The sequence below is a fragment of the Ptychodera flava genome, chromosome 13 (genome assembly GCF_041260155.1).
Source record: "Ptychodera flava strain L36383 chromosome 13, AS_Pfla_20210202, whole genome shotgun sequence".
In the NCBI taxonomy this organism is placed as follows: Eukaryota; Metazoa; Hemichordata; class Enteropneusta; family Ptychoderidae; genus Ptychodera; species Ptychodera flava.
Genome location: NC_091940.1, coordinates 24,225,455 through 24,352,992, shown reverse-complemented (window position 1 = coordinate 24,352,992; position 127,538 = coordinate 24,225,455). Strand labels below are relative to the sequence as shown.

The following is a 127,538-nucleotide window of genomic DNA, read 5'->3' as shown; positions in this document are numbered from 1 at the left end:
ACTCTCCTGTAACAAATCTCTCTCGTAAGGAGTCTTTCGTTTCAAAGTAAATATTGATAGATGAACGCAAATATTGATGAGATTTGTGGGGCGTCCGTCGGATGTCCACCGTCCCGGTACTGCGCCGGGATATAGGGACTGAGGTTTGCTGGTAACTCACCTTCAGAACGTGACATCGCCACGCCCGAAACGCAGACCGTATGCGGGTTGTCTGTGATGATTTTGTACTCCGGACCGTCGGGTCAAGGACTTCGATCAATTCAAAGTAAATCAGATAAAAAAAGGAATGGTGATTCTCTTCTGCATAGATCTAGAATGACAAATGGCCAAATTTGACACACCAATGTGTCCTCGAAATTATAAAAACTCTTGCCCTCTGTGTGTGTTGTACTTTTCAAATGGGGAAAATAAGACTTCACATGTCCGGTTTTGCCCAGGAAGGTCCACCCATCAACTTCAAGTCAAGTCAAAGTAACGCAAAGCTGTTGGAACGAATTTCCAAGTTTTATCAGTGCCAATAATTGTAAATATATCTTCAAATATAGATGCGTTGATATACTGGGTGGAGATTTGTCGTCAGTGGCTGCAGCAAACGCACGACACTCACACACGCATTGTCACGCGAGACCGATCTGAATTATCACATTAAACCGGCAAACTGCGCACACGTTGCATCAATTCGTTCGAAGAATAAGGAGAGGCGCGAAATCTGTCAAAAATCAACAGGGCGAAGTTTTTCTGTATGACCATATAGGAAAACGGCGATTTTTACACGCTGTACAAGATAAACTGGACAGTTTTGTCGCCTTGTAAGTACAAGTAATAGCTCCACAAACAAGCGACCCGGCAATTTGTAAACTCCGCTTAGGGCAAATAATCTGTCGTGACATATAATATTTTCCCGCTCTCCGGTTGTTTGATGATTTCATTGTTCAATATAAAATGAGTTTGCTTCTCTCACACCTCTCCTTCTCTTAATGTACACGGCGGCGAGCGGCGCACAGGCGATATACTTGCGTGGGACCAGTCTCGGTCTTTACGGTAATTGCAGGTAGGTTATCCAATATTGTGTTGAGATTGTAACTGATATACGTGTCAATAGTCGAACCGAAAGCATTTCCCACACCACGACTCTAAATGTGTAGTATTTAGTCAAACGACAGAGTTTGTCGCCCGGCCCTCTCTTTTCCCATTGTCTTCGTCGTAGGGTTCGTGAAGAAGAAATGAGCAAACCGTTTGTTTGATATTGCGAGGGAATTGAACGCGCCCGCAGTAGCCCCAGTCGGGGACAGACAGACTAATTGTCTGAAGATTGTGTGAATACACGACGAACGAAATTGACCCCGAATGTTACCGGCTTACACATTTGTTTGAATTAAATGATAGCCTATCGGTAACCTATTGTGTCTGTATTGTGTATTAAAATACCTGTCAACTGCTTCAATGTTGTGTGTAATGTGAGTGTAATTAGTTTTTCGTCTCAACACCAATCTTATGTCAATATCATTCTCCATCTTTTTTTTGAAATTGTTGAGCGCGTTCATAATTATGGGTCTCTAACGTCAGGAAAAAAAGATCGGTGATTAACGACAAACGTGCAAGGTTTAAGGCTGAGTAGTTCCTCTCAGGAAGCGAGTCTCCTGTCAAGCTAGATGGACAATTGTCACGAGATTTAAACTGCTATTTGAAGAATTCTCATCAAAAGATAGGATTGCCACCTGTTCATCTTGTTTAATTTTCCGCTCTCGACGATCATGCTTTTAGTTTGGGACCGCAGCAAATCATGTGCGACAGAATCACTATATTTTTTGGGGGTAGTTTTGTTTGTTGTGAATCGTGAGGGTTTGAATATTTTCCAAACAAAGAGATAGAAAAGGAGTGTCGTCACGGTAAATAGAGGCACCGGGCGTGAAATTTACCTCCATGTGTTAATCGCCTGTCGCTTCTCAGATTTGTCTATTCCGGCCCACGCGTGCAATCGCTCAGGTGAATCTGTGTACTTCTGAGAGCTCGTGTCGCGTTTATCTCCGGGAAGTTTTTGAACTTTGACTTTACGTCTGAAATTTATGCATAAACTCAATTTTGTCTCTCTCTTTCTCTTTTTCTTTTCTTATCGCTCCGTGAATGATAATTTTATTTCATCGTAGCCTAGATTCCTATTCGTCCGCGTGCCTCCGTACCTCCGGGAGTGGGTTGGAGGTACGGAGGCAAGCGGACGAATAGGATTCTAGGCTAATTTCATCGTGGAGCTTAGTCGACGCAATTACTGGGAATGTAATTCGCAGTCTGCATATTCAGTTTGTGTTTTTCTGAACGTCTATTGCGATATCGTTTGATTCGCGCCACCGTGGTCGCGGAGGATAAATATAAAGGCCAAATTTTGACACCAGACAAGTGCCTTCGACCAGCGTTTGCTTGCGGTATCTTGAAACCACACATAGCCACTGTCCATTGCTGTCTGCATGGGTCCACTTTCTCACACCTGTGCATTGTGAGAACCTACGCCGCATGACTCAGCCGACACAAAAGGTATTAAAAAGCTAGTTAAGTCCTCAAACACAAGTCGGACATCCCCAGGAAGCTCTCAATACAAACCAAACGTCCTCAACGGCCCTTTTAAAGTGTTTCTCTTTCGGCCGCCCCTGCCACCGAACGCATCATCCGTGTTATTTCAGTAAGCAAATTGAAATTGTCGCGAAATATGTCATACAAAGTGTCAATGTTTGTCCACGGAATGGGCCTTAAATGAACAATGGCAAATAAAACAATTGCCACAATCGAGCAAACAGAATCGCTATAGGTGTTCTCCGGCAAACTTGTTAAATTGGAACAGCAGAATAATAGAGCGGGTTATATCCACATCATTTTCAGCCATTCACGTTAAGTGTGTGCACACAAAACAGGTGAGCTTTGTGCAGCAGTGACCTGAAGAAGGACGTCGGTAAGAGACAACGAGAGAGAGAGAGAGAGAGAGAGAGAGAGAGAGAGAGAGAGAGAGAGAGAGAGAGAGAGAGAGAGAGAGAGAGAGAGAGAGAGAGAGAGAGAGAGAGACAGAGAGACAGAGAGACAGACAGAGACAGACAGACAGACAGACAGAGAGACAGAGACAGACAGACAGACAGACAGACAGAGAAAGGGAGAAATAGAGAAGAGACAGACAGACAAACCGACAGAGGGGAGGGGGAGTCTAGTTTTATCATATTTTTAAGTGCAAGCAATGGAACACAGTAATTCTTCTCTTGGTCCGTAGACCGAGCATCGCTGAGCACTATCTATCTCAGACACACGCTTAGTTCACACATATAATGAAACCACAGAACAAGTCGTAAGACAGAAACCGTTCTTATAAACCAACGTAAACATTCCTGCATTTCCTACATCCGTGATCGCTTCAAAGAGTTCTAGCTACACGACGCTGGCGACCGGGCAAATTTCATTTCGGATAAACAGTGTTATAGGTTATCTCAATATAGTCTCCATTCTTTCTGCATTTATCGATGCGTTACATGGTGGCTTCGTGCATTACCGTGCAACCGTGCGAGAAGCGTTGTCACCCCTCCCCCTCCCCTCCCGCCCGCGGAATATCCTCCTTGGGCCGCTATCTGCATCTGTCTCCGGGTTCAAAGGTCATTGAAATTTTCCAAGACCACACATGAACTTTTCCTCAGCAAGAATGTAGACTCATCTATAACCGACACGTCTTGGATATCTAAACACATCGTTTTTCATGTCGAGACACTCGGTTAAAAACCCCGATTTAGACATCATAACACGCTCTACTTTTGAGCCCTTAGAATCCCTAAAACCAACAATCCCTTGTTCATTTCACCTTCTGTTTCCCACTCTTGCGGTGGCTGTACACAAACGTAGGCACTGCCATTGTCGAAAAACCTAATTTCCTTCGCCTTTCTTCCCAAAATTCTCATTCGGCAATTAAACCCTCCTCCTTCGACTGTGGGCAGCGCGTTGAATGGTGACTGACCGCCTTTATTAAGTGCAGAAGATGTTCGCTAATTAGATGGCGGAGAATTTGGTTGACGGACGAGTAAGGGCGTGAACCGCAAGGCGCCACCTGGTATCACTCGTCAATGCAGGTAGTGAGATTTCGATAATCTAATGGAATGTTTTCTTTTCTTTAACTCAAAGGATGGACAGTTTGAAAGATCACGTCATCCTTTCCTATAAAATCTCTCTCTCTCTCTCTCTCTCTCTCTCTCTCTCTCTCTCTCTCTCTCTCTCTCTCTCTCTCTCTCTCTCTCTCTCTCTCTCTCTCTGATACATGAAGAATTGTCTACACGTAAGCCAACATTCAATGAACATAGTTACTCTATTTTTGCCCGATTTCTCGGCTTATTTCTCGTCAGACATCTAATACCAGCTTCAAATATTACGAAAAATACACGGCCCGTGTCAATGAGCAAGTTCCAACCGGATCTAAAGAGGAAGAGGGTGAGGGGGAGGGGGGCTTTCTAGTTCTCGTTTTTTTTGTCCTTTGTTCTGACTGGGTAACTGTAAAGTTTGAGTCAAATATGGTTGCATAGCTCCGCTCTGTTCATGATGAACGCGGTCACGCATCATGGCGCCCGTGGAAAAGATAATCTTCAATCTTTTCATTACCGACAGTGTGAAAAAGATAATATTGTATATTTCATTACCGAGAGTTTTTGCCTTATTTTAATTAGTCATAAATTATTTAGAAAGAACAGGCAGCCACTCGACGACTGTTTATCGAAGGATCCTCAAAGACCATCACAGTACCCCAAATGCCCGCATCGTTGTCATTATGTGAACGTCTTGACTTTCATCAAGTTAATTTTCAATGCGGAACACAGTCCTTTTTTTCTGTCTGCCGTATACGATTAACACTAAAAAAGATTAGCATATTTGTTCTCGCTTCTTGGATGGTTAGTCGGACGTCACCCTTGGTTGTCAAAATACCAAAGACCGGCGGGCCATTATCTATGAAGTTTCCAGGCCCTATTATTATGATTAATTGCCATGACTGTAGCATATGCTCAACAGTTAGGTATCTCGGGAAATTTATTAGGAAGTAAAACGCTAGAACGGTGAACAGAAAATTAATAGGAAACAAGCACGAATGTTTTATGGTGAGTATTTGCCTGTCTTTCTGATAACACATCGACTTTTATTTCTGATGACGTTCAAGACTTGGCATGCAATAATTAAGCGAGATCGTGTCTGTGCATCATCTTCCGTTAAAGAACAATTAGTTGAATGCAATACCACAAGTTTCCAGTTGGCTGATTTTTGTCATCAATCACGTGAATAGCCGGATTTGGTAAAATCGTTTTTACACGACTCTCTTCCTCCCTGCCTTCTCTTGAATGCAGTCTTAATATCATTGAAATAGAGTAGCTCGTCTTACCGCCGTTTTTTTTGTTGTTAATTGTGTCATATTTGGTGACATATCTATTTATCTAATATATATATATATATATATATATATATATATATATATATTCACTAACAATATGTGTGCAAATTCTGAGAGAGAGAGAGAGAGAGAGAGAGAGAGAGAGAGAGAGAGAGAGAGAGAGAGAGAGAAATTACAATAGGAATAATTACATTATAGCTTTAACAGTACCAGTGAGTTTTCTGACGTCATCACCCAGATTATTACTAATAATGTATCTGGATTATCCAGCATTGTATTCCAGATGTTTTCTTTCAATAATATACCCCCTCCCGGCTCATTATTGACTCAAGCAAACTTTGCACAACATAATGTACTCGGCGTTGCCCTCTACATTATGTCGTGTAAAATATACTTTCGTTAATAATGGGCCGGGAGGGGTATATATAGCATAAATGAAAAGTACAAAGTCTTAATGCAAGGTTAATGAAACTTAATTAACGGCTTATTAATATAAAAAAAAAAATATATATATATATATATACATATACATATATACATATATACATATACATATATACAAATATATATATATATATATATATATATATATATATATATATATATATATATATATATATATATATATTAAATGCGTAGTTTAAAGTAGTACATAGTAACAAGTGGATGACGCAGGACCATCACGTGAGAAACGCGTTTGATTTGACAGTTTCCCTCATTTTCGCGTCACTCAGTGAACGAAACTTTCTCCTAATCGACACCTCGTATCAGCAGGGGCTGAGAAAATTCCCAGAAAAAGAAGGAAAAAATGATGTACCACCACTTCCCGATTCGGCAATCGTCTGTACCCACGCTTTTAAATAAGCCTTTTGTTTCAAACCAAGTCTGACCAGTGTGTTACCGTCACGGAAAATGACCGCGAACATTGTGTCGATACAGCCATGGGTGGCAGTGTCCGATTCCCAGCGGGACATGGGTGAGTTGAACTCGGCAAACACCGCTCACAACTGATGTTACCGCGTTGTAAAGGATTGCCAGGAAAATCTCAAGATTGCTTCGTTTCAACCCATCGTATCTTTAGATAAAACAAACGATCTGCTACATCCCTCAATGAAAATAAGTCTTCACCTTATCGATTGCCTGGACGATACGTCATGTATCTCTCCGTCAACTATTTTCTATGCATTGGTAACAAATATCGAGTGCATACACACGGTGTTTACACAGAATATGAGACATGGTATCAGGAAAGCCATAGAAAGGGTATTGCTTTTAGCAAAGTAATTTTTGAAGAGATTCCCACGGAATTCAAAAGGCATAAAAAGACATGAAATGAGAGTACAAGACAGCACCATAAACGATCTCCGTAGGAGTGATGACGGTGTATTGATAGAGCTCATCGAACTAAGGAAAGTCCCTTTTCAAGGTGTCATACACGTCTAACATCTGCCGATCAAGTCCGCAAGATATTTTCGATTTCAAAGTCGTCTACATGGCCAGACACCTACGCGATCGTCCGAGCGTCGGACAGTGGCAAAATGCTCAATATATCATTGGCTGTGTTTGCCTTCCTCCAATGTGTTTTTTTTTTGGTGATCATTACAATATGCTGAGATTCGTCTTACTGGGGAACAAATTAAAATTTTGAACCACTTTTGCAATAATTAATCATTTTATTTTTTTCTCAAAATTTTCTTTCTATTTATTAGCTCACCAGAACGCCGAGGCCCCATAGTCCGAGATCTCTCCGCTATTAGTGAATATTACTAGGACATGTATGGCAATTTTGAGAGTGGCATGATGCGCCAAGCGCTTTGATAATAATGGTAACCTCATGTATAATTAATGAACACGATTGGAACTAATTTAGGCGAATGGGATCTTTTAATCGTTCAAATTCATCAAAACTGTTTGTTGCCCTTTGGCTGACGTTGCAATATTACAAATTACCCATAAACACAAGTGAATTGCAAACAAAGTAGCTGAGCTTAAATTTGTTGATTAAATCAACATTTACTACGATATTCCATTCTCCCAAATTAATTCCACTCGTGTTTATCTGAGTCTAGAGGGTTGAGTTTTAATCGGCCACGGCGCGTTAGATGTCACATGTTAATATCCATCTATATCATGAACTTTGTGATCACCTGGGGTGATGTGACCAGAAAACTGCAATGCCGGCATCTTTATTGTCGCCTCAATTGTGCAAGCACCCGCTCTCATGGCAAGTGTTTGTAATGCTCGCTTCGTCTCAGTGCTCCGACACTTTACGTCAACTGGATGTGACTTCAACTTCAGCTGGTTTTTCTTAATAGCTGCAAATTAGAAAAAAAAGCGTGTCTACCCGTGCACGCCTAATTAAATCGCAGGTTGGACTGAAATCACCCATTATTGAATTTATTCAGACCGTGGCGTTGCGGTTCGCCTGCCGTCTGTAGACTCACTTGGTGTCGCCATAGCGGTCTCGCCTGCTTGCAACAATCTTCGCCGACAAGGGATGGAAAACCACGGGAAAAATAAAAGAGTGAACGACATTTGCAGTTCCCTTTAACGGCCATCGGCGCTTTTCTCTTGGAAGAATTAAAGGAACATTAGCTGTAACTTTTAACTAATTTTTCACTACTCTGTTTCAATGTATCAACTACAGAATTTTACTATAATCCGATCATCATGACCAATGCCCGGTGTCTTGCTTGCCAACACAGCCTGTATATGTGAAATGACCATTGTTATTGTTGATAAATGTATTCTAGTCCGGACCTGAATACAAAAGTTAAACAATAACAATGCAGATTATACTCATACAGAGTATATTTATGAGCTAAATATTAGGAATTTCTCCATGGTTCAGGGATTCAAACCAGAAACTGCAGATGATACACAGAACAAAGAAAATTTTAAAAATTACCAAAGTTACAGTTAATGGATCTTTAAAGATGTAAAACGATATCAAGTAAAAGTCCCGTATGAGCACTTCACATTTCCTCTATACGTTATGATAATCCATGTATCAATTTTTTTGTGTACTTATTGTACACTTTTGCTTGTGTTTCGTTTTAAACTCAGTATCATTCTGAGCTGTTCAACCATATTGGCTACCTGACGCTTTTATGTAGTGATCTTGATTCCTGTGAATGGTACGGTTTACTTTGTAAATATCGGCTGAATACCGGTAGAATTCAATCCATAGGAAACTGATCCAAACCACGAATATTTCAAATGAATTTTTCATTTCCACCAAGCAACACAATTTCGAAAACAGTAATTCATTGCAAGGCGCTAGACTGACGAATGCTAGACCATTGCTAAGCTGCGGTGCAATTCAATATTAGCTTCAGTGGGTACGTTGTCTTTCATCATTGATCAAGGGCACCCTTAGACAAGTTCTGTTTCGATCATGAAGAGGGTCCGGCCAAATGGAGCCCACTGCGCAAACTCCATCTAATTCTCTTAAGAGCGAGCATGTTCTTGAAAGACACCGTCTGGTATCCTTCTCGCTAACTCGCCTGGTTCGTTTATTCGTGGTATATTGCACCTTGGCGGTTTGTGTTTATATATAGGCTAGTATCTGAACCCAAACTTTGTCATGTTATGGTTAATTTTACAATATTTATATCGAGAGCCATCGGTCGGCACATGTATCAAATGGAGATTGCGTTATATCAAGACAAAGAAATAATGAAATGATAACAAAGAAAACCTAATCTGCCGAGATTTTTCTATGTATAATAAGGCAACATCATAACTACTCTCTCTCTCTCTCTCTCTCTCTCTCTCTCTCTCTCTCTCTCTCTCTCTCTCTCTCTCCATATAATAGTAGTAGACTTTATTTAAAGAGGGTAGTCAGAGTTACAACTGAATTGTAATGTCAATCACAGCCCTTTAAGAGCTCATAAAAGTACATGCGAATAAATAGCACATACCGCAAGTGTACGTATATGTGTATGTGCGAATGTATTATTTTGAACGAATATATATATACATAAACAAATAAAGGTCGAAAGAATATTATATTACTTGTTATGAAACTAAAATGACAATGGTGGTGCCTTCTTTGCTTTTGCGTTTTTTCTCTTGTCCATTTTTGTGGCATAACACTAATACTACAACCATCAAATTGATGATCATAAACATTGGTGATAACATTGAATGTTATCATCAGTGTTTATGCTGCTTTCAAATTAGAATTGTTCCTTCATTACCCCACTTGCAATAAGTACATGCCTACTTAATGTGGAAGTGGGTGTGCGTGAGATGCGATAGAAACAAGAAATGTGGAAAATAGATATACAGAGAAGTGCTTGTAGCACACCAGTCGCTCACTGGTTTACCGTCACATCATATTACACGCAAATTCATATTTTTCGGCGCGGTACTTCTCGCGACGTTTGGTGCGGACACGCACGATCACTAACCCTCGAATAGTTTTTTATATGTCAGCAGTGCGCTTAAAAGAGGGTCTCCGTGTTCATTTCATTAATCAAGGCTTTCTAGGAAAAGATCATCTGAAACTAATGAAATGGAATCCATCTGATTAATTTAATACAGTTTTTGATCACGGGCGAAATGCGGACTTTCATTGACGCTTTCACAGGCAAACCCTATTAGACAATACATTTTCATCGAAACCGCCCAACCAATGAGAAATGAAGAGAAAACAGGAAGGTCACGCCTTTCAGCTTTAAGGTAGTATGCGCCTCAAAAGTGAAAGACTTAAACTTTTGCTCAGACTTTCCGCAAGGAATATTTCAACCATTCACTTTCAAATAAAGAATAAAAATCGGGGGGGGGGGGGGAGGGCAGAGGTCATCGTGCAAATTTTTGTACTAGAGAAACAAATTACCCAAGATTTACCAATGTTTGAAATTCAAAATGGCCGCGATCCCTGTGTTAACTCTGGTGAAAACTATTTTTTGTTATTTTCAAAAAACTAAGTCGGTGAAAGTTTTTCTGACTCAAAGGGTTTCAAAATGAGCCCCCGCAAGTGGTAGATCACAAAAGAATGGGGATAGTTTGAGAGTCCAAATATCTGTCCCCGAGGCGCATTCTACGCCTTAATCGTTTAAGAAATGAAAACGAAAGGGTCATTGAAAAACTTGGGACTGGTCGTGAACCAGCAGCCGCCAGAAGACAGGGTCGCAATTTTCGCTCGTTAAAGGGACATAAGCTGTAACTTGTGGCAAGTTTTTCAGTATTCTGCTTCTGTATATCAACTACAGTGTCTGACTCCAATCCGTTTGTCATGCTGAAATTTCGAGTATTCTTTTTGTCAACACAGCTTGTATGTGTGTAGTGATCATTTTTTATTATTTACAAATGAATTCTAGTCCGGACTTGAATACAATGTTCAACAATGACAATGGAGATTATACTCATATAGGTTGTGTTTATATGCTAAATACTTGGCATTAAATTGCAGTTTAGGCATTGAATGCAGAAAGTGTAGGGAAACCACAAAAGTTCTGAAAAAATAACCAAAAGATACAGCTTATGGAGCTTTAAGTTGAGTGTTTTCATTTTTGTCGTCATCAAGGAAGATTGGTTTTTTATTTAGTCACCTGGAAAGATTACGAAGAAAAAATACTTTAAAGTCTGCAGAAAATCGTACACTTGAAGGAAGCCGTGGCATAATATGTGGCGGACACTGATGAAATAATTTTGCAAAGTACACTGCAGTTTACCAATACCACACGGTAAACGTCGACAAATGTGTACAACAGAGAAAGTTATCTGACACTAGACTACTGGACATATCATATCGTGCATCGGTATTCATTTATTTCGTGTTTGATATAAGACTTCAGAATTTATTGACTCTTTCCCTGTTGTTGGACAACAATCTTTCAAGAAAGAGCGATTCTGTCCTGCAAAATCGCCTTTCGCAATCAAATCTGTGAGGCGAGATGCCTCAGTTAGACATGTTTTTGAAAACCTTAGAATAAAAAATATTGCTCCGCAAACATGTGTCTCTCTCTCAAATTGTCAATACTTTAATTAAGTTGACGTCTTCGACTGTTGCATTACTCACTGCCATAATGTTACAGGAGGGTGACTTCTTTGGTTTAGAACTAGAGCGAAGTACCTCTTTACTCCTCGAAGTCATCTTTAAGCCGTTTTTCCCGATAGCTAACGGAGAACTACTTTCTCGGCGTCATTTCAATAACCTCTGAACTCCCGACGATAACAGTAATCAAAGAGGAGTAACTGTAAAACAAAAGACAAAATTGCTACCTCGCCGCAAGAAAGACGTTCTCGCAAACAGTTCGCGCTAAATTAAGAGGAAGACCTTCGCAAAATCTCTGATATGGGACTGAGGGAAACGTCCGGTCTACAGCTGTACCTAAGTCCGCATGTCCCTGTAAAACGGAAAGTCAGACTTCGATATGCGACTACTATTATTGAAGACATATTCCGTACGTGCCAAGAATTCCCTCGACTACCAGGCACATTTACGTAAGGTGATAGTGATGGGGTGAATGATTGGTAAGCATTGATACGTCCAGAGAATTGCGGAGACTACTGTGAATGTACGGAGCCGAGCAACCCCTTCCGTAACCTGTCCAGCCTGTCTAACGAATGTTGATAGGTGGGTCAAAGTTCAAATATATTAAGTGGTACGATTTCCCAGAAGCGATTGTCCATGGTGATCATGGACGATCGTATCAGATATGCTCTTTTCCGAAACAAAGAGGGCTGTCCGTGGCCGATCATAATACATTTTTATATTTCGAAATGCAAATCTTAATGGAAGATCAGATTTGTGTGCATACTGGATGTTCCAGCACTGAGATCGAATCATGAATGATCAGCTAGGGTTAATTCAAATGGAATTGTATGTCCCGTTGTCTGTATTGCCTCATGTCGCCGCGGTTGACACTGTATCTGGAAATGAAAGGAGGGCTAAATATATATGTGGAACAGAGAGCCCTTATGTCTGCTGTCCTTCGGTTCACGCCGGCAATTATCCTTTGCTCGTAATTTTGGTCCACGGAAAGGTTGATGGTACAGCGAAGTGATATCAGCGGCAATCTGGGCAATGGGGCAAACCATAAACCACGGGACCGCCCGGTAGAATATGTACCCGTATCGACTATTTAAATGTTGTTTTCCGGCCTACCAGCCTCACTTGACAGCGTATTCGCTGATCTCTGTCATTATACGTTGGCAAATGCAGATATTGTAGGACACTCGAGGTTACTCAGTTTGGTGTTGGCTGGTTGCTTGGGTCTCCGCGGCACAGGGGCGATGCTTTGCTACGTCCACGTTCATCTCATTCAGCGGACGATCAACACTTACCTCTTCCGCAATAAGTATGTATAGGAGAACACTGTTCTTCAGTAGAATATAGAAAGACAATTAGAAAGATAGACAAATACGTAAACTCTATTTAAAGACAGATGAACAGTCAAATGGATGGATGGGTGGGTGGATTGGGAGAGAGGAGAGGAGGAGGAGGGCAGGAGGTTGGTCTGAAGAGGAAGAGGGCTATAGCACCAATTTTCAAGAATATACAAGAGAAGACGCCAGGAGGAAAATTCCCACACTTGATGTTTTAGTGAATTGGAAATAAATTAAGATCACCAAATCCGCCCGTCTACCTGTACTGTTCGCGTTCGCACCCAACTATTTTCCCTAACCCCCATTTTGCCTGTCTTTCTATATATACAAATAAAGTTTGCAAAAAAGAAGAAAGTTTAAAGGCGAGTGTATGGCTTCTCTGACGTTAATGAATGCCTATTGTTAAATAAAAAACAGCAAATTCTACATTCCAGCAGAATTTTTTTTGCTATAAAACTGATACAAGTGACTTGTATCTCACTTTTGTCCTTCATATTTCTCTACGTTATTTACATGTCATCGAACGCTCTCAGAGTTGAACCTGACGATATAAGTACAAGTCAAGTTAAACTTACGGTTACTATAATAAAAAATCAATAAAAAGTTTACACACATAAAAATTCCTCCCTTTCTGTCCGTGTCTCCTGTCTCAGTCTTTGTCTGTCTGTCTCACTCCCACTCTCTCTGCTCTCTCTCCCTCTCACTCTCTGTCTCCCTCCCTCCCCCCTCTCTCTCTCACTCTCTCTCTCTCTCTCTCTCTCTCTCTCTCTCTCTCTCTCTCTCTCTCTCTCTCTCTCTCTCTCTCTCTCTCTCTCTCTCTCTCTCTCTCTCTCTCTCTGTAGTTCGAAGATCAAAAAAGCGGCCGACTGTTTGATGTCAGTGTTTCCCCTAGGGAAGGAACTGCACCCATTCATTCATTTTTGGGAATGGGCTTCTTTTCCCAGGTCCGGGGTGTCACGACAAGCTATACATTACAATGCCTATATCATTATCAATTGCCCGAATACAATTGCGATTATTTGGCTTTTGTTCCAGAAAGCAATCACTGTAATTGGCTAATTAGTGAATTGTTTCGCTAGCAGGAAATCGTAAATTAAACCGAACGCGAATGTCCCTTGACTCACACAGGACCATGGGCATAAGCGACTGTCCTTTGCCTCTACCCATCTGTTGATCGATCCATCTCTCCTTCGCTGTCCCTTTACGGGGATCCACTCTCAATTATGGCCATTTGGACATATTTGTATGATTTTCATATAAATATGTATACTTCAAAGGAGTAATACGATATGTATGTATGTATGTATGTATGTATGTATGTATGTATGTATGTATGTATGTATGTATGTATGTATGTATGTATGTATGTATGTATGTTTCTGACTTCGTCCCGTGACTTGTGTCTCATTTTCGTCTTCGCTATTTAACGTTGTTAATTTCATGTCAGAGAAAATCCCTGGGAAGTGAACCTGAACCTGAATATATATATATATATATATATATATATATATATATATATATATATATATATATATATATATATATATATATATCATATTATTAAATCCACCGTTAGCTAATACGACAATGAGAAAGCTTTTACTTATATTAGAAACAATCTATCATCGTTAAGGTCGGATCATGTTTCGAAAGTTCAATTAAAGGGTTAATTAATTGTCGCTTTCCCCTTGTTATCTCGACTACTCGCAGAGGAGGTCAAAGACAGTGAATAAAACAAGATGCTAGTTTTCACAGCTTGGCCATGTTGGTATGTTCATTTCTCGAGCACAAGGTGTTGAAAGTACTTTGAGGTGCACGCCATTGTTAAGTAGGGATATTAATTACAATTATCGTATTCGTCGTTCCATCTTGTTCATTTCGATGACACTTTTATGTTATTTATTGTCACGGGTCCCCATTGGAGCGCCATTTCAATAATCTGTATGCTGTAAATCAATAAAAAGAAATTGACTCGCAATCCCAATTATGTGTGTCACATATTTACGGGCTCGTTACGTCTGTTTCATTTTTTCTCTCACTCTCGCCGACGTTTGTCATGTCCCTTTCTTTCCAGCATGCGTTCAAATAACCAAGGGGCATCTTGATCGGGTAACATGTCGGAATCGATTTCCCGGTGCCGTCGTCTTTGTAGCCAGCGAAACGCGCCTTTGTCGCGCGCTTCAATTGTCCATACTTTTCTTTCTTTCTGTCGTTTTTTTTTGTCCCATCATTTTTTCGCTCATCATAATTGAAAATAGGAAAGCATTGAAATGAATTCGGCTAAATGGAATGGCGAGGTATTCCAGCAGGATTGAAATCGACGCCCTTGACAAAGAGACACTCAATTAATGCCCTACACTTTTCCAGCAATTCAAGTCCCCGAGGTTCTGTTTATTTTGTGTAACATTTGACTCGCCAAGTCATTTTCAGGCGGGCAAATCATTCGAGGAAATTTTATTAAAGATTGATTATCCATTTAGTGTCTTCTCAATTGGCTCGACTGCTTTCTAAATTCTTGCCAGAAGCTTGTCTATTTCGCCTGGCTCTTTTTACAACGGATTACGTGAAGGCGCTCTGTGGTTTTCCCGCCACTCTTACTAGAGGACGCGTGAAACTAACAGTTGAATCGCGCGCGCCTATTTACGTGATTATCTGGTCCCCTCGGACGGGAAGTCAATTCTCTCTCTCTCTTCCCTCCTTTTCGGTCCCCTGTTCCGTTTCTTTTTGTGTTTGCTGCGAATAATCTTGTTTTTACGTGAGTTCTAAAAGACGTTCTTTCCGTGTAATGGAATATAGAAACAACGGACAATTCGTTGTATAGTGTGCAGACTCCTACACCCGGGCACCGCTCAGTGCTGGAGCCGGTTTCGGCTGCGAGCTTTCAGGCGCTCGATGATAAATTTTGTCAGTCCTCGTATAACACACTTTGAACCCCCCCCCCCTCTACTTCTAAACGACTAAGAATATTAGCGGTTTAAGTTTTAATGACTTCGTCGTAAAAGTGAATCTTATCGCGATATTTTATTTCTCAAAACCGAGATTTCGACATTCGAATCCCAGGGTCACTCGCAAATTATCAAACGTCGCACCGCAATATACATGTACTTCGTTGCTTGCTTAAAACGCCGACGCCGCCTAGATATACGAAATTCAACCAATATTAACTAATTAGTAATAACTAATTAGTAATTAATTAATTAGTAATAACTGTGGCAAAGAGAACTAAAAGTTCCTCTCTAAACGATTCCAGGGCGGAAAATACAGTAACAATCAATCTGTAGTGTCCGGGTCTGTCACAGTACTTGACTGGCATGTGTAAGAACACTCTCAGCGCCACGAGGTGGCTCCCCTGGCGAACCCGGTCAACGTATAAGTGGATAACGCTAATTGAATGGTTGGTAACATGTCGATTAAGACGTATTGGTATCATTTCCATAATGGTCATCGATGTCTCGCGGGTTGAAGGTCATATATATGTTCATCGGTAGTCGCAGAAATAAAGCCATATTTACTTATTAACTGTATTCAATTTATTAATTCAATTTAGCGTAGAAGCTGCAAACAAAGAATTGCAAATCTGCATTACTAAATGTATGCATGTATCTCTATCCCTCCTTCTCTCCTCCTTCTCTCTCTCTCTCTCCTCTCTCTCTCTCTCTCTCTCTCTCTCTCTCTCTCTCTCTCTCTTCTCTCTCTCTCTCTCTCTCTCTATATATATATATATAAAGAGATGTTTGTGTATGTATGTAAATGTGTTAGTATCTAAGCATCTGAAATCGTACATAGATACATAGATACATACATACATAGATACATACATACATACATACATACATACATACATACATACATACATACATACATACATACATACATACATACATACATACATACATACATACATACATACATACATACATACATACATACATACATACATACGTTGTGCTTCTGTTCAAGTAAACATGGAAAATATTAAATTTCGGTCATGCGGCGGATTTATTACATTAAATCATTCGTTTATAGGAAAAGTAGTTTTTGTATGTCGAGTTCCTCCATGATCTCCCCACGGTGCCATGTACTGGTGTAGGATAGCCATGCATTTACTGTCAGCCGTGCAGTCGAATTCAATTTCGCATTCTGGCAAAACGTTGAGTTCATCTCATCAAATGTGAATCGATATAAGGGTTTGTTTTAAACTGTTTCTATTAAAGTTTATTAAAAATTTGGGACTCAATTGTTTAGACTTGTCGATATTGAAGTCATTGATGACATTTGTTTCAGAAGTATGAGGCTTTTGAATGTTTAGTAATTTGTTTTCAATTAATGGGTAATGAATTTCTAGGCAGGAAAACAAAATGTCATCGTTGACAAAAGCAAGTCGGCGAAAGGTTAGTTTTTGTGTCATCTTGTTTTAATTAGCGCTATTTTTTTTCTAAATTCTGCTCCGCCCTGTGATTTTAATCAAAAGGGGGAAATATACCTTTCTGTGGTACCTTACAATGACGATGTATCTTTTCTGTTGCCGTTTCACTGACAGAAATTTTGATGATTGTTAATCTACCAGTCATTTAAACAGACGGCCATTTGCATTTGCTATTTGCTGTACTTGTATTGCCCCGTTTCGCGTCACCGTTTACACGAAGTGCGCTATATAATCGCCTTCAGCGGATAATTGCAAGCAACTAATTATTCAATGAAAGCCCCGGTAGTTGTAACTTTGCGTGTTGATATGTTTGTAAAATCCCCTGTCCCCAACTTGTGAACACAGCTTCTGACGACTACAATTTATTTATTTGTCAATACTCAGATTTGCATATTTTACACGATGCAGTTATGTTTGCATGGCTAATACTTAACATACAGTTTTGAGAGGGGCTCTTTTGTGAGGAGGAGAGGGTTAAAGAAAAGTAATCGTCTTCTCGCAAAAAAGATTGATATCATCATGCTTTTGAACATTACTTTCGGGTCACATCACAAGCAACTGGTACGTAATTTGCCGCTCACGTGAAATATAGGGTAGGCACCACAGCTTGGATGCCCACTCACTCTTGTTGTTGCGTTTAGCTCATTGTATATCAGCGGGTGATAGATCATAGAGGACGGCCCTCAAAGACAACGAGGATGAGACAACTTGTTTTCTCAGTGTTTTTTTAATTGTCTTTCATTAGGGGGTGTGTTCCGCGGTTGCCCTCTGACATGCTGCGACCGCTTTTCATTCAGCATTTGTTATCGTGGTTTGTTTTTCTTTCGTTCGTTTTGTTTTGTTTACAAATAGCAGCGGAATATCGCTGTCTCATAACCGTCGTACTATTTCTAGTCGTAGTATTTGTACTGTGTTGTAAACTGGAATCGAAGGGAATCAATTTTCGCCAAGTCATAAATTTCACTGTCATCGCGTGCCTCCCCTCTCCCCCCTCACTACCTGTAAATTGTAACAACCAAAATGCATCTGTTAAGACTAGTACAATGCCTGATTAATCTTCAATCCAACAAGTGACGCCAAAAGTAAATATTCACCTTCTATATTTCCTTGTTTCTCTAACGACATCTGCCTCGCAAACAAAAACAAATGCAGCAAGAAAATCAGCGTATCCGTGTTAAGATCAGCAACCCTAGAGCAGAAAAAAAGATGTTTCGGTATTAATTTAATTTTCTTTTAATAACAGAATGCATGTCGGTAGCGCTGTTCGGAAGCAGGACGCATTGGATGAAAATGCGTTCACAAAGCCGCACCAGCCACGTCGGGATGAAGTGACGCTCAAGAGAGCCCCGTGAATTATCCTTGCGATAGACGAGTCTACCTGAATTGATCAGGAATTGGTCTGAAACGTACTGGCACATCTGCCCCTCTATCTCTCCTGCATTCCACTTCAATTGATGTGCAAACACAAAACAAGCGCAAATAGCTAGTATGATCATGCCCGACTTTTCAAATGTATCTATTCTCTACCTGTATTATTCCGACCTCTTCCATTGTTTGCTCTGCCGGCCTATTCCTGAGATTTCCCGGGGCTGTTTTCATCTCCTATTTCTAATCGTACCATTCCATTTACTCTTTTAACATTTATTTATAAAAAGCGCGGTTGAAAAAAGAAGATGGTACGAACTGGCCTCGCGCGCACTGCTTCATCGGTCATTGGACCGTGACGATTGAGACGCTCACGGCATCCCACGTTTACCCTTTTGCACAGTCCAATTCGAAACGGCGAGCTATCACGCAGGTCTAGTTTGTAGGATCGACCGAAATACATGATAATTAAGACAGAGAAATGTACACCGAAATGTACACAGTAAATCCGAACACATTCCCTCCGATACGGTGGCTGGGAGACTGTGATTCGAACGGACGCGATGTTCATCTCTCTCTCTCTCTCTCTCTCTCTCTCTCTCTCTCTCTCTCTCTCTCTCTCTCTCTCTCTCTCTCTCTCTCTCTCTCTCTCTCTCTCTCTCTCTCTCTCTCTCTCTCTCTGATGGACATCCATCACCACGACAAATGTCACAAAGTTCGAGCCAGAGATGTGGACATCAATATTAAAATGTTCCGTGGATTGCATGTCAAAATCGTTGATGTGAAACCATTGCAAACAATGTGATTTACACGCATTTTAATGAAAAAGTAGCGCCAACTATTAAAACTTCCCAACTGTGATTCAATCATTTGCTTCAAAGTTCTTTTTTGTTTTTTGTTGGGGGGGGGGGTTGTTTTTTCTTATTCGTTGAGATAATCTGAGTTTTCCGAACGGGAGCTCAAAATGATTTTGGGCTGTTGAATTTTATCCCGGCATATTCGCGCCGGATCCAAACGTTGAGACTGTCTCTTTATTGTAAATTATGGTTTACTTGTTCCCCCCTGTGCCGGCGGCGAATTAGGCCATTATCACTATTATCTAACGATGAATATTTGAAAACATGGCCTGCACACGCCCTTACATTTAAAGAGACAGAAGCTGGTGTTTGACACGCGATATTATCATCGCTATTTTTGTATTCCGTGTATCGACCATCGGTTCCAACGTTGCTCCCAGCACCAAGTGGTGACGCCCCTACGTTCAGCCTGCCATTACAAATCAGTGCACAGATAAGGCACATTGTTATCGGGTCACAGGTGAATTTATGTCTGAAGAGAGATCATTCATTCTGTGATACAAACCTTGTACAACTTGGCAAATGTTCAGGAAGCCATTATGCCTTTACTTGTAGTGGTACAGCGGAAGCTCCAAATACCATACCAATGAAATATCGCAAATACAAAAAGCCGTTACCTTGCCTCGAAAGTCGCTATTATTTGATTAAATATAAACGATGACAGGAAAAGGAAAGAATGTAAGCCGCTGATTAAAGCTAGACGAACTCCAGCCGCAATCTGACAGAATCTGCGTGATTTACTTATTGTGTTATCGAGGAAGTCAATTGAACACGAGGAAACGCTTTTCAGCTGTACTCGACCGCACGAGTACTATAACGAAAGTGATTTGACCGGGTGTTTGGTCGGCTACGCTTGCGCGAAAGGCCGCGAGCTTGTTTTGCGAGCCAGCGTTACGCGTCCACACATCGGAGGCAAGTGTCTGCAACAGGACGTGGCGTAAACACCACTTGGAAGAACACGAAACGTAACCCGAAACTCTCTCCAATCGAACACACACTTCAGCAGAAATTCGCCAGGAATATTTACCGAGATCTTTGGAATGGTTTAATAACTTTGCAAAACACGGTGCCGGGCCAGACGTAATGGATACGTGCGTATGTATTCAACCCTTAAGAAACTTTTTAATTCTTTCGTTGACAGCTAGTCGTGTCGTCAGCTCTAAGGATTTTCCCACACTAGCCAGATGGCCCTGTCGACAACGTGCCGGCAAGATCATGCAGAGTAAATCTATTGGTTGAAAAGGGACATTGCACGCAACAAAAATACTCATTTCCAACTGTATGCCTGTGTTCTGGTTTCTCAGGGAATTCGATTTGAAAATGCTGTGCACTACGGAAAATTTCACAAGTTGGAGCGCCTAACTTGAAATGACTGCATATGATAAGTTATCAGGGATAGATAGCAGGGCTTTGCAAGACATTTTGCCACATCTGGCCGTTAATGGCGTCTCTAAAAGCTTTGAACTGTTTTACATACCAGGCGCACGATATTTGCCGTAGGCACGGACACTCAACGCGCTCCGGCAGACTTTTTACGGTTAGACCAGACTTCGAAGTTTTGGTAGGTGTAAATGTCAAGGCTTAAGGGAAGTAAACTGCTGCCAGAGGGGGAGGAGGTGTTGAAGAATCGATGGGGAATGATGCACCCGTGCAGCGAACAAGGAATATTGGAGAGGGAGAGAGGCAAAGGGTAGGGGGATGGAGGCGAACGTTCCAATGATTCGGAGCATTCTTTGGTACGAGTGGTTGGAAATTATAGCCAGTCGGCTAAACAATTTTGAAAAGGTATGCGAAGTATTGTTATCGAAACCGCGTGGATACTGGGAGACAGAAGCCGAGTGAATAGTTTCTGTAAAGTGTGGTAGTTGAAAAGACGCAGGGCTGTTTCACTGGTATGTCTCTGATGCGTGTCAACTGTCAATAATGTGCTCTTGTTTTTGGGAGGGCGATATTTTAGAGCCGGCGATAGTTCGAAAGTCATTGGCCATGATTCATTTAGGCCAAGGAGCGGCTCAGGCTAGCCTAGAATTCTATTCGTCCGCTTGCCTCCGTACCTCCGGGTAGGAGGTACGGAGGCAAGCGGACGAATAGAATTCTAGGCTAGCTCAGGCCGTCCAGTTTCGAAGTCTCTGCCCCTCTGCCACATCTTCGATGCCCGGTGAAAGCTGAAGAGTTATTCAAAACACAAATTCAAAATGTAGCAAGCAACATGAAGCAATCAGACTGAACTTAAACTTGTGAAACGAACTGCAAGAGAACGTGGAGACTGATTGTATTGGTTGATTTAAGATGAACAGGATGGCGGAGAAAGTAAACACGTACTCATCTAGAATTCAAGCATATCAAATTGCGGTAACTTTCTCCCTGTATTTACAGATGAAATCGAAAATGATGTATGTATGTATGTATGTATGTATGTATGTATGTATGTATGTATGTATGTATGTATGTATGTATGTATGTATGTATGTATGTATGTATGTATGTAAGTATGTATGTATGTATGTATGTATGTATGTATGTATGTATGTATGTATGTATGTATGTGTGTGTGTGTGTATGTATGTATGTATGTATGTTATGTCAATTCGTAGGTTGTCTGACTGTGATTGAGAGAAACCTGATGGCAGTTATGCACCTCTCTACGTTCTTCCGCCCCTCCCCTCCTTCCCTCCCCTCTCTCTCTCTCTCTCTCCTCTCTCTCTCTCTCTCTCTCTCCTCTCTCTCTCTCTCTCTCTCTCTCTCTCTCTCTCTCTCTCTCTCTCTCTCTCTCTCTCTCTCTCATGCAAGACAATTGAACTACAGGACGCCATAACAACCTATCACTATTCGAAGTGTCGTCAAGTACGATGAAGAAGTACTGAGACATGCCCTTATTCGATCGCGCGTGTAAGTAGACAACCATTGACTAAGTTATCGTGTCTAGTGTCAGGAAATTCTCCCCGTTGTGGCCCAATTAAAAAGAGAGAATAAGAAACACACTTGTTTGAACACAAAACAACATCGACACACCTATCCATGTTCAATGATGCGGTATGTCGTGAGTGGGAAGAATTCCTCACACGTCTTCAGATCTGCGCAGTCAATCTCAGCGACTCACAAAACGCATCGGCTTCGCTCGGCACACTGCCGTCAGATTTGAGGAGCCGCCATGCCCGCCGTTACATGCGACCGACCGGAGGTCGAGCGCCCCCATATTTCCGATCGATTTCGGAGATTCGCTGTGTGTACCTTGGCCTCGTTCTGGGATTCTTGTTTTAAGACCACTGAAGGTCAGTGTAGATTGCCGTCAATCTTCTTCTCAAACTTGCAAGGTTTTGACAAAATCAAAGTACCAGCCAATCACATCCCTCGATACATGATACGCGCCATTTTCACACAATACTTCTGTTTACCAAAATGGGTGGTCAGTTTCTCTTCAGAAAAATTCAAAATAAACACGGGTGAAAGCGGCTTGGGTGGGCTGTTTTAATTGGTGTTTCGATTTTATAAACAAACTTTTGCCGATGGCGGATGGCGATTGGAGGAGACGCGCTGGACACGTGTAGATGTGTCGTAATGGGTCTTTGTCAAACTTGTGGGTGGGCAATGTCACAAAGGACTATTTGCTCAATGTTGCATTTACACACTCATGCGATAGCCAACCTAACCCCAAATACAACAACATTCAACAACTCTAAAACAAAGTGGCGTACAACTCTCCAAGAATAACAGAGACTGGTCATTTCCCCCAAGAGCCAGTGCGACGGTAGGGAGTCTGTCCTATCGCTTGGTCATTGATTCTGAGGACCCATACGTGACAGGTGCGCCTTCTGAACCATCCAGATTTTTCAACTTTTGCTTTCACCTTGAATCCGAAAAACCTGTGATTTGACAACCCAAGGGCTATGACTTCTCTGAGCAATCTCTACGCCAGCAGTTTCGCCCCTCACCCAACGCAGGGCCATCTCAGCTATCTCACCCACCACCACGGATGTTTCTTCACCCACACCGCCCGGGACGACTCGTACAACCCGCTGACTTTGAACGTCTTGGAGAGGCGGGAACAGCCCCAGAAGCCGCCGTACTCGTACATCGCGCTCATAGCCATGGCCATCCGCAGTGCCCCTGAGCAGAAGATCACCTTGAACGGCATCTACCAATTCATCATGGAGAGATTCCCCTATTACCATGACAACAAGCAGGGCTGGCAGAACTCGATCCGCCACAACCTGAGTTTGAACGACTGCTTCGTGAAGATGCCCGGGAGAAAGGTAAACCAGGGAAAGGCAATTACTGGACTTTGGCGGCCGACTCGGAAGAAATGTTCGAAAACGGCAACTTCCGTCGTCGGAAGCGTCGACCGAAGAGCCAGATCAAAACGGGCGATGTCTCCGAGAAAAGACGGACCAAGGACTCTTGCGACGATGCCAAACTTGAACAGGTGAGAAGCGACGAAAACTCGGCGAGCGGCGTTAGTGACGAAACTGCCAAAGATGCACCCGTCAGCGATTGTAGCCGGTCCAACCACGACCAAGATTTTAGAGATATTGACGAACATTTTCTCCGCAGTGACGGGGAGGAATTGTCGTCACCGGAAAGCCGAAATCAGGACTCTAAGAAAGACACCATTGAGCAGAGCAACAGTGACTGTTCGCTGTCAGACTATGACGACTTTTCAGAAAGCGAGGAACTCGGAAAGTTCACAGTTCAGCAGAGGTTTATTTTGTGTGAGAGAGAAAAGATTGACTGTGAAGGAATCCAGGCTAAATTTGCGTCTTCTCTATCTCCGATTGAACGGACAGACAATTCAAATATGACGCGACAGGAAAACTGTGTAAGAAGCAACGCGTTCAGCATAGAGAATATCATTAAACCCGACAAGAAAGGCAGAAGAACGCCCGGCACGATCGACAAAATTCGCCCTCTGAGCAACATTTCGCCGTCGTCACGCGCCCCAAGTGCTCCCCTGAAATCAGACGACGAGAGTGACTTACACGACGGCAGGCGCGGACCGTTGTACGCGCAGAACAACTGCGAAAAACTCATGAAACTGGCCAGCCTGGTGGACAGAATCAATCCGGTGCATCGGGACAGCCTGAGGAATCCGGTCTTGGACGTGGAGTCGTATCTCCCGCACGAGCTGAGACAGGGCTACGGCGCCGCACAGTACTCGGCCCAGGCCCCGTTTCACCCGTTGCCGGTGCAGGTCTCTCCGTCATCCCCGTACCCGAGCGGTGCCGTCAGCGCCAGCTCGTACCACCAACTCCTGCCGCTGAGGTACTCACCCTACCACCCGTCATTCCCTTACTATCTGTCGCACTACCAGTCGCCCGTAAACGGCACCGGTCCGCTACCGGCGTCGCACACCGTGGCGTTTCCGTACGGGATAAAACCGTGGACAATGACTGACAGGCCGGGGAGAGAAGGTCGCTTGGCATGTTTACTGTAGATCACCATTAAAACTCTTTTATTGTGTTTATAAATTGATAAGTTGACAATTTAGAAAGATCTTGGCGTTTCTAAATATCGAACTGTAAAGTGTGCCGAACGAGGACCAGCCCTCCTGTAAAAATACTCATATAATTAATTTTCTGACAAGTTCAATGTCTCTTTTCAATTTTTGTATTTGAATGACTGTGTAGGAACGTGATTAATATTTATATTTCTGTAATATTAGTAGAGAGTTGCGAATGTTTTTACAACATTTGAATTTTGAATAACTAGTATGTCAACACGTGCTCTTCTTTTATTTGAGAAAATCTAAACTCAACTTTTGAAATGTAATTAAACTATTAACAGATTTAAAGTGTGTTAAAGTAGAGTTTCTATAAGAAAGGAAACGTGTAGTGGGCTGTTTCGCGGAAACGAAATCGTCAAAACAAAGTGTCGATTCCCCATGATAGATTGGCTAACGGGTCCAGTGTGCGTAATGTTTAATTGCAGTTAACTATTTTTGCACCACAATCAAACAAATTCGTGGTCCCGCTCACATAGCACTCTGAGAAGCCACAACCGTGGCAGGCAGGCGGGCGGGAAGGTCGGTGGAACTTGTCTCGTATTTATGAGCTGCTATTTTTAAAACAAGGAGTCTTCTTTTTGTGTGTTAATATAACAGTTTTCGATCATGTGTTGCTTTTTTAATTTAAATCGTGGACATTGATTGATACAAGGTCGGGAAGCAGTGCTTGTCTTCACTTGTATAAAATTGTATCTTGATAACCGCCAACGTTTTGAAAACGGAGCGGGATAATATCTCCGTCGAGCGATGTGTCTCACACGTCGGTTAGCCTCGGCTGTCATTCCGTTCTTGGTTCGTTTACACGGGTGACATTTGTGTATTTTGACTGTTTGAAAATCACCCATAGAATGACGAACGTCTCGGAACGTGTGTGGGCATTTACTTAAAACAACGGACGAGATCCCGAGATTCATTATTTAGTTTGCGGAATGAGGTACATCCGAACGGGACACTGTGCATGTATATTTTCAAAACAACCAGATAGATGTGTGTAAAGTTACCCACGGACTGATTTATGTCTGTTTTGAAACATACATAGGAAGCACACACACCGTGACCTTTTAGGCACTCTGGAAGGAATGAATTAAAGATTGACAAACAAGAATTTATAAATCTCCAGTCTGAACGTGTATTCATTTCTCTTTAATCTCGACGATATCAGTAGCAGATATTTTTTCTGTTTGAGAAGTTACACCAGCGGAGATGCACTTTTATCAGGCATTTCATGCGACGATATCCATGCGAAATGAGTTCAGTGCATTGGAAAAGAAATAAAGTGCTAAGAGGACAAACTTTTAGATCGTTCCTTTCTTTCATCCAGGCCCAAAGTCTTAATATTTTCCACTGGCCAATAAAAGCTGCACTAGATATCTGACATTCACTCGGTAGTATTTCAGGAGCCCACAGTTTCATGAAAGACGCTGGCAGACTTTTAACTCGGGAAGCAATATCAATTTACAACACACCCTGTTTTTCTTTCCCATGCAATAGAACCCGGCTTGTTTAATTTCCAACGATTGCGAGATATTTTGACTCCGTAAATGAGGAGAAATTGCTTCATTGTGCTCCCGTGGAGAAACCGTCCCAAGCGATAAACGATCGGAAGAAAATGAAACGAGTTGGCTGTTTGCTTTTTCTTCATTATTCGTTCCTATTTTTTTATAAATAGGCGGTTTTTTAATGAAATGTTGGAGTCAATAATATTGTTTCCATAGCCAACGTTTGGGGGAAACCGGAAAATACAAATAAACAGTTCAGGATAATCAATAATGTGTTTAGGGCGTTCATTACAGCAGAGGTTATTGGTTGCTTCAACAAACTGCTCGCCAATTGTTCGGGCCATTGTTAGGCGCGGGCTTTTAGTAGGCTGCGTGTTAAGGGGTTATTTAAACAACACCGTCGGTATTGAATGCTGGTCGCAGTTGACGGGCGTTAGGAAAAACATTATTAGGCAGGGGCCTTTGTTGGGACAAATTCCTGCTTTGAGAATGGGACTCGGAGCTGGAGGGGAAAATCTTCCGAGCGAGTGCCCACCTACAACACGGGCTATTCATCTGGAGTGGCCAGGTAAAAATAAAAAGAGACGACGCAGGTAAAGTTTGTTTGACCAAAGGGCCCACGTTTACATAAGTTGTAACATCTCAAGTTTTTTTTCAAAGGTTTGGCGGGTTGTTCCTTAAAAGAACTGTATGAATCGTGTGAAAACCTGTTGCAACAACAATACTCACGGTTGAATGCTTCCAACGTTTTTAAGTGTTTGTGGAGAGTAACTAAAAGCTCTGCCCATGGGAAACGCCACCAAGCGGAGAGGGGGTACAGGGAGGGGGTGTCCGTGAGGACAAATATCCGTGGGAACAGGTACCTGCGGTCTTGGCCCAACAGGAAATAGGCAATATCAGGTGTGCGACTGTACGGTAGTCTGAATGTAATATAGCGGGTCGTTTTAACTGGCTCCTGTTATGTTTCATAGCATTCGTCAATCACGTGTCAATTGATTCTAATCTTTTGGTCAACAACACCGCGACAAATATAAACAAACATAATTAACACGCCGTTACAATAATAGGAGCCCAGACATTGCACACAACTGTCAAATACCTGGTCGCTGGGCGTTTATGAACTACCTACAAAGTCCCGGTTCAAACAGTTTATTAAACCCTCAATCGGTGGGGCTTTTTAAGTATATATTTTGTAACGATTATAACGTCGTTATCAGCGTTTTCAATCTACCGAAAACGAATCGCACGCTCGGTGCTCACATGCAGTACGCCTGAAAATAGTTGTCATACTTCGGAGCCAATGTTTTCCTTGGTTTACACGGACTTTTTTGTCCGCTACAAAAACGTCTCGAGTGGTTGTCAAGTTTACATAAGTTTGAAAGTAATTCGACTGGAGACCATTCCCATCGGGTGAAAAGAACGAGCAATGGAAGTAAGCTTGGCGTGGGCTGCTCTTTATCAGGGAGACCCATGGTGAACAATTGGGAATAGTCCACGACGGTAGATGGGAATTTGCCAAAACGGTTCAGAGAGAGAGAGAGAGAGAGAGAGAGAGAGAGAGAGAGAGAGAGAGAGAGAGAGAGAGAGAGAGAGAGAGAGAGAGAGAGAGAGAGATTTTCTGTCGCGTTTTAGAGTTATGAGGTGTCATTCCACCACGGTGATGCTTCCGGCGTACAAGGCGTTGTCAGTGGATACCACGATGTTGTGAAAGAAATATATGGCCCGATGTCAAGGTGCTCTTGACCCGGTAGTAAGTTTCGTGTCGTGTGAAAGTTTAATGACTTGACTCAGTCACCCTCAATCCCAAAATATGTACATTTCTAAACATATAGCTTGATCTCAAACAAACACAGGGCACATAAATTTTGACAGTTTGGGTAAATTCGGTGACTTTCGGAGATGTCGTATTTACACGCATTCAAATTGTCTGGGGTGGCCGTATACATTTCAAAAAACTTTTACAACTTTGTAAATTTGCCCCTCCACCCCTCTACCATTCACAAGTTTTTATTTGTCATGGTAAAATTGACAACTAGAAAATTGCAGGATTTCGCCGACAACGACCGCGCCTGTTTCATATCAAGAACGACTGCAGGCGTCCCAGCGTCAGAGAACGTAGGTAAGAACGCTTTCGGTCGGCTAGGTTTAATTTAACACTGCTCTTTCAGGGTCTAAAGACAAAAAAGAGCTAATAGGATTCGAGTTTAGATGTTCAAATTCAATTATTGTTCCGAACAATGTTCTCTTGTGGAAACGATTCTCCCACTACGTCGATCTCTCATGTGCGCAAGCGCACAATGGCTGGCTACCTGAATGCACTTTTCAGCGCGACACGATTGGACCGGAAAACCCGATTCCATCCATTGGATAAATTTATTGGCCCAGCAAATTGTTTCCTTTTGGAACCTCTTACCCTATTAATTGTCAAAGAACCGAAATGTAAGGCCAGGAAACAATGGTAACAATAACCTTTCACGAAAAAAATCGGCATTGTAACGAGTTGGCCGTTGTTTTGACACGAGCCACCGTTTCCAGCGAAAGTAAACAAGACTGGGCGAGAACACACACGAATGTTGACAAGCTCGCAACATTTTCAGAAATCTTTGGCTTATCATTCCAGTGTAGATCATGTAGTGTTTTGACACAATTTTTGTGGAGCAAAACCGATCGTGTCGACCAAATGTCATAAAAGCGATATCACGTGTATCTCCTTTATCATTGTCATTCTTATTGATCAATCTGGGAAAAGAGTTTAGACTCCGTGATTTAGCGAGATCCCTCGAAAACAAATTTATGAGCTCCCCGGTGTCACTCATGTGTTGTTAACTAAAAGATGAACATTAACATGGAGACAAAGGTAACTCGTAGAATAGTACACACACCTCTCTCTCTCTCTCTCTCTCTCACACACACACACACACACACACACACACACATTCATAGCTGCATGTTGTCTACACTAGTCTGCTCCTTGACCTGTTTTACCTTTCGGTGATGACGTGTGGCGGCATTTTCGTGGCAAAACTTCCATCGACCTTTTAAAGCGTTCTTCATTCCATACTCTGAACGTGTTTGATGTTTATCTGTGCTCTGTTACTTGTTGGATCTTTATTTCACTTCGTTGAAATATTCAAACAACTGTCACCGACTGCCGAGGTAGAAATAAATCCTTCATGACGTCACACGAAGATCTGACATTTTCTGTTTACTTGGAATGGTAACAGTTGATTTCTTGAAGGTTTCACAGTGTCATTGTCATGGTACACGGCTCTTGTTCATGCAGTTTCAGATTCACCGAACACCATAAATGTTTTATTGTTATTTTACAAACTAGTTCCCCTTTATTGTCAACATCGAGAAATTTTCAAACATAATCGAGTGGAGCAGTTCAGTGGAATTGAAGGGATAGGTTCGTAATCAAGAAACGAGATACAGACATGACACGTTAAAATCACAAATTGATGACCATCCCCATCCTGTCTTAGGACAGCAAATTTGGATCTTCGCAAATACCTTGTTGTTCTTTTTTTATTTTAAATGCTGCAAATGACCCGTCCAATTATAGAACATGTACTACACAATTAATTCTATGTTGCCACGAGCTCAATCGACAAAATACGGCACCGAACGTTGCTTTAGTTAACTGGTTCATTCCTAAGCATAAGAAGAATATCAGGAAATCACAATTATTGGGCAATCAGCTGTTATCCATATACTGTGGTTCATGGAAGAAAATGCACATAATGCAAAGGCACAGAGTAAAATATCAAAAACACAGTTGAAACTAGAATCTAGAAAATAATTTAGATCAGGGAACCCCTTATGTAAAATATGCATATACATACATATATAGCTTTATAAATACATGGAAGCATAGATACAGATATATATGTCGATAGATAGATAGATAGATAGATAGATAGATAGATAGATAGATAGATAGATAGATAGATAGATAGATAGATAGATAGGTAGATAGATAGATAGACAGATGCATAGATAGACAGATACATAGATTGATACATACATAGATAGATACATAGATACATAGATTACATAGATACATAGATACATTGATACATACATAGATACATAGATAGATACATAGATAGATAGATAGATAGATAGATAGATACATACATACATACATACATACATACATACATACATACATACATACATACATACATACATACATACATACATACATACATACATACATACATACATACATTCAGTTTAAGCAGACTTTGCTGTGGAACTATGAAATGTCTCAGCGGAGTGCATTGGGCAAAGTTTATTTAACGGAGTGTTTTTACGAATGGGTTTACAACTTCTCATTTGTATATAAACCGAGTGGTAGTGTTTGGAAAACAGGCCGCGTGTGACCGTGCGACCAATGGCGTTATCACACTAGCCCTGTAAAATTCAATGACCCTAAATTGTAGCCTTTTCACAAGCAATTGCCGGCTATTGAATGTCCGTTTTCCAGTTACACAGCAAACACCAAGTACGCCTGCAAAAATATAATTCGACTGTTGTTGGGCCGCCATGCGTAGTGCGACCGTTTCCGCTTGGCTTTCTCTGCAAGAACCTAATGCGCTTGGCCTCAGCCGACGGTTTTGATTAGAAGGAAACAGAAGTTCTACCATGCTTCGATGGCAGAGAAGAACGGCAGGCATTTTACGCGAAGAGAGCAGTGCAGGTAACCCGAACCATCTGTAGCCACGGCCGGCGACAGGAAACGCTTCTTAAGAACGGCGCTGGATGAAAGATTGGCCTGTAAGGTGAGAAGAAAACGAAAACCCGATAACGATCGATCGAGCTGGACTTATGAACTCCTTTTATCCCGTCCCAGTAGACTGAACACTAACTTTTAAAGACTTTTTATTCCAAAGCCGATTTGATAACTTGTGTGTCATATAGTTCGAAAATAAATTTTGCTTTGCACCGAGAACGACTTTGTACTCGTCTTGAGTCACTTGTACCAAGACAAACAAAAGTGCACGATAAAAAAAGAAAACCTTTCTCACACTATCGTCGTAGTGCACAAATTGACTCAGCTGTTTTCGTGGCTGGGCTGTGGTCTGTCTCTACCGACACACTCCTAATAGCCGCCAACTTCCCAGCACCTCCTCAGCTTACACGGCAGTTAATTGCTTGTTTTAAGGGATAACTAAATTAAAGTGAAATGGATAAATATCACAGTGCACAGTGGTTCGATGGCGTGCAATATTACAGTGAAATTGACACAGATTAAATTTTGACGAGGCAGCCGGGATAGGAAGCCCGTCTCAATTGACGGTTTTCAAGCAAGCGTTTACCCAAGAAGTGGGCTGTTTGTTTTACTATGATTTGTGCGAACGTGTTGTTTGCCCTGGTAAACCAATTATTTCTTTCTACAAAGATTGGGTTACGTTTCATGAAAGCCCGCTGCTCAACCCACCCTCGGCTGTCACCGAATCGCCATTAGAAAACAAAAGAACATCGCCTCTCCAGGCGCTCGAGCATTTGTGCTGAATGCTGCTTTTTTCCACTGAGGCAACGCGTTGAGGGCCGTAATTGAAGGACTAACATTTGGCAATAGCTTTCGAAACTATTTGCTCTGACTTTAATATTCTTGTCGAAAGTTATAAAACTGGCGTTTTGCGTTTTATAGTCTCCCATACTCAAGGCAGTTCGTTGTACGGGCCGTTTCGTCCAGTGAACTGTTGATCTTATCAATCATCGGTAGCACACGTAAAACCATTCGAAATATCACATTCGGAGAGTTTGGAGTAATCTCGTAGAAATCAAAGCGGCCAAAAAGTCTCTGATTCCACAAACTAATTGTCAACACAGCCGTTAATGGATCTCACACTAGCCTTGGAAGTGTTTGTGTTTTATGTTGGAGTGCTTCTTTGTTGTAACTCGTGAGAGCTTTCATTCAAACAACCAAAACTTCCCACAACTTGGCATTGATTCGCCCGTCCGTGAAGTTGACGGGCGTGGATCAGCCGTCAAGCCGGTACCATTCCGGCGACTTTCAAGGGAATTGGGGAGGGGGAGGGGATGAAGGAAGCTAAAATGTAGTCGTGAATGCCTTCTTCCACTTCAAATCCCCCCCCTCCTCCCCGGATTTCGTCAGGGTGGCAGTAGCTGCTTACTTTGCACGTAAAATTGTTTGTGTAGACGGAACGGGATGCGGGTAAAATGAATACAGGCAGAACGGAGGTAGAATTTTTGACGAACATGGCGACTGAGAAGGAGACAGAGAGGAGGGGGGGGGGTTGGGGCATCAAGTTGGACGTGACTGACTTTTTCGTTGATGATACATCATTGGTACTGAGATATTTACAGAATATGATAACGTTAAGGAGAATGCTCCCCGGGACTATCAAATTTATTTAATACATTTTATTGGCCTGCAGCATGTGTGTGGACTCACCCTTAAGCCTGTGGAGCGAACGAAATTTTCACAGTCTTGATTTTTGTAAAAATTGAAATTATGAATGTCGCCAACAGAGTTATCAGTACGTGCCAGGAGGTGTAGCGGCCATTTTTATTTCTAATGTTTGCAAATTTTAGTTTTTTTCTCTACCCCCTGTGATTCATGAATTTTATTCGAAGTAATGAAAGACAATGGACAAAAGTGTAAATTAATATTTCATAGAGGCGCGTGTAACGTAGGTTTCGATTTTTTCACGTCTGTTTTCAAATGTTTCAAACCGTTTCTTCCACAAACGGACACCGGCACCTCTGTCCTGTCGCTGAGAAACCAACTGCCATTCATACTTATCTCCGTGCTTCGGTACGCCGGGGTAAATCAGCTTCTTTTGTGGCTGGCTATAATCTGATTAGAAAAAAAAAGTTTATAGTAACATCCAAATTTGTTGCGAAAGCCAAATAAACAGTAAACGAAGGCTTGGTACACAAAGCGTTTGGAGTGTTTACTTTCAATTGAATGGCTGCCCCGACGAACTCCAAGCACCCAATACACTCGGTGCTGTTCTCACGAATATTAAGCGGTATTTTTTTCCGTTCATGCATTGCTGCCTGGCTTTTTTGGCGCTTTTTTTGCCATGCTAAATATTGCGCTATTAGGTTTCCGCATACTTGACAATTGAAAGGGAAAGAACGCTCCTCGTTGCCCGCATACTCACGTTCTGCTCATCCGTGAAGGAAGGTTTTTGCAACAGTTTTGGTCCCGGCAACCGATCGACATTGAGCGCCCTCCTGTATTTATTATTTCATACCACTTCAGTTGTTATTACTTTCCCTCTGTTTGTCTAAATAGGAGATACCTTTTAATGGCCGTGACGGATCTCACGTCATCACGAGAAGCATCAAGATGTGTTTACTTTTTTTTTCTTCTCGGGCTTCGCTTGGGTAGAGCAAAATCCCCGTGTGCGGTCCAGGATAGACTGACTTCTGACAAAAAACTCATGTACGGTATTTTTCAATTATCTTTTTTTCCTCCACAAATTATTCAGGAAGATTGATGAAGAGGCGACGAGCTGACAGATAGAGTAAGTCGCATCTCTCATGCAGCCTTGATGCTGGTACCGCGTCTCACGCTGACCAGACGGAACACCACGCTTTCCCATCACAGCGTGACGTAAAACATCTTGAAGTTCTAACTGTTACATCGCGCGACGGCACGTACAGCTTCTCAAACAAAAAATCGTCATGGAAATTAATACCATAAAAAGAATTATCGACTCCATTAGCTGAAATGGTGCAGTGCGTCTTCCGGTATATTTGTTTCGTTTTAGTAAAATATGCAGGTTCTTGTTTTGATACTCCCAAAATCATGTTCATATTGTCGACATACCCTTTGTATATGTAATGTCTAAAATTTTGGTCCGTATCAGAATTCATTTGTCAACAATAACATAGTAACGATGTATTACATCGGCAACTCTACATTTTGTATTTAAACATGCGCCATAGGGTTAGGAATAAAATTAGATGTCTACTTGTTTCGTGCAAAAATCCTGAGAATACCTTATCTAAAGGCTCGGCTATTGTCCCGTTCAAATTTAATATTAAATTGTTAGGTTTGAAATCAAAATCCAAATGATAGACCATTCTAAGAGGGTAGGGTGGAGGTGGGGGGGGGACTCTTGAGGAAGTGCATCGGCGCGGTCACGGCAGTGTGATTGGTGTTTTTCGCTTTTCCCCGTTCAGCATATTCCACACTCAAAACGGGCATAAAAATGGGACCCGTAGTACCGTTACATTGCAGTGACATGGCGAAAAAAAAACGACAACAAATCCACTTTAGAGCGAAATAAGGCTGTTCTCCTCGAAATAACAAGCAAACAATGAGGGGCACAAAGCGACAAGTCAGACAGACCGCTGGAACGTCACAATATGTGGATTGTCACGGCCGTCGCGTTAAAAGATAGGTGAGATGTAATATGTCTTTTCTAATTACAATTTATCACAGACAAGTAGTTCTTTTTAGTCGAGTGAGAACATAGAACAAGGCACACAATATTGATGACGTCAATCCGCTTACAAAAGCGTCCAACAATAATATCGTGCATTTACGCTCGCTTTACACACCGATACATCAACCCCTATTAACCATTAGCTCGCTAAAACGTATACAATTAAAAACACTTTTGCCCATTTCCTAAAAGAATTTGCAAAAAAACCCTACCATACGTTCTTTTAGAAATTAGTGCATTTGCTAGCCGTCTGACACATTTTAGACTTTCGACATTTAAAGAAATCAAATGGAAAATTCAATACGGTGGCGTCTTTCTCGCTACAAAAAAGTCAGAGCAAATCGAGAGAGGTCTTATCTCTTGATCTTATCCTATATTATCTTTTGCTTTCGGTAATGGTACCTTGCGGGCATCGACGATTGGCGCATTTTCCGTCCTCCAAAACTCGATCCAGAACACATGCTTCACTAGCCTACAGTTATTTGCAGTAGACTAAAGATAGCACTTATCGCGGCTATAAGATGACAGGAGGGGCCTCGAACCCTACCACAGAGCCGGAGCGGGCTGTCAGACAGCCGGGGAACCGCCGGGGGCGTCTGGGGTTAGAGGTCGTGTCAAAGGTCGGCTCGAAATGGCTCCCTTGTTGTGGTACAAGGGCGGGGGGAAAGCGACTCTTCGGTCCCCAGGTATGCAATAAACAAACATTGACGATTACGCTGGGATAATTGGCAGCTGTCACTGGATGTAATTCCCGTGCATTCTTTTGATGTAATTAAGGTATAATTCAGTCCAAAGAGCATAATTACTGCCCATTCCCCCTGGACCTTTTAACCGATCTAGCTCATTTTTTTTGGCTCTGTTCAAGATTCTGAGTAATGGAATGCCACAATTGGCCTGCCATTGACCACTTCTGCGCGCCCAATTCTTGTGCGGACATTCTTTACGGACTAATGTGTACACACCTAGCGCATTTGCGACCGCCACAAATAGTTTATATTTTCCAGCTTGCTAACTTTGTAGGATTCTTCAAATTTTTGGTGTTTTTTTCCTCAAGATTCCGTTTTAGGCGGAGACAATGTTTGAAGGAGCATAATGCAGGACTGTTTTTTTAAAGTTCTGAGAAATGTCACATCTGGATGAAGATATAGTGTAGCAAAGTTAGAAAACCCACAGTCGAAAAAAAAAATCGCCGAATGTCCTCTTTGTTAAGGTCTTTGAAAGGCATGATCAACTCTGCAAGTGAGTGAAGTAAATTATTCACAAAAGGGTAATTTCGCCTGAATGTCGTTTTTTATCATCACCAATCAAACTTCAAACCGACAGTAATTGAGACTGACAGATTCTCAAGGAACCGCAGACACTCGGCGTTTCGTCAACTTCTTGTTAATTTTATTTGTGGATTTCGTTACAAGAACAACCTTCAGCTGTTTACCGAGATTCTAAGTAACAAGACGGAACAACATTCGGTATTTTTCTTGTGTGTCTGGGCTCCGCTCGTCCGGCTGTCTCGCCTTGTGGAAAGAAAGAAGGTCGGTGCTGTGACGACAGCGATGAACGATAAGCCGGACGGCAAGTTGCATTTCCTTCGACGTCCACAGGGGTATATCCAAACCATAGGAAACCACGTGACATGATGGCGCATGTTCTAATAATGACTGTACATACAATTCCCGACAACGCAGACGACCAAATATTGATTGCAGTGTTTATCTATTCAGAAAAAAAGATAATTGCTTATCTAAACATTCGTACATCTGTTGTTTGATTGCCTTTGAAAAAAGCTGTTAAAAATTGAAACATTTGTTTTCTGACATGAGTTGCTCGTTAACTTAATGACTTTCCGAGCACTGGTCATAGTTAAGTGTCAGGTTTATTAAATCTTCACTATATTTTTATCCCTTTATTTTGCGTTTATGCAAATGACGTTCAATTTGGGTATGGATATTTTTGATTTTGCTCGCCATGACTTCGGACATTCTTGCCAGAGTGTCTCTCTCTCTCTCTCTCTCTCTCTCTCTCTCTCTCTCTCTCTCTCTCTCTCTCTCTCTCTCTCTCTCTCTCTCTCTCTCTCTCTCTCTCTCTCTCATTAATGTATTCACTTGGGGATACCGAAGGAGTCTGTTCAGTCTTCTCGGAATGATTTGAAAGTGAGGCTTACCACCTGTGAGACATCTCACTCTACAGGGCCAACCATATAACATTCAGGGGGTTGTACGTTTGGTAGATGCAATGAAAGAGATTCCCCCCAAATCGCAACTGTCCCGGCCCCCATCCTGAAGTCCGACATAAGAGTTCGATCACTTTGTGTTAAAACCAAGGAGAATCAAATTCAAGTTTCTCCGGTAAAAGGCGTTTGGGTCCCCCACTGTTCGACATGCTCGGGGCAACATGATCGCGCCATTAAAAACGGCCATGCTGGCCGGTTGTTGTGAGTATTAATTGCAAAGCTGGCGTGAGATGCCATGCATGGTGTCCCCGGACGTGTATGCCAATCCCCTTGCCACCACAGAGCCGGGCATCGTTTTGATAAGAATCACACATGCCTTTCACACACTGATCGGTCACGGCATTGGCGGGGAATATAGGATATCGCATTGTTTACACCAGCAACTGCTAGATGCTACCGGGGCCAGTGACTTTGCGCTGAAGTCTTGGAGGAAACTGATCACACAGTGGCCAGCAGGCGGACAGAGAGACAACAACTGATATACACTTCTGTACATTTTGACGATGTCAACATTCATTGAGTACATGCTGGCGAAGCAGACATAAAGATAGCTAGACAAGTGGATATTCTATCAGAGGCAAACACAGTTAAGCCTACTTGTTGATATATATATATATATATATATATATATATATATATATATATATATATATATATATATATATATATATATATAAACGTGTTTTTTGTAATATGACAGGTTCCCAAGTGTTGTGTAGGGTGGAAATTTAAAGACGAAACCAATGAGAAAAATCACACAACTACATCTGAGTGTCTCTACACTGCACATTAGTGTAGAGACACTCAGATGTGTAGTTGTGTGATTTTTCTCATTAGTTTCGATATATATATATATATATATATATATATATATATATATATATATACATATATATACATATACATACACACACACACACACACACACACACACACATATATATATATATATATATATATATATATATATATATATATATATATATTTGAATTCAAATGTCCTGTGCAATATTACATACATCATTGTATGTATGTATGTATGTATGTATGTATGTATGTATGTATGTATGTATGTATGTATGTATGTATGTATGTATGAATGTATGTATGAATGTATGTATGTATGTATGTATGTATGAATGTATGTATGTATGTTTATGTATCTACGTATGAATGTTTTCTATGTCTGAAAAAGAAGGTTATTAAAACAAAAGTACAATTATCATCAAAAGTTAGATGAAAGGATTGACACTGAGAAACTCTCTATAGATCGCTGCATTGTGTAAGAGTTCGTTTAAACCCTTGCTCTGTACCAAAGCACATGTTATGACTTTCAAGGAAAGTGAATACGAGACGTTTAGCTCTATACATTACCTTCTTTCATGAAATAAAGGCCCCTTGGATTGACCAAGTGGTGGTGGAAAAGGTCACTCTGACATGGGCGTGACGTTTAAGATATCTTCCTAAACAAAACTTTAATTCCGTGGGAAGTTTTTCTATCGTGTCACCTATTGCACCGTAGCTTACCATTAAAACATTTATAAATTGTCCTTTAAGGGCGCAGGCGTTCACAGGAGTCCCCATAGTCTACTTGCATATATGATATAAAACGAGTTAATTTTGAGTCTGTAAACCGAGAGAGTGGAAAAAGGCTGTTTAGTGATTAAAATATATGTTGTACAAGTTTATTGTTAATAGTTCTAAACAGTCTGCAATTATGGTTAAAAAAGGCGAAATTGTTTTTTTATTATATAGTCTCCACTATTTCTAATCATCTACTTTGTTGACGACAATAGAACGGGTTATCAATTGTGGAAACTGTTGCCAGCGGACACCAGGGACGCTCAGCTGTCCATCCTTCGACCGCGCGTCACAGTGTAGGACTATCTACAATCGAGCGTGGATTACTAGCGGTCCCTCTGGAGCGTTCTCTGGGGCGGCAATGGGTCCTCCAACATGCCAAACTGTGAAAATTACACAAATAGTTATGAAAGAAACTTCACGCAACGGATCATAAAATATTGATTGTCTGCGGTCGGCAAAAGGGAACGAAAACCCACAAAACGAAGGCCTACAGCGGAAACATAAAAGACTGACTCCGATCCGGGAGGATGGACCGTGCAGTCACAGCATTTCACACATAGCAAGGGGTAGCTCTAATAGCCAGCTATACAACCTGACCCTGCTACGACCCTTTTGCATCGCTGGGCCGTGTTTCCCATTAAAAAACCGCCGCTGAATGACGTTGCAGATATTTCGGCCACCCATCTAGCTGTTGGCGGTCTGCAGAGTGTATAGCGGGGACAAGCATACAGAATGCCGTTTTCAGCTTCTGTTTGGCGGGGATCTGAAAACTGCATGCAATGAGATTTATGACTGATCGCCCGGCGGGGTGATGTATATCGCCCAAGTAATAAGCTCTTGTGTCAGAAAGATAGCACTGGATGTCACGTCACTGCCGGACACGTGATTGACGGCGGGTGAGTGATGTCGGTCGGTGTCACTTCGTGTCCGTGACTCTGTTGAGCTGAATTTCACACCACATCGGGCAACATCATCCCGTTACCATGGGAAACAGCATCCGCGACCCCTTCCCGTAGTACAGGCAGATCGTCCACCCCCGGGAAAACTATTGCATCCAATACATGGGATTTCGTGTTGCGCCCGTGTTTATTGACTTTATCAGTATCAGAAATAAACCACACACCAAAGCATCTCTCGCCATCAGCAATTTTCACGGTTGCCCCATCACTTATCAGCCGATTATTCTTGTTATATTTACTTCAACATTACGCATCGGGTAACATGTACGCGCCGTGTTTTATTAAAGTCAACTGTACACTCTCTCCGATTTTCGACGACACCGTTGATCATTTTGCACGTAATCGGCTTCTACAGTTGTCAATATCCAAAACGCATCTCTTTTATTCTAACGTTGAAGCATATTTTTAGTGTGCCAGTTGAGTCGACGTAAAAAAAATATTCAGTAAACAATATTCCCATACGAAGTGAGAACTAACTCAAATATTACACCTTTTTCTCTGTTTCATGAAATTAGGAAATCCACGCAAAATCCGGACTCAGGAGAATAATCGCATAATAGCGGTGGTGAGTCCATGCGCTTTGCTATTTTTAATACTCTCTGCAATGCACTTTCGCTCCGCGACACTCTACAAGGGTGCAGTGGTTGTGGTTTTTCTGTTTCAGACGTTGATTTTTCCACGAGTGGCGAAAGCTAATCAATTTCATATCACTTGATCAATAGCCCGCCCACACACGCCCCGAGCCTCTTCACACCAAACCGTTTATCTCTGGCGGTTATCAATGAACGACCCATCCATCTGTGTCACGCGCCAATTAATTGCTTTGCGACCATTCGTAGATCGACGCGTGACATGGCGCGAACACAGACACGGTGCATCAGTTTCCCTATTGAAATTGGGGTCAGGCTGTAACGTTTCGACAAGTTTCTCCGCGGGGGTGCAGTGGGAAAACCGCGCAGACTTAATACCAGCTACAATATTTGTAAGTTTGGAAGAGGTTACGTGTACTTCTATACATTTGTCAAGCACTGTCAGAAATCAACATGCATAACATATAATTGAAACTTTTAACCGAGTGGGCAGAGTCACGTGGTATTTGGATTGAAAATAGGACATGTCTGTCACCATTTGTATTTTTAAAATGTATTGTTTTTTATGAATTTTCTTAATAAATGAATAAATATGCGACATCAATGTAGTTAATTAATTGATATTGCAGTAGGAATGTCTCGTTGGCGAAAGACAGTTTTGTACGAGAGTCGTACGTTTGATTCAGGAGGTCGGGAGACTTCCTTACCCAGGGCCAGCTAACAAAGCTGTTCGTTGGCGATTTCTTTCCGGGCGGGACAATATTTATGCGTATCAGTGGGCGGATGGGCAGCATTTCCTCATTGACAGACGTGGAAATTTCATTCTATTACTCAGTAAAGCAACTTGGATAAAACCCGAAGGGCCAACAGGGAGTATAGTTGCTTGTTTTTAGGAGTTTGCCGATGGGCTAGGGAAAAGCAAAGAGACGGCAGAGGCGAGTTTGTTGTTGACATGGTGGGGAAGCCGGGAGATGGCGGAAATTAAAATGTACCGGGAGGGCAGTTACGAACGACTGTTGGATTCTCATCAAAATGTTAATAATATTATGCATAATTCGTCAGAATAGCATATTCGCATATAAAAAGTGCCTATGGTTACAATGTCTAAAATTGCCCTGGTTGGCTGTCCCTGCTTACCCCAACCACGGTCCCCCCACCACGACTGTGCCCCACCTAACTCCATCCCGTCCCTCCAGCCGGCAGGATTTAACTTATTACCTGCCGCTTAAGGAAAATCGGCGTGACAGGCGATATTTTAGTGAAATTGACCAGCATGAATAACAATTTTCAAATAACTTTATTAATATCAGCCTAGCTCGCGAAATGGAGGGGCGAGAGGACAAGGCAGAGTCAGAAAGATGTAAGTGATGCATCCGTAAAATGTAGCGTTTGGTTGATGAAACGTCGCCGAGATGGCGCAGGATCTATACAGTGGAAACATAGCTGAGATTTTGAAATCCACTTCAGTATGTCAACAGTTAGACTTCGACCCCAATCGACTCGCGTTCGACATCTTGTTAATCTCCTGGGCGATGTTTTTGAGCGTTTTCTTATGATTTGTTGAATATTTTGATTATCCCGAGATATGACGGGAAGTGGCCGTTTACAGAAACACCGCGAAGAGGTCGACCCGGTGGCGTAAACAATCAGGGTATATTTTGAACTGCGGGCCGTGCCTCTCAAATGAGGGAATTCTGGGTCTGTTGCGGGACAGCTGAGAGCCGTCACCAAGCGCGTTGCTGTCGCCGCGTTGCTAGGATACAAGGCGCACCAATGGGGTGACATGCTTCTCGAACTCGGTACTGGATGGGGAGCTCCTACGAGGCGCACTGCTGTGAGCAGTACAGCGCGAGTCTCTCGACAAATTTGAACAAGCAATAGAGCAAAGAGTTATCTTTAGGCACGGTGATGAGAAGAAACACGTCGGTTACTCTCAAACAAGTAGGACTATGAGTTCCCATACCCATCAATTGCATACAAAATAGCAAAGCCATTTCAGCGCGGATTTTTCCACAGTATCATTTTCTACGGCTTTCGGAAATGAGACCGTTTAAGGCAGAATGTGTCTCCGGGACAGATATTCGGACTCTCAAACTTTTACAAGAATTCTTTCCTGATCTACCACTCGTGGGGGCTTATTTTAAAGCTCTTGGTGTGAGACAAATTTTCAGTCTTAGATTTTCGAAAATTGTATTTTTCATCATAGAGTTAACACAGGGAAAGCGGCCATTTTGAATTTCAAATATCGGTAAATTTTGGGCAATTTGTTTCTCTAGTACCAAAATTTGCACGGTACCCCAGATCTTCATTCTTGATTTTGGAAGAGTATAGTTGAAAGATTCCTTGAGGAAAGTTTGAGCAAAAGTTTAGTCTTTCATTTTCGAGCCACGTACTACTTTAATAGAATACTAAACTCTGGGCTCGTTTTCTCCAGCAGTAGTCTTCCCAGCGTTGACATTTTGTGTCAAGTTGACGAACAACTTTACACATCACCAGTGTCTGTTTCCCCCCTATTTTGACTACTTTAGCCATTCGCCATCTGATGCAACAGCTGTAACCATGGTGACGAGACGACACTACAGGCGACTTTGAAATATTACACGGAGACCTTGCCTATTGAAGCACGCAGACTTGTTCCTTCCTTGTAAACGTGTAATGGAACATACAGATCTTTATTAACCTTTGACCCCTAAACCGTTCCCATGCGCTGTTCGCTTGGGGTTCCACTTCCCCTGGGCAATAAACCTTATCTGGTGTACTCTGCAAATGTCAAAGGGTTGATGTGGCTCACACCAACCATTAAAATTACCACACACATCCAGACACAACAATAAAACAGACGAGTTGCATGTCCCCCATTATCAAGATTTTTTTATTGCCATTTTGGTCCATTGCATCACACTTGTTGCTTTAGTTCCTAGGCAACCACAAATGAATTCTGAATACACAAAAAAACACGAACTTTCTCCCCTTTCCAAAATAAACACCTCACCCCCTTAAAAAAACCCACACATGCGAGAGAAAAGTTTTACAAAAGTTATCAATTTCAACCATTCAACTATTTCACACTACTGTGCTCATCATCATAGCGGCAGAAACCGACGTGACTATGGTTCAAACGAGCACCGAACAACTTAACAACATCAGTAATAAATACAACCACTAGAAATAAATATAAAGGTAAGGCATGTCAATAAAAGATAAGATACCCTGCAAGAAATCAGAGCAAAAACTATGTATCTAAGTTTACATAGAACAAAAGAATGAGGAGTTAAATGAAATGATCGAAAAAAGGCGACACAACTTTCTTTTATTGAGATGGAAGACAATTACACTTTCCTCACTGTACTCAGTATTGTTTATTCCTTTGTCTGTGGCAATCTTTTGTCTTTTAATATTGTGTTCCCAAGACAGTATTGAAGTGACAAAGCATTAATACGTAGTTATGCTAGACTTGGCAGTATGTTTGAAATGAATTTTTTGTTGTTATTTATCTTTAACATGATTTAAACTAATTTGGGATAATTGGATGGTGAAGTAATGTCCATTTAATCTGCAAATGTAAGCTCACCTGCTTTTCTTTTTGAGTTATACATTTATTTTTATGAGTAATTTGTAATATTGCAGCATTCAGCTATGGAGCACCTAACATTTTTGAGAAATTTGAAAAATATGAAGATCCAATTATCCTGAATTATTTCCAAATGTGTTCTCTGTAACACCATGTTAGTGATGTCATTCTGCTTCATGTGACCCTTGAAAATCTTTGAGTACCTATCCATGGATAGATGTTTTCTACATAAAAGTGATGATTTCAATACATGTTTTTTTATTTCTTTGCACGGAACATTGGAACCTCTCCAGTGTTTTTGGTATGTCCAAAGTGTCTCATAACAGAGTTTTTTTGTTGTTGTTATACCAAAATAGGTTCTAGACAAATGACATTGGCACACAATCATTTCTTGCAAAGTGTTGGTTTAACCCTTTGAGTGCTGTAATTTTTCCCACCAAAATTCCAGTGCAATATTTTACCAATTATTATGAATTTTCTGTAAATGTTTTGATAATTTTGGACCAAATGGACATTGTGTTTTGTTGGCTACGGTATTTTATCAAAATTTTGGCAAAAATCTGAAAAAAATCAACTGCAGTATATTTTACAAAGGTGACAAAAATTGACTTTGGCGCTCAAAGGGTTAAAAAAAGTATGTGGTATGTCACTATTGCTTCTAGCTCCATTAAGCTGAGACAGGTATTTTTCACTTTTTTTTTTCGTCCGTTTTCTATGTAAAATACACTCTCTTGTTGTGCTCCCAAAATCATGAATATCTGTCGTTCATTTGTCTCTACAAGGCGTCAACACAGCCTACGTGTGTTTAGTGTCCCATATCATTGTTGACACCTGAATTTTAGACCAGGCTGGAGTTTATCTGTCAAATGTAAACCCTGTGTATTGTAGACAATTCATTCAGTTGGCTAGGCCAACACTTTGATTTCCAACACACCTTTAGAAAGAACAGAAACTGCGACTTTGTCTCCGTAGAACAAAATTGATGAAAAATGAATCCGAGGTTGCAGCTATTGTCCCCCTAACATACACACAACTACTGCTACAAATCTGATAATTATAGAATTTCCGTTTCATGTCAGATAGATATTCTGACAATTTAGTCCTCTAGTATTGTACATCATACCTGAGTGTGTATCCCTCTTGAATTAAAATAGCACAATCTTCTATATTTTCATTATTTGGAGCAAGCTGACATCACAGACTTAAACTGACATCAGTTGGCAACCAGACAATGTCACAAGTTGGAGGGGGGGGGAGGGGAGAACAGGTTTTAGCATGCCCAGACACTGCCATTCACGTCAGGATTGGAATGTTTAACCCTTTTACTTCAGTGTATTGGTCCGGTCCTATTGTATGCAGTGATGATGTTGGACCTCTGCACTGAGAAAAGGTGGTGAGAGGGGTTCATCACATCCACTTTGGGGGGGGGGAGGGGGAATTCGTAAGAAATACTGGATTAATGTATAGACAGGAAGGCCACCCATCGATTGAATTCACATCCCCCATAAGTAAAATGTGACATTCCCATTGTTACCAACTGTCTGATGACTCAAATCGCCAGAAATGAGGGTAGAGAAACAGAAAGGATAAGATCAGTCAAAAAATGTGCTCCTGTACGCTATAAACTCAGCACTGTATCTGTCTGTGTACGTATTTTACGTCTATATTTCTCTTCCGCTATCAAGAAAACCCAGCTCTCTGGCATGTCAGAGGCAGGCAGTCTGAATAAATAAACACGGCAGATTGAACATTGGTGTCAGCGTGTTTTGCTCCGCTGATCTACCACCACAAGGTCTGTGTTGAAATTCTAAACATTGTTATTTTCAACAAAAACATAGCATCTCACCAATGTTGCCATACGATGACAAGAACGAATGATCTTAGAGCACCATTTACACTTATGACTGAGGGGGAGGGAAGATAAGTGACAATGAGAGAGACTGAGAGAGACTTCAATCCGCCCTCTTTTGTCTTCTTTTCAATCACACTCACTTCCCCCCCTCTCAATCTCGAGATACTAAATTATTCCCTCTAGAAAAGATTGAAAGATAACACTATAAACTAAAATATATGACATACACACTGTGCAGATCCCTCTTCTATCAACCACAATAAAGTATACAATGCATGATTTGGGGCACATGAATATTCCACATTGATAAAGAATCATTAGCATAAAATTTCAATACCAGAACAATGCTCATTAATATAATTTGCATAAATTAATACTAGTCTGCCCAGTATCTTGCACTGATTGCAATAAAGTTCCATTAACCCTGAATGGGCAATTCAAGAATTCCAATCTGAGTAATTAATACACAAACAGACAAACGCTAAACATTTGAAATTTGAAACTGCCTGTAGCTTTCTTGCTGTGTGATCCGAATATCTTGTGTAACACTTACAATTATTTTTATCCAAAAGCACACGTAAAATCTTTGTAAGCATTTATTTCAGGTGGTTTTCTTTAATGACTGGTTACCTATTTTGACTTTAAGTAGCTTATTTTATCATATTTTGCAGAAATCTCCTTTTTCCCAAAGTGCTGTCTGTTATGGCAGTACAGCCCAATCCATGTTGATTGGTGATAAATGTTGATATGTTTCGACTTTCAACTTAGTTACTAAAATGCCTTTTTTATAGCCTGAAATGACTTGGAAGTGACACAATCATCTATCAGCTTTAACCCTTTCACCACCATGGTTTGTCCCAAATCCATTGTTTTCTATGGTAAAGTTGGACCTGTATACAGGGAACTGGGGGTGAAAGGGTTAAGGAAGTCACTGAGACCACAAATAATTGCAAGAATTACCGTAACACTAGTTCTGGGCCTGGGGTTTGGAGTGTACATGGACCACAAACGTCTTCAACAATGGCACCCAAAGTGTTATTCATTACATTCTGGCCCTCATAAATACACACCTACATCTTGTTGGTGGAGATATATGAAAATTATCCGACTACTAAGTTATCCTTCACCACTCAGCCCTATCAGCCGTGTAATTCTCTCAAAATGTAATGCTCAAAACCCACACAATTCAGATTCTGAAAACGCTGAATTTTGCCTCAACTACACTTTGTTTCCACATTTTGATGTGACATGATTTTCTGCCTCTACATACAACTTTGCTTTTGAACATTTCTCAATCAGTATTTTGTCCTCTACAATTCTTATAGGAAGATTTGACGTCTACATGTATCTGAAAATTCACAAATTTTGATCATTTACAATGAAAAGACATGGTTTTGTTTGCATCTTCATTGATTTCTATTGCACAGTGGTAGGTAATGTATTCGAAAATGAAACAGTTTTTCATTAAAAAAATTGCAAAACTACATGTCGCATAACTTCTTTAATGAGCACAAACAGAACTCTTTAGAAAATTACAGATCCGTTGTGCAAGTTCTTTCATCAAGCTTTTGAACTCTGACCCCAAGCTGAACTATGACATCATGCATATGTGTCCTCTGAACAGGTTTCAGAGGGTAAAATCCCACTATTAAACCTTTGAACCCTGAACATTCCCTAACCCCATGACCTATGACATCATGCTGGGATTTACTCCTGCACAGGGTTCAGAGGGTAAAAATCCCATCATTATTAAACCTTTGAACTCTGAGCATCTCCTTACCCTGTGACCTATGACATCATGCTGGGATTTGCTCCTGAACAGGGTTCAGAGGGTAAAATCCCATCATTATTAAACCTTTGAACTCTGAGCATCCCCTAACCCTGTGACCTATGACATCATGCTGGGATTTACCTTGGAACTGGGTTCAGAAGGTAAAATCCAACCATTAAACCTTTGAACCCTTAGAACCATACAATGCCCACCTGGGTTCAAAAGGTTAAATCATGTTGGAATAACTTAATAGAAAAGTTAAGAAGGTGAAAGAAAGAAATAACTTAGAACATACATACAACTTTGACTCTGGAAACAAAAACGCCTCATAAAAAATCTTTAAGTCTTTGGCTCAATAACAAATTAATCCTTTAAAAGTTGGATCTATAGATGTGTAGTACCAATGTTTGGTAGGAAACCTATGAAGGCATGGCAGGGGAAGAAATGTGTGTTTTCCGGCGGCAAAGGACGGAAGAAGAGAGGCACCCTGAATTATGCTTTTGGGTTTTCATTCATCAAATCAATATCGGATTGGACCATCTCTTTGACTAAACCCTGTAGAGAGGGAGAAAAAAAAAGTGTGAACAACAGGTTAGTTTGTTTGCTTGACATATTTCCTGCAGAAATATCTATTAATATTTGAATGACTGAGCAAAACAATGTTAGACGAGGGATTTGTGTGTGAAACATTATTGGACAAATGTGAAAAATAAAGATAAATTGCAAGATCCTTAGTATAAATAAATGTATTTTAGTCTGTGTTTTTGTTATATTCATGTTACTATTTTTGAACGAAGTTTAATGGACACTGAATTTAATTAATAACTTCATTCCAAGTTGGAGATATCCAATGATGCAGTGAAAATGATGGAGTGGTGAAAAACTGCCTTTTAGGATTGATCAGACGTTGAAGAAATGTCTTTTTAAGTTTCCAAGCGTTAGAGTTAACTCATGAAATTCAAAAAGTTAATAGACCTACTAAAGGTGAGGAATGTACATAAATTCATGAAAACAGCTATGTCATAGCCTTATTTCTGCAATAATGAATGAATTATGAAAGTAAGCTTTCTTGAACAGCACTATGATTTCTGGTACAATGGCCGTCTGTGGATATTTCAACTACAATAAGATTTAACCCTTTGAGCGCCAAAGTCAATTTTTGTCACCTTTACAAAATATACCCCAGTTGAATTTTTTTCAGATTTTTGCCAGTTTTGACAAAACATCTGTAGCCATTGAAATGTGATATCTATTTGCTCCAAAATTCTCAAAAAAATAAAGAAAAATTCATAAAAATTGGTAAAATGTTGCTTCAAAATTTTGGTGGGAAAAATTACAGCACTCAGAGGGTTAAAGCCCTGGACAGCTAAGTGGTGATGAGGCTTGGTTGATGCAAGTGGGCATATTTTCCAAAGTAAAACAAATTTGAGTGGGTAGTGATATATTGGAATAGCTGATTATGTCAAATTACTTGTATATTTTAAAAAGCAATCAGCCAAAAACAGATGCTGGGAACATGGATTTAACAATCTGACAAACAAATACATATTATACACAATTGGAGTGCATATTACATACTATTGAACTAAATTTTATGCAAAATTCCATAGGAAATACAAATTTTAAGACTATAATTCAGAACATTTTACATACAAATTAGATTTATTTTACATACAATTTAAGTACATTTTGCATTCAATTTAGGAACATTTTACATACATATTAGTTCAAAACTGTTGTATAAAGTGTAGCAAGGTCAATTCATTAATTTACAAAATTCTAAATAGCATGAACCAGGCATAAACAACATTCAGCTATCTCAAGTCAGTGGTGCAAAACAATACCTTGAAATCTGTCTTCAGTTGCCATCCAAGCTGCTTCTGTGCTTTGCTGCTGTCTCCCAGAAGAAAATCCTGCGTACAAAGACAAAAGATGACACAAAAGATTACATGATTAGCTTTGAATGAAACACAGAAAACTTTCACTGGTGTTACTGGTATATAATGTAAGTAATAGATCTTGTTAAAACACTCAGACCATCTCATTGAAATGTGGTATTACCTATATTGATTGAGGTTTTCTTGTCTGTATGCCTGTCTGTATGTGTGGATTACTTATTAAGTAATTTTATCATCATCCTTTGGACAGTGGAGTCCATGATGATTATGCTTTTTTTTTGCTTAAGTTTGAATAAACTGAAATATGTGTATGTCACTGGTAGAGAGGGGATTGAATGTGTGTGTGTGTGTGTGTGCTCATCTGTCATCCTCAAATACATTTGGTCGTTTTATATTCCTATTTATTAAAGTTTGCATTTCTAGGGGAGGAATTCGATAAATCAACAGACATGCAATGATTTCAAACAGGGGCAAAGAATGCCAGAGTTGCGAGGGGAAACAAACCAAGCTGCATTCTTCTCTCCGCTACCTTACATAACTGCGAAATTGAAAGCAAAAACAGGGAAAGAAAGGAAGGAGAAATGACTCACACACACACTTCACGTCAGCATTGTAGCTACTTGGTAGCGTTGGATGTTTGCATGTCTACTATAAACAGCGGTGGGCAAACATTTCCACCAATATAAACACACAGACAAGTGCTCCCGTTCCAATGTAGAATACTTGACCATTGTCAACCTGAGCCTACCGGTATTTCCGAGTGTCTGTGATACTATGTATATTTTGAACGGGGGAAAAATACCACAGAAACAAACACCGAAAATACAACCTGTTTTGTCCCTTTTCCTGCACAAAAGATTCGAGGGTCATTTCCATCCCCCCTTGTTTTAGTCAACTGTTTGCAGACGAAGGGATACTATTTAAACAGTAACGCCCTCTCAGGGTGTTGACTGTCTGGAGTGGCGTTTAATGGCCAGATAAAAGATGCGAATTCTTCTTCTATTTTTCCCTTCTGTTTTCTTATTTTTTTGGGAACATTCCAGTATGACTAAAGAAGATTCTTTGGGCTGTCTGCTTTATGTACATGACGGCCTACTTGAGGGACCGAGATGTGTCTACTCTGTCTATTTGTAGTAAACTCGACAGACAGTTTCTTTTGAATTCATATTTTCACAACATCAGACCAGTTTTAACAACAGACAGACAGTTACTTAAGCTAACATCCCAAAAATATCTTTCCTCTGGCAATTTGCTATTAGCAAAAAACTTTACTTAAAAGAAGAAAAGGGCTATGGCATTGATAATTTACATCTAAAATGAAACGCTGGGGGACTTTTTTTTTCTATTTTTGAAAACAATCAGACAAACAGAGAGATATACAAAAAAAGAAATGGTTGATAGCTTTTTTTAGTGAAGAGGCAAGGTTCAAGTGACAGTTTGGCATCCAACACTTGAGATTCCTCTGCTTATTTTGACATGTGAAAAAATGGCTGTATTATGTCACGACTACCACGGTTGAATGTGTTGATGGAAGTAAAGTCACGTCAGCAGAAACAAAGGTGTTTCCAATTTCATTTTAATTTAGAGTGCATACTTTGTGAGGGAAGATCCCGAGGTCGTACTCTTGTAAAAAATTTTTATTATCCTTCGACAATTTAACAATTGAGAGTAATGTTAGAATTGTTAGAACATTTGAATCCTCAGCTGATGATCTTGCTTTTCTCTCACAGGAAAGAGAGGGTGTGAAACTAACAGGAAAGACAGAGTGTCAAAACCATAGGTGAGATAAAACCATGGAGATGAGACACTGTTTGTACACAGCACACACAACCCCACAATGGTACCGGAACATACCAAGTTTTTCCGATGCCATGAAACACGGAATGCAAATATTCCGGCAGCTCAGCTGTGCTATCAGACAACAAAAACAAAGCCGGTGAAATAGTTCACATTTCGGAATGTGGCGATATTCCGGGAGTTCTCACACCTCCACACAGGATTGGCCGTTGCCAGGGGCATCAATGCCCACAATGGAAATAGCCCTCGCCTCCACAAGTCTAAAACTGGCAAAGAACATACAGATGCTAAACACGATACAACATAACTATCATAGTGAGAAAAATTGTTACTAGCATATTTTTCAGCACTTTCTGCGTCAACATTTTCCGTCTAAATATTTTGGCCGGAGAATTGTTCACATTCTCCAAAGCTGGAAGCCGCTTCTGTGTTTATGTAAGTTCCAAAATAGACTCTGCTCTTGCCAACAATGGGCGGAAACGTTTCCAACCCTTTCATGGCTGAGCATGAAAACCTGCCAATGCCAAGAACTTTCCGAAAAATATTACACACTTTGGAGACAAAGCCTCTCTGGGCATGTTTTTAGTCCGCTTCTGTACCATTTGAAAGTTCCATTGTTTTGTTGTGTACCTTGAAACATGCTGTAAATGTGGTTGAACGATCAAACCTTCAACACTGCTGACAGATACGACAGATAAAAGCAAGCAGCACCATAATTTGTGATGCCTGTATCAAATTTATGCTGGGGAGAAGAGGTTGACATACCTATCCAAAGTCTGAAAACTTCATCAGCTAAGCTGCAAAGGCAAACTGCAAACCACAGTTATTTGGTATACAGTTTATCATAATGCTCATCTCTACGGCAGAATGGGCCTCGAGGACAGATACTCAGACTCTCACACTTTTACAATTTTCTTTTGACCTACCCACTTGTGTGGCAGCTCATTTATGGAGAAAATAAAGTTTCCAACGGCTTAGTTTTGTGAAAATTGGGGTACTTCCATTTTCCCAGATAGAGACAACGCAGGGATGGCACTCATTTTGAATTTCAAATATTGGTAAATATTGAGTATTTCTCTAGTACCAAAATTTGCACGGTGACCCTTACGTCTTAATTTTTATTCTTGATTTTTGAAAGAGAATGGTTGAAAGTTTGCTTGAGGAAAGTTTGAGCAAAAGTTCAAATCTTTCATTTTGGAGGCACCAACTACCTTAACAGGACACCTTGACAAAATGACTGGCTATTCTTTAATTTGGACTGATTACTTCCTGGCAGATATTGTCTCATCAGTGAAAAGAAATGTGCCTTTACATACATTTCTCCCTTTCGCTGACTGCCTACTAATGTGATTTTTCACCTGTTTAAAATCTTTTTGAACTCCCTGGGCTGTAATTTGAAACTCTTCTCAAGTAGCTAATCAACTTGTTTTCCCTGATTTATAAAGTATACTAATACATTTCCGGAAAAAAGCTACTTTTCCACATTTTACATTTTATGAGATCAGGCTATCAACATCACTTATAACTGATTTCGACCACAAAAATCACTGGGTGATTTTTTTTTATGGGCTAACAGACCCAATCGAGGAGATTTTTACAGGCCACTTGAAGTGGAAGAGACTTGACTTGCTTGACATGAGCACAGACAATTACGGAGTAAGATTATACGCAAGGAGTGGTTGGTAAGTGAGCAATAAACCGTCACAATAATGGTACACACATGCAGTAATTCCTAGCGGTAGAGTTGACTTTTCAGATCCTCAGATTCAGATCCTCAGATTCAGATCCTCAGATCCTCAGATTCAGATCCTCAGAGCTCAGACCTAACATCCTATAACTTCAAACGCAGATTCGGAATTAAAATTTCACACCTTTCAAAGTTTGATGGAATATACTGATAATAAAATATAATTTAGATTTGAAAAGGCTCTAGAAATTATTTTATTTCTATCTTGAATCTCGAACTTAAAAACTTCGATCTCAGAATCAGAACGTCATCAGTCGAAGACAGGGTGCGCAATGATTCGACTTGTTATAAACACACACCAGCGATCAAACGATCAAGACCGCGACGATCATGTAAATGCTGGCTATCGGCAGTCCGTATTTTACCATCGTTCATAATATTGATGGCGAGGGAATATAACTTATCCATGTTGGAGGCCAGTGACCCCGCTGGCTAAATCAGAATTCAGGGGGTCGGAAGAAGCAAGTTTAATAGCTAATCTGTAATTGTAGACCCATGTTCGTTGAAACTTGTTAAGCGAAAATGTTTATGTAGACGTCCAACTATTTTGTTTTCATTCATAACTGCCTTGTATATGTCATATTCAAATTATTTTTTTAAAAATTGCAATCATACTGTTAATACAGGTATTGTAAAGGCTTGTAAATTTGAATCTGCATCTGAAGTTATAGGATCTGAAATCTGAGATCTGAGGATGTGAATCTAAGGATTTGAGGATCTGAATCTGAGGATCTGAAAAGTCAACTCTACCAATTCCTAGCATCTTTGTCAAGTATAGGGGCCTAAAATTACAGTATTGCAAGCTGCCACAATCCTTGGTCACATGCAATTCTTGTTTCTGCTCCTTTATATGAAAGAATGAAAAGCTTGGTATAGCAACACTCCTTTTTTTATTACATGATCTATCAGGTAGTAACTCTGACGCGTTTCCTACAGTTTGTGGACCCATCTACACATCAAGAATGTTTCATCTGTGGAAACCATCCCAGAATTATGCCTAAAGCTTTCAATCCTCTGTTGTTTTCAAAGCAACCAGATCAAAGATTATTAACCTCTTCATCATCATGGTTTGGCCCAGACCCTTTGTTATCGATGGTGAATGTGGACTGGTTCACCTGGAGTTTGGGTTGTACAGGTTAGTGGTAACATTTTCTTTTGGCCAATACTCAGAACTGTCAAGTTTCTTTATCACTGCCTTGGCTTTTTTTGTGATTCACAAAGCCATAGGGTGGAGCAGTAAAGACAACTGTTATCTTGGCACAGTCTTCAAAAAACAGAAAATGGCAAACACACTCTGATAAATTCCTGTCTCAAGTAGGTTTGTGTCTGCCAGTGGAAATCCAAAAAAAAGAGAGCTACACTCTTTGAGATTTTTCTTTTTTTTGTGTGAGTGTGTGTACATGCAGGCTGTTTTGACATGACAGAAACAATATTGTTGGTGTCTAAGGGCACAGCATTTCACATATGATGGTGGTCCCTGCCTGTCTGTCTCTAGTCTTTTCAGCGGTGTCTTGTTGAATGGTTTCTATGGGGGTGATATTGTCCGGAGCGGGAAGCTTGGATGAAACCTGGCCAGAGGGCCGCAGAAAACAATGATGCGGACAGCACCTCTCAGGCAGAATGCCATGGCTGTTTACTGTTAGCCGCTTTGTTTGTTTTGATGGCACGGCGGCCATAATGCACCTGGTTTCCGATTGGGTCAATACAAAAACATCTGTGCTTGTTCGAGAAGAAAGACCACTAATTGTATTAATCGCGGTGAGAGCTGCTGACAACACGGGTCTTGGAAATTTACACCTCATTGCTGTGGACTACCGCTGCCGTGTTGATTTTTCGGGGCTCACAAAGGACAGGTGGTCCCTGGGAGATCAAAAACAAAAACAAAACAAAAACAAAAGAAAAATAACAGATACACCAAGATAAAAGGATACCGCTACTCCGGCAGGCAGCATCTCAGCGATAATGTTTTTATCTGGTTGTGTTTACGCTTGGGTGGATCAAATTGAAGTTTTCATTTAATCAGCTTTGCGCAAGTATTTCCAGCTTGGAGTTCACCATTTATAGGGGCCAAGTAGAGACTGAAGCCAAATATCACATCGGGCTAGCACTGGCATTGCCGAGTCACCCTCTGATATATCAACACGGTCGACTTCAGTGCACTTGAAATCAGCAGAAGTAGAACTGCCAATGCCCGCACAGTAGAACTGAAATCTACCCATGATTGTCTGCTGTTGACATTTCAGCATACAAGGCACAGCGTATATATACACGCATTGATGCCAGTGGTTGATCCAAGTAGTGGTTCGGCATTCCAAGTTCTGGGAAAGACTCAAAGGAACAACAAAACAACACTGCTGCAAAGTACAAGCACATATAAATGCAAAAACGATGACTTGTTCACAAGATTTTTTACAGGTTATAAATAAATAAAAAACAAATACGTAAATAAACAATAAAAATAAATAAATAAACGCAAAAGGACACCACAAACTTGACCATCATGAAATCATGACAGACATTTCCTGATGTACTGCTTTGCAAAGTAAAGCCCGCAAAACTTTCAGACATAATTTTAATAAAGTATTCATCCGTTATCATTTAAAAAACTGTAAAATACATTCTGAGCTTTATCAAGATGTACTTTCCAAAAACTGAACAACTCTCAGACTTGGTAAATTAAATTTTTGCTCTATTACTATTGTAGTAGCAGCAAAAATACACAAAAAGACAATTTAAAACAAAAAAAATTATACTGTGCTATGAACGAATCCTCCGGTGCGGTGGAAAGGGGGTTGGGACAAGAGGCGGAAAGATGGAGCGAGTATGAAGGAGAGAGGTAGTGTACAAGTGAGGGGCAAGTGGACTAAAGGAATAGAAGATGGGGAGGGGCAAATGGATGAGATGAGAAAGAAGAGGAAAGAAAGAGGGGAGAGGGAAAACGGACACCATATTCTTGACAACAGTCTTATCAAAGACTTATGTTGGAAGTTTTAGCTGGGGTCAAGAGAGTCACAAAAAAAAAAAATAGCAACCTCACTTTCAAATCTTCAAGTTGATACACAGTATTCTTAACTTTTGCTTTTTTTTCTCCCTCCTGATAAAAAGAAGCTCAAACAAGACAAACTCCTTGAGAAGCCACGGCAAAAGGTGTGAAATGACAAGCAGGTACACACTGGTAGAGTCTCCTTTTGGAGAGGAAAATGAAAACACAAACACCGTGAATGTGTCCAATTGTTTGCCCTGTGACAAGCCCTTAGAACAACACACCTGGTTTTGTCAGCATGTTCTGACTGGGCAAATTTTGATATTGAAGCTGCTGTGTATATACAGACACTGAGCAAAGACTCCAGTTTGGCCCTCTCCAGGACAAACAAGTACTCTATTTACACAGACTGTCAAGAGCGGACTTCAAAGAACTATAAAACTGGCTTTTTTTTAAACCGTTACCCTAAGTCACTGAGAAAGGCCCTTCCTTTCAACTTTTCTGGGTTTGGCTTCAGGAACATATTTAACGTATTTGAAACAAATTTTGGAAATATTAAGAAAGAAAACGGGGAACTGAGTGTCACCTTAAAGCTCAGATCATACCTGTGACTATTACAAATATTCACCCCTATTGATGATATAGCTGATGAATCCTATCTAAAAATCATAGCACTGAAGGAAAAAAAACATGCTGCCCTCACAGTCATGAAATGGAGAGCCACAAGGACAAAGTGGAAAAGAACTTTCACACCAGAACTGCAAGTCCCTGGTGATACTTTTTTCTCTTTTCCCGTCTTAGTAACCAAACAGAAAGCAACCAATTGATCGCCGGCCAATAACCTCATATAAATCTCTGGATTAAATGAACTGGATGTTAATAAGTCTGCTGTGCCCACACTTCAACTTTCAACAATTAGTGGGTTTCAGGACGGCATGCATGATCTTTTGTTTTGGAACAAACTCGTATATGTTTACACTATGCACAGTTTATGGCTCATGGCAACTTCAAAAAACAAATTAAAACTCCGATGAAGTATAGGTTGAAAAAAAAAAAAAACCTCACTCCCTGGTAACCAGCAATTCCAATTTCTGATAATAGCAGTTAAGGAAAATTAACCATCAAAAGTAAACACGTCAATGTTATTACTGGTAATTACACCTTATGTTATCCTAATTTCCAAAATGTCAACTTTACTCTTCCCAATCTGATTAGGTCGGTGATAATTAGACCTTTCTAGCCAACACAGAAATATTTCTCTGCCTGTCTAGTGGCACTAATTACTCATTTTTCATTTTCCTATTGCTTTCTATTTCTTCCTTACCTTTTACTATTTCCACTAGCTGTGAACACTCTTGCATCATATCTAAGAAATGCACCTTTCAAGTACAACGTGGCTGCGTCGATGTTGATGGTCGTACACTCAAAAATTGTAGAGCCAGCGATTTTGAACACAAATTAATTTGTTTGCTTTCTGTGTTGTGCAGAAATTTCTTGAAAGTTGTGCTACTGTTAGTTTTATGACAGTCCGCTGTTTGTACTCGTACACAGGGTAGAGAGCTGCACAGTGTTTGAATTGTAAATGAGCAGGTAAGTGCACAGTACATACAGCTGAATGTGCTATCTGATGCAGGGCAACCTCAGGGCAGACTGAATTTGTAAGACCACTAGGTCATGGCGGTGTTGTATTGTCATGTTTTGTGATGGTCAGCAGATTGCGTGTGGTGCACACACGACAACGAGGTACATGTACTGCAGCTTATGGAGAATTTGCTGTAGACTATATGAAGGGAAAAGAAAACATTAAAGCACAAGGGACATAGATTGAACATGAAAGTTCATCATATTGATGTGATTTACAGGCAAGATGCAACTCTCGGATAGATTTTTTTCTAAAAAGTTAAAAATCTAACCCCTTCCTTTCTGGTCGGTCTATTGTTTGTGAGGATTTGTCGTGAAATCTGTCGTGAGAATCAATTTTTCGGGATCTTGTTTCAGCGTGAATCAAAAAATCTGACTTTCCCTTTAGAATCAACATGTAGGGAAGGACGTCAGCTGTTGCTGCCTGTTTAACCCTTTGAGTGCTGTAATTTTTCCCACTAAAACTTTAGTGCAACATTTTACCAATTTTTATGAATTTTTCTGTAAGTTTTAGATAATTTTTGACTAAATGGACATCATATTTCATTGGCTACAGCTTTTTATCAAAATTTTGGGATTGATCTGAAAAAAAATTGACTGGCATATGTTCTATAAAAGCGATAAAAATTTACTTTGGCGCTTGAAAGGTTAAGGTGACAGAACCACAATGCAACAGGTAATTTGCGTTTCACATCCGAACTTTGAACCAGTGACCTTTGATTCTGGATTATGGAAGAGAGATGTTCAAAACTTGCTGGAGTTAAAGCTCCATAAGCTGTAACTTTTGGCTATTTTTTCAGAACTGTTGTTTTTTGGTTTGCCTACACTTTCAGCATTGAATCCCTAAACTGTAATTTTATGCCAAACATTTAGCATTAAAAAACAACCTATATGAGTATAATCTACATTGTAATTGTTGAAAATTGTATTCAAGTCCGGACTAGAATTCGTTTGTAAACAATAAACAATGATCACTATACACATACAAACTGTGTTGACAAAAATAATACTCGAAATTTCAGCATGACAAACGGATTTAGGGTCAGACACGGTAGTTAATATACAGAAGCAGAATACTAAAAAACTTGTCAGAAGTTACAGCTTATGTCCCTTTAAGTACAGGCATGCTGTATTACTGGTGCGGGCAAAGTATGGACACCGAATGCCTACGGTGGTGCACGATAATAACGCCGTTGACCAGATGTTCAATTCGAATTTCAGATGAAAAAGAACAAAATTTATTTCCTGTAAAAAAAAAGATGTACAAACTATACGATATCAACATAAAATCTGGGGAATTCTGATAAAATAATACTAAACATCAAAAAAGTGAAATGGCAGGCCTTAGTATTTGACAGACTGAAAATATTTTCATAACGAAAAATCTAAATAAATTCAGGGTGTCAAGCAAATGATATGTTCACACTGTAAATATCTATAAGGGTTGCTGACAAAGAATGCTCAAAATCCCACTGCTATTTCCCAAATTTCTAAAAAAATATTTGTGGGATATGAAAAATGTAAAATAATTATCATTGAGAAAAAAAAGTAATTCAAAATCCTTGAGTGAAATGTTTGGGGTCTGTGTGAAATAATTGTACACTCTCAAATGTTAAATTTTTCACCAATCTTGCAATTTTCTAGTTCATTTTTGCAGATTGACATTGTCCCATTCACGGAAATGAACGCACCTGACAACACGTATTCTCTCTATCCATACCAGAGAGCTAAACAATTTCCATTAAAACTCTTCTCATTAGAAAATAAGATATTGCAAATGATACATGGTTGTTTTTGTTGTTCTTTGCTGCAAACCGCTGAAGAAAGCCAATTCAAATAAAAGGGTAGGAAATGAAACTGCCATCTCTTTCTTGTTTATCTTACAATTATCGCTTGATTGGTATTAATTCCGTAATGATCTCAGACAATCTATCAAGAGGATATGACGATCTTGTCATCAGACACACATTCAAATCCCCCTGGATACCTCTCATCTGGGGGTGGAGCATAACCCAGAACACAGAAATGCATCATTGAAAAAAAAAACAAAAAACAAGACGATGGATTAAAAAGAAATATTTTGCTTTGACAGAAAAAATAGTTTTTTTCAATCAACCGAACAACAAATGAAGTTCTAAGATCAACACTGACTGTGTTTTAATCGCTGAACATTGTTGACTATTGGTCAGCTCTATAGCAAATTAGCTGCATGCGGGGGTGGGCGGGGGGGGGGTTGAAGAAAAGTGCAAAAATTGTGGATTTACACTACTATGTTGAAAATAATGCCAATAATGCTACGATCGACAACAAAAAATATTCAGAAATTCCTCAACACACAGATGGGGAAAAAATGAACACCCCCCAAATTAAATGGTTTCCTCTTTATGTTCCATAATCACACTTGATAACTGATTTCATCACTAAAGTGCTGGGGTGGGGGGGGGTGGCAGATCATAGGATGGGAAAAGAGGGAGGGGGAGAACTACTACAGGAAGTGAAGGGAGGGTAGGTGGGGGGGGTTGTTCCATTTGAATGACACAGACAGTGGAACGTCACACACTCATACATTTAAAGTGTGATATGTCTGCTCCTGTCAATGGCTTGAGACCACAGGTTGGCTTTAATAAGATCCCGCCAGGGCGACCATGCCAGCCACACTCTCCGTACCCTACATTAACAACACAAATAAACTCGACATATGTTTCTTGTAGGCTGAGGAATCTAGAAGACATGTCAACTGGTGGGTACAGCTACAACGATAACAAACACGGCAAATTTGAAACAGATTCCCCCCTCTCCTTTCAGCGTCAGATAACCGGTTTGTTTTGGTGCAAATTACTTCCACTGTTAAGACTGATCTAATCAGGTTTCGAGGTACAACGACGCTGTCTTGTTAATTTCACAGCTTCCGGAATCTTGACGAGCAATTGACATGAGGAGAGAATTTTGTCCATTATTTTTGCCTCTTCCCACTGTGTCCAGCTTTCCACCATGTGCGGGAAAATTTTTTATCGGATTGAGACCATGGCAACATCACCTGAATAACCAGTGTTGCATTGTGGGATTACAGACTATATTAATACGCTGGCATTTTTTCCCCAATATATACGCTTCATGGCTAAATCTTAGATCATATTTCAAAATGACAATAAAAATATTGTGTTGCGGTGAAATATTGATCAACTGTAACTTTTGATGGAAGAATATTACAAAATATGGACCCAACGCAACAATATCCTTGAATGTCTTCTGATAAAAATATCATTTCAAAGTTGGAATCTGTTAAAAGGGCAAAACTTTTTAAGAATGCTGGTTGGTTTTGGGGGTAGTGTACAACAAAACTACAGAAAAGGTTCAAGACTACTGAAAGTTAAAATATGAAAAAAAAGAACTGAATTACTTTTATGGAGAGCCTAAACAAAATGTTTCATTGTAGTACGATTCTTTTGGTGCCATATATCTCACTCCCACACACTCACAGCATGCACACCGTATCATACACCTAATGAGTGAAAGCCAATCCAAAAATTCATATCCCGCATCTTAACAATGCCAAGCGTAATCTTACACTCAGTTTCATCTCGCTGATCATCCACTGAAAATGTTTGTCTGACAACTTTCATTCAATGGCGACAACAGCCCAGGCCGTTCAACTCTTCGAATTTACCACAGCGTTCTGGGTTCGATTATTCAAAAGCTATGTATCCCCAATCTTTTTATGAAAGTCTGTCAAAGCCGATGACTTTGGGAGGAAGGAAAGAATTTTGAAGAACTGGACAGAGTTGTCGTACGTGTTGGCAAGTAAACCACATGTTCAGAATAATTGACAGATCCCGGGCACCACCGCTGTGATGTCCCGTGGCGGAGTTCATGGTTCTGGTGCAAGGGGGAATAATGCCACGGTGATCCTACACTTTAAAAGACATGTCTTCAATGCACATCATATCTGCTGAAAAAGTTTTCACTTTCCAAGCCTATAAGCACTCAGCTGAGTCTTTCTTCGTAATTTTGTTTTTGAAATGCACTCTTTGCTTGAAGTCCACACTGTGTATATATTTACGTTTTCACAAACCGATCCTCAGGAGAGGCGACACGCCCACACTGTACACTGAACTCTTTACTCAGACTTTGAATGGGCAGCTCCACGCCAAAATATCACCCTCTCACAATTATTGTCAACCAACAAAAGTTTCTTACCATTTTTCGTCCGGTTAGATTTAAGACTAAACTACCAGAAACATCATCACGTTACTTTCAAGAGTGGAAAAGTTATTCATACTTCATAATTTACAAGAAATGATTGTAAAAACAATGTTTTTTAAAATTATACAAGAGTAAAAATAAACTCTACTTGAAGAAATCAAACGCCAGAAGATATACTTTTTTCATTGAGTGGTTTTGTTTGGTAGTTTTCAAGGACGTGCAAGGGGCATATCAACCGATCACACACTATAAGGGCTAATGATGTTAGTACACAGTAGGCGTAAAATGTTACACCATGATCAGTATCCTTGAAATGAGATACCACGGCCGTACACCGAACATATTTCGCCTCGAATTTCCATGGACTGGGACGCCCTTTTCAACGAGGCAGAAACATTATACACTGAGATCGGACGACTCGATGGAAGACAAGCGGTCTCGGTTTTCCCCCCTCCTCCTTTAATGAGCCGGATCTCGGCGAGCGCCACGACATCACCCGCCGACGTACACGGTTATTACGGCGAGCAGCTGGTGTGGAGAAAGTGTCTCTCCTGACAAGTCTTCGCAGCTGAGCTGAGGAAGGGGGTAATGTCTGTGGTATGCAATTAAGGAAAGCGGAGTGACGGAGAGACCTGACTGTAAGACTTCTCCAGGGGAGTGGTGGGAATGGCCGATCAAATACCTGTCTAGATAGGAACGCTATCATTTCCCCAGCTGCAGAGACAATTACCGATTCTTCTGAAATACAGAAGGTAACTGCTATTTGGCCGTCAAGTCCATGCATAGCTGAAATGCATGTCTGCAGATGCTGCTAGGGGAGTAGGCTTAACATGGCCACAACACAAAGCTAACGTATCGTCCAACAACACATGAGGAAAGAGCCATCTTGCTTCAAAGAGAAAAAGGGAGTTTAAACATACTTAACAGCAAAGCCATATCAATTGGTCATTTGAACATAAACACCCTTCATCACGGCTCAAGAGACAGCTCTCAAGAGAAGGGCCTGCGTTTGCGTGTGAGGACAAGAGTTGAGAGAGAGAGAAACTGTCAGTTTTATATACTTCCAAAGGCTCCGTCCCAATCCTGGACAACAAGATCTCACACTGCGCCGAGCCCTTTCACTATGATTGGAACGTTAATTGGAGAACACGGCTTGATATTTTGTTCCCAATTAGTATGCAGTCAGGGGCAAAGTTGACAGACTTGACTCACTTCAAACTCTCCCCCTCTCTCTGTCTCTCTCTCTTTCATTCTCTCTTTCTCAGAATCTGACAGCCCTTGAGCTCATTTCACCGTCACAGTGTCTTACCGTGTGTAGATTAATTCTATCTAAATTCAGAACTTGAAATCTTATCCCGTTTGTAGCCGGGCGCATGATTACATACTCGGATTGAGTTAAGAGAATGGAATTAGAATTTAAGTGGCTACGGGGAGAGAAAAATGCTCTTTTTGAGAAGGAAGGTATCATTGTCAAGCAATTATGGCCAGACGTACTTGTCTAGGGTTTCAATTCAATGAAGATTTCATCCCCGTGCAAACAACACTGCAAAACATTTGAAGAACTTTAGAAGACTTTTGTTACACTTTTGTAATTTTTCACCGGGAATTGTCGCAAAGACCATTACTCGTTGGATAAATCTGAATGGGCAAAATACAAAACTTTCAAAATTTTCAGATAAAAATAAAATTTACCGACTCATTGAATGTTCCCTGCTTGTTGGGCTTGTTTGAGAATGAAACTGGTGAAGACAACAAGCTGATTTCGTTCATGTGAAATATGCAAACATGTGATATCTACAGACGGTGGGGGAAAAAAAAAAAATAACCGCTCGAATTTTCGAAGGGCACACGTACGGCACAAACTGTGAGCTGAAAATAAAACACAGTAACTTTCATGTCCTCATATTTGTTCCATATTGGGCGCAGAACAACATTTCCCCCTGCACTGGATCGAAAAAAAAATATTGAAAAAAGGACAACGAATCAAAGGAAAGCAATCACTTTGTGGTTTTAACTGTGTCTAGGCCTGGAGGCCAGTGGACAACCAGACAATAGACTGGCGTACAATAGTCTTTACAATTTCAGAAGACCTACCAGTTAAACTAATTACTGAATAAAAAAGCTCATTATGTTATCACTGCTGGCCCTTTGCTTCAAACTCTTCACTAACTTCAAAATGGAAATCTTCATATCCCGAAATTGCATGTGATTGTATCGGAAAACAGGGAAAAGAGGGACTGTGGCAAAATTTGTTCCGTCAATTTATATGACAGGGGGACTTTTCCCCCCTCAACATTGGGAAGGGGGCTCACTTTACCCAAGAGAGATTGTTGAGAAATCTGATTAACTCAATCGGTTGAAGGGATCGGTCAGCTTTGCAACTTCTCAAAGGAATGCAGAGCGGCAATGGCCCCGGGGCAAAATAAACGGGATCTGACCGTTCGGACAATGGAGTTTGGAGTGCAGATGCGATGGCCGGGTCCTGATGGTATGGCCAAACAGGAGCGGCTGCAAAACAGTGGGAAAACACATCACCCATTCAAAGTGGTGTTCAGAATTGCTATCCACTAAAAATAAGAGAGGGAGAAAAAAAAAGATATGAAAGGAAAAAAAAAAGAAAGGCTTTCAAAGGAATCTGAATGCACGGGAACGAATAAAAAGAGAGATCAAACAATTTGGCAAATGAAATTTAACTTCAAAACATACAATTTGTTTCACTTAAACTCACTCTAACAAAGACGCGATGTTGTGCAGAGGACCAAAACTTTAGGCCAATTGTCGGCCCGGATTGTTTGGCCACACGTACGCCGGCTTCACCAAACTTAACTTAATAACAGCTTATTTGTTTACTTGCACCGCACAAGACATTCGTTCGGAGATGAACAAGTAGTCGCTATTGGGGAGGCTCTTCTCAATATATTCAACGCAAAAGGTTCCATTTCTGGGTGCAAGGTAGTTTGTGACTGACTGAAAATCCAGACAATGACGATGAACATTTAGACATCTAAATATTATCCTGTCTCTCCCCACCCACCTTGTAAAAGCGCACCCTAAAAATACTTATAAATCATTCTTGCTTTCTAGACCACGACATATCCTTCTTGTTCAATTTCAAAAGTACACTGTAAATTTAAACAGCTTTTTGAACTTGTAGTACCACCTACATGCTGATCCATGTACCATGAACCCTTGCTGTCAAAACAATTTGTTTTTCTGAAAGTGTGGGCGAAGTTTCTTGAAATCTTGACTCTGCGATTCTCAAGAGGGTTCCCTGGGTTGGAAATTCTTCACCAAAAACTATCGCACACAAGCTACTGACTGCTTAATCATTTTTTATTTGAAAAGGAAGAGTTTCCCCGCTTGAAACCTTTGAGGGATACGTCTGAAGAATTGAGTATTTTTTTTTTCACATCACTGCTTGAACAGTTTTGTGTTTTTGTTCGACACAACAGTATATCAGAGAGTAACACAAAATGAGGATAAAGAACGGCATAAACTATCGCCTGCTGGCTCCAAAATAGAATGGGATTGCATTTTAATCCCCTACACTCTCTCTCTAATGTGTTTTTACAGTATTTCTATTAACACAACGCAATTATGCAATGAAAATAATGATTATGCAAAAATCAGACTTCAAAAACTTTATTTCTCATGCCTTCATTTTAACCAAATTGTTAAAGTTTTGATTTTAATTTTCAGCTACACTCATGAGAATACACTACAGACTGCTGAGATTTCTTTGCACAATCTGGCAAACTTTCTGGCTAACGTTTTCTCTCTCTAACAATTATGGCTTTACTGGCATTGTGAATACCATAAAGTCGAACACTTTTTCATTAATTTTCAGGTCCTGGGTACAGAAAAGTACCTCACAGTAGTACGCACCTCAAAAGTGACGGACTTAATTAAACATTTGCTCGAACTTTCCACACCGAAACTTTCCACCATTCTCTTTGAAAATCATGTCCTAAATTCAGGGGTAACCGTGCAAAGTTTGGTGCCTCAGAAACAAAAGTACCTTAAATGTAAAGTGACCACAATCCCTGTGTTAAAAGTCTGTGGGTAAAAAATCAAATTTTTGAATTTCACAAAAATAAGACGGGGAAAATTTTATTTACTCCAGGAGCAGCAAAAAGAGTCCACACAAATGGCCGATCAGAAAAGCCTTATAAAAATTTGAGTCCATATATCTGTACCGGAGGTGCTTTCTACCTAAAAGCAGACGCGAAGAGAAAACAGGCAACTGTTTGTCTATCCTCATGAAAACAAAATGAAAAACTGAACTTATGACTATCATTGTGTGGAAAATGGTACAAACTTTATATAACAACAACTCAAGAAGTTTTACCAGACATACTTCCGGAAACTTAGGCGCCTTGTGTGTTCTTTTTTACACACTGAGTCTAATAACCGGACAGAAATCCTTGATTGCGACTGTTACAATAAAACAGTCTCCCCATCTTTCACAGTTGCCTACACTAATACCAAGGCTTAAAAACCAACTACGGCATTCAAACGAAACAGTGCTTCTACCAAAGCTTGCCTCCATGAAAAAACAACCTTTGATTAGCCGTGCAAACTGCTCATCGGGCACGCTGAAAAGATTCTTAAAGACCCAATCACTGGCAGTTAACTAGAAAATAATGAACCTTGTCCGCAGTTAATAATACAATGAGCTGGTGGAATAATAGACTTCGGATCATGTTTGTCGGAGGAGAATTATTGGAAAACAACAGTAACAAACTCACATCTGGCATGCCTTGTCTCAACCTGTCTTGCCTGCATGGCAGCTCTATCATCAATTCCTTACAAAAACAAAACCTGTTTCTCTGTTTTCCCGTCCCTTGTTTCCGTGACAAAAGGAATACTCAACTCGAAAAGAAAATTTTGGCAACATTGTTTGAGGTAGGCCTTTTTTAAAGTCATGGAAAGCATTGGCTGATGTCTTAGTTTCTCTGAAAGAAAAATTAAGCCTTTTTTAAAGGAGAGGTAAAAAGCAATCTAGTGTTTTTTTCAACGTAGGCAGATCAATTGACTTGTTTAAGTCAGGGGGGCAAGTCCACTCAATGGCGTTTTTCTTAACCAGTAATTCTATCTGGCGCATATGCTAGACGGACAGCACAACAGGACGAAAATTACCGGCTGAATGACTGTCAAGACAGAGAATCAAATTGCGCGATCATCTCCGAGATTTCAACGCAGTCAAAGACTACCACCCCCACCTGTCATGACCAGTAACAATACCACTTTGTTCCAAATTTTTTCTCTTCCCTTTTGTAAAAAAATAACTCTGTAACCCGATGTCTTCTTGTCGATTGATTTTTAGCAATCACAATTGCAACTTTCTGTCGTGACTGACGATGCAGAAATGATGCAATAATTTCCCAATTGATTATTCATAGTTCCAAGCAGTTGTCAGACCAACGACTTTTTTGTCGGAGTGGAGGAAAGCAACTCCGGTCATATAACGGCCAAACCCAGGACACACTAATAGAAAAACTTTGGTTTACTGTGTTTTACACACTTCTGTAGACTGCAAATGTGCCATTTGTAAGCCTGGTTCATATGTAATCCTCGACTGAGAAATTAACTACAGTCTAAAAATAACTCTGTCCATGCATAGACCCTCGACGGTCTATGGCTCATGATCCTATTATCGGTTTATATCTGTTTAAAAGTTGTTAGCTCCAAGATAGAATTCAGGAAATTGAAAAATATGTTATCTTGTGAGAGAACTGCATGATATAAGAAAATAGGGAAATTTCGAAACACTGTATTTAAATCACACTATACTTTGAACACATGATGGATCTCTGTCAGAAACACAGATGCATTGTTTCAGGTTAATGGTTTTCGCATTGTGCTTGATAGATTGTCATGCACAGACAATGCTTATTAGAAACACACAGGAACAATTTGCGATGAAAATTACTTGCCATGTTTTCCATACACTGGGATGATAAACGCAAAGTATTTGAAAATAATGACATTATCACAAAATGCTTGACAACTTACAACTTCAGTAGGTCTGTAAAATTTGGCATCAACTCGGACCCGGACTTTTCCTGTGGCCTTTTCTCTTCCAATTTCTGTGAGTCCTTCCCCTTCCCATCTGCAGGGCAAGAAAAAAGTCACCGTCATTCGTATGAATGATAAAAAAAAAATGCTTTCTCCATGTTTCGTGCAAAATGGTGTCCTACACGTAGGTATTGAATCACACAATATGAAAATAGGATGACTTTTTGGTCGGTAGTTGAGCTGTTACAAAGGTATCTCTGGCACTGGTCGTTGCCATTTTGAGTCCACTTTGTCCCACCTTCAACAGGTTCAAATAGACACCTGCCAAGTTTGCATGGAGTCAAAACCCACTCAACTTCAGCTTTGCCATCGATGCCTGTCTTCTGACCTCAGAGCAATATTGGTCAGGCTCTAATCTCCAGACTGATCTGCAGGTATTGAAGTGCAGCAAATTCAAAGAGATTTCCATGAAATTCCTACAGAGAACTGACTCTAGGAGGACGGAAATGCTCCACCATAGAAGCCACTTCGGCCGATATAAACACGATCTGCCGTGCCTATTTCCAACATCCACACACACTGCCTGTCTACTGTGTTATCAGTGAAAACAGCAAACATAAATAAAAAACAATGGGGGACACCGATTCACAAACAGGCAGATGTCATGTTGTTATATCGCAGAAAAACCAAACAGTAAAAAAATTCATACACATTTGCCGCGACAGTGTCATCGTTTCAATGTTTTATCCTGAACAATGTCCTCACCATCAAATGACAACACATCAACTGGCAACATCACTTACAATATTTCTTTGTCGATGAACTTGAAGGACTCTTCTACAAACTCTCGCACACTGTGTACTTCACCGGTAGATATCACAAAGTCGTCTGGTTTTTCCTGTTGCAGCATCAGCCACATAGCCTGGTGAAATGATAGATAATTTTTATAAAAAGTATGATTATCAGAGACGAAAATATAATTGGTGAGTGGCATACGCAACTATGATTTCAAATATCATCATTTTCTGTCATTAGTACATTAGACATATTGTTTCAGGAACAATAGATCACTGTTTACATTGTGTATTTTGAAGAAATACAAGGCAACAAAATTTTAATTTTGAGATAGACATTTGTTGACTTTTTTAATATAAAAAAGCTTTCTTTGAAGTTAGATCAGTTTGACAAACAGAATTGCGTACTTTGTATAAAGGCACTTACAGTATTTGGATGTTTGACTGCCAATGTGCGATATAATACTATCTAGCTTCTTTTAAAGCCCAATGACCCGTAAATTTTGATGGATTTTTCATTATATTTGGTGTGTTTGAGAGATTCCCTGGCTCTACCCGCATATTTATGTCAATATAGGTGTGCGAGTATGTGCTCAGTTGTACTGTGTCATTGATGACGCTGGAATTTTTTTGACGGATCAGAATTCATTTGTCAATACTATGACATGTTATGTTGTGCATGATGTGTTTGCCAAGCTAATACTCTATCTTTCAACATCCTCAATGTGGTAGGGTAAGAAATTTTATTTTGTTCAATAAAACAAAAACTCTGAATATACATTATCAGTTGTTACAGCTAGTGGTCCTTGAACCCTTTGGTAATGTTTGTTCTTCGCCGCACACATTCAGCAAATTAACAGGACTTTTATATGAGTAAATCTACATTAAAACCCTTGGAGCGCAAAAGTCAATTTTTGTCACCTTTGTAAAATATACCCTAGTCAAGCTTTCTCAGATTTCTGCCTAAATTATGATCAAAAACTGTAGCCAACCAAATGTGATGTACATTCGGTCCAAAATTATCAAAAAATTACAGAAAAAATTCATACAAATTGGAAAAATCTGAATTCAGATTTGGTGGGAAAAGATTGCAGCACTCAAATGGTTAAGCACAGTTCAACAAAGTCTACAATGACATACTCGTACACTAAAAGTTCGCTTTACAGAATAGCCATGGGGACAGGTTCACAAATTAAGCATTCAATGACATCCAACATTTTCACCCATGAGTTTGTGTTAACTTCTGAGATTTTTCTATTATTTTCGTTTTTTTACAGTCAACTACAGTTTCTTGTTCTACTCCCAAAAGCATGTTGTCATATTCAGCTTGTCAACTCAGCGTGTACATGTGTAAGACTGCATTGTTATTGTTGACAAGTGAATTCTGGGCCAGACTAGAATTCAAACGTAAACAACACCAGTGAATTCTGTATGTACAGACGCTGTGTTGGCAAGCTAAATAGGTGTTTGAACATGCTTTGGGGAGTAGATCAAGAATTGAAAATGGCATACAAAACAAACAAAAAAAACTGAACAAAACATTAAGAGTTACAGCTACTGTCCCTTTAGATGGCACACCGGGGTTTCTTTTTTTCACCTAATGTGGATCCCAGACTTGTGTTCTCATAACTTCTCAAAATTGGATAGAGAAGAGGGTGGGAGGGCTTGGGAGTTTTTAGAGGATTGGTGGCTGTCATTTTTCACATGTTCCTTTCCTTTGCTTCTCTTGTTTGCAAAATCACATACATTACGGTTTACAACGGCAAGCATCAATTGGAAATGAAAACCTTTTTTTTGGCATTTGCGACTTTGATCAAAAGCAAAATACCATTTGTACATGAGTCCGTAACTTCAATAAAACACATCGATGCTACATGCACTGTGGCTGTCAGTGTTGTACAACTCCTTACGCTCATTAGCATATCTTTCTCACTGAAACCCAAAATTGTGTTTCCACTGTAATTTAGAAAAAAAAAATCATTTTGCCAAAAAATATGCCTGAATTTTTGAGAAATACAAAGCGGAGAAGACTGTCTTTATTCCTGTAATAACCGCACATACACACTTCATGCAAACAAATTTTTCCCTGAAACATTTACGGTGTCGAAAACCTAAAGATTCACTTTTGACATGACCAGTGAAGCACTACGACAAATACAAAGCTTTATGCATGATGAATTGTACATATTTCTTATGGTAACAAGGGCTAAATTGCTCTGGCTTGTAAAAACAAAGACAACAAGGAAATTCTATAAAGATAATTGCACGGTGAGGAACAAACAAGAGTGGAGAACATATTGTCTTTGCTTTGCAACATTAATCATGTATACAACAAACACAGAGCGTACCTGGAAACATCGTCGGAGACCCCGGCAAATGAATGTGCTAAGAAACTGTGAAAGAACCAGTCAACATGTACCAAATACTAGTGCTATTTGCCGGCAAAATACCTGAGAGACGCGTTTGTGTAGTCTAGGACCTCTCCAAGGTTATGGTATATGCTACACTTCCACTGAAACCTACCACATAGCGTACAGCCTAACCAAAGAGAGGCCATAGCAATGCTGCATTGGGCAAAGCTTTTGGTCAAAATATCTCAATTTATGACCTCAGTGAAATTGAGATGACCCCCTTAGATCTTGACGTGAGAGATGCAGGATTTGAGATGATCCCTTTCCTCCTCTGTGGAGGCTGTGTGAATGTATATGCAACATCGGTCTACATTTGTATCACATTAAAAAAGTAGTGTATACAGAACGACTCCCTGGCTTTAGACAAATACGCAAACATTTAGTTGAAATTATTTTGTAAGCTGTGTGTATATATGGCTTTCCTTGGTGATCATGCTCCCCTTGGTTTTGTGTATTGTCCTTCTGAATGCTACCCATGTGAGAATGTGTGAGAACAGAGGTAACTTGGAACTCCACTGGTACAAAGAAACAAACGAGGCATTGTGGTGTACATTGCTGCTTTTAGTTGTTGTTTCTCTTTTTTCAGAGAATGCAAAAGTCTCGTGTAACCCAAAGACATGAAATGACATCCACAAATTCAATGAAGTTTCATAAACACATTTGGACTTTTCTCAAGCTGGTGGAAAATTAGTCTGTGACTCTCTATTATATTGTTTTGAGTACTGTGGCCGGTCTCACGAAAGTCTTTCAGGTCCATGACTGACTAGAGTGATGGATTTGGCTGCTGTAGTGTCACTCTATGTTAAAAAGCACACAACCTCTTGGAGTAGTGAAGTCAACACGTATAATTAAACCAGGACAATGGGATTAAGGTAGCATCCCAGCATGCACTTCAAAATTGAAACGCTTTAAACTTTTGCTGAAACTTTTCCCAGGGAAAGTTTCACCGTTCCTTTTCAAAATTAAATACAAAATCTGAGGTCACTGTGTACAAATTTTGAAAGAAACTGCCAAATATCTTCCAAACATTACAAATTCAAAATGGCTACCACTCCTGTGTTTAACGAAAAATTAAAGTTTCAAGATTCACAAAGATGAGATGGTTGATTCACTCCATGGGCTTTAATGAGCCCACATGAGTAGAGGACCAGAAAAACACTGTAAAAATTTGAGAGTCCCAGTATTTGTACCTCAAACACATTCTGCTTTAAACCTTCTAGCCTTTTTTCACCCTCAGGTATTACAACTTTGTTTCAACCCAATTGTTTTCTATGGTGGGGTTAGGACTTCTAAATGGGGAAACAGGGCGGATGAATTATTACTGTTGACATGTACCGTATGTTTGCCTGTTCTATATGAATACCGTTTTTTTTATGAAACTGGAAATATTCTCACTTTGGCACTGAGAGTTGGAAATTATTTAATTTCCTGATAAACACTTGCAGCTGGTTTCACCCTGTGCATCTGAAATTAAACGCATAATTTATTTAATTTCTCAGTAAAGCATGCAGTAACACCCACACATGGTCCTCCTCCAGGAAAACCATCATGACAATATACTGCTATGGCTCACCAATTAACAATGAGAAGTACACTACATTGCCCCGGTGTCAATTTCCAAAGTGTACAATGCAATGTAACAGTTCAGGGGGAAACAATATTATGGTGTATAAATTTTCGACACTCTGGGAAAAAGAAAGAACTCATTCCGGCATGAAAATACCGTGGCTATGCGATTGTAAAAACCGTGATGAAACAACCGCTACTTCGTTTGACTCTGCCTTTATTTCTCACGTCCATATTCTATTCGATTCTTAGGCTTTTATTTCATATCTGTATGATGTTAATTTACAAGTTAGGCCTGACGAAATCCTCTGAGGCTAGTAATTGCATTAGCCAACTCACTTGATCAGTGTTTGGCATCTGTACCATGTGAGTACATGAAGTAGGCGAGCCAGGTGATGCCGTCATCCGATCACTGCATTGTGCCTTCAGGAACATAGTAACCCTTTGGGCAATATACCCTTTATACCACCGTGGTTTGGTTTAAACCACAGGTGCATGCCAGCGTTACTTGGATACCCGATTGAAGGCCCAGGTTCGAAGTGTGCGACCGAAGGCCGAACCTTGTTTCTTGTGTAGAGAATAGAAAGTACGACATGACAAATACGTCCAAACGCCACCAAAAAGCAACAAAATGAAACATCTACCCTCACAAAAGTAACATCGGACAATCGAAAATACCTTCAAAAGTTCAAATCTTTACTCTGGTAACTGCGTTTGAGTGATGCATGCCAAATTCAGGGGAAAAATCACTCTCGGGCAATCCTCTGCATCTCCTGTTGTCATTCTGCTACCTTTTACCAATGGTGAGTGTGGACCTGTTTAACAAGGGACTGGGGATGGACAGGTTAAAACCATCCCGGCCTTTAAGCCTTTTGCAGCCATGGTTTGGGCTGACAGTATCTTTTTCTGGAGCAAAAGTTGACTTCTCTGCTGGAATAATGGGACTGACAAAGACGAAGGCTCACGTTTGAAAAGAAAGTTCTTAGAATGAACTCATTATCGTGAAAATTGTGTCAACTAGTTTTCTCTTTATCAGATAATATGGATACAGAAGGTCAAGGCACTCATGCAAGAGCATGTACATAGATCCTCTTTTTGTTGTTTCACTGTAATTTACGAAATGAGATCTTCGCCAGAGCAAGCATTGGAACAATGCTGCCAATATTGAATATCAAAATAAACACACTATGAAGATCAAAGGACACCGTTAAGAGTCATATCTGCCCCTCTCACCCCTCCCCTTCTCATCAACCCCCCAACTCTTCTGTGACTTCATCCTCACAACCCCTTCTAACTCTCACCTCAATGTAATCCCTGGCGTGTCCCCAATCTCTCTTGGAGTCCAGGTTACCCAGGATGAGCTCCTCTTGTTGGCCGAGGTGTATCTTGGCCACGGCGCGTGTCACCTTTCTGGTTACAAATGTTTCTCCTGTTATAAAAAAAAACAATAACAAAAGTAGAAAAGTTTGTCTAAGCACCATTGATAATATTGATGTAAGGAGTAGAATGGTGAGAGAGAAAATTAACAATATCCACTTTTGAAGTCGGTATAAATTAATACAGTGGATGGACACAGAATCACATGAAATATTGATAGCGTTTTGACAAAAGCATAGGAAACTAGGTAAATAGTGATAAATTAGTGCATATTTCTGTCATCTTGTCTCTCTCTATCCTTCATCAGTAGAGAGCAAGAGAGCCCCACTACAATGGCTTGGCAACAATATACCATCTGCCAGTGTCCAACATTTGATCACCACTGTCGTCATGTAAGGTATGTTGTAAGAACAGAAAAACAGAATACAACGTACATACTAAATTATTGTACACTGAAATGCCATTATGCCAAAAAAAACCAAGACAGAAGTGTTTTGTTTGACATCTGTAAATCCATGTTAACTTTAAAAAAAATTTAAAAAGTAAAACAGTACCAAGATACACTTTAACCCTTTGAGTGCAAAAGTCAATTTTTGTCACTCTACCTAAGTCAATTTTTGTCAGATTTTTGCCAACACTTTGATAAAAAACTGTGGCCAATGAAATGTTGTGTTCATTTGGTCCAAAATTATCAGAAAAATTACAGAAAAGTTCATAAAAATTGGTAAAATGTTGCACTGAAATTTTGGCGGGAAAAAATACAGCACTCAAAGGGTCAAGGGAAGAATATATCAACAGCAGTTCTGAATTGTGAACACAGTCATTTTCCTGCGTGTCTGATCTAGAGTCAGCGGCACTCAAATTAGAAAAAAGGAACAAGAAAAGTTCAGAAACCACGTTGCTGCATCAGTTTTTGGAAGATACATGAGCCGAGAAAAACACTTACACTTTGTTTTTGTCTAAAAAAAGTTTCAACCACTTACAGATTAATAAAAGTGAGGGGGTTATGCAGATCAAAGCTACAACAGTGATCTCAATAATTTCAATTAATGGTGGCATCATCAGTGACGCATATCAAATAAATGTCTGCAATTTCTATAAAAATTATTGCCCTCGTTAGTCAAACTCAGAAAGAAAATTTGTTTTATCTCAGGTGACGATCAATGCTGATGAGTTCTCTTCCAATTCAAATTTTCTTTGTTGTATCAAGGAGTCATTTAATGAGAATATGCAAATTACAAACAACCCACACACTCATTCTTAATCATTTAGTGAAATTAAAAACTTGGTTTACAGAAAGTTGTGGACATACTCATTTACTCAATTTTAGTGCAGTTAACCTTGGCATTCAGAAAGTAACCCACGAACTCATTCACCGGCATTTAGTAAAATTAAAAACTTGGGCTCCAGAAGGTCGCCCACGTACTGAGGCACTCACTTTTGTTGGTGAAATTGGACTTGACTTCCACAGTATAAGGTGGTACACCCCTCAAAACTGAAAAGACCCAAAACTTTTTGCCCAGTCTTTACATACATTGGCTAGGATGCTTTGGACCGTTCCATTTTCGAAATCAAGAATGAAAATTAGGGGTGTCCATGCAAAGTTTTGTACCAGAGAAACAAACAATGAAATATCTACCGACACTGGAAATTTGTGTGAATTCTATCAAAATTTAAAAAAAAAAACTGTTTCACTTTCAACAGGAAGCTTTCCATACACAGTATTAAGTTTTCACAGTGAAATCGACGCATGCTTATTAAGTTCAAAAACAAAAGTGACACACACACAGACCCCATTAAATTTCATTCCCGATAATCATGAACACAATGTCAACGTACCTCTGCGAGGACTCTCGTGGTTGAACAAAATTCCATTGCACGCGAACATATCGTATGCTTCCCTGAAATTAACGGTGATCCAGTATGCATATACTTTAGCGCAGCCTGCAAGATAAAAGTTGTCAATGTATCTCCTTCTTCCTACAGGAACTCTCAAGGTGCAGGAATTAAAACTAATTAAAAGTAGGATATACATCATCTTTGTCGTTTGGAATATCTCAAGGTGAAAAAATTAGTGGCCATCAAACAGATAAACAAGAAGTCATTAGGCAGACAAAATTTAATTTAGTTTGGAATTTAGAAAGCCCCGATAACGTGGGTCTACTGTCATGGATGACGGATCAAATTCGGTGTACATATACTTTGTATACACATTGATGTAACCTACACACTGTGCACTTAACACTTGGCAGCACTGAGCTTTGTCAAGATAAGATTAAGATGAGGGAAAAGCAATGGTTATCTGTGACGGCTGGCATTTGCCTAACTAACATATATGGCTGGCGCTGGTTGTGGAGTTAGGCATATTAGGAGGGAAAAGGGATGCACAAGATATTTAACCTAACTTCACTGAGCTAACCGAATCTCCTCCCTCTTATATCATTTTTTTGACGTCATTACCATATAGAAACACCATGCGGTTATTAAAATTGGGCGATTGAAGTAAAACCTAAGGAATGCCCTTATTTTGAGATTTTTTTCCAGACCTTTTAAATTGTAAATCAGCTTTCTCCATATCACCAAATGGGACACAGGGAACCACAAGAAAGAGCAAAAAAGTTGTATGGTTACCATTTGATATGATACTATCCATGCTCGGTATTCAAAGTTGATACTATCCATGGTTGGTATTAAAAGTTGTAATTTTGAAACACAGGGTATTATATGTACACTGAAAGATTTCTTCCAGATACCTGTAGTAACTAAATTTTCAAATGTATAATTTTGAAACACAAGGGGGCAGGAGGAGGGGGGTAGGCTTTGAAGGGAAATCTTCCATGGTCCACTTCACACCTAAATTTAAAATCCATGTTGTCTACTTTGATTTCCTTTGTTATTGACAAAATTTTGGAAAATGTGAAATGTGTGAAGTGTGCGCAGAGGCGACTTTGTGACAAAAATATCTTTAAGTATATGTAATAACTGGTCTACCCTCAATGAGAGTATTTTTGTCCTCAACTATTCATGCACAAATGTTCAAGAATGTTGCAACATGTACTTCAGAGACCATCATTTAAACTGTAGAGGGCGACATTTGCAAAAGATGAGAGGGACTCTTCTCTGCAGCCCTTTGGTTTTGCTGCTTCAGCATCTGGTCTCTGATGTGCCCTCAGACCAGCAATGAAACTGTCAACTACATGTACCAAAACAATTCTCCCTGTACAGAACATGTATAGATCCTAGTCCATGAAGAATAGAGATGTACCATTGTCAAGAAGAGCTAGCAAGCCTGGTAACCCATAGTCCAGGGTTTTCCATAAGCGGATTATTATTTTTTTATTTTTTTATTTTTTATTTTTATTTTTATTTTTTTTTTTTTTTGGGGGGGGGGAAGCAACACCCATTTTTTTGAGCAAGCCACTCGCATGTTAATAATATCAGGAAAAAGTACATTTCGTAGCAAAAGAATATACACAAGTTATGCATCAATATGTAAATTTGCATTTTGCCATCCCCATGTTTTTTCTAAGCTGTGGCAAACACTGCCCTCAGTGGTCAAGAGCGACATACTATCATATTGAGGATTATTTTACTTTTTGTAATTTGTTGCTAATGCGAGAATGTTATGTTTGTAGATAAAATTGACATTTTTGAGATTCTCCATGAAAGAGGAACAGTTAAAAAGTTAACACTGTTAACTATGTGAGATTAAAAATATTGGTTTTTGCTATAGTTTGTAAACTGCAATGTGAATAGCACATTGCTTTGCCGCATCATTGAAAAGGGCACAGTGCCCTACCAGTCCATACAAATCATTACTCAGAGGTTGATTTCAAGTGCCATTAACCCTTTCACCACCATGGTTGACCCAAATCTATTGTTTTCTATGGTAAAGTTGGACCGGTACACAGGGAACTGGGGGTGAAAGGGTAAAGTCCAAAGTTTTGTAGATATTTGTTGAAAGTGAACAAATAGAAATAACACGAGCCAGAATACTCTTGTAACCAACTGAAACAGTTTGAGAAACTTGCTTCATGAGAATGTAACCGGCCTTGAATGAGAGCTTGTTCCCTGCCCTTTCATGAGAAGTAGCCAGCATGATGACAGTTATACAACAGTTATAACTAAACATCAATAAGCTAACATGAAAGTTTAATTCATATCCGCCACTAGGGGGCGCTATTTACAAAATTACTTCTCTGTGCTCACAGTATCTTTTTGATTCCAGTGTAATTTTGCATGAATAATTGTTATCCGGTTGGAAAGATCATAACTTCAAAAAGACGATGAAATAATCATTAAACATTTTACCATTAAATCAGACAGATATTCAAGAATAAAATTTAAGAATTAAATATTACTATTATTGTTATTCACATGACAATACCTAGGCATAGGTGACATGGCACTATTTTCATTGACTCATTTCTCTCCGTCACCATTTCATTCCGATACAGAGCTATCACCTCATTTCACAGACACCATTCATCACTGGCTGGAGTCTGGGGTAGTGCCGTGCAGAAATCAGCTAACTTCAAACCGTCACCTCGGAACATAGCAATCTTTCATCACTTACCGTATGGCGAACGTGGATAGAAAGGCGTGGTCTCCTTTTGCGGAATCTCCCGGACTTTTCCGAACATCTCGCTGCTGGAAGCCTGGTAGAAGCGCACCTTCTTCTCGAGGCCGCAGGTACGGATGGCGTCAAGGAGTCTAAGGGTGCCCACACCATCGACGTCGGCTGTGTATTCTCCCATCTCAAATGATACCTGTTAAAGGCAGTGAAATGCAATCAATTGAATTTATTGAAGTATTACCACAAATCATTTTTATCAGTGAATCAATCAATCAATCAATCACAAATATTTATGATGCATCAAAATCAATAAATATTGATTAGCTCAGAGGTGCAAATATGCCAATGTACACTGTATGTGCCTTATCAAATAAATGAGTCTTTAATTCATGCTTGAAGCTGTTCACTGTGGATGCTTGCTTGTTAAACATCATAATCGGTTCATAATTAATACTATAACCTTTTGTTTATAAAAATCAATTAATACTTGATATCAGCATTCCATTTCATTTAATCTCTTTCCTTGTTGTCTTTATTGCCAGGTATTATTAAATCTCCATGTATGGATAGTTTCACAAGATGAAAACCAAGGTAACACACAGGCTCACACACACAGAGTACAGCAGTACAGCCACAATGGTAGACTGCCTTTTGACAAATATTCAGACTCTAACATTTCTAAGGTACTTTGCTGGGCTGCTGCTGCTTGTGGGAACTGTGTACAGCTTTTGGAAATAAAATGATGCTCAAAGAAACATGCCACAACAAAAAGAGAGATACACTGAACAACAGACATGGTTTCATAACTTGACAAATCAAATGAGTGGTTGTGTTGCAAATACAACGACTACATGTACAACAACTGCAGCAAAATAAAATTACTTTTAAATACTATATCTGTTTGGGGAAAGAATTTTTCCATAATTCACAGAAGAAGAGAATGAAACACAGTTTTTTAATTCATGACCTTGTCTAAAATTTTCAAGAACAGGGTTCATCATCAATATCCTTTTCTGTCTGAAAACCACTTTTATTTTATTTTGGATTGGCAAGTACATGTTTTTATCACTTTGGATCACCACTGTTTCCCATAAAGTACTTGTAAACTATAACAAAAATATGGATGGCCCTTTGAAATGAAGGAGACAATTCTGAGATCTGCCTCCATCACTTTGATTGGGCCAAATCAATTTTTTATTGCCAGGTTTCAGACAGCAGTGTTTCAAGTCAAAAGCCAGTCAAAACCATGAAGGCTATATCACTGTAGCCCAAAAGTGAAAGCAAAATGTCAAGCAACTGGTGATATAGTAATATCTTTCAACAGGGTCTCATTCAAAATAATTCAGTAATATTTCAAAATTCACAAAGTTTTAACAAAAATGTCAGATTATGACCTCAAATTTTTTTTGTGACAGCCACTTGTATTTTCTATGGGACCACCAGACCAACATATTAAAATTTTAATTTCAAATCCTGTAAAATACAAATTATCAATGACAATTTTTGTCCCAGTTGCTCTCCACCTATATTAAAATGTGAAGAGGGGATATATGCAACTGAATAAAATTTATCACCATTTCACATCTGATGCATGACTGAGGCTCTGATAATATTTGTTGTACTCTCATCAAATCATTTCACAGCATTTAGTAACTTCAATAAGCAAAGTATGAAAGTATGATGATACCAGTACACACATTTGCTCAGAGTTTAATAATTCATTTACACAAAGTTCTGTTCCAAATACAGGCAAAAAAATCCGATGGGTTTGGGGTCAAAGGGCAAAGGTCAGCTTGTTTCTACCGCCGACTCTTCTGTGACAAAATTCATCAAAATTTAACGACTTTTGTTAAAAAGAATCCCTGAAAGTTCTGTGACCAAAAGTTTGCATGTCATGTCAACACAAACTGTATCAACCTTGAATAAAAAAGACAGACCATGCCCCGTCTTTGCATTCAACAAAGGCAACACAAACACGGTGATAATTTGCACAACAGGTTTACTTGACATAAAATTTCAATATTTATGATCATGAAAACAAATGAAATATCAATACGGTATACCTACACTGGTAACAGCTGGCTGTGCCATTAGATTGACGGAGCACTTTTTCAGTTTTAATCCTCTTTTGATTGTAATAATTTAGCATAACATCATGTTAACATAGGTAAATATGAACGAGCAGTTCTACATGTAAAAAACACTCCGAAATTGATGTAATTCTCATGAAAAGAACTTGAGTATCACAAAATTTGAACACATTCTACTGTTTTCGGGTACGGCACACGTTATGGTGATTGTTGGTATTTTAGTCGGCCTGATTTCTCAATTTGGAAATTTTTATAAATTCCCATAAATATAATTGCAAAATGTACGGCCTAGATTTCCTACAAATGAACAAAGTCGCTGGCTTGTGCGTGTGTGTGTGTGTGTGTGTGGGGGGGGGGGGGGGGTGTCCATCATTTGTTAGGTCAACTGAAACATCTTTTTTAGAACCAGTCATGAACCTTGGTATTGTCAATGTGTCACAGTGTGTTTAACCTGTTCACCCCCAATTCCCTGTAAACTGGTTCACAATCACCATTACTAACAATGGGATTGGGCCAAACCATGGTGGTGAAAGGGTTAAGTCACTGTCAAGTCCACCCCTGCTGTACTGAACACAAAGCCATGCAGTTGTTAGCTACGCTGATTTCAAAGAAATTGAACAGGCGGTTTCAGAGAAGATTTTTTTACCAAAAATAGCAAAAAATGCCCCAAAAATACAAATATGCAAATTTCACCACGATTTGAACAAACTTAAGTGAGGTCACCCCATGTGAACTGCATATAAAATTTCAAAGCAATAGGACTTGCGATTTCAGAGGAGAAAGCAATTGTTGACAGACGACAACGACGGACGACGACGACGGACGACGACTGACAACGACGGAAAATCAACCTATTTGATAAGCTCCACGTCGCTGACAGCAGAGCTAAAAAATAGCGCCAATGGCACTTGATCACAACTGGCACATTATGAAACTACTCTATCTCTGGGTACACCTGTACATGAAATACTGAATGGGTAGGTGCTGCGGGTTTGGAGTTTGTCAGTAAATGCACACAGAAAACAAAGTCCCGAAGTAGCGAATTCCAGCCATTTTCAAACCACACTGTTTGTCAGTGGGGTAAGCAATATTCGCAAAAATCACATTTCCAGGCTAATAGACTATGTTTTACGAAAATCACACGTCCTTATTACAAAACTAAAACGATCTTTGTCTTTAAATCAATGCGCCAGTAAACAGGTCCAGCAGCTAGTTATGTCATCAAGTCTGTAATGTTAAGGGTCATAACAAATGTGAGAAATCTAAAACATTAAATGTTGTTTTTTATCAATTTTATTACCAAAAGCGCATGAAAATCTCTGATACTTGAATCAGCCATCCTGCATATTTGTAACATTCATCAAAACCTCATTTCTGTTCCACAACTCATTAAATAGTCCACAATGCAGGATTGGTGTACATTCCAAAACTACATATATGAAAGACCCCTAAAATCAATTAGTTAAAGGGGGGGTTAGAAATTTCCCAAAACTATCTAACCGCTGCTCCGTTTGGCTCCATTTTCGAATCGGAACCTTGGAATAGTCTGAATATCTCTACCAAATATCAATGCAGTCTGTTCAGTGGTTTTTGACTTTTTGTCGTTTACGGAAAATGGACACTGTCCACCACCGGTTGAAGCTAACCCTATATCACAACTTCCAGATGTGATAACGACCTATGGTCATTATGTTAAAAAATACCGCCAATGGCGCTTGGACATAATGACCGCCTAGTATTATCGGCATTATTCAACAACCACACTCACTGTGAATTAGACAGACCACGAAGTCAATGAGCAACATATAGCTGAAAGACTATTTTTCACATTGCGATTTTAAGCTCATTTTTATGAGAAAAGAGACATGTATATGTATATGGAGAAAAAGCAGAAGACATATTTGTAAATTGTTTGTTAAGTGACAATCATATATGCATCTCTTGAAATTTGTGGTTATAAGGTATAACAGTAGTGTAAGAATAATGAGGTATGAATAAGTTAGTAAAGCTAAGTTGACAGTAATTAAGATTACAAAATTATACACTAAGCTGGGGAAATCTGATTGAAATAAATGTTGAAAAGTAGCAAAGTCATGGTCATCTTTTGTCTAATACCTTGTAAGTTCATGAACTTTACATAAATCTTGCTATAGATTTGTTGCTAATGGGCAATAACTGTGTTTCAGATCATTTGAGAGCAATCTATCCATGACAGGTTTATATAATTGTAATATCCTTCTATTAAAGGAGAGAAACTTCTCAAATATTTTTTTTCCTGTAATTTGCTGTGAGAACACATGGACAGATGCTCAGGACTGTATGCTGGTGCTACCTTGATAACTAACCTACAACTTGTAACGTCATTGTCTAACCTGTTCACCCCAATTTCCTGTAGACAGGTCCACACTCTCCATTGATAACAATGGGTTTGGGCCATACCATTGTAGTGAAAGACTGTAACATGTGAGGTTGTGGATACTTAATCTCTGGAATGTCAAAGTCTGTATATTGACTCAAGGATGTTTACTTAACAAATGCCTAGGGTCATCTCAAAAGTGAGAATCTAAACTATGAAATATGTTTTTTTTAATGCTTTTGATGCCCAAAAGACCATAGAAATCTCTTATACTTCGAATCAGCCATCCTGCATATTTGTAACATTCATCAAAACCTCATTTCTGTTCAACAACTCATAAAACAGTCCACAATGCAGGATTGGTGTACATTCCAAAACTACATATATGAAAGACCCCTAAAATCAATTAGATAAAAAGGGGGGTTAGAAATTTCCCAAAAATATCTAACCGCGCGCTCCGTTTGGCTCCATTTTTCGAATTGGAACCTTGGAACCAGTCTATGTATCGGTATCAAATATCAACGCAGTCTGTTCAGCAGTTTTTGACTTTTTGTCGTTTACGGAAATGGACGACATCAAACACCGGTTGAAACCACCTCTATATCACAACTTCCAGTTGTGATAAAAAGGAGCTGAAATTTGTAATAAGTATTTTTAAATTTCAACAACAAGCAGAAAGGGAGATTTTATAGGGTAGGGTAAATTAAGAAGTGACCTACAACATATGAGAAGATATAGCACCATTTGTTTTATGATTTGCGCACTTATACAGTTTATCAAACCACCTGTTCCTAAGAAGCTATGTACATATAAACCAAGTGACCGACAAAACACAATGTCACTGGATAATTGTGGGTCACAAGCACTTTTTAAGAGCAATTTTATAATACCAATGTCATCTCTGACAGTTCTCACACCTCCAGGAAAATTTCAAGATAGGTATGCAGGACTGAATAATTTATTATCTAAAATTACATCAAGGACGGACGTAAACAGACATATTAGTGCTTTATGGTAGCAGCGATTACACAATAAATAGCCTCTTCAGCGTTAAAACAAATATGAAACCAAAGAGTGTGAATGGGAAAAATTCCGGGGGCGTAAGGTATGGGGTGTTGTCAAACCTACACCCCTAGATGGGTCCCAGCCAATTAACAGCCCCTTGATGGATTTGCATATATCTATTGTGTGGCATCCATCAGGTACAGTGTATGATATCCTTGAAAATGTCAAATTATGAAACTGACTGGATTGGGTACGCGTATGGGGTTTTGAAGATGAACCAGTGCACAACTGATGGTAGAATGGCCTTCACTGGATTTTCTAAAGCGAGGTGTATGATTGGATGCACATGTGGCAGTCTTCCACGCTGTCGGAAATCCTATACTTATTAAAAATACAAATTGTCAGCAGGTTGATCATGCATCGGAAAAAACCTGACCAACAGTACTGAATACACCTCTGAGGATCTTATAGGTCAAATAGATTACATGAAGATGAATAAAGAGTACAGATACATGTAGTATATCTTGCTAATGCATGCGTTAACATTATTTAACCTTTTGAACGCCAACGTCAATTTTTTTACCCTTTACAAAATATACCCGTCAATTTTTCTCTGATTTTTGCCAAAGTTTTGATAAAAAACTGTAGCCAATCAAATATGTCCTGGTCCAAAATTATCAAAAATTTTAGAAAAATTCACAAAAACTGGTGAAATGGGGCAGTAAAACTTTGGTGGGAAAAATACAGCTCTGAATTACAGCATTAAACTTGTCTCTCAAAGATAAATTTCTTTGTAAAATCGACATGCACATAGGGATACACAAGGTCCCCAATCCACAACAGTGACGTCACCTTATAGAAATTTCATAGCATACTCCCTCCTACACAAAGGTCAAAGGGTAGTTCCAGAACACCTAAGAGGTAAATTCACAACAAATTTTACATTGATTCAGACATTATCCCCGAGATGAACCACACTTTGTTGAATGACTTCAAAGTAACTTTTTTGGCTTTGAAAACCCTTTCAACTCATTCAATGTCAGCAAATCACATCTTGCAAAAAACCACACAAAGCCTCTACCAAGATTCTGATTACTAATAAACGCTGCATAAGTACTATCAAAACTTACAATACAAAACAGTCAAAATAGAAGTAGCCAACTAACCTACGAAAAATATGAGCAAAATATATGGGAGAGGGCCCCTTCAGTCAAGCAACCGAGCAACGGTCATTGGTGACCTTGGGGTCAAGGTCAGAATGACCTTGATGATGAATCCATCCTGAGAGGCCGCAATGTGGGAAAGGAGTGGAATTCCCGAGAAATGGGGGTCAGGATGGAATCCAAAGCCTCAAGTCCCTGCCTACTGGAACTCCACGTGCCTAAAAAACCTTGCAATCTTCATAAAGGTGCAAGCCTGGGGGCACACACTTTAACTGTTACAGTCCCCTACACTTTACATGGCATTATAAACATAAACCCTTGGAGTGACCTGAGCAAGCAACAGATTGAAGATCTAACATGGCCAGGGGCTCGACGTAAGGTCAAATCATCCACTAGCCCGAAGGACTAGTAGCAGTTCATTTTTAGTAGTCCTAAATGAAATCTACTAGTCCTGCTAAAGCAAAGCCAAATGTTGCTCTCATGTTGTAAAGAGGTGTATATATGACCATTCTCATATTTTTTGTCGCAAAGGTTTTTCAACCCAATAACTAACTTTCATGCAAGACTAGCACATTTGCTTACTGCAAAATGTTTAACTTTGAATCATATATAAACCACAAAAATAACCTGAATGAAATGTCCTGTGTAGGAGGAGAGGTCATGAAAATAGGCTATTGCCATCAAGAATAAAATCAGAGGTAGGGATGAATTTGTTGGAAAATCCTTCATAGCTCAGGTAGTGCGCCATTAATTTGCAAAGAACATGATTGTTCATGGTGGGGACAGATTTGTTTCTCCAGAACTGAGGTTCATACAGCCATTCACAAATGTTCCTGTGGAGTGCCTTCATATTTTTGACATATATCACATTTTAAAATTGACCAGTTTGTGGGGAGGACCTCTCATTTGTAATAATGGTTTGTGAAAAATTTTGTTTTTAATAGTAAAAATGTTGCATTTTACCATTTCATGTGCTTGTGTCTTTAATGTGTTTTTGCCAGTTACTGGTAACAAAATGTGATTAGCACAAAAATAACCAATGACTCCCAGAAGTGATTGGATACAACAGTCTGATACACCCATTTCATACGTTGTTTATTCACTACTGTTTTAAGGGTCACTTCACTATTATTGCCCCAATAATTTACACTTTTCCACTAAAATGGCAAAACAATAAGTTGCTAGCACCAAGTTATTATCTGTGAGGACTTCCCTCACCTGTACAAGCAGTAGGAACTTGCCATAGCACTGTTTTGGCAAGCTAGATGGCTCTTTTTAAGATCAGCTTCAATTAAGCTAGGGGGTCTTGACTATATATGGAGGTCAGCATGTGGAGGCATTCTAAAGCAGGGTCAAACTGGCTACGAACTATCGGAGGTGTTGTTTGGGAATGCCCCTGAAGAAATCTTGAGAAAAATCTTCTTTGAAAGGCAAGGATACAGTGTTTGAACGAAATTGTGGGGTTGCTCATGTTTTTAGGCGAAGTGATGAGCTTCAAGCAAACCAAAATACACGACGTGCAGACAATTCCGTTTGATGCTCAGCGTTGCATTGAGCCATGTTTCCCGGGGCCATGTTACTGGCATGTACAGTACAATTTCTGTAGCAGGTAAACTGTTTCATTTTAAGTTGGTGATCAATAAAGTTTGCTTCACTGTTTCACTGTCCAATTTGTTTGGGTAAAAGTTAGTTTATTTTTATATAAAATGATCGAGGCTTGGTTCATTCTTATCGAATGAGTGGCCCGGCGTCCCATTAGTTTTGTAGCGATAAACTTTCCTGGACAGCTATGGAACTTGAAAATTGCACTAGTCCGCAGGACTACCTCCGAAGACATTTTTACTAGTCCTCTTGAAAATTTACTAGCCTCGGGCTAGTGGGCTAGCGCTTATGTCGAGCCCTGCATGATGGTCAGTAATTCCTGGACTGGAATTACACTCACGACGTACGGTACTTACTCAACTAGAAAGGACGTCTGCGATTGAAACGTCTCCACTTAAGGGGGCGCTGCACCCAACAAAGTGCACTTTGCTCAAAAATCACATTTTTGCACATATTCATTTAAACTTTAATTTGTTGACCAAAGATTAAAATATTGGTTGGGTTCACCCTTACGCTTGTCAAGCCGTCGTAAGTTGCGTGATAAAGAAGTGTTAATTTATGCAAATGTATGCAAATCACCAAATTTTCTGGCTTCTCTTTTTCTCCAAGTTTCAAGATTTCCAAACAATTTAACTCCACTCTGGCTTGGTCAAATTTTTCTGAAATTTTCACATTATGTTCTTTAAATGCTATATAACAAAAAGACTATTTTGTTTGGCAATAAAGTTCTTACATTTTGAATAAGAGGCATTTTAATTTTGCTTATCATGATATTAATCACTTTTTTGAGTGTCAGTCTTGCAACCCATGCCATTTTAGAATGAGGATAGATAATACAAAAAAAATAGTCATTTTTTCTACATATATTCTTCTTTCAAGTAAAATATTACATTTCAGAAAAGTTTTTTACTAAAATTAATTTTTATCATTAATACTAAAATTAAGCTTTTTTACTCCAAATATACACCCCCTTCTTCTTTCGAGTCAACTATTTCTACAATACTAAACTAACTTTTATATTCTCTGCTTTTTGAAAATATATAGTATGAGGGGGTTTCCTTGTCATCTTAGATTAAAGAAATATTGCTTTGAAAAAAATTGACTTGGCAAAATGCAGCTCCACCTTAATCCCCCACCTCAATGAAAGGTGCTTTGATAACTGAGTTTAGTTGCTGCAATTTTTGACTGTGACCCCTCCACATAGGTATGTTCCACGAAACACACACACACATGAATCTTGCAAGCATGCATCACACACGTAGTCAATATAACTTGTGTTAAAAAAACCAACACGGGGCAGAGTGACATGGTTTAACAGATATCTGGGCATTCTTGAACTCCATGTATTGCAACTGGGAATTCAAGAGTTCAAGTTCAAGTAAACATAGGGCCAAAGTCCCTGAAGCTACTATAGACATGGATACAAAATTAAGTATTTCCTTACTGTATGAAATTATCTCACTAAGGTCATCCTACGGACAAGTAAACTAAATATTAAAGCTGTCTGACCAGCGGTTTTGAAAGAACAAGCAACTCAACAGTTGACAGAGCTCTGTTGAGTTATGTAGAGATTAACCTTTTGTGACACATGTATTGATGAAGAAGGTGGATATCTTGATTAACATGTGAGTTCTGTTTAATAAGTTGAGACTGTACATACTCAGAGAAAGCACACTGAAGAGACAAAGGTTTGAAACTTAAGAAGTTCAAGGTCATCAAAAGCATTATAGGGAATCATGTTACACTTTCATTGCACTGTTACACAGATTGCATAATTGCTATAAATAGCACATGAGGAATCTTTATACAGCCCAGCTTTACCATAAAAACCCTATCACTTTGACCACTCTTTTAATTGACCACTCTATTTTTTCCTCAAAAAGTAATTTTATTTTATCCTTACCAAGTCAACCATAAATGGAAATTAGAACTTTCTCTATCTCTATCTCTATCTCTATCTCTATTGACTATTTTGAGCAATTTCTTTTAGATAACATACAGGGCACAATAAATGACGGTTCAGAATATGTCAAAGTTGGGATTCAGGAAAGTTGCCTTTACATGTTTTAATCCTCCAAGATGGTAAGCATTTCACTATGAACTGTCAAAAAAAGTTGAACTTTCTGATAATTCTACACTAAAATTATTTTGGCTTTGATGATTTCCTAATTAATTCAATTATTAAAATCATATTAATAATTTTTTCTGGGTGAATTGATAGGGTTTATACAGTACAAGAATTACATACAATGTAAGTCAAATTTTGACCAAAAATGACAAAAAATTCCTTAAAAATACAGATTTGCATATTTCATCACAATTTGAACAAGTCTAAGTTGGGTTACCCCTAGGGACCTGTATACCAAATAACAAAGCTGTCTGACCAGCGGTTATGAAGAAGAAGATTTTTACCAAAAACACCTTTTTTGGCATTAATTTGCCTATTTTCAACAATATCAAAAAATTAAAAAAAATAGTTTCTCAAAATCGTATTTTCATCTACACAACAAATATCAAATCAGTAAGTACTGCGGTTCTCAAGATATTTGAGTGGACGGATGCCTCACAAACGGACATACATACATACATACATACATACATACATACAGACTGACGACGGACGCCGGACGGATACCCATCCCAATAGCTTCTAAAGACTATAGTCTATAGTAGCTAAAAAAAACACACTGTCAAAACAGCAATTTCCAACCACCGACTCAAAATGCATTCGTAATTTGGAATAATACACAAAACTGCCATGACAAAATCTCACATTTTAACAAATTGGAGAATAACCTCAGTTTCATTGGTTCTTTATCACATAAATGATATATCCAATGAGATTAAAACTTGAAAGGTTTCCATCGTTTTTCATCATTTATTTACTCGTTTTAAACAGATGACACTATCCAACGAAAATGTCATGCAATTATTTATTCAAATTTAGAATTTTTTTCACCTCCATTCGCAAAGGGCATCAGTTCTCTGGACTAGCAACAGTATCACTACTCATATATATGAAATATGACGTAGGGGTTTTCATAGGACAGGCAAACTTTGTTGGACCAAATTACCGCTCATTGAAGTTTCAGCTGTCAAACATATTTATCACACACTCTTGAAGCAAGACTGAAGTTAACTACAGAATTTCTTCACAGAAATTCCCCTGGTTGTTAATAGTAAATTTCAAAGAAACACTGGACAAAACGAAAGTCCATACACAGCAACTGAGTGAGAATTCTACTTTGCCCCCATGGGGACGCTGTGCTGATAACACTGTTTTCTGGTATTGACACGATTATCAAGCAGGGCTGACAACGTTTCCAGATATCACCAATAACAGGAAAACAACGTTCAAAAATGAAACTTCAAAAGTCCAACTCCTAAATCAGATCACAGAGACCCTAACAAGTTGCAAATTAACCAGGGTCATATTTTTTGAAATTACCTTCATTGTGAATGTGAAAAGCTCTTGTCGAGAGACTCTATAAAAATATTCACAACTTACGCCTACACAAAATGATAACTTCACCTACACACGCTGATCTAGTCAAGGACAGAAAATGAGTACTCTTGATAAAAATAACCACTTCAACTACAGACATGACGTCAGTGAAATCTGAATACAAAGTACCGCTGGAAAATCCACAGGTGTTTGTTACCCAGCTGACACATCCAATTGCCAGGAAATTTCTCGGACTACGGAACAGGCTTTCGTTTTGCTTTCTTTTTAAGGGCCTGGGAGTTCCCAGAATCAGGTCAAACCTACGCTGGGCCCCTGCCACCTCTGATAAAATACTGCTGTTGTATTTTATACCACTTTGATTCCTTAAAATAATTGGGTAAAATTCACAGAAGTGCATATGTGCATACATACTTGGAAGTCATTTTTTTAATCTATGAAGTACAGAAATCCTATCAAGTACATCTAACAATTCCGTATCATGCATTGTTTGCTGTGATACATACTGTGTGACTGTTTTGTTGCATGTGACCCATTCTCTTCTAAGGTACTATGCCCCTCAAAAGTGAAAGACTTTTGCTCAAACTTTCCTTAATGAATCTTTCGACCACTCTCTTTCCAAATTAAGAATAAAAATCAGGGGTCACTGATACTAGAGCAACAAATTACCCAAGATTTACCGATATTTAAAATTCAAAATGACCGCCATCCCTGTGTTAACTCTATGGAGAAAAATAAAAATTTAAAATTTTGAAAAACTAAGCCGGTGAGTAATTTTCTTAAACCAAGAGCTTTAAAATTAACCCCTATAAGTGGTATATCAGAAAAGAATTGTAAAAGTATTAGAGTCTGAATATATGTCCCCGAGATGCGTTTTACTTAAGGGGAAGCCAAAAATGAAATGCACATAAAAAAAATAGTGACAACATCACTGTTCGCTCCCATATAGTTATCAAAACAAGTCAACAATTGTATGAAACATGGACATACATATACAGACAGACTGACATACACAGACTGGCACAGAGTGATGACATTGACCCTAAGTGTGCCTTGGTCCATGGAGAGTGATAAAGATATAACAAACAGCTGAATGTAATGATAAAATACTAAATAGTTAAGTATAGGCCTATACAGGCACTGAAGGTGAATATGTTACAGCAATTTGAATAGTTTCTTTTCCTTTTCTACTTCTGTGATAATATTTAAGACAATCAATCTGCAAGGCAGTTTATGTATTGACAAATATGTTATCTTTTACAAGCACACAGTAAACTGTTCTTGATTTTTCATTTACAATATTTGACATAGACTGAAATACATGACATGCAACCAATGTTTACACTTTGCCTATACACCAGATACATGGAGAAATTTCAACATACAATCATCAACTCAGAAACCCTCCAGGAAAAAGTAAACATTGTTTTCTTCCAGAACAGCTGGTACATCCACATCTGGAACAACTTACAAACTTAACCAATTACACAAGGATGATGACACAAGAGATAAAGTTAAACTGTGATGAACTTGACTATTCCTTTCAAATCCTTACCTAACTTGATTGACATCTTAAACTAAAATACACTGCATGGTTAATTGTGCACAAAAATACATCGGGGTGGACCATTTGATAAGGGATGGCGTCTGGAAGATCGATGAGACCTGTACATTATCTTTTTTATCCGATCCATTGTACATTCTTTTTTCCCCACTCTCTCACCTTTTCTTTTTGTCAAACCTTCTCTGGCTGAATTTTTTTTATTGGCATTTGTTAGGAATTTTTTCAAAATCTGCCAGGATTTTTTTGCCGCATTTCAACACCAAATACAGTTTACCATATCAAATGCTTACTAAATCACCACATTATATACTCTTAGTTCCAGTAGGTATAAAATTACCAAAAAAAATCTTAAAAATACAAAATGAAAGATATCCCAGTAAAACTGAAAGTTTCGCAAAGTTGCCCCAAAAATTCAAAATTCCGGATTTCAACTTAATTTCAATATATCTTATTAACAAAAACCCTAAGGACCGGTTTACTAAATATCAAAGCAATCAGACTGGTAAATTTTGAGAAACAAATTTTTGACCAAAATGAGAAAAATTGGCCCCAAAATACAAAATTGCAGATTTCATCCTAATTTTAAATATATCTAATCAACGTAAACCCTAGGAACCTGTACAATAGATATCAAAGCTACCAGATCAGAAGTTTTTGGAGAAAAATTTTTTGACCAAAAAAGGCAAAAATTGCCCCAAAAATAAAAAAAATTGCCAGTTTCAACATACCTTCAATACATTATATTGAGATTAATCTTAGATACCTGTATACCAAATACATGTATCAAAGCTATCAAATCAGCAGTTTTTGGATTAAAAAAATTTTTATCAAAAATTGGGAAAATTACCCCAAAATTACAAATATGACAATATCAATACAATTTGTACAAGCATGACTGAAGTCATTCTGAGGAACATGAATATTAAGTTTCATAGCATTCAGACGAGCGATTTCAGAAAACAAGATTTTTTGACTAAAAACGGAAAAAATACCCTAAAAATACAAACATGCAAATTTCATCCCAATTTTTGCACACATAATTAAGAATACCTAAGGAAATCTGCATACCAAGTTTCAACCAAATCTGACCAATGCTTACTGAGTTTTAGCCATTTGTAGGATTTTTCCTTTTTCCCCCTCATTTGCATATTTTTGGCACTGACATGTTCATTTGAACAAATTCACATCTCCACCCCTAGGTGCACCTGTACACCAAATACTAGGACAGTAGGTGCTACGGTTTAGGAGTGTTTGATTCGGACGGACTAACAGACATACATACATACTTACATACATACACACAGACGCCATTTTTCCACCTTATACGAATACCTCCCATTTGCATATATACATATGCATATATGGGAGCGTAAAAAACCAACCAAACTGTTAAACTTGATGAACAGTGTCCTTGGTAGTACAGCTTTGACAGCCTGAACTACACGCAAGCATTTTCTTGTTTCAACATCTCCTTGCAATTTGGCTATGTTAGATCAGAATTTACTCAACAATCCAGTACTTCAAACGCTCAAACTCATGATTTACTGTTATGGCCCCATGGGAAAGTTGGGCAGATCATCCATGTAGCCGACACGAACACAAAGTGTCTGTTACGGCTACCAAAAACTAAGAAAAATAGTCAAGAATGAGCAACAAAATCACTATCAGTTTTAAGTTGCAGGTAGAATAAGTCTGTGCCTTTGTATAAAATACTATAAAAATAGTAGAAAGTGAACAACCAGCTGAAAGTTAGTTGAGGAGACCTTAACCGCATATCATTTGCATGTCATTGTCGGCTACATGGACTGTGTGCCGAAAGTTGAGATAGCAAATATGTTTACTCAGTCTCGCACAGATTGGCCTCAATTTTTACTGCCATCAACTTATTCCAGTAACAAATTTTTACTCTTCATTTCTGCTGTTGGTTGTAATCAAATAAGTTTGACGTAGAGACATTTAATTTTTCAGGTTCATGTAGAGGTGCAGAAATTTTAAAGTGCATGATTGACACCAATTGGGTACAGTACATTTTTGAGTGTTCGGTGTGTCTAGGATATTTGGAAAGCGTATAATCGTGCCAAGATCTAGCAACGTTGTCAGCTATTTGTCATCAACAGATGCCAGAGTATGTTGTCAGTATCATGGAATTTGGCAGCGTCAATTTGGATAAACTTGGGACAGATTTCCTTGCCGAACTCAGTTGAGAGGTGCACACTGGGATTTGGAGAGTGCCCAGTGGAAACACTGTGCACAATTTCAGAAATATGGTAACATCTACATGCTGTTGAACTGATACACCATTGAGAATCAACATCACATCTCCTTACCACCTACCAGTGTACTTGATTCAAGACGTTGCAGAAAAATTACAGTTTGGAACAGCGTTTCATGTATCCTTCTTATTTCATACAAAACTGTTGCTCTTGGCGAGTGGAAATTAGCAGTACTTCATAGCATTTGCATCTGAGTGGAGTCGGCGCATGAGGGCAGTACACGATCCAGCTGGCTCCTTCCGGATTCAAGGAGGACTCACCTACATCGCTATCACCTCACAAGAGCATTTTTAAGTCAATGATCACAAATGTATAAGAAAAATCCTAATCACAAGCTTGAATGAGTGTAATTGCCAGCTTCATGAGTGCTGCTGAATGTATGTGTGTTAGCAAAATAGCCGTTACAGTACATGTGTGTGCACTGTGTTTATGCATACATGTGTGCATGTGCAAGAGTGTGTGTGTCGGCATGTTTGTCAACCTCTAATTGTGTGCAAAGCTTCAATGAGACGCTTTGTGCCTGCATGTACAATAGTATGATCATACACGTGCCTGCTCCTGGCACAATATTGTTAAAAATATGAATGTTATATTATCTACTGTATACATTTTCATGCTAATTGGTACACAGCAAGAAAACTACAGGCAGATGTCGGTACATTCCTGTAACAGGGTCTGATCAGTACCTGTAACAGTCCCTGAGAAATAACCTCTGTTACAGAACCTATAAAATTGGTCAGATATATCAGTGGTGTATGAACTCTGTCAGGCCTGGTATAAGAGAAATGTATACAGTGATGTAGTTTCTGAGTGTATCCAGTGCTGTGACCACATGACTGAAATACCGGTGTACAAACAGTGGTGTGTCAGTGTTGAATTTACAGGGCCTGTTACAGGGTCTGAAAATTTGTCAGATCTCAGGGGTGTATATTTTCAGAAAAATGGGCCAACTTTGGTGACAGAAATGAGTACGGGCATAATTGTGTGTACATTAAAAAATTGTTGACCCTGTCACAGGTCTGTATTCACATTGTTGTGCACAGTCCTGTAAATACAGTGATGGGACAGGCAAATATTTCAGGCCTTGTCACATCACTGTGTCTACAGCACTGTGTATAGCCATGTCATCACAGCACTGGCCACAGACCTGTACATCAGCTCCTGTAACAGCAATGGGACATCTTTGCTGACACAGACCTGTACCAAAGGGTTGTGTCAGGGTCTGTTCAGGCCTGTCACAGGGGCAAATGTTTTTTAGCTGTGAAAGGCACTGTCATCATGTGTGTGTGTGTGTGTGTGTGTGTGTGTGTGTGTGTGTGTCTCAGAATTGATTTTATATGTGTGTGTCTGCATGTCAGAATTAATTTTATAGACAACTTTTATTATTATCATGACATTAGCGAAAAAAATATTTCAAAAACAGTTTTGAGCATGTGTGCGCAAGTCTACCTATGACTGTGCAAGCTATGAAAAGACTTTTAAAGGTGTATTCAAGAACACGGCTTTTTAAAGCAATACAGAGTGAAAGTATACAGTGTTGTCTAATGTATCAAAAAAGACCTTCCCTGACCTTTGATTGGGTGTGGTCAGTGATGAAAAGGTGGGGGTTATCAAAAGGTGTTTATGTTTATTGATATTTTGTCGATCAAGTGTGGTGTATTTTTGGATGGTTTTTACAACAACAGTACCTCCTAATAAGCACTACAACTTCAGCCATGATGTGATCCGGCCACTGATTGACAAATTATATTGCTCTGTTGGAAATAGTGAATCTTTTTCACATTTTTTTAATGTCAAGAGAAATTAAATTTTATTCTTAAAATAAATCATTATAAATCAAATAGGGTGAACAAAATAATTTATTGACAGTAAATTTAGACTCCTTTTACTGCCTGTCCTGGTTTGCACTTTGGCCAGGCTGATATTATCTCATCGGCGTGTAATCTAAGAGATATCTAAAATGATGTCAGCACTTTCCTTATCTATTCTGGCTCTGTGCACCCACTCAAATGAACGATGTATTTATCGACGGTTTCAGAATATATCAACATGGTAAACAATGTGACTAACTTTTCAAATCCTAGAATACTTAAAAAAAACGTGCAAACATCCGAAGAGGACAACTTCAAATATTTCCAGATACCGTATGTGTGTTTATGATGCCTGAATGTGGAATGTGCTGATGAGTAATGAAGTTCAGTGAAGGCATTACTAGATATATAGCTTCTTTTGCCAAGTTTTGGATATATAGGCAAATGGCTTGGCAAACCACAGTACCATTTCTGCTGCCCCGTGATATGATTGCATTGATATAACAAGGGGAACCTCGGTGACTTGACCGGGGAACTCCAGTCAAAGTTATCCGGTTATCTCCCTTTTACAAAAACACCAATATACTAATGCCAATGGCCTCTTTGAACATCTACAAGTGAGATCAAGCATGGCTTTTAAAAATCTTGACTAATAATGGCACGTAAGTTGAGAGCTTACACTTGGCACACAGATACCACGGGCACACTAGCAATGAGAATGTTCCTATCACCTTTTCACATTCCTGGAGAGTTGATCAGCCACTGATATCACTGATGACAAACAGAAAAAAAATAATATTTCCGCTGTTGTGGTTACGGATCCTGTTATACTCACAGGAAGTTGGAGATGCTGTGCCTGGATAGCAACAAATGGCCTGGATGGTACCCTGAACTGTTCAACTTTAAAAAGGTCACAAAAGTTTCACTTCCGTGCTCACTACATCATTGCTTAACAATTTCATATGTAGGGAATACCCTTCGCCCACTCACATACACACAGAAGCTTTGTCTGAAACCGTGCGGTAAACACTCCCTGGAATAGCAGCTGCAGCCCTGAGCACAAATCTCTGAGACATGCGGTCACAGACTTGTACCAGTGAGTCGGTCTTGTTGGAGGATGGTAAGTGAAGGTCATTTTCCACGCCCCTCGCGCGTTTTTTTCGAAATGGCGTGTACAGACTCACGTACGCACATCGCGTGGTACGCGTCATTAGACAGTGACGCCACAGATTCGAATAAGCTGAAGTCAATTTGACTCCTTTTATGGGCAATGTTTCTGTGTCAAAACAGCCTCCATGATGAATGACATAGACTTTTCACCAAACATTGGAAGATCGCCTTGTTCCATTTTTTGTGTGCCTGTAGGGGCAACAACAGACTTTTACACAAAGGGCGTGGGAATATGTTTTTTGAGCCAACGCTCGACAATTACAGTGTCTCAGACACAAACTTGAAAAAAAAAAATCAATATCATCCATTTTTGCTAGTTTCTTTTCAAAACTTTTAGGACTAATTATTTATTTAATAATTAAAACTAACTTTGCCATCTCTGAAACAATAACTTTATATATTCAGCAATTTCACCCAGCCAAGTCACATTATTTGTGTCTATTGCACACATGTGGTGAGCGACCAAAGAACTTTTTAAAAAAATTTTTTTGTCACTGTCTTGTTTTACGATGTTGGGTGAAGGTCAAAATTTATGAGTTGCATTTACAATTATGGATTTTCATATAAGCACAAAACATTTTGAGACCTTTTGTTCGATTCATTCTAAATTTTTAATTTTTTTTTTGTGATTTATCTCGAAGGCTGCGAAATCATCAAAACATTCTTTATGATAAGAGGTTTGTGACAGTTTATCAGTATAACTAGAGATCATCTAAAGTTAGATAAAGGAGCAACATTTTTGTCATTCCAGATCAGTGTACAAAAATGTCAATACAAAAAAATTGAGGACTAGTATCTGAGATTGTGAGAGTTGGCTTTTGTACAGGTAAGTCAGTCTTTTTGGGAGGCAAGCTTGTCATTTTCCACACCCAAGGCACCTTATTTTTGGCGATGACATGCAGTGGTTCACGTAGACACAGCGTGAACACCTGTCACTTGAGAGTGACGCTGCACAATTCAAATGTTTTGTAGAAGCTAAGCCGATGCCTTTTATGGGCAATGTTTTCGTTTTCATCTGAGCAACTGATATGCTGGATGACCAAATCTTTTCACGTGCGCACATCGCATGATTATGCGTCATTCGGAAGTAACGCAACAGCGTCAAATATGCTTGACAGTCAATCCGATGCCTTATATGGGCAATTCTTCTTTCGCAACCAAACAGCCAGCGTGATGAATGACTTTTCACCGGATATTCAAAGACTACCTTGATCCCTCTTTTTGCACACCTTTGAGATGCTGTTTACACAGAGGCCGTAGGAATACGTTCTTTGAACCAACGACACACGCACTTCATTGACTAACATAAAAATACAAACTACAATGATTGAAACGATATTAATAGTCTGTCTCCTTTCAAAACTTCCAAGAGAAGTTACTGAACTAACGATATCAACCAAAACTTGCCACCTCTGGAACGATTTCATACATTACATAAAATTGTCTGACATTTCGCATTCCTTTTTGGTGTTCATGCTTTCTTATGCCTTATTTCCTATTTCCTATACAAGCAACCAAAGAAAGTTTTCGATTTTTTTATTTTGTAATCAAACATCCTGTTTCAAGATGTTAGGTTATAGGTCAAAATTTTAGTGTCAAGCCGGTCCTTATGAAATCTCATATAAGAACAAAACATACAGAGATCTTTCATCGGATAAATACTTAATTTTGCTTGTTCTGATTTATCATGAAGGCAGAAAGATTGGGCTGCGTTGGATACTTGTTTATCATAAAAGATTTTTGATGGACAATCAGTATAAATGTCTACCATTTACTCTTGATGAAGGAGCAAAACTTTCGTGATTTTAGGTCTCAGAACGATGACATTTATCACGAAATCTAACAGCACTATCAGAGATTGTCTGGAGAAGAGACCATAAACAGATATGTAACAAGGAGAGTGAACTTGTGTGAGAAATTCGTGAAATGTGTTAAACTTTATTGGTGAATTTGCTTCACACACGGACACTCAATCGCTTAAAGATCGCACATGTTCGTGGGTTCACATCACGCCCTATTTCAGTGGCATGGCGTGATCGCGAGTCATAAACACCGGAAAGCGCCGAGACTGTTGTTGATCCAGGTACTATGTTTGCAGTTCCTGTCTATGCAGCTGTGTTTGTGAGAGTGCAGAGGGCAATGGCCGACAATTACCTACTGAGTGTGAGATACCATCGTTTCAATCAACAACATTTGACACTTAATGTCCAGCGATAAAATTATTTCAATTTTCAAAATATCATAGCAACAACACTTGTCACGATCTACCAAATATAGCTGAAAAAGTAAGATCCGTGAGAAATCAGCCAGAATAATTCTTCCAATGATAGATAAATGGCCAACTCTGGAATATCTGTGTTGTCTGTAAAGAAGCAATATTTTTTCCCACTCCTCCATCATTCATTTCTTATAAATATCTTGTATTATGGAAAAGAACTTTCAAATAACGATAAATGCGCTCACTGAAAAATTCAACATTCAACTCTGCAATGTGCTTCAGTTAATACATGCATGTATTAAAGTTTACTGGTTCATTTGCCATTTTCAATATTTGTCATCATCAAGATTTCATTCAATCAATTCTATATGGGAACAAAACATACAGAGATTGTTCATTGGATAAATACTTCATTTTGCTCGCTCTAATTTACCATGAAGCAGGAAGATAGGGCTGCATTGGAAGCTTGTTTGTCATAAAAGATTTTTAACAGATGATTGGTATAAATGTCTACCATTTACTCTTGATGAAGGAGCAAAACTGTTTTGTTTTTGGGTCTGTGTATGAAGACGTTTATTGCAAAATCCAACAGAACTATCAGAGATTGTCTGGAGAAGAGACCGTAAACAGTTATATATCATAGGGAGAGTGAACTTGTGTAAGAAATTCACAAAGCGTGTTGAAATTTATCGGTGACTATACTTCACGCGCGCAATCGCTACAAGATCGCACATGTTCGTGGGTTCACATCACGCCCTATTTCAGTGGCATGGCGTGATCGCGAGTCATCAACACCGGAAAGCGCCGAGACTGTTGTTGATCCACGCACTATGTTTGCAGTTCCTGTCTATGCAGCTGTGTTTGTGAGAGTGCAGAGGGCAATGGCCGACAATTACCTACTGAGTGTGAGCATGTCATTGCTCGAGTAGACAACATTTGACACGTCATGTCCAGTGATAAAATTATTTCAATTTTCAAAATATCATAACAACAACACTGTTGTTGCAATCTACCAAAAATAGCTGAAAAAGTAAGATCCGTGAGAAATCAGCCAGAATAATTCTTCCAATGATAGATAAACGGCCAACTCTGGAATATCTGTGTTGTCTGTGAAGAAGCAATATTTTTTCTACTCCCCCGTCATATATATATCTTGTTTTATGGAAAGAATTTTTAAATAGTGTTAAATGTGTTCACTGAAAACTTCAACATGCGAGTCTGCAATGTGTTTCAGTTACAACACGCACATATTTAAGTTTACTAGTTCATTTGCCATTTTCAACATTTGTAATCCACAAGTTTTCATTCAATCAAACTCTCCTTAATTATATACCATTACACAGTTACAGAGCCATGTTTCACGGCAACAAAGAGACTGCACTGTTCAACTTCTATTCAATTTTATTTTTAAATCTGCTGCGTGTGTAGAGGGCAACAACCGACAATCACCTCAAGATACGTGATGACATGTTTCTCTGCATAAAAACATTTACGCATGCTGAGAAACCTGTTTACCCTTTTAACGCTGTGGTTTGCGCCATTCGCATTGTTTTCGATTGTGCACTCTGACCTGTACACTAGGAATTGAGGGATGACTAGGTTAAACCATCAATGCAACAAATATTTTGATGCATCTTCATGCACAACTTATGAACTGGCAATGAGACATTTCGCATCAATGTTTTGATAATATTGCAAACTGAACAATGTATTATCTAAATATTAAACAAACAATAAATAGAATAGTACAACAATCTAGGAAGTCTGTGCTTGACTCATTCACTTTGCAAAACTTTATTTTTTAAATGTACATTTTCAGTATGTTTGAAATTTGTTGCATTAATATTGCACAGAAGTGGCCATATTTCAATCTTTTTCTGACCTGCAGTATGTTGCAGAATCTATCGACAAATGGAAACATACGTTGTTCAAGTTGCATCTCTATTACTGATCTTATCGCTGTGATTAACTTGTTGACATATACCTCTGCGAGCGTTTCTGCATTACACCCAATTTCAGCCACTTATTGGTAGCTACGGCTTCTCACAGCTCTCCACTCAGCCGTGGAGAGCTGTGAGAAGTCGTGAGAAATTTGATAATCTATGAAGAATCTGACAGTTCACCGCAAAGGGCGGCTGTCATCAACAGGAAATGCTTCACCTGAAAAGAATGCTTTCTCTTCACAGATGACATCCGGCAAACACAAAACAGAAGTACGGAAGCCAAGTTTGTATAATAGCTCTATTAGCTGTATTTTTTAACTCAATTTCCAATGCAATTATCTTTGTTCTGTTTATAAAATACTGTTTCTTGTTCCACTCCCAAAATTACGATGAAATGCCTATATTTCAACTTGTACAAGAATGTCTAACGTTGATAGCAGAATTTTAGAGCTGACAAGAATTCATATGTCAACAACGTAGATAATATGGAGTGTTTATAAAATTAATATGTTGTATTTCTACATACTTTGGGAGGAAGAAGAAGATGACTTCTTTCCAGAACAAAAATAATCAAAACATAGTCACACGTCACAGCAATTGTCCCTTTATCATATTGCTATCTGTGTTTGTGGCAAGACACACAGACAGATATCTTCACAGATTTTTTTGATTCTTTATTTTTGCATTATTTCTTCTTTTCAAAAGACCAAATATCTCTATGAATGGTTCTTTTCTTTGCTACATGTGATCCCTTTTGGAAAGAAATTCTGACGCACATTCAACAAGGGTTTCTGTTTGTTTTACCTCAGGGGGAGATTTTTCATTCCTCCGAGTCCATGGTGACAAGCTTAGACGTCTATTGCATGAAACAGACAACACATTCTGCAGGCAATTTTTCACACCTTTGATTTGAAATGAACACAGTGCTTACCTTGACGTGACTTTGAGCGCCCAGGTTGTAAATTTCGGTGGGTACTACTTCGCTGATGATCTTGACTAAGTTAGTGCTGTCTGTCAGGTCACCATAGTGAAGTTTCATTGCTGTACAACAAAACAATGATAAACACACACAAACACTGTCGATGATTATATGATCATGCAACATAAAAAACTGCAGAAAAATCACTTTTGCTGTATTTAATTAAAATTCTTTGCCATGATAACCTATCAAGATTTGGCAGAATCCCATTGTATCTACCTCTATCACAAATTTGTACCTCCATGGTAATTAGGGGGATAGAGTCCTAGAGGGTACAACTTGAGAAGCTCACTGAGAGTCTGAGTGTGAAATCGACTTTATAACAATCTATGTCGGCAATGCCGGATAGGACCATGCTCAACTAAAACATCTTCTTCATCTTGCTACTCACTACCTCCCCCCCCCCAATCCCCAAAACATCCTGTGCAGAGGTCAAACCACACTATTGAGGACTCTGGGGTTCATAGTTTAGGCCTCGGGGGGGGGACAGAGCAGCTGCTGTAGAACTGAGACCGTACTCAGAATTTATGATGTGGAAACTGTCTCGGTGAGAAGACTGAACTTTCCTCTCATCTATTCCTTTCCACTGAATGGATGAGTGGTCGATCTCATTTTTGTGACTGCGCCACATTGAGACACTGCCATCTGAGTTCAGGTGGACACAAATCTCAACGCTCATTGTGATTTGGCTAGTGACAATTGGGATAGGTTTTCTCTCTCTGACTATCAGGAATCCATCAGATGATTAAATTTACAAAGACTGTGGCCTGGAACGATTGCTTAAAAAAATGAACATTATTACAGTACTGGGGCAATGCCTTTCTTTTCATAAGTAAGATCCCCTATACAGCAACAATAGTGTTTGGTGAATTGTCAATATTTGTACACCTACAGTTTTTAGTGTGAATGCATCATTATATCGCAATGATGTTCTGATTCTGCACGGTCAAGTATCTCTAAACATTTGTCTTGACCTCAAAACTGCTGCCTGGCCTCCTGCTCCTGGTTTTTTGAGCACAGAAAAAAATGGTAAAATTGTGTATCAAGAACATATCGGTTGTTTATCTTTAAGTTGGACTTCATTCATCCTAAGTACAGCCACAGCATAACCTACTTCACCACCAATCATGCCACAAATTAGTTACAACTCACCATTCAATCTCAAGGGAAGTCTTCCCTGGAAAAATGAAATTGCTACGTGAAGTTCAAAGTTCAAGTGCACTGAGGCCAGACAGTGTTTTGCCAATTTGCAGACCCCAAATTAAACTGTATAGATGGTGGACAAGGATCTGCATGGTGCCAGCATGGTCCTCTGCAAGACAGCCCGTGATAGCAAATGGCAAGAACTGTTTTATTCTGTAATCTGAGATTATGAATGAAAACCTAGAAGCATACTTTCACTTCCCGCTCCGTGGTGCAAATTGTAACCATAGAAAGTATAAGTTTCACATTTGATGGAAGAAATCTCGTATTATCAAGTGAAATGACACCAGCCATGTGCTCCGACGGATAAGTGGGATAGGTCATGCAAGGGTCATACTGTTGCCATTATTCCGGTTGCACTTAGCTAAAAAGCCTTTTGCAGCACAGCGGCGATCATCAGAATACAGATTTCCCTTTGCCATGTCTGAGACATACGTTGTACACGTACACAGAGTAACACTTTCTCTCATTTCCAAACAAAAATTCATATAAAGGTGGAATTTTTTTCACACTTTCCATATGCAAGAGTAGAAATGAAGCAGAAGTGAAGCTGTGACCAAACATTTCAGGTCTCGTCTGTGACTGATACAACGTTGTCTCTCTGCACGTAAAACACAGGCTGACCAAATTTGACACCTGAAGGTGATAACTTTGCTGGTTAACATCACAAAGTTTCAAGTCTGCTTTGTATGGGTGAATCAGCGATACTGACAAGCAGCAATGACAACCACCTCAAGATAACTTACCTCCCTGTTTGTGAGTCTTTGGATCGGCGTACAAATGTGCAATTCTGCCTGTATTAAATGTACTAGCTCTTCTTATGATACCATGCACCTATGGCAGAGAGAAAAAAATTCACAATGCTCATCATAATTAGGATAGTAAAGCTACACTGTCGCTGAAGATTTTTGCAATTTTGTAATGATTTTGGTTTCATACTAAAGTTATATCATGACATTGTGCTTGCTTAAAAATTTACATGTGTACTATCAGACTTGTGAGATGCATGGATAAATTCAAATCACCAGATAGATTTTTTTTCTTGCTGTGCTCATCCAAAATATGCCTGCCCATGCACAATGTAGTTGTTACAGATTTACAGATGTTCATATTGTTTGCTTGGCCCTTTTTCTAGCTTTTTTTCTAGCTCTGCTGACCCAATTACTTTGTCATGCCCTAGATTTTGAAATTTGAGCAGCGAGTGGTAAATTTGCATGAGCAAGAACACCGACCACAATGCAACAGTGACACATCATGGGGTCACGCCACTTAGTGATTGCTTTTTCATCACTTTTCTCACAGGCTGTTACAGTTCACAAAAACCGGGCTGAACTTGATTAAAAGCACATTTCAATCAACTGGCTAGTCTTTGTCTGCCAAATTCCATTTCATTCACTTGATACTTATCCATTCAATGTCCACCAATATTCTACATGTAGATGTTTATAAACATCAAAATTATACTTATTATTGGTACCCGTACTTGTTTCGACTTGAATTTTGTATATTTTTGGACACGTCATGGACACAAAAAAAGGCTCAAACGAATAGAAATAGGTGATAGCGGATTAATTAATATGCAAAATTTTTATTGGCTCTGATTACTTCAGGATCACAATCTGTGATTTATTTCCTGTGGACCTACACATGCCTGTACATGCTACCATGTAGTTGCTGTTATGTGTTTCATTCTATGCAACTTCTTAATTCTTGCTAAAAAATATTAAAATGAAATTGTGAGGCTGAGTGGTGTTTTGGATTCACAGGCTGCACGAGAAAATAGGTTAGACTATCGACAAGCACAATGTGTGCATGAAAAGAAAACCAAAATATCTGTCAAAACTAAATTTTACTGACAATGAAAACAGCAGCACTTTTAATTCCTAGTTTTCTAATATATCAGTTCAGTACAAAATGGCCAAAAAATTTGCAAAAATATCCCGCAGAAATATTTTTGGTTGTGTGTGAATGTTCATCCTGTAATTCCAAAATTAATTAAGATGAGATGATGTGAACTGATCTTTTGGAATGTATCCTCCCAAAATAGCTTTAAGTATTGTGAACTCCAAACAGCTTACAATATGACACCAGAAGAGTTCAGGGTCCTATTTGCACTAATACCACGGCGAATGTGACTTTCAGGAATATAAACTACAACAGGAAATCGTTTTGAGTAAACTGACAAAAAGTATTGCCAAATTGGCTGCATTTATACTTGACCCAAAGACAGCAGTATATTATACTACTGTCTGTGTTTTACTCATGAACACTAAAAAAAAATTATGAATGTCATTTACACCAAAAATATAACAACATGCATGTTGCACTCATACACGTAAACTGATGGGTATGGTACTTCACCAAGTTTCATATAAAAAATATTTTTTTATCTTGAGTCTGAGAGGATAGGGAGTTGTCATTGTTGGTACACTTTACCCTTTTCCATAAGGGTCGGGAGGGAATTGTAAGAAGAACATAAATGTGCTTGGACTTTGGGCTATACTACCATTGGTATCAAAATCAATGAAAACCAACCACGAATATTTGGTTTCATACATGGTGAATGACTAGCTACACTATTGACCACTGAAGTGACAGAGATGGAAACACATGACCGTATGTAAGTTCATTCCACATCTGAGAAATCTGTTCCTGTTCTTGTCCAGTATCTAGCCCTCCATTTTAAGTCATAACTACACAGTCTTTGATTCAAAAACCAAGGGCTAGATCTCATAGACTATTCACGTTCACACCTGTGTATTGATGTTGTCTAACTCACCTCAGAGAAAGACACCATCAAATCACACACTGCACTTACCTGGTACCCCTTTTCTATAAGAAATTCTGCCAGATAGGAACCATCCTGTGTGAAGAAACAATCAGGGAAGTTCAATATATACATTATGCTGACATAATGGTGACTATGGGTGCATTTTTCGGGAATATGCAAACACTGGTCTCCTAATGCACCTTTTCAGAAGCAAAGACCGCTGCCCATGAAACTCCCATCGCATACACCCCAGTGGTTTTGCTAATGTTCTGGAACATTGGTAAATGATCGATGGGAACCCCGGTAACATGTCTGCTGTTCCTAATTCTGATTGCATTGATATACCAAGGGGAACCCCGGTAACATTTACCATGGTACCGGCATTAACAAAAACACTGCACCCCACTCATCACGTTCAAACCACTCACACGTTCAATATGAAAACAGCACAAATCATCGCATTCACCCCACTCAAAAATTCACAAATCACAGACTTGAACCAAGTCTATAGGAAGCCATGTTTTATCATAATACACAAAATCTCTACACCAGGTTCCCCTTCCTACAGACAGATGCCAAACACTAATACAGACCTGCCAAAGCATTAACTTCTTCTTTCAATTCTCTCTATCTTTATCTCGGAATATTTCATATAGCACTTATCTATATATGCTTCAGCTCAGTCAGCCATACTGGGCTATACACTTTTGTAAAATGTTCAAATCAGAAATCCCTGCAAGAAAGCCTTGCCTCAAGGACAGTAGCTATCATCTACTATGTCCACTATTTCAAGTGTTCATTTTACATTTATGATATGATCTATCACACTTCATTTTAATTTGAAAAGAGTAACAAATTTTCAGAGATTAAACAAGAATTTTTCAATGACAAGCAATACATTAAAATCATATGGGAACTAAATCCAGTTTCTACCATACCGCGATAGGAATAAGTTTATAATTATAGCCTGTGTTATTTTGGAACTTAAAATGATTAGGAACATAGCCCCAGTTCTGAAGTCTCCTTGAAAGCATTGGCAACCAGAGGCAGGGGAAAGGTGGTGAAATCTACTGACTTCATACTGACCTTTAAACCCAGCAAGCTGCCGAATGATGAGGTCAGTTTCATATTATTTCCACGTTTCGGTGGGCATGTCTATGTTTGGAACATTGCTGAAGAACAAACTATTGTATTACATCGCATTGTTTTGATTATCATTAATGGTGCGTCGGCTCCTTCTGTTAGTCATTCCTACCTTGGTCTCACCAAGGAGGTAGCTACCTCCATGGTCTCACAGAATGGGAAAAGAATGCATCATTCATTGGCTTCTCAACAGTGCAAAGCAATGCACACGTCTATGTGTGATGGTGATCATGAAAGTAGTGCTGCCTCCATGGCGCGATCAGGGGATCGAGGTCTAGCATATTGGACTTCAACTGATAACTGATATGTTATTGAATGAAACACGATCTTATCGTCGATGGAGGGGACAGAGGAGCCCCCGCTGTCTTTCTCAAGCATTCGCCTGAGATTGAAGAGCTGACAGTGTATAGAGTCTAACATCTCCAGAAGAAAACGGAATTCATGATGAATTGGGGCTATATTTCATGCCATTTAAGCATTCCATCGTCAAGCTACCAACTAGCCAAAATCGCACTGTAACGGTTTGTGTACACAGCTAGTTAAGTTATGGGAGCACCTGTCACATGTTGCTCGCTTGGCAACTAGAAACTCTCAACTCTCATTCTGGATGCCACGTTGGCGAAAAGGCGTGATACGCTAAAATTGAAAAATCATAGAACGACCTTGTAAAACATCAATACTGTCGAATATGTCTAGCAGAAACAAACACTGTCCGCCGTAAGTTGACAACATAAAACTAAGACAGAGTGAATCACTGTAGCGGCGGCTGCAGTCAGAGTCACAGCAGATTAAGTTGAGTTGCGTATTAGCAACTATCGTATCATGTGGAACTTGTTTCGTAAGCAGGACACAGTGGAAACGTGCACACTAATGGAAAAACTTAGGACAGAACGTTTGTGTCCATCTTACCTGACCCGTAATACCAGTAATTAGGGCTACTTTTCTGTCCTTCCACGGATCTTCGCCGTTACTATTCTTCACAGCACCGGCAATTCCCTGAAACACCGCCATGTTTGAAAGAAAGAAAATATTAATATTTGGGGTCAGTGGTTGACCTCTAAGTTATTCAAGCTTTTGATTGGCTTTCAGAAAAGTTGAAAGGTTATTTTTAGGTCATTGATTGGTTGCCTCCCCTCCCCGCGGAAATTGCATGAAAGTAAATTACCGGCCTTATTTGATACTTAAGAAATGCTAATTGACTTGTTTTTATATCTGTTACACCACAAAATAATTGTCTTCGAATGAATCAGATTTCTAGTGGAAAACACCTGCAGGTACGTCAAACTACGCCAATTGAATGAACCAATAAGGAGGCACCACACAAACATGTCGGGACACTCGAAAGCTACATATTATTTGCATACGTAATTGCTGATAGTGGCGTCCCCGGCGAACATGTTCGGGCAAGCACGAACACGCTGCTATTTTTAGACGGTTAAAAGCTACGTCATCAAATCTACAGTATTACAATGAGAAAATTAGGAATGCAACCAATGAGAAAATAGCTTTGCCGGCGCCCAGCCGCTTGGTGCATAATGAGCAAAACAAGTTCATTCATGAGACGAGACAGCGAAGCATGAATCGTAGAAATGTCCCGGCAGTTCTTTTACAATGTTACTCCGGGACACACACGCAATATTTGATACAGCATGGACGAGGCGGACAGCGCGATCGCTAGCTTTCTCGAGCCGTTGGATTTGATGCAATATTTGGAAGTTTTCCAGACGAAGGGGTACGACAAGGAGCTGGATATTTGCAACTTGACCCACAACGACCTGGACGAACTGGGGATTACGGACGACGACCACCGGGGAATGATTCTTGACGCAGGTAAGTTAATGAACTTGAATCCGTCCGGTTTTTGATTTTGTCTTTTTAAATGCCCAGGAGATAAAGAGTCCGGGAAAGATCGCACGGAGTAACGTATTCGCCTCTCGGTTACTCTTCAATTGCACAGCGGCATACGCGGTACGCGTTGCCTCCGCTATGTGGGGAATCCCCGAGCGCGTATAACAATGACCTTGCGTGCGCATTGAATCCACGGCCAGTTATACGATGCTAATTTACTAATATTGAGGATGTATGCTCGAAGTTTGCACCAGTTACTTCTGATAACAGTTATGATTATGGTGTGTCTAGAAATTTTTGTCGTAATTTCCCGATGTGTTTAGGGGACCCGTTTGTCCAAGAAACGTGTTTGTTTTCTTTTTAACCGTGTCGTCGCAGCCTTCGAGATTCCGTTGGCCTCTACATTTTCACGTCTTGTACCGTGAACACATGGAGGGCAACGCGTTCTTCTAAAGTTAAACCATACTTAGACTGCCTGCTCCAATGTCTATGGTCAGACGGCGTTTACGGAATAACGGTAAGCACATAACTGCACGGAAACGAAATACGGAAATACAAATTACAAGAACCAAACGATTTCTCGAAATTTAGCGAATGATTGACGTGACATTCGACTATTTTTGCCGTATAATTTCCGCGTACGTGGTCCCGTCATGTAAAATGACTTACCGTTTTGAATAGCAATTTGCCGATGTGACTTTTCACCTGCAGACCATAGCAGCACCAGGGGAAAAGTTGCCGACTGATTTTAATTTCTGGGAATAGCTGTTGCAGGGGCATATCGCCCATAACATCATGAGAATCTGACGTTTGTGATATCATGGATTTTTACATCCATGGTGATATACAGTCTGGACAATTGGAAGTGTGAAAATTCTTAGTGTTCTTATTGCAGTCATTCGTGGAGTGACCGTGTTTTTAGCCAAGTTTATCCTAGTAGCCTATAAGGAAATGTATTTTCTAACCGTTAACCTTACTGCCTTGTTCGCATAACCCAAATTGGTAGATGACTAAATTAATAGACCCGCGGTTCTTGCAAATCATAAAAGCTCCGGTGAGTTCTTCGATCAGTAAGGCGGAGCACCCTTGACTGTTTTGCAAGTGTCGGTAGGTGTTGGGATGATTAAAAGTTTGAGCTTTTTCCACATTCAGTTTGAATCGCAGAAACATTTGTGTCACTCTTCTAACAATGCTATCATTCTCTTCCTGGAAATACACTCATGGTAATAAATGAAAAATCCCTGCTCGGGTGAATTCAACCTCCATTTTTCGATTTCAGGTCGCCGGTGGTGTTTGGAAAATTTCGCTTTGTTTCTTTTCATTTTCCGCAATTTCATTGATCTGAATCACTCTTGTTTACTTCATGACAGCAACTGGGTATTTTACCGCGATACACGGAGTCATGTCATTGTCGGTGTTTTCCGATCGCAGTCTTAGTAATCCTAACAAGACTGCAAGCCACAATGAAACCATGCCCCCTTCTGTCCGCGGGCATTTGACAACAACTGACTGTGTACGGTGATTTATATATATTCATGCGGTGTAATTGTTGTATTGCACCGTACCAGTCAACCTGCCATATACGGGGCGAGGGATTCCCCTTTCTGTCCGAGCCAGACGGGGCCGCGGGGTCAAGATGCACCCAGCCTTTCAGCTGGTCGCGTGACCTATTCGCGTTTGTAAAATTTGTCTGGTCCCCATTCTCTTGAACACCAATTCTCAAGCCTTTAAGTCATTCGCCCCCGTCGCAAGTAGGTCATCCTATTGTCACTTTTAGGTCCTTTCCAAATTTCGATATGAGTCTGTTCCAGCGACGCTGGCCATGGCCTGCCATGGCAAGTCAACATCGAAACTGGGCGTGATGTATGACGTGGGTGTCGTCGTTGAAGTTAATTAATCGTGCGTGTCCAATATTTGGAAGGAGGTCGTTTGTAACATTGATAAGTTATTGCTTGCGATCCGAGTAAGCCACGTTAGGATATGTCGAAGAAATAAGGAGTTGCAAGACTGCACGAAAGAAACCTACTTTCTATGATAACGCACTACTTGTTTTTGAGTTTACGGGTATTCTCCCAGGGTAAACAACACGCGAACATTATACAATTGTAGGGCCACACGAGGCGAGCCAGCCGATACGCCCACGGATCTGATCGTGGACGCGACGCGACCCCACTGCACTGCCCACCGAATTTTGTGCACGTCGGACAGAAGCTGACCTGGAAATCAAACACTGGGCATAATGGAAGACTCGCATTTTTGTCGCATTAACTAAGATGGGTCGATAAAAATATACTATGATGACGTCTGTGTTTGCGATTCGTAAAAAAAACAAAGTATTACGGTCAGATCATCCCTAATATATGTGGGAACCCATCTCAAAAAAAGAAGATATACGACTTTATATGGAGTTGCGGTCCTTATCTTTGTTTTTTTACTGGGGTGGGGGTTAACCGCTGGTGTTTTTCCTGCAAGTCATTCAATTCTCACAGTAATATATTATTACTATCAATCCATGATTCGAACAGGTATGTGATAACAACACGTGGTTGAAAATACCCCCTAAACAGGACAGGACGATTCGTGACATACAAATATATAATTAATGCAGATTCATAAATATCTTGCAAATATGAAAGAATACCGCAAAAACTGAGGGGAAACGAGCGCCTATTTGCCTTTCATCATCATACAAAGTCTCAAAAGAGTTTGAAGTGCTGTCTGTCTGTCGAGCTATAGCTATTTGTCTATACACAAACACACACACATATACATACATATATATATATATATATATATATATATATATATATATATATATTGTTGTCTATATGTCGATTTTAGTATCGATACACTTTTTTCATAAAGGACGTATACCAATATCCTTAATTTCTCTGTTCTTTCCTTTTTGTCCTGCAGCTGAACATCACGAATTATCTGACGTATACAGGGTCTATCAGTTCTTGAAGGAATATGAACTCGACTACTACTACAAGCACTTCATCGCCTGTGATTACACCACTCTTGATAGCATATCTCGGATGATCGTTGATGAAGACAGTTTAGACGATTTAGAAATCACACTGCCCGGCCACAAAAGAAGACTCCAAGTAGCCGGTAAATATGATTTCCGATTTCCGCTCTGGGCTTCCGTCCCTTTATGCTTTTCAATACAAATTTTCCGTCCCTTTATGTACTATTCATAAAGTTTCGTATATTTCATCGAACTGATCGGCACGTTTGGACTTGTTTTACCGTTGTATTTATTTTCTCACTAGCGATTATTGGGTTTGGTCGGGTGGCCGGTCGCGCTTCTCCAACTTCCGCCTGGGGGAAACACGTTATGACAACTTACCGCACGTGTCCGCCACGCTTTTGTGCCCCACTTAATAGACTACGCCAAATTCAGCCATATTTCGTTCGGAAACGACATTCTCCTCTAAATAAAAGAAGGCGGTCAAAGAACAAAGACAAGCACGACCATCGATACCGTCACAGATAGCCAATTCACTCTCTTTGTGCTCTCTCCTCTGTCGATAGTCTCAAGTCTACGGAAGAGGCGGCGGACAAGCGAGACTGAACCCGAGTCTCCGGTTGCTATTGGGTACTGGGGAAAGCCAACGGCACTGGTTGACGCTAAATACGACTTCATATGCCTGAAGTCGACGATCAAATCTACAAAACCCGACAAACCCACATTTAACCTCGGTAAGTATTCATATTTCGAACCGCGGTCACCAGAAACGAGACCGTGATCGAATGGAGATAATTAAAATCTAACCTGCAATCATAGGAGAATTCAAATACTTCACAAAAATTCGTCCTGTATCAGCCGGCTGTCTGTTCTGAATGGAGGGTGCGCGGGACTGGTGGGGAGGGGCACAGCAATAGTAGCCACCGAATTCCATACAATGCCGACATATTACGAGCTGAATTTACGTGTTCCCATTTCAATGGTTCTGTACCTCTAGAGTGACCTTCGGGTCTCTCGCCGGGGCAAGTGTTGAAGTTTAACTCGACACCATACGTTATTTTCTCTCGGGTCATTTCCTTCAGTGACCTTTTTACAAAGTTCGACTGCTTTCCTTTTTGACGTTCCACCTTTCTGCGTCGAAAACTTCGCTTATCTTAAGCGGAAAAAGAGTAGAAAAATATATGTTTGTTTCAAAGTACGTTAGCGTCAGGTGTTTTTTTGAAAAGAGTTTGAGTGTCTCGGCCTCAATTGAAATTATATTTTTAGACCGAAGAGTTCAATCGGGTATGTGTAATCAATAGACGAGCTCCATATTTTGTGTCTACGTCTCAAAGAACAAGCTTCGACATGAAATATACATGCATATATTACAATGCTTGGATTTCTTGGGTTTTCAAAGATGAATTGGCGCAGAATGCGTCATTTAATTAATAACAAAAACACAAATAGTATTGGCCAGCGATGACAACAACAACGAATTCAGGAAGGAAACGAAAACGACAATACAAAATTCATATCATCTCACCTGCGAAATTTAAATTTTAGGGAACGTCCGAGAGAAACAATGAATAAATTGAAACGCGTAAAAAACACTGTACTGAACTCTGTAGCTGTGTTGTGCTGTACTGTAATGTAAATGTATGTACAGTACCGTAACGTAATGTAATGTAATGAAATGTAAGTAGCCGTACCGGGATGTGAGTACAAGCAAGATAAAGGAAATCACGCTATGACGTAAGTACCACTCTTATAAGTTTCTAATTTATGATGCTTTTCGCTTAAAAACCTAGAATTTATGGTAGATTCCGGAAGTGATGTCGTGACTGTTCGTCAAGATATCCTGGACCAACTGGACCTGGAGTTGATAGGCACCATACAGAGCAGGGGTGTCCACGCCACGGTGGAGAAACAATTGTACAGGGCCGTGCTGGGAATTGGAAAGTTCGATATTGAAATTGAGGTAAGTTGATAAAACCCGCCATTATATTGAAAGAGCAGTTATGTTAGAGGGCATTCATCATGAGTCAACAGTTACACTCTGCTTGTATGATGTTGCCTAATGGTTTTGATCGTCTGCAACAACTTTGGTTGTAACTGATGTATATGAGGTTCGTGCACATTCATGTGTGAGATCCAATTCTATCACCACCGCCAATGTACGGTAAAGTTCTTTTCGATACGCAGTGCAACAAACGCGATGGTGGACCAGGCGCACACATCCATATAAACCACAACTAAACTGGGATTTGACCAAAGCTTGTGCATACGTCATTATTATTGAATAAAAATTAAGAAAAAGTTTCAGAAAAATTCCATTGTAGTTTTTTCGTATCATTGCTAGCGTGGAGCATGCGTGGCAATTAAAACTTGCACAGCAAAAGACAAAGTTCACACACTGATGGGAGATGGTGTAAAAATTGATCCCGTTCAAAAAACTTCCATAAACAAGCTTCAAAGAGCGTTTTGGGCGAAAGGTAAATTACATGTAATCCCCTTATGAACATGGAGTGATCTCATCAAAATAGCTGCTAAACCGTTAATAAAACCGCTAATATTATCACATTTTTATTTTCGCCAAGGTTATGGCGGAACCATACGAATCCATCGGCAACCGAGCTCTCAGGTACTTCCGTCATTTCATCGACCAGAGTCGCCACATCTGGCTCCAGCCCGAGGGTCACGACATCAGCACGTCGTCACTCAGCTCCTTCGGCGAGTCGCCACCTTCCGCGGCGGGAGCAGCGCCGCCTGGCACTTCAGCCGCCGGTAAGGAGTCGACGCCGCCAGGCCTGTCCAGGGTTGAAAGTAGCGGAGCCGCTCGCTTGACAGATGAAGCCAGCAGAAAAGGCGGACACGCAGAAGAAACTCCAAGAGAAAAAGACGGCGGGAAGCCACTCTCAAAATCATGATAGTCAGCTGAAATATTTCGAACTTTGTAAATACTGTACAGCAAAATAGTTTTTGAAACATTTCATTTTAAAAAATCAATCTTAAAAATATATTTATGTAGATAATATGAGAACAACCGGACTTCTTCTTATCCATTTTGTAAAAAGGAAGTTGTATTTATAAGAGATATTTTTAACAAAAGTGTACCTATGTTGGCAGAATTCTTATCCGACAATATTCAAAGATAATTAACATTCCATCTTGAATACATTTTATCTCGTATCTTTGAAAAAAATGTCTTCCCACTTGTGTCTTTATAACACGAGATTTTTATAGATTATTTTACAATAATTTGAATACACTGCCATTATTGCTAACATTTTGTACAATCAGAGTGGCTGGTCACATTTGTCTATGACAAAATCTGTAATGTTACAGTGCCTTATTTCCAGGTTTAGCTGTCTTCTCAGGAATAAAAATAAAAAAAAAATTAACTGAAATTCGCCTTCTTGTCAGTTGCCGTCAATATTACGCACAATGACAACCCCTAAAGGAAATTATTTTTAAAAAACCTTCAGTCCCGACGTTACCATGTCAACCAGTTTCGACCAGAGTTATCCTTTTGCGCATGCGCCAAACGAACTTTGTCAGGCATTTCTGGACATGTGTAGTCGGAAAAAACGCTTGGATGCGAAGCGTTGCAGCTGTTACAGCGCGTCCAGTGGAGTGACTGATAACGTTTACTCTCTGTTTGGAGGGCTCCAGTTCTGTCATTTGCAGGGAATTAATTCGCATTTCAATGCCAAATCTGGCCCACATGAAATTGTATCGAAAGAGAGCGAGCGTACTTTAGAAATGAGCCTTGAAACGAACCTTTTCAAACGTTTGCTTCGAATCGTCTCATGGAAGCTTTAAACCATTCTCCTTCAAAATGAAAATAAAAAATGGTGCCAAAGAAACAAATTCTTAATCCCTGATACCCTCCGATATTTGATATTTAAAAAATCTGCGATCCCTATGTTAACTCCATGGGGAAAATTAAAGTTTGGATTTTCTAAAGAGAAGCAAGATTGCATCATTAAACACTGTACCGATGTTCTTGTTGTTCCCCTCCAAATTTCATTCCAAATATCCATTTGCCTTGGTCAGTTTCCTTCTCAGTTTAAACAGGCCAATGTTGTCCCCGTGTTTAAATCTGGTCGTCAATCAGCTGTTGAAAATTACCGCCCAATCTCCTTGTTGCCTCTTTTTGCTAAGATCCTCGAGGCAGTTATTGTTCCTCATTTCTATCAACATATTAAACCAAATATATCCATCGACCAGCACGTATTTGTTAAAAACAGATCCACTACAACTAACTTAGTGGATTATGCAGATTTCATCTCTGTTTCACTGAACAATAAACAACAGGTAGATTCAATTTACACGGACTTTAGCAAGGCTTTTGACAGTGTCTGTCACACACTTCTCCTGTACAAAGCCGCCAAATTTGGTATATGTGGTAACCTGCATAGTCGGCTGGCTTCTTATCTTCATCTTAGACGACAGAGGGTAGTGTTTGGTAGTTGCTCGTCAAAATGGTATACTGCTTCGTCAGGTGTGCCCCAGGGTTCACTCTTGGGGCCACTACTTTTTGTAATGTTTATTAACGATATTTCACTGTTAGACATTTCTGCAAAGCTCAGCTTGTATGCCGACGATGCCAAGATCTATCGCACCATCACATCCCTCGCTGACTATGTCATGTCACAGCAAGATCTTGACAAATTTGCTCAATGGACAACAGGAAGCTGTCACCTAATATCAGTAAATGTAAATTTATCAGTTTTACACTTAAGAAAAGAGTCATTTCCTCTCTTGATTAGTCCATCAATGGTACTCCTCTTCAACGGGTCTCTGTTATCAAGGATTTGGGCATTTACCTTACTTCGAAATTTAATTATTCTTTTCACATCAATAACATTGTTTCTAGAGCCTTCAAATCTCTTGGTTTTATTAAGCGTCTCTGCCAGCCATTCAATGACATTTCAGCAATTATTTCTCTGTATTTTGTTTATGTAAGATCTATTCTAGAGTATGGCTCTGTTGTGTGGTCACCCCACCAGCAGGGCCGGTCAGAAAAAAGATTGACCGAGTACAAATTAAGTTTGTGAAATACATTTGTCGCAAACTCAATGTTCACTGCAGTAAACTTCAAAGTTCACTGCATTGTACTGCAGAATTCTGCACTTAGGAATTAAGTTACAAAATAGAAGACTAACCCTTGACATGTGCTTTTTATACAAAATAATCCATTCACATTATGATTCACCAAATATTCTAAATCAAATCTGCTTTTATGCCCCCAGTAGAAATTTACGCAAGAAACCCCTTTTTAAACTAGACTTGTGTTCTGTTAATTGCAGAAAATTCTCGACAGTGCCTAGATGCATGTCTGTTTTTAATGATATCTCTTTTAAATGTAATATAGATATTTTTCTACGCTGTGTAGTTTTAAAACTATTTCATCCAGTCATTTTAACAGCTCTCTTTTTCGATTCGTGTATTTTTTTTTCAATTTAATGTATCGTGTTACTTTTATGGTTGTCTTGTACATTTATTTTGTCTTGTGATTGTGTGACTTTTTTGTTTCACAGATCTGTTAGTGGGTTTGCCCGTTGATCTGTGTATCAAATAAAATTAAAAAAAAGACGTAAGAAACCTCTTTTACTCTACAATCTTTCAAAATGAGTCCACACGACCAACGTACGAGTGGAAGTATTGAGAAAAATGAATTTGAGAGCCCAAAAATCCGTCCCTGCACATGAAGAGATCTGATAATATTAGCATTATTGGATCGGATTTGTATCATTTCTCTTCCCTCGCAATAACGTGCACATCACAAAAGCCACTTTCGATGATGATTCGATTTGCATACTCGCCGCCGCATTGCCCGCTGTCAGGTCTGAATTAAAGGTATACATACTCAGTGTCACTACTTTTGTTCTAGAAAACAATTCATTTTCTGCTTCTCTCTGTCAGATGATATACTTGGTATTTTCTTTGCAAGCGCTATTACACGTTTTGTATATTATATGCAACGTTATTGCTGATAAATGAATTGATGTTTAAATTTGAATTCTGTCGTCCACACATAACATTGAACATAGCGTGCCGCAGCAGCAGTGTCGACAAGTTAAGCTGCAGTCATTTTCGACATGGCTATGCGAGTAAAACAAGATACTGGATTTATGAATGGAGCAAAAGTACAGGAAATACTTCAAAAGTAACGTTAACGCATTGTCAGGGTCAAGGCTATAAATGTCGCTTGCCTAGCCATATCATCTGATCGTCTGCGCAGTTGCAAGTCGCCGAATTTCAATTGAGCGAAACTGTATGATTTTAGTCTGATATGTACCAGTGATGTAAATAATTACAGTAACCGTTGAGGAGCCCCAACAGCTGTTTCGTAGGTTTTTTTTTTCAATTTTATTTGTATTTAGTTCAAACTATAGGCTCCTGCAACCAATTCTAACATCTGCATTATCTTCAAATATCAAAGAAAAAATGACTAAATGATCAAATTTACTTAATCATGTATTTTATGGCTTTCCTTATCGGTGGACATTACTCATAACATTTGGAGTAGCCCACGTGGATTGTTCCCACCACGCCAGCGCCTTCCTAGAGGGCCTTGTCCCGAGTTTGTTGTGAAGCACGCGATTGTGAAGAAAGACTGGCAAAGATGGACATTGCATTATCAAAAACCACTGTTTTTTCGAATATGAAAAAACCCAATAGGCAATGACAGAACGATTTCCCGTTTACAACGAACTCAACTAATTGGCCTATATTTTTGCCTATGCCCTAACCAATCTACCTTGCACTACTACGAATACTAGACTAAGTTCTTGACTTGCCAATAGTCTTTGGGCTTAATTATGTCGTAATACTATAAATATATTTCAGCAAACTCTGTCTTCGCGATTTAATGATATTTAGTGGCGTGATCGCGTAACAACCGTGTGATCGCCTTACTTGGCGAGTACAAACCTACACCAGGCCACAGTCCCTCTATCACGTGACCTTACCAAACCGTATCCGGAACGCACGTAGGATAGGATAATACGAGTAGGAGACTGAATAAGTTGAAACACTTTATTCAAATATCAAAAAAAAGAAGAAAAAAACACGCTAAAAACTAGTGGGCTAGTCTTTAGCAGTTCCTGATTCCCGATAGCATTGTCACCTGGTGGTTAAATATCGACAGCGATGTTCTGTATTACTTTTTACCGCGATTGTTGTGGAAAACGGAGGAAATGTCATCGAGTGCCAAATATCCAGTCGACAATGGCTTGTGCAGCGAAGTGACATCGTGACGCTTTCCGCCCCTGTTTGTGCATAGCGACCTGGACGAAAATCAAGTTGTTTATATATTCTTTTGATTAATATATGCATGTCTGTGATATTTCCATAAATGAACTGTATTTTTACCAATGTTGGAACCCCTGATCACTTGACCACACACTGCTGTTAGTCGTTAAACACAGCAGAACGAACAACCGTGTTGACCTAATCAGAGGGTTAAATTATTCGGTCATCTCGCGAGTTACTGATGACAACGCGTATTTAAAAGGTCGTGTTGGTAAATTCAACACGGTAGCTTATTAGGCAGTGTTTACAGAACTAACAGCAGTGTGTGGTCAAGTGATCAGAGGCTTCTCTGCCGTGTGTCAGGGAGAGAAGACCGTGTATACTGCAGAAAATACGGTTCTTTATTGGACTTATCACAGATATATCATTAGAGTATTGAGTGAAATTCGTACTATGGTTTGTGTAAACTCAACGGCCCTTGCATGCTTTCTGCTCGCAGTCTATACTTGCCCCACAGTATATCTATCCACGAGAGAGACTGTTCTGTCTCCAAGGTGAGCTACGACACTCATTCGGAATAATTGTGAACTCCCTCATTTACTGGCAGAGTTCGATATACCATTTTCATGATTTTTAGACGCTGAAACACGCGCATGAGGCCTTGAGAGGCTGCCTTTGAGAAAGACGGCGACGTCCACGTCTGTCCGCTGAGCGTGCAACTCGTGAATGAAGACGCAAGTCGAGTTACTGAATGCGTTGTTTGTCGTAGAGGGCTCTCGAGTGTGACTTGCTCCAGTGCGCTCCTTGGTCTGAACTCAGTCGAGATCTGAGGCGTGAAATGGTAGTTTTTAGCGGTAAATACCCACAGGTACGCGACACGTCGCTTCGCTATCGGTACTATTTCACAGTAACATCAAACATAAAGTGCATTTATTTCGCTGTTTACTGTGAATGAGTACCGATCGCGAAGCGACGTGTCGCGTACCCGTGATACTAAAGTAAAAACCACCTGTTGCGCCTTCGCCAATATTTACGTTGCGGCCTATATTCCTTTGATCATAGACAGTCCTTTCGCGGAATATATTGAAATCACTGTGACTCGTTTATCAAACCAGTTTTCAGGAAGTGAAAATCGATGTTTTCCACGCTATGGTCAGTATCTCTGTCCGAGTTGATTTACGTGTATACCACGCCAAGGCGTGGGGGCGCTGAGAGAAGGCTTACATAATTAAGTCCCAAGTTGAAGTCGCCAAAATTTGGTGACTTGAGGGTCAGTACTTGCTTTTAATGCAAAAAAAGAAAAGGAACGTACGATAAGTTAATGTGTAGAATGGTTGTACTTGTACAGAAAATCATTTTTTATAGTGGAAATGAATGTGTTCTAGCTTGATCATGTACTGATCATGGAGGTACCTACATGGTGTACATCATGATTTGGTAAAAACAATAGCCCTCACTCATGATTTTGCAAAAATTTGTTGCATTTTGTGGGTCACATCCAAGTAAAAATAAAACTTAACAGAGTTCCTGACCGTGCTGACCTAAATTATTTCCTGGGTGCATGCTAAGCGGAAATCCTCAATAATATTTTTATGCCTAGGTTCTTCAACGTGAAACAATCTCAACGTCCGTGATATGAAAAGAGGAAGAATTGTTCACACGCCTTGTAATGCTAAATCACTGAGACGATGGTGCATACATTATCAGAGCGTCACAATACTAAAGTGCGAATAGCAATTAGTGGGTCTTTTCACACGCAGACAAATCTTTCTCATCCCATTTCATCGTGAACTTGAGGTAACAACATAGTTTCATCATTTAGGCCTCGATGTCTGTGTGCAAGATAACCTAGCAAAGAGACCACAAACTAGAAGATGTATGACAATATTGTCCCGATGATTCCCTTAAGTACGGAAAAAAAATTCTGCTTGGCAAGGCTGAACCGAAAAGGTGTCATATTATTACTGTGATTCACAAGTAAAACACGCATATTGTACTTTCCTAAATGAGTCAACACAACTACACTTGCCACATCCTTTGAGGTGTCAAGGCACTGCCTTCTGAACTTTAAAACTTGTCTAAAAAGTCAAATCGGACAGAAAGGCGAGCCTTCTTGCTCTTGTGAAAACTGCGTCATGAACAGCTCCATATTTTAAACGTTACTTGAGGTACAAGAGATGGCGAGTTCACTGGACGACAAAGTCGTGACGTAACGTAATTATGCGAAGCATTTTGTCTGCCATGAAAGGACGTGTATCTACCCCTTCGCCAGAGTTCCTTTCACTCTTAAACAAAAGATGGGTCTTTTAAATTCATTTGCCGTCGTAACAGCTGATAAACAGTCATTTTTTAAAATTCCTCAATGTCAATGAAAACTCTTTCTTAAAAAACTCTCAATGTCAATGGAAACTCTTTCTATCCATTGGCTTCCAAAATAGATTGATTTTATAGACAGAAAACTTGACAGCGAACGATGGCCTTACTGTTTCAAATTTCGAACCGAGTACCCATAATAATGGTGGGCGCCTCCCCAGCAGTTACGCAAAGCTCGACTGTCTCCGTCATTGTTATTTCGCTGTCAATGAAAATATACATCCATTGTAAAGGCACTTTAGATCCTCTTTTGTGTAGCTTATGTTGTACACCATTCAATCCTGTTGTTCTTCGACCTCCGAAAAAATTGTAAGCGACAATGGCCGCGAGATGATTTTGTTCCCTGAATAGCATGATTACAACGTTGAGCCACACGAGGGAGTTCCGTGATTACACACACCGATTCCTTTGTGAACTAATTAGCGTGACGCGGACCCATGCTGTTATTTTCATATGCAAATTGACCTTTACGGTCACAAAGTCGCCCATACACTTTTGGATTTCACCGTGATTTGGTTTGGATCAAATTCCCAGAAATTCCCAAATGCAAAGTGCCAACAGAGCGAGAGATTCACATTGCTCTTAGTAAAACGTTCTTTCCTGACAGTTTGCTCAGCTGCAGACGTAAATACGCCCTCTTTCGTCCACCATGCAATGACATGAACCTACTACACTTGTGTGTAGCCGGCGTTTCCTCTGGCTCAGTGTAAAACAAAATAAGCTGAAATTGGATATGTAGCACATTTACATCTTTAGACGATTGACATAATGTCAACGCTGATTTTTCTGTTTTATTTATCTATATGTACATTCAAATACTCATCCTGGGCAACACCTAGTATTGTTTAATATTTACAAAGTAGGGTTATTTGGCCCTATTAGCGTGGCGTTGGTTGGTTTGTCATCGCCAGAGACATATTAATCCTTACTTAATCCATGATATGAAATCTTACTGCTTTTGCAAATGAAAAAAAAATAACGACGTGGCATGTTACTCAACACTAAGCACATACAATTCTTTTAAACAGGGATCTCCTTTGAAGCGAGTTCATACGACGCAACAAAAGTACACCACAACAGGTGCTAGGATAGCTGCTTATGTAACTCGCTCCTCTCACAAACACTCATTGGAGAAAGTTTCAGTTTTTATGAGTCACCTTGAAATTTCACTCAATGACAGACTGGAATTTTTTTCACATTTTAAACAATTCAAACGAGTATTTCACCTCCTTATGTGAATGCAAGAACACGGAGGGCGCAAAAAAATATTATATTCTGATATTTTTAAAGTCACGTATGTAGGAAGCCCACGGAACTTGTTAAACCCAGAGTATGTGACGCAACGATATTAAGGTGAGAACGTTCCCATCGCGGTATTGCCGAAAGAATATAATGACGGGAGTAACAGAATCGTGTTTACCCGAGTGATGGTACAACGTGCCCACTGAATCATACGCAATTCACCAAAACACCGGTGATCTGGCCGATCCACATTCCATGGACAATAACAGAGTTTTGATGTAAGGTTGCCCTCACAACTTACCGACACTCGCCACTTGAGCATGTTGTCTGGAGGGCCTTGAGGTATAATTTCCATGTTTGTGACAATCAATCTCGACCTCGTTAACACGGTGCCTCTTGCTCTATATCGTACAACTACAATTGCCGCAGTTACATGAACCACCACGTCAACAATATCCGACCGCGTATTCAAATTGGACGCCCATTAGCACACACGTGATCGAACGGTGACCCGTCGATGAGGGCAGAACTGAGAGGGCATTGTAACCTTCATAATTGTAATAATCTCCATAAATGTAACATCAACCATAATTGTAATAAAATGCACCCATAAATGTAATATCACCCATACATGTAACAAAAATCAACCATAAATGTAATAAAAACAACAACCACAATTGTAATAAATGGTAACCATAAATGTATTAAAAACACCCATAAATGTAATACTTGTCAACCATAAATGTAATAAATCTATTTTGTCGTTGCAATCGAGGAATTAGCCCTTAAATATTTATTTATGTAATAAGGAAAGCAACCCATACATTATTCATATCTTAATTATTTGTGTTCAGTGTGTTTTGTGTATTAGAAAGTGTATTTTACGTTTCCTTGTTTTGTGTACAGAACTGATTGGTCATGGCGAGACACAGCTGCAATCTGAACGTCAGTGCAGTCTCTACTCCAGAGTGGAGGAGACTGTATAACACTACGATCCTTTAACGACGTTTTTTTTCGAAAATTTGCCGTGCTTTCTTAATCAGTCGCCTCAAATTCGTCTTCAGTGGATAAATTGTCTGGAATAATCGCTAGATTGTCTGTATTCCTATCTTGTCCAACTTGAAGTTTATTCCTTCACTGGGGATGTTAGGATGTCTAATTTTGTTCTACTGTGTTCAAGGTAGTGATCGTATTGTTTTTACTTGATTGAAATATAGATATATATTCTCGCAACATGTTTTGTGTCGTAAGTTTCTGTTATAAGGTTGTATATTTCTCTGTTATTTGTTCTGAGTCATCTGCCATAAACTTTGTGGTATCACTGGTTGACGAGTTATTTGTCGCTTCCTTATCATGTAATTATCAGTATCTAGAACTACTATTCCACTTCCATTATCTAACGGTTTGATCAGTACCTCGCCGTTTTCTGATCATAGTGTTCTCAAAGTATTCTATTCTGTGTTTCGGAAAGGAAACCTAGTTTCAGGAAAGTATGCAATAACATTACACAAGTCTTATTAAAGTTATTATTTACTCAGGGCATTGATAAACAAATGATCACATATGCAAGTTCGAGTTTATTACATTAATGGTTGAGTTTTATTACATTTATGATTAATTTGTTTATCACATTCGTTGTTGCGGGTTGTTACATTATGGTTGACTGTTTTATTACATTTGTGGTTGGTTATATTACAATTGTGGTTGATATTACATTTGTTGAGATTATTACATTTTTGTGGGGTTACAGGCATTACGAACACAGAACCGAGACCTAGTGTCAGTTATTACAAATGCGGGTCATAGTCCTATCCCTCTTCTGGGAGAACGGTGTGTGGATTTATTAGTACGATTACAGGTGCAGCCAACGAACAATGCACTTTTATTAAAAGGGGTCTTTATGATGGTAAGATATATTAAGCAGGACAACTAATGTGAACTGACTAATTTTAAGTCCAGGGGTAATAAATTAACTGTTCATGATTTGCCCTCCATCTGAAATTTTTTCGACTTACCCTCCCGCACTCAAACTTCACTTTTATCCACTCCCCACATATTTTTGCCCCTCTTCATTGTGAATTTTTGAAGCTCCCCTGCCATATGGCGAAAAAAAACGTGTCGATTTTCTCCTGCCCTGGAAACAATTTCCCCCTTAAAATTGTATCATTCCCCTTCAGACATGAAAGCTCCCCTGCTGTGTGATGAAGCCTGTCGATTTTCGCCTGCCCTGTCTAAAAGCAAATAACTTCTCCGACAAAAAAACTAATAACTAAACTCTGTTCCCAACTTCCCGACAAAAAAACTAACTAAACTCTGTTCCCTGCCAGCTAAAAATTTGTCCTCGTCCAAGCAAAACTAAAATTTTTCCTGCTCTCAAAAAATTGCTCCTGGAATAGCTCTTTCTATAAAATAGCTCCGTTCGCTACACCCGCGGTTACCCTGACAACGACAACAGCTTGCCAATAAGGTCATATCTTTCGTCTGAAATACATCCATTAAGGCTGTCATCAATCACAAGCTTAATATGTACTTGTGTGCTTAGATTTGATTACAATGGAAGTTTTTAAAACGTTGCTGATCCATATTTCCGGCTGGATGTGTAGCACACCTATCTGAGTAATTTGGATTTCATTGCTAAAACCACCTCCTATGATTCGTCTCTTGTAACAGTATCAATACACACATTCTCTCTCTCTCTCTCTCTCTCTCTCTCTCTCTCTCTCTCTCTCTCTCTCTCTCTCTCTCTCTCTCTCTCTCTCTCTCTCACACACACAAACAAACAAACAGACAGACAAACAAACAAACAAACAAACTAACACGATATATTACCGAACACCGATTCCTAAGTTGGCAACCCTGTTAAATCTTTAAGAATCTTTCGGTAGAAAGCTTAGGTAATGAGTTTTGTTAGGTTATTTACCATACACGCAGAGTGGAATGAAGAGTTGCCTTCCAAAGAGAAGGGCCGTTCACATTATTTCCGACTGATTCATTATTTCTGAGTCAGTTGGTAAGGCATCCGAAATGTTTTCGGCGAATATATGTATGTATGTATGTATGTATGTATGTATGTATGTATGTATGTATGTATGTATGTATGTATGTATGTATGTATGTATGTATGTATGTATGTATGTACGTATGTACGTACGTATGTATGTATATATATATATATTATATATATATATATATATATATATATATTATATAGTCTCAATCGTCATTATGTACTATAGTCTCAATCGATATATATATATATATATATATATATATATATATATATATATATATATGTACATATACATATATACATACATACATACATACATACATACATACATACATACATACACACACATTCATACATACACTACCTTGATGGATGGATAAAACATCAACTCCGCTAACACACACACACACACACCTACATCCGGGCATAATGGCATTCTGTTAAACGTATTAAGATTACACCGACAAAACTCTATCCCACTCCAATAATCAAGAACACTCAAAAGAGGTATCTTCTCAAATTTTCAGTTCTTGAATCACTTTAGTGTCCATAAATCGTAATCTCCTTCAATGCAAAAGGGGAAATTACCTTCCATCTATGTGGAAGTTTTGCCACAGCTCTTCATAGTTCCACATCAAACGCAGCTGTCGCCTGCACAGATGGGCAACCTTTTGCACCGCAACGTGCCGATGGTTTATGCACACCACGCATCATCACCACCTTATATACTCGCCACGTACCCCCATGTGGAACCGTTTTACACAGCGATTGAAGGACGACCCTTTCGCACCAAAAATGTGAAAAATGAAATCGAAAGCCAACTATCGCGGCATCGCCTTAAGTCTGCTATCCCGGGAGTTGAATAAAAAATCTGTGACGTCTATCCCGAAGTCTTCATAACCAACGCGGTTCATTCCCCCGCGTCGGTTCTCGCTGGTATCGCCGTCACGGTGTACGCAACTTAGAAACACAAGGAACGAAGAGGGGAAAATATCCATCAAATTAACGTGAAAAAATAATTGCCATTCGGTTGAAATCAAAGCTTTAAACAATTCTTACCGCTACTTTAGTTATCAAGGCTGGTTCCATCTCCGGAAACGAGATTCCGTTTAAAAAACTGTCGAAATATAACACTGGAAGTTTCTGAACCCTCTTTCACGACTCCTCACTGGCAATGCCTGTGCAGGCAATATATTACCACGCCACAGGCTTGTCCGTCGAGCCTTAATCTCGACCGATCGCCATGGATACGGAACGCTTTCCATGGCAACGAGAGGGACTTTCAGTCGCCAACTGGTGTCCGTTACTAATAAATGTGTATGGCCGACCTGTCGGATTGCGGTACCATCTATATTAAATCGCCATTTGCGTATTTCGAAATCCGCTTTTTCACAGTCAACCCAACCAATATGAAAATGGATAATATATGAACGAATAAATAATAATTTAATAAACAAATAAATAAATAAATAAATAAATAATTTAATGCACATTTCTTTCAAATACTGCCAGACATCAGACGAACGTTAACGTATGTACGACTTAATCTAACATATCAATTTTTATTCACTCTTATTTGATCCGGATTTGTCGCGATTAGTGGTGTCTATCAGTTTCTATATAATGTAGACATATCTGACATATATCAAACATATTTTACGACTAAAATTCCGCATCGCTCGCTTCGTAAATGTATTTTACTGATTAGGCCAAAGGAAT

The 127,538-nt window shown here is 39.5% G+C and overlaps 2 protein-coding genes and 1 pseudogene across 4 annotated transcripts; 2 read left to right on the top strand and 1 right to left on the bottom strand.

The window, feature by feature from the left end:
- The first annotated feature begins 22,160 nt into the window (after nt 1–22,160).
- LOC139147894 (uncharacterized) lies at nt 22,161–26,245 on the top strand (annotated as a pseudogene).
- A 16,784-nt stretch (nt 26,246–43,029) lies between these two features.
- LOC139147892 (GDP-mannose 4,6 dehydratase-like) lies at nt 43,030–127,010 on the bottom strand. 2 transcript variants are annotated; one of them, XM_070719111.1, is made up of 12 exons: nt 126,879–127,010; nt 108,043–108,129; nt 106,039–106,083; nt 103,967–104,054; nt 101,970–102,079; nt 78,381–78,573; nt 75,644–75,748; nt 73,729–73,856; nt 68,460–68,578; nt 67,654–67,750; nt 49,214–49,282; nt 43,030–47,924 (listed from the first exon to the last, which is right to left on the bottom strand). In XM_070719111.1, exons 1-12 carry the CDS (start codon nt 126,906–126,908, stop codon nt 47,862–47,864), a joined length of 1,134 nt encoding a protein of 377 aa, XP_070575212.1. In that variant the 5' UTR covers nt 126,909–127,010; the 3' UTR covers nt 43,030–47,861. The 2 variants fall into 2 exon arrangements, with proteins under 2 accessions (XP_070575212.1, XP_070575211.1); XM_070719110.1 differs by lacking the exon at nt 126,879–127,010 and adding an exon at nt 123,111–123,292.
- LOC139147893 (uncharacterized) lies at nt 108,630–117,541 on the top strand. Of its 2 annotated transcripts, XM_070719112.1 has the most exons (5): nt 108,630–108,963; nt 111,898–112,095; nt 112,519–112,686; nt 113,743–113,912; nt 114,532–117,541. In XM_070719112.1, the coding sequence occupies exons 1-5, from the start codon at nt 108,783–108,785 to the stop codon at nt 114,859–114,861; spliced, it is 1,047 nt and encodes a 348-aa protein (XP_070575213.1). In that variant the 5' UTR covers nt 108,630–108,782; the 3' UTR covers nt 114,862–117,541. The 2 variants fall into 2 exon arrangements, with proteins under 2 accessions (XP_070575213.1, XP_070575214.1); XM_070719113.1 differs by lacking the exon at nt 112,519–112,686 and having other exon boundaries at nt 108,672–108,963; nt 114,532–115,312.
- Nucleotides 127,011–127,538: the final 528 nt, after the last annotated feature.

Bases quoted from the DNA above. Each gene is read 5' to 3' on its own strand.
- LOC139147893 (XM_070719112.1), top strand. From the start codon at position 108,783: ATGGACGAGGCGGACAGCGCGATCGCTAGCTTTCTCGAGCCGTTGGAT. The intron at 112,096-112,518 runs GTAAATATGATT...CTCTGTCGATAG, and splicing joins AAGAAGACTCCAAGTAGCCG to TCTCAAGTCTACGGAAGAGG. The intron at 112,687-113,742 runs GTAAGTATTCAT...TTAAAAACCTAG, and splicing joins CAAACCCACATTTAACCTCG to AATTTATGGTAGATTCCGGA.
- LOC139147892 (XM_070719110.1), bottom strand. From the start codon at position 123,164: ATGGAAATTATACCTCAAGGCCCTCCAGACAACATGCTCAAGTGGCGA. The intron at 106,084-108,042 runs GTAAGATGGACA...TTCTTCACACAG, and splicing joins TTACTGGTATTACGGGTCAG to GATGGTTCCTATCTGGCAGA. The intron at 75,749-78,380 runs GTAAGTGATGAA...TTTATCTTGCAG, and splicing joins CTATCCACGTTCGCCATACG to GCTGCGCTAAAGTATATGCA.